Source organism: Phycodurus eques, chromosome 23 (assembly GCF_024500275.1).
Source record: "Phycodurus eques isolate BA_2022a chromosome 23, UOR_Pequ_1.1, whole genome shotgun sequence".
Classification (NCBI taxonomy): domain Eukaryota; kingdom Metazoa; phylum Chordata; class Actinopteri; order Syngnathiformes; family Syngnathidae; genus Phycodurus; species Phycodurus eques.
Window position 1 is genome coordinate 4,220,160 of NC_084547.1, and position 144,179 is coordinate 4,364,338.

The window sequence follows — 144,179 nt, forward strand, 5'->3', positions numbered from 1 at the left end:
ACATATTGGATTGTTATTAATGTTGATGTTTGAGGCTGTGCTCCACCCACATTAGATGATGTAGGCGGGAAAAAAATTCGGCATCGTCCATCTGTTGAGGAAACCTGCTTCCGATTAGCGCGGATTCGGACGAATTCCCTAGGAGGAGTTCGTCAACGTACGAGCTTTGGAACTCGCCCAAAAGGGCCGACTTCCTGTTAAATGTTGGCCATTGGTCCTTCATATCTTTTTTCAACCAAATTGGTGTACGTTTTGGTGTAGCTTGAGTTGGGGCTCAAACTTTACAGGCCGCCCTTTTCTTTTCTTTTTTTTTCTCCTTAAAATTGACCCACACAATACCTGCTTTAAATCAAAATGGCTTCTTTTCCATTTCGGGCATTGTTCCTTGAGGCTTTTTCGTGCAGGAAGGGACCTAAAATAAACATTTTCACCAGAATGTTGATGCTGGATGTACCTGAAGTGAAATGGACAGAAGCGTGGACACGGTGAAGATTTACCATGTTATATTTTAATTTTTGCAGGGACAAAAATGACAAGCGCTTTATTTACACGAACCTGTACAAAAGCAAATTAACTTACATAAAATATCTCATAAATAGAAGTGGACTTGCGTTCAATACACGTTGCCATGTTCAGCTAAGCTGCGTGCATAGTGACTCATATTTCACAATGATAAGTCGGGTTTCCTCGATTGCTATATCAACATCCAAGTCGCTAGGACAAATAGTAATGGTTAATATGACAAATCTGGTTACACGTTGTGGATACGCGAGGGCTCGGGCTGAGCACGCACCTCAGGCAGCAGAGGAGTGGAACCATCGCAGTTATAGTTTTCATCTATAGCCCCCTCCCCCCAACTATGAGAAGTTGAATGTCTCCAAGTTATTTTTTTGGGGGGGCCCACATCCCCCCGCTCCCAACTAGCACGCTACCTTTCTATGCCTCTATATGCATTCCTAGAGCTTGTTTCATGCAAAGAACGTCTGATGTCTCGCACGCTCGTCAATTTATCCTACGCAGCGTGAACAAATACAAGCGATGAGATCATAATTTCAATGATCTCTTTCCCAATCAATGGGATTGGCAATTCATATAATTCTGTCATCATCATCATAATCACCCCAATTGATTGCGTCGCCGCTGTATTTTTAGATGAACGGCGGCCGATAAATTGCCGAGCGAGCGCACTTACATCAGGGGAGCGCGACAAATAACCCGTGACATCGTTATGCTCACGACCGACGAGCAACTTTTCGAACGTACCCGGAATCATTCAGTAATGCACTGCACTCGGAACGTATATTTTAACAGGAGATTTAGGCCCAGTTCAAAGTTTGGCTCACTGACATCTGACTGGCGAATCCCCCCCCCCCCCAGGAAGTCTTCCACAGCACGTATGGAAATGTGTCCCCAGTCCGTTCCAGGCCAACGTAGAATCATACCAATTGGTATAAAAAGGCACAATTGCAATTTTTGCATTCACTCTTTTTGTCTTTGTTCAGAAGCAATGAAGATATACAAAGTGACACCAGATAAAGGGGGGGAGGGGGGGGGGAGTCCAAATACACAGTACAATTTCATGATCATCTCTACAATTTCAGCTGTCGTTAACAGTGATGTAAATTTAATCCATTGGGAAAACGCAGGGAGAATTTAGTGGGTTGTGTGATATGAAATACCCAAACGAGAAATCAATGTACTAAGTTGTACTACATGGCTAATGTTTCATTAGTTATAAAGTAAGCAAGCGACAAGGTGGATTCCAATGTTACAGGGTATTTTTTTCTACATTTTGTTTTATATTTTCTTTTCTTGTTCCTTCTCATGAAGCGAAGTAAGTTCCATAAAGCGTGCAGTAAAAAAAGTAAATATTCACGTATACAATTGAGTATAGGAGCACGGTCTTTCTGACGAGTCGTACTTACAGACTATAGAGAGCCAGAATGCAGAAATTGCCACTCCATTCAATCCCAAAGGGCTTTGCTAACATACGCCAAAAAAATAAAAATCCAAAATAAAAATCCATTGCATTTCTGATTCATTATACTGACAGAAAGAAGCCACTGTGTGTGTGAGTGGGACAATAAATCCCGTCAATTGGCAATAACACTCCAAAAACGTGGAATGTTTGAAGTTCAGTGTCTGGCATAAAACACGCAGGAAATAAAACGTAAAGTCAATTATCTGTATCTTTTTGATTGTTTTCAGTTTGCTTGAGCTGATTCTTACATTCCTGCTCAAAAAGATGCCGTGGGCTGCGGAGAGCGACATTAGTGTTAGTTACCGTTGAACGCTTGAAGGGGAATAATGAAAGAAAACATCCCAAAATTATGATTGATTGATGGTAAATGTTTACATGATGATATTTATTGCTCAGTCTGTCCCACGATGAAGTAAAAGCTAAAAACAAAACAAAAAAAAAAAAAAAAATGTTTTTAGACTAGCACTCAATCATGAACCTACTGTTGTACTACTTAAAGTATAGCCTATACACATGTGCGCATCTGGCCCGTACATATCCGCTCACTTGCTTACCAGGAATATATCGGCCTCGTTAAATTCATGAATCAGGTACTCGGCGTGACAACCGCAACGGTGCAAAGTCTGCAGCCCAGATGTTCCGCTTCGCAGGGAGGCTGGTGGGGGGGTGGCTCGGCCTCACCAATCATAATCGAGACTTAAAGCGAGGAGGAGGGAAAAAGAAGAAATGTAGTCCCAAGTGTTTCTGTACAATGTTTCATCACTACAGAGTGCATGTCGCTCGCGCCCGAGAGTCTTGGCGCATGGGACGTAAGCGCAGCATATTTCTGACTTTGAGTCTTTGCCGACATCTCCTTCCAAATGATTGCGACCGATTATCCTATCTATTGTTGCGGCCAGTTCCAAAAGAAGAAAGCAGTCATATCCAGACATACTTTGAAGCAAGGTTTGCCTCTATTTTAGAGAAAAGATGCTTTTTTTTTTTTTTTTTTTTTTTTTTTAAATAACAGGGGTGTCTGTTTGGTGATGGATGTGGATGCATGCATGTAGTGTGTGTGTGTGTGCGTGTTTAATGTGAAAAATAAGTTGTCCTATTGTACAGGTGGACTATCCGGCAGCAGACCGTGTCGCTAGAGCATCCCAATAGTAGCGCTTAAAAAACAAAAAAGGCCACTGTCTTTACGTTTTTGTTGTAAAAGTCTTTGGAGTCGTTTTAGTCCGACCTCAGTCGGTACAAGTCGGTGGCTAAACTAGCAAGGCTCCGTAAGCTTGTAGTAGTGTGCTACCACGCGCAAATTTGTGACCCCAGAAGTCGTGTCAGCTCACAGGTACACCTCCCGTCGGGTCAGAGTACCACAGGAGGTGGGCTTGTACTCCCCGGTGGGCGCCATCGGGATCTCTTCGGTGGGATGGCCCAGCGTCTCCTCTGCGCCTCCGGGCGAGCCGTACGGAGGTGAGCCGTAAGACGGCGAGCCGAAGGCCTCGTAGGACGAGGAGGAGGAAGCCATCTTCTTACTAAGTAGGTTGCGATTGCGGTCGCCCAGCATGTGGCCGGCGGCGGGGTCGCCGTTGGCCACGGCGGCCATGGCGAGGGTCTCTTGGCTGCCGGGCTGCTCTTGGCTGCTGCTGCTGCTGCTGCTGCTACTGTTGCCGCTCATGAAAGTGGAAAGCTTTGGTTGTTGGGGGTTGGTGGTGGACTTGGATGGCCGCCGTTCGGGCGACGTGCGGACGGGCATCCAGCAGGAGTCAGAGTGGCCGTACTCGTCGCATTCCCGGGTGCACTTGCCGGTCATGGCTACGTCAGGCAATGGCCGTGAATCTGGGGGAGAAGAGAGAACAGAAGGGTGTAAGGGCGTTTTGTTTATTTTCCACAACATTGGCTATTCAATGAGGAATGGTTACTGTAAATATCTAACACTTGATTGTGATAAGTGTTGACAGAGTGTGAATGCAAATGCGAGAATATGGCTTGATGTTTATGGTAGGGGGTTGTACGGACTAGTCCAGTGATTCTCTGTGTAGTACACGAAAGAATCAATGAATTAAATGTTCAAACTGTGCATAGTTTGTTTGCAAATGAAACCACTCCCTCGTGAGTTGTTACTTGGTGTAAAAAGTTTCAAAACCATTAGACTAGTCGATTTGTCGACTAGTCGCTAATCACATTTTTAGCATTAACGTGGATCTCTTGCAGTGCGCTGAATGAAATTTGTCATCTTATTTCATTTCAGTTGTGCATTTTGAAGTGTGGCAGAACCAGTAAATTTTTGTAAAGACTGAAAAAATATCTGACGTGAGTAGCGACTAGTCAACTTTCAACACATCAGTGTTGGCCTAAAAAAATTGGAAATTATGCAGCCCCGACTAACCTACTGTAAATGCAATCTGTGAGGCTTGGTACTGGCTTCTTTTATTTATTCCGCTTGTGATTGTACCACGAAGCTCCCATAAATAAAAGCAATGTTTTGTTTGCATGCATATGCCACCACAGCAACTGTAACAGAACACAACAATGAAAAACGAGACAACTCCGCCGGCTTGGACGGCAGCCTCCAACTAAAGAACGGTGGCGTGAATAAGGGTTTGAAATCATGTCATGCTTCAAAACGTGTTTGTGCTGAGGTGGCGAAGAGGAACAATGAACCACTGACGACATCAATTTGAGTTTGAGTTATGTTGGCCCAGTTGTGCTGCAGTGTGCGAGTGTGTTTTTGAGACACCGGCGCACCCTCTTTCCTTATCTGGTGATTGACAGCTGGCAATCCCGTCTTGATCTAAGTAGCTTTACAGATTTGTGTGGCTCAAACGTCCCGGTATTCTCTTTAATCCATTAATTAGGGTTTTAACCAATTACCCGGCTTAGCGATGGCTTTAAGATTAACTATTGTATTATGAGACAATTTAAGACTTCCCGGTGTCACTGACAACAAAAAATAAAGCGGGAAGGTATTCGTCTGCGACACATCGCTGGCCGAGTGGCCAAGTAATACACGAACAAGTGTTTGTTTGAAATGTTTGATGTATTTTGCTCATGGAAGGATGCATGGGAAATCAAAATCAAGTAACGACGGGGTGTGCAAACCAAGCCAAGCATGCCTTTGCCCAAAACAAAAGTTGGTATGGTGGCTTACTTTTAATGCTCTTTTTCTCCTGTAAAAGAAAGAAAGAATACAGAACAGAAATCACTAGTTCTGTTTGTCACACAGCGACACAAGTACTGCATTTATATAGCAGGAATGGATATCCAAGCTCTGCAGAAGACACATGACTTGAAACGGGAGAGGTAAAGAATGAGCGGTAGGTAGTCTTATGTTACTGTTAAAGAGTGCCATTCCGTTACTCATAATCCGTTTCTGATGGAATCGAGTCACAAATGACCCGCGTCAAAAGATTGACCAAACATCGCTCGTCAAACCCTCAGGGAGCCGCTTCCACTTGACGCAAAAATCCAATCGCTTTTATCATTAGCAGATCCGGCGCAGGTTTCTAAGTAGCCATGCGAGCGAAAGTAAAGACGAAAGAAGTTGCAAAACAATCGAGATATGTAATGTGATGACATGGTGGACGGTTGCGTGGCATCACAAAGGCAGCCATCACGGAGACAAGCGGACACTGATTGTTCTGCTCATTTCAACCCACGACCGTTTCAAGCCACCCTTCCACCCACAATGCAAGGCGGCAGGTCCTCTCCAGACCTCAGTGCCCCTGCGACTGATTGCTCATCCAATTGATTCCTCGGGCCAACTAAGGTGAACATGCTTTTGCTTGAGATGAATATATGCCACTAACTTTGCTGGAATTGTAAGCCTTAAAAAAATGAAATAAATAAAACTTCCAAAAATGTGTTGCTCTTCACAGGGGATCGGGTCTGACCATTGCTGCGAAAAATTACAATCCACCAGTAATTGACCCCCCCCCCCCACTAAAAGGTTTATAATTGCCTAGAGATGCCACAGGATGGCAGCAAAGCACTACCTTTGTCAAACTGGGGCTCTTCAACTATCCTCAATGTAGTTCCTTGGCACCAAGCAATGCTTTTATGGCCCATATGGTAAGTTTTACAGCAAATAACGGAGGACGGGTGGAGACCTAACCCAAATGTGTAAATAAGTCGCAACGCACCGAAGTAGCCTAGCCACTAACCTACGCGAACAAAGTGTTAGTCTTAACTGCAGTAAATATTTCGATGAAAAACACTTTCTAGGCCATAAAGAAAATATGCCTTTTTGTGCCGCCTGTCAATGTATTCTTACGCCACTGCACTAGTTCTTCACACGCCATTCATAAGTTGGGATCATATGTCGGGAACTGGGTAAACCGAGGACCCCCTGTCCCTATTTAGAATTTGAAGTGGGTTTCCAAAGTCTCTTCCATTAGGAACACATTTAATAATCAGGACATGGCAAACAATATCAAAGAGAAGCCCTGAGAGGGCTCACAGTGCACAAAGTGCTCTTTTGTCACATGCACAATCAACTGCTGTAGAACGCAATGCGAGTGAGGTCACAAACCTCACTGCACCACTAAAAAGCCGAGCAAAGGATTGCAGGTTTTACCCCTCGGGCGCAGGCCTTATTTGCTAGCCAGAGACTATCTCCATCGCTCGGGGGAGAAGTGCTTTCAGCCGAGAAGAGGCGGTAAATTCATAATGGCCTGCAATACAGAGCATTTGTCCTTCAGTTCAGAAAGGCGGAACCGTGAGGGGCTGCGACGGTGGGTGGAGGAGCGATCGGTGTAAACCATTATTAGTCATGAGAGTGCCCAGTTTTGCATTCTTTTGGCTGCACTGAAAGCAAAAACGGTCAGCAACTGATTTAATCAAGCCGCAGAAACCTTTGCCCGTGGTGAGCGTCTTTAATTGCAGTCCGTCAGCCGTCAGTTGAGGGTACACAAGAAACAGGGCGACATTGCAAGGACAGAGGGAAGGAGAATTAAAGGAGAGTGACAATGCTCTGAGAATAGCGGGGGTCAGGGCCTGGGAGAGGCAAAGCAGCAGATTGAGCGAAGAAGACAGCATGGCTGCCTCTGGGCCGTCATAGGCCAAACACGCTGCCAAAAGAGAGCAGCGGAAAAAGGAGAGTTGGGGGAGACGGGATTTGAGGAGGTCTGACTTTGACAAGAGATCGCACTGTGCGTCGAATAAATCCTGGCGTGTTCTTCAACGTGTTCTCATACATGATCTTATCAATCCCTTTGCTCATAGTAGACAGTTTGAGGTTTGTACATGCACATGCGGCGAAGACTCTTCAGTCTTTCAGGACATTTTGCACATCTCTTGATCTTCTCTAACGAGAAGCTGAAAGGCAAAATTTGCAACAGGTGTTTGAGCCATGGATTGACCATTACATTTCCATGGAGGTCCAGTTCTATGCCTTTCTGTGACACAGTCTCTGTGTATCTCTGCAATTGTTAGGTGTCTTCTTGGTCTAATGTTGTCATAATGTGAACTGCATTATGAAGAATACTTGGTTTACCTATTAGAATTGAATCAACATTATTGGCCTGTTCATGGATCAGACACCTGTTGTGAATTTGGCCCATTTAAAATTTTAAAGATCAAATAGGTAATCTTGTGAATAACGACCCACAAATAGAAAAAAACAGAACGTGAACTCTTCGCTCTACAATGAAATCCTGTCTTTTGGGCCACATAATTAGATTTACTCCAACTCCTCCCGATTCCCAGGAAAGCTCGTAAACACTTTAACCCACAAATGTAATTTACACGCCTCCACATGATTCGGATTTGAGGGCAAAGAGTAAAAAGGGGCTGAGTTAAGTGGAAAACCTACAAGAGGAGGCCTTCGTGAGAACAAAGCTTGAGAAATGGGCTCGCGATTGCCTCAAACCCCTCATCAAAGGCCTTCGTGTTCAGATGGATCTATTTGGCACAGCGGAGCAATCAGTGCCGAGATGACAGCGTACATTGCCTCGTGTCGTACCGATTACTCCAAGCCGCCGAGGAGAGCGGAATGAAATATTTACCCCGCAAAAACCAACTGACACAAATCGGAGCGCTTCACGAGTGATAGGCAGAGACGGGCGACAGAAGCGATTCAGATAAACCTCCTCCTTTGTCCCTTTCACAGGTGGCAAAAGAACGCGCACTCTGTAGTTAAGTTGAATTTTACCCATATTGTACGATTCAATGCAGTAAATAATAATAAAACAAAGTAGCTTTCATGGCCACGACTTGGCCAAAAGGTCAAATTTGATGTAACCAGTATATCCTTGACATATTTAAGGAGTTAGAAAGGACAAAATTAGACAAAATCCTCAGTTTAACAGCTAAATTTGTTCCAAAAAAGGAGGCGAGGTGGACACAAATGGCTAGCATAGAGCCTTGAGGGTTAATTAGGTGGATCTTGGCGACTGATGATGGCCGTGGCGCGGATCTCCACAGCGCGTGGCGCTCTCCCTTTCCAAAGCTCCCGGTGGCACAGGGCCCACATCATCAAAGATGAGACAGGCGTACGTAAGATAGCCCCGGGGTACAAAGGAAGCCTGGGAAACGGGGCCAGCGAAAAGAACGGCCAAGGGGCGACAATAAGTTGAGGGAGACGGGGGGAAAAAATTGGTTGCTAAATTAATAACTGTTTAGCGAGTTCAGACAATCCACGTAAAAAGAGCGATATTTGTCTTGCCCGCCACAAAGAGACGTTTGCCAGACAATTAATGGTGTGACGGCAGACGAGCGGCGGGAACGCAACGGCGCTGCGGGGAGACGAGGACAGAAAAAAAAAAAAAAAAAAAAAGAGTCCCGGAGAGTGGTGACCTTTTTGAAAGCGCATCCCGAGCAACGGCATTAATTTGACTGCATTAACGTGAATTTGGTACATTGTTGTCTATTGCCGACTTGTTGCAGGAATGCTGTCCTGCTCCCTGGCAGGGGCAACTAAAGCATACCGAATTTTAACAGCTTGTCCCAAGACCTCACACACGATGAGAAACAAGTGCGTATACTTCCTGCTCTTTTAGTGTATGGTGTACACACGTGTGACACACCACACATGCGACAATGGCTGTCGTAGTACCAAGACTGGCCTGTTAGAGGCAGCAAGGTGCCACAAGGCCTGCAGACTGCTGGCAAATACAACAAAGAAAAAAGAGCGGTAGGCTAAGAAGAAATCGAAGGAGCTTGTCTGGTAACTCCATTGCGGTTGCAAATTCCTGAGGATTTATGATCGTAACTACTGAACAGGGTTTAACGTTTGCGATTGTTGGCCCTGGTCATTTTCTGAGCAGATCCTGTAGGAAAAATCTTTTCTTCTCTTAACACCCCTCACATCAATGGATAAATCGGTCAGGATAATCTTTCAGAGACAGCTGATAATCGGGGCTTCGTTGACTTTGATCGCAAGGGACAAAAAATACTCAAATTTGGCCCGATTTTCAGTATGTATGTACCCCTCTTTGAAAATCATCTGGATCCCATGTCGTACCTCAAGATGTGCGGGACCGGGGGCAAAGGAAAAATGGAAATGAGAAGGTGCCAGAACCAGAGGGATGATCAAATACCTCTTGTTTTTCCTGAAACAGTTTTTTCCATGCAGAAGCCTCTTAGAGATTAGCATTAGCGAACCTTCGTACTTGGTTCAAGATGTCAAATGAACCTTGCAATGTGAGTGCGTTGTTTTTCGCCAGCCACAGAAAATAAGACACCATTTCATTTGAGAAGACAAACACAATATGCATGGAGGGGCGGTGGGTGTTTAGAAAATGGTAGGGCTTGCTGCGCTACTCTTGAGTTTGTGTGTGTGTGTGTATATGTGCGTGTTTGTGCAGATTACAACCCGAAACTGCTCTCTTCAGAAAAAGAACGTCATTGCTTCTCTTATCAACCTCGCCCAGCTTCTCTCCGACAATAGCCACTTTTACACCGCCAAATGGTTATTTCTCAAAATATAATTTCTTTATAAATAGTCCCTTGAAAATGAACTCGAGACCAATTGTGTTTTCAACAAGTGTTGTGGTAGAAACCATCTAAATCAATGACTGTGACTATGGGTCATGGGGGGGGGGGGAAATGTGATGTGTGACATCTGATATGGTTAACATAAATGAGTTAGGCCCATAAGCATTGTATGAAATATGCTTCTATAACTAAGGAGCAATGATGAGTGCTGTGTTGATGAGTTAAATTCATAAAGACATTCATTCTTTATGACAAAGCCGTCAACCACGGGCGGGGCAAATGGCGCATAGCTGCTGATAAACTTTTGCGGTCAAACCCCAAATTGTTTTTGGCGTGGAAAATCAGCTCGTGAAGATCGGTTCTTTTGTTTTCCGCGCGGTTTATTTGTGCTCAAAAGGCTCGACGGTTCTGATATTGTAATGAGATGACACTTGCCCCGGGTAACCTAAAAAATGATCACACAGGCTCCCTCAAGGACTGACACCAACTGAGAAAGTTGAAAATAAACCGCATCAGTCGGCTTTGCGCTGATGAAAGCGCTAAAGGGATGTGTCAGTCAGCAAATAGGTTCATCTTTAATGTATCCTTGAGTCTGTCCAGGATGCCCTTGTTGTTTAAAACATTCTGCCGAACGAAGGCTTCCGGGAAAGAGCGTGAAAGCTTCCTGGGGTACCTCCAAAGTCATCTGCTCATCAGTTTAAGTTGCAGTCTTGGTTGAAAACATGTCAAATATCAGCGCACAACGGGCCCATCCTAAAATTGCACTCTGTGGAAATCGGGATCTTTGATTTCTCAAGAGCCTTAAAACATTATCCAGCCTTTCTAGCTCGCTGATTGATACAGCCTGATAACGCCAAGGTGTCCTGGACTATGGCTACATAGGCCGCAGTTTGTCCCCTCAAGGAATGCTGCATTAGATTTCCCGCAGAGCTGTCACCTTCCCTGTTCACTCGGTGTCTTTGAAACCTGCGATGTAACGATGAATCAACTCAATTTTTCAATCCACTGGAGATGGGAGGTAGAGGGTCCTCCGCTATAATCTGGGTTTCTGGTTATTCCTCACCATTCTGTCTGTTTGTACCTTTATTTCTCAGTTCAATTCTTGTGATACCTGAATATCAGTGGTGGAAAGTAATGTGTATTTTTCCGTTTTTTTTCGGTATTTACTTGAGTACTTCCCTATATTTGCAAACAGATATCTGTGCTTTCAACACCTTGCTTTGTCACATTAGGCTTGTTACTTTTTTAACATCTGTGGATGTTGGATGAAAATAGTCAACCGCGATTGAGACCTTGATAGATTGAGATCTTGTGGTCTTGTAAGGCATAAAAAAATAGGGACCGCAGTGGCACAGATTGACGTGAGTGACAATGACGTAACAGACTCGGTGGAGCAAGATACTCCCCATCCATGGATTTATTCAAGAGAATTATTTGATGTTTTCAGTTCCCCGCAAATGTGTTGTCTTGTGCCAGCCTAAAAACCAGAGTGTAAGTACTTTTGCTACATATGCTGAATATACTCCTCATTCAGACCACAGGCCCTCGCTCGCCAGGCAGGTTATCTAGGCAATATCAAACTGATGCCAGAGCCATACACGGTGTATTATTGAAAGCACTGGGGGCCCAATTTGTCACTCTGGTGGGCCCATCACGGGCGAATATCCTTTCTGAAATGTATTTTTCACACCGTCTGTCTGTGAGATCAAAGCGGCAGCTGCCCGGCGGTCCTCCCCCCTCCCCTTCGTTTCTTTCCCCAAGCTGATTCCCACTGACAAAACCAGTCAATTCAAATTGAGCGGATCCCCTATTGAAACAACAAAAAGGGGCTTGGGAGATTGTTTGGAAGAAAGAGATTATTATCATGGGTGTTTAGGCTGTGCTCAGGTGGAAAGTAAATAATATTCCTTGATTTGGCATTGTTGAGAGCACGACTGTTCAACAGTGGACATGGTGATGCTCCCATTCATACCTTATTTTATGTGAAATATGAGAACTGATCTGAATTAAGCATGTCACATAGCTACACAGTGTCTTTCGTCGTCTGACTAGGAAGTGCAGAAAGCCTGCTCCATTATTTATCCCCCACACCCCACCATGGCCCCTTTTTAGCATAGCTCTTGACCAATTGATTTTTCCCCATCTTTGATTCAAATGCTTCTGGGTTGTGGGAAATATTTATTACCCTTAGACCGACGACCGGGTGCCAGAAGTCCAACTGTTTTCTCCAAATATCTGCCAGATGAATAGCTGCAGATGAGCATGTTAAAGCTCTAGGCTTTATACCCTCAGTCGAAATTGTGAAGCCCAACTGGGCTAGTTATTTGGAATCCTCGAGATTGCGTGGCACTGTAGGTTTTCCCCCCAAACATTGCATCCGTGCGATTCCAGTTTAAAAAACGGGGTGCATCAAATTTTCATCATGTGGTCTTGGCATGCTATATACACTCACACACACACACACACACACACACAGTTCTTAGTTCTCTGTTGGCAAGTATAAGGGACAGGAGTGAGGTTGTTACAGTTCGTCGAGGGTGGTACAATTCAAGTTTGAGTGTGTGCATTGCATCAGTCAGTCAGTCTTGTGCATCCACACTAAACTTTACTTTCTACAACGCCTGGGTTTCTACTTCAGCGAAGAACACACATACCGACAGTCAGGACAGATTGGAACATTTTCCCTTCCCTGCAATCAAAGTCAGCAAAGGCCCGATTGTCCGATGTGTAAAAGATTATCCTGTGGTATGGGGTATGTTAGAAGTGATTTATTTCCCTCCCCGATCTGCTTGAAAAACAGACGAAAATCTTACATTTTAAGCATGTTCAATATCAACGATGGCAAATCTTAACTTGTGCAACTCCATGATTGTGATGTGAAATGAAAGATAGCCAATCTGGGAGCTCTGGTTGTGTTAAGTGTTAGTGAGTGTCATTCACCATAATCAAAAAGGAAAGACGAGTTTGCAACCGCTATGTAGTTACCAAAGTTACAGCTGTTGTGCCCATTGTTCTCTCATCCTTCCCCTAGTCACTGAACCCCTCTGCCCTAATTTCTCTATCTTCCTTCTACTCTCCATCTCACCTCAACCAACCGAGACAGGCGGTTGCACCACAAATCCTGGGTTCTGTTCAAATCTTTTTTCCAGGTCAGCACAAATGCCGATTTGTGTCATGTTTTAAAAATGGATTAAGATGTCAAAACTCAGTGTGTGTATCCAGCTTTAGAGACACAAACATACATTCAAAAAGCCCACGCTAACTGTAAAGTCCATTGACAAAGCGTCAGCCCCCAAACGAGTAAACCGCTAATCCTCATGAATATCACCACCACAACACTTGCTGACTCAACTGCTCCTTTTTCGTAATTTCTGCAAGACATGATCCACATTTAAAAGTCAATCTAAAATAATGCAAGAGCCGAACGATGAGTGAGTGTGCCATGTAAAAAAATGCAGCGCAACATCTGAGAAATCCTTTGTCTTCTCAAAAAGGGAATATGAAAAATTACTCTTTGAGCTCCAGTCAAATGTGCACCCAAATTAAGAGAGAGAACGAAAGATAATCAACCAGCGTTTGAGCGATGCGACAGAGGGTTGGTAATATGCTTGGGAATTTAATAATGCTCAGCCCTGCTCAATATCACCCGCTTCACAGAGTCCTCTGGGAAACATGCAATGTCTCAGGGATAATGCCATCCTCTGACAAACTGGGTTTGCTAAAAGCACAATTGCCGTAGCTAGCGCACATGCTAATGCACTTCAGGCCACACTTTATCCTCTACGTTAAGGCAAAATCACTGCTTGTTCAGACTCTGAACAAGATCATCTTTGTAGGATGACATGCATGCCAAGATGAAATGTTTTGCGTGCAACAGCGATTTACAAGGGATGCAGCTTTGCAAGAACCTCCACGTCATGGCATACGCGTTAAGATTGAAGCTGATCTAAAGATTGATTGGGCTTTTTATTTATTATTATTATTATGAGCCAAACTCAAGATTTGCACTCTCTCTTTGATACCTTGTTCTCTAATTCCCCTCTGACTAACTAGGGTAACAACAGCAGTCATAGAACCTTGACCAAACAGTAATTGAGTCAAGAATAGACATTTCCAACATGCTACTTTTTCTTGTGGCCAGCACGATGGTCAAGTGGTTAGCACGCCAGCCTCACATTCATGAGGTTCCTGGAGTTTGCGTGTTCCTCTGCTTGCGTGGGGTACTCTGACCTTCTTCCACATTCCAAAAACATGCACGCATGCGCTGGCCTGTTCAAGGTGTAACCAGTATCTTGGAACAATCTATTTCTTCCTACTCAACCCTGACTTTTCCTTACTCCGGGACTGGGGCCTTTTTATGAGTAGTGTCTCAAACTGAACCTTTTCATTTAGCTCTGATTCAGTAGATGCGAGTTTGGCTGAGGTGCAGCCGAGTCTCCTTCAATTGACATACATCAGAAGTATGCGTGTGTTCACGCTGACAGCGACACAGCTGAGAAATGCACCTGACCCGCAATGTCCTGTCAAACCAACTGAGACAGACGGCCTCTCGCTCCGTTGACTTCTATGACATTTACATACCACACTGCCTGGTAGTGTAGAAATCACCCTCGGCCTGTACCAGACCTCAAATTGAGGACAGGCTCCGCAATAAATCTCCCTTGTCGCTACCTTACCGGGACTCGCTCACCCTTGACAAAAAAAAAAAAAAAAAACCACACACCAAAAAACCCAAACATGTACCTCGCTCCACTGCAGCCAGAATGCGCCGTTGGCTTTCAGATGCGGGATGCGTAGCGTGAAAGGCAAAAGACCGAAACATTGTCCATCTCATTTCTCCCCCTCCCTCACTTCGCTCTTTCTTATCTAAGCTGACGTTGATGTTCACGTTCCCTCGTTCTGTCTATCAAAGCTCACCTGCTCTTTTGTCTTCCCTAATCCATCCTCTCATGCTCGCTCAATATCACTTCAATACCTTTGAAAATGTAGTCTTCACTGCGGTGTTCTCCCTCCCCCGTTTCTCTCATCATCTGCTTGTGTCTCTGCTGATGGGCCAACGACTCCCTATTGGCAAATTCATGAGATTGATCATTTTATACACGGGTGGGCGGGTAGCCTAAAAGGGTCCCTCTCCCCTCTTCTCAGATACCGGTGCGCTTATTTGGCTCCGGAAACCCCCAGGCGGCGAGACGCCTGAAGGCCGATCTCTTAACAGGCATCGGGTTCGACCCCGCCCCCGAGTGTTTCAGTAGTGTGTGAGAGTGTTTCAGCAGAGGGCATGAGTGTTTTCATTAGTGTGTACGATAGCATTTCAGTTGTGGTGTGAGAGAAAACGTCAGTTGTATGCTTGAGAGATTTTTAGTCGTTTGCATGAGAGTGTTTCAGTAGTTTGTGAGAACATTGCTGTAGTGTTTATGAGAGTATTTCAGTTGTGTGGAATGTAGCATTTTGCTAACGTGTGAGAGTCTCAGTTGTGTATATGAGTGGAAAAATGTCTGGTTGTGAGAACATTTCAGAAGTATATATGAGTGAGAAAAAAAATCACTAGTGTGAGAGCGTTACAGTAGCGTGTGTAAGAGGTAATGCTGAATTAAATCCCCTGATTTTAAAAAGCCAAAACCAAATAATGCACTCAATATTAATATATTCCTTTCAATGCTTTTGGTGTTCAGGCAGAGGGAGCAGCACAGAGGAGCTCCATTAGCGTGATTAGAAGTCAGAACCAAACGGCTGCAGTCTCACGGCCGCCACGCGACGGTCCCAACGTTATTTAGGCCACGCTTATCAAGACGCCCGCTCGCTCCCCGGCGACGAGGCTTTTCAAGCCGTACTGTCCTCACGGCGTTCAGCCTGCAGGTTTTGCAAGATTTCCTCGATCGCTCTTTGTTGTTGTTTTGTGGTTTCCGAGAGGTGCCTTTTGAGCGTGCATCAAATATTAATGGACACGTTTGTTTGGGCTGGTTGGCTGCAGAATGGTCAGCATTCTTTCAACTGCTGCGACACTTCAAAAAATAAAAAGCAACCAAAAAACCTTTCTCAAGTCCCTAAATTGGGTTGATAATGATGATGGAATATATTTTTTCATCAGGACCTTTCATTGTCTTTTAAATTTTATTTGCCACAAATGGCTGAGTAATTGTCCTTTTCCGGTCCATTTTTCCACCTGATGTGAGCATAAAGGGGGGGTGGGGTGGGGGGAGAAGAAATCTGGCCGGTTTGATGTTGCATTGCAGGAAGAGCACGCTTCTATTTTTGCCAGCATTCATTAATATTGGAGGCAGAGAACCGATTCTGCTGTACTTTAGCAGACATCCTTTTGACTTCTTTCGCACCACGTGTGTGGCAAGTGCTCTCGCTTCGACTAAACCACGTCTTGAGGATGGGTTTGAGCAAGGAAAAGCACATATCTATCGCTATGTGTCAAGGTTGCTTTGAACCTTTCCATTTTGTCTTGTTGTGGCAGCGTGTCACCTCCCGTGGACAGCGGGCATAACGCGATGGTGCCGGGGTGGGGTTCTCTTCTGTTGAGCCTTTGGGTCGACATGGAAAGCACTTATTTGAATTGTTTATCATTTACTGCGTAAATCCCCGCTATACTGTAGCGCACACATCTGGAATGCCCCCACGTGTGGGAAAGGCGAGCCACAATCGCACTTTTCAGCATTTATTGAACGGCGGGAGAGTAGTAAAACACAAGCATAATGAGACACTCGCGTAGACTAAAGGCACATAGCTAACACACAGATACGACTACAATGTGTACAGTATGCCATTGAAGCTCTCTAGATGTGTACCAATACTCTGATCCTTTGACCCAGTCGTTTACAACCAACGCCACTGCAAAAGTGCAACTCTTTCCCAGTGAATCTCGATTTCTGGTGAAAGCATCTTAGTGTACTTTTTTTTTTTGGACAGTTTTTAGAGGTTTTTCCAAGTTTTCAACAAGATAAAAGACTTAAAAGATAAAATACTTAAAACAAGAAATGTTGTCCCGAAAGTCCACCTGCCAGTGGAATTAGTAGGAATTGACTTAAGTCTTAAAATAAGATCATGTCTTTTTAGAAATTCACTTGGTAAGAATTTGCATTTTTGCAGTGTATGTATAATTGGATCTGTTGTTCAGCCTCATTACGAGATGACATCTGAATTTATGATTTTTTTTTTTTAAGAAACAGGTGTCCGATCAATACCATTTAATTGTTGCTCGCCCCCGAGTATGAGATTAGTCTCTGGATGCAAGCAGCGACGTGACGTGAATCCGACCCGGCCGGACGCAGGGAAAAGTCTACTCCGAACTGATCCCAGGGTACTGACGTCGTTTTGTCATTCGATGAGTCCAAACTCTGCTCTGCTGGTTTGTGTCACGTATTGCAAAGAAAAGAGCGAGAGAGAGAAAAAAACAGGGAGGAAAAAAAAATCAGTGGGTTTCAAGTTGTGAGTGGAATGAGAGGGATAAGCTTTGGCGAGGAAGCATCTATTCTTGGTGTGTGTCCTATATTTTGAGAGTGCTGCTTTGCTTAAATGCAAATGCCCTGGTATGCTTGGTGGGGGGGCAGAAACCGGCTTGTTTAGCAAACGTAAAGAAACAATGAAAGGACCGACGCATTGCGATGTACATAGTTGTCACCCAAACCATTTACATATAATATAGTGCGCGAATTGACGGAAACCAAACTCCCGTTTTGAGAATCCAGCAGCACACTTGCCAAGCAATTCTAGTGTAATAATACTAATAATAACAAAAACAAATGGGCTACGAGCTCCTGGATGTAAGCGGCCATTGTTTTTTTTTTTTTTTCCTCCCCCATCCCCTATTGATTTTTCTCACTGGCTGAGGAGCTTGTGACAGGGAGTCTCCCTTTATGCGGCCGGGTTATTGATTTGCCGGGTGTGGGAGCAGCGTGGGTGCATAAGAGGGTCAAGCGTGCCAGTGGAAAGAGTTGGAATGTGGCCCATTAGCCGTGATCCCTGACACCTCTCGTTAATGTCTGGAATGCAGTCCCCTTTCTCGTTAAAGGTAATGGTGAAGTTGCACATTAAAAAATTTGTCGCAGTGGAGAAAAAAAAAAATCACTTACATGGGCACTAATAACTACCGTAAAGTTTGAGGTATAAGCCGCGACGATTTCCCTAGATTTATCCCCTGCGGTCATTTGAAACCATCAAACAACTGCTACTTAAGGATAAACATGGCAGTGAAATGAACCAATAGAACTAAATTCTCTCATGGGAAAAAAAAAAAAAACGACTTAACAACGTAATCTGTGACATACGACGAAATGCAGTCGTCGTGCTGTATTTCTTGACGTCTTCAATGTACTGTACCTGTCACACTGCCAATGGACAGCATTTGTAGTTCAGTGTTTATAGGGCAACCTTTTCCCAACACCTTCCCCTGTAAACCTCCAAATATGATATCCTGATGTTGTAGGCGTCTTCCTGGAGGACACCGGCACAGTCGGAGGCAGGTGAGACAGATGACATTTTGAACCCCCTCCCTCCCATCCCCGCAAGGATTGCATCATTGTGAGCCCCTCCTCACTGGAAGTGTGGCCGGATCAGCAATATTTCACACTGACAGAAGGACTTGACAGCAGGCGTTCACGCACACGAGATCAGCTCCTCGTTCTCGCTTTCATTTATTAATATCTCGCTCTCTTTCTTCTGCACTCGTACGTCCCAAGACGGGAGTGAATTCAAGGGTACTCGTCTATTGTGCAGCAAATTTGGAACAGTGGCGTGCTGGAAAGAGCGTCTAGAACGCTGCACTCGAGTTGGAAAGGTAGGACCGGAATCAGTGCGTCTGTCTTGAAATGGCAGCTGAGTACTCCCTGTAGATCTTTTGACATATCAGCACTGTGGTCTGCCTTTTTCTCCATCTCACACAGATAAGATGTGTTCCTCTTGTACTTTGATTTGTCCTTATTTGGGAAGAAGCCGCTTCTTGCCCCCGGGACCCTTGTGTACTGCATCATTCTCTGCTTACATTTTAACAAGGAGCCAAAAAAAAAAGTTTGAGAGCAAGTTTCCTTACTTGGTCCGACCTTCCACAAAGTTATCCCGAACTGATCTTTAAACAAGTTGGAAATAACAGCTCGCTCTTTGGCAGGAACGGAGCGATGTGAATCTCCAAACAACTGAGGCATGTTAGCTTTGGACGCGACTGATGCGGAAAGACGATCAATCCCACGAAGTCTCCCAGGAGTTGTCATTCTTTTGTTTTCGCTCTTTCATCTGTTTTTGGGCGGCCCATGTTGCCTTTTCAGATTAAAATGTACATCCCCCACTATCTCGCCAAACCGTCATTGGTTCAACCTCAATCCTCAAGATTTAGTCATTTTTTTTGTTAGTCCCATCTCATTTTAGGCAAATGTAAGACCTTTTGGTCAAAGAACTGACGGGTAGTTTTGCAATTTATCCCAACACCCACACAGCATAATCCTATCCAGTTTATTTATAAAGCACATTTAACATCTAATAGTCAGGCCTTGCTGGCTTTGGTCACAAAAAAGGGACGAATGCTCAAATGACCCGATTATCAGTTTGAGATCTCACTTAGCGTTCACCGCTGTCAGCTTCGGACTGTTTTCTGAACAGATCCGGGACGTAAACTTGCTCTTAGAATGCCACGTTTCAGATGATAATCACTCAGTATCAAGACAATTCTTAAGAATTGGGTCTTTGCAGGCTTTCATCACAATGGAAGGGAACATTTTTGCTCAAATTCCGCCCAATTATCCGTCTGTGTGTACTGTGCTTAACGTTTACAATTGTCGGTCGCCACACTCTGGAATGAACTGTTAGGATAGTCGTTTGGAGAGAGCCGACAAAGTGGGCTTTACTGACTTTGATCAGAAGTGTGGCATCGGACTGTACCCCACTTAATACACTTTACCAATTCCCAATTCCCTGCATATTGGGCCTTAAGGGGGCCAGTGATTCATCCTGTCGACGATGAGTTTTGGGGAAACGATAGATTTGTTATTCCCAATCTTTTTTTTTTTTTTTGGTCAGTTTTGATTAATATACGAGCCGCACGGCTTTGGCAATGGCCTCACCGTTGGTTGAGGACGACAGTAATCACAATTGTTGGCTCTCTCTCTTTCTCTGCTGCTTTCCTGTCCAAAACCGACATGTTGCTTTGTGTCACATCTAAACAGCTGTAATTGAATGCACCGCGTGCAGCGTCTGACAGTAGCGTTGTCATTGCTGCCTGCCTGATCACAAGCCCAGAAAGTGGGAGATGCCACGTTGTGCACAAAAGGACCATTTGAAATGAAGACAGCGACGAGCAGAAAAGAGGCTGCTATCTTTGCCTGCCTTCTGTTATCTCGCTCGCTGCCCGCATTTTCCACAAAAATGATTATTCAGAATGCGGTGATGCAAAACCCCTCATTCTGCTTCGGCGTTGCTGTGTCGCTATCAGATAACGCGAGAAGCAACTCGCTGCACCGAGTTACCGGTGATGTATTTCTTTTCCGTTCCCCTTGTCTCGACTGTAATCTCTCTTCTCTCCTGCATTTGAGTCCAAAAGCCCCCTCTCTGATGGAAGTGTGGTCTTCACAATGGTAACAGATGTCAACACTCCTACACTGTGTGCAGCACCATCGGTTTTATTCGTTTATTTGTCGTCTTTTTGCCTCTGTCCGTGTTTGTCCCCAGAGGTGGAGGACTCGAGTGAAATAACTTGACTTAAATGGTCCATTTTCGGACTCGGGACCTGGTTAGCTTGGTTGGGACTTGGTTAACGCTCTAGACTTATTTCTCACTTGCCCATTTGTGACTTACTCCCACCTCTGTTAGTCCCTTACAGATAATTGTTTAAAAATGCCCCTTGCTGTTTTATTTCAAAGATGAGCAAGCGGACAACGACAGAGCGAGCCGACGACAGCTGCAGCCACGCAGTTACCAGCAGAGCATTATGGGAGAGGGAGCAATTTGGTGCAGAGAGGCTCAATGGCCTCATGAATCAAGCCAATATGGACAATACTGGAGCTGTTAAGACACCAGGGCATGCCGCCTGGAGATTTCCCTCACTGTGCCCAGATGTCACAAGTCTGCGCATTCATTTAACTCAGATCTATGTCCTCAACAGATCAAGGAAGGTACATTGAACCACTATATTTTTTTTTTATTTGCTTTCTTTAATGCCCTAATATGGCACAAGATAGCGCCAAAGTAGTGACTGGTGTCAAGGAAGTATGTTGAAGTGAATCATCTGTAGGCCACTTTTATTTTAGGGGTAATGATGTTTTAAGATGTGTTAGAAATTTCATTTGAGTTTCGGGATCAAAGTTTGTGGTATATTTACTGTTTAATGTAGGCAAATATAGCCATATTTCAAGGGCGGTTTACTCGATGAGCACACATGTGGATGCTTTCAAAATAATTTTTTTCACCAGAACCATAGCAAACACTCTTCGCTGTCAAAATAACCTGTTGATTTCTTTCAAACTCCCACCAGTCACACTCCTGACCCCTTGCTCGTTGGTAACAGTGCTGCTTAAGCTGCTAACGCTAATGACGGCAATCAAAACACGGGCGCTAATGCGGTTAACAGTGACGATAGCGCTAATGAGGAGGCTACCTGGGAGGCTGTTTGCTTAAGCTGTTTTTCTGGCTCACCCCCCGGGACCACAGATAAGAGGCCCTGATATCCTGTTGTAGCGATCCCCAGGTGGTCCCCTGAATGTCCTAGGCTCTCATCTGCACTGGAAGACTGCTAATACACAACGCTAATTAAAGGCAAGGGGAATGAGGTAACTCTGAGAGTCCCTCAAGGGACTCGGTGAAGCATCCTGACTGTTTTCTCCTTGCGATGAGGGAGGGATGGAGTCATGCAACAAATTTTGGTTTTCTAAACAGCCACGCCTCCAACCGTGGCACGACAAAAGAGGGGATCGAGATGTTTTTTTTTTTTTTTTTGCTCTGAAAAGTGGCAGCAGAAACAGACGGAAAAGAGCGCTTAAGCTTGTCTCTATTGTGAAGGGCTATTTATACACTGGATTTGGTGTCTCAACAAACTGTGTGAGGGAGTGAAGGGATTATACCTTTTGTCATGTTCAATCCCATTACTAATCTGCCAGTATTGATTGGCCATCATAAGCGTCGGTTTATGAAATGGAGGAATCTGGGATTTGATTTCAGTGAAGGGACAAGGCGCTCCCAAACTGATGACGCTGGATGACGTCGACAGGAGAATCAGAATGGTCGTTATTATCGACTAGGAATTTGTCTCCAGTATAGTCGAAGCCACTCTAGATTGATTTCTTTACATTCTTACATGACTGAGCAAACATTTGAGACTTTCTTAATATACACTAATTGGACTGTTGAGTACTTTTGTGGTTGGGGTTAATACTTCCTGTTTGACTCAATGAGCGGATGAGGAAATCAGACAAAATCATCTTCCTGGGATAAGACAAAACAACAACAACAACAAAAAAACCAATGGTGGCCAGATAGAGCACAGTCCATGTTTAGCGAAGACAACGGGGCATGACTTACAAATGTATAGAAAAGAAGCTCAGAGAAGTATTCTTAGAACAACCAGCATGTAAACTTCTTTTGCTGTAGGGTTGTGGTTCCTTCTTGGAGGAATCTACTCAGACATCTTGCAAGAATATTGACTCATCTTTAAACTCGCGCAGTTCTCCTCGATACTGCGATTGGCTGGCGACCAGTCCTGGGTGTACCTCGCCTCTCGCCCGAAGTCAGCTGGGACAGGCTAGCGTCTCACCAGACCGTTATCATTTGCTGAGTCAGACGGAAATAAAGGTGGAGAGAAAATGTGTCCAATGAAACCAACCCCGGCCTTCATTTTGGTGTGGCTATCTGGCAGTTGCCCTTTAAGAGTGAGCGTCTGCAGGCTCTGTTTGGAAGCCCAATCCCCTGTTTGGTCATTAAAAGCGGTTTCGAGAGTGGCATCCATCTGCTGCTCCCCTCATTACTGCTGTGAGTGATGGCGGTAATGTTTCTAAACACGACAGTGGCGAATTGTCGCCGCGACCCTTGACTCGGGGAGCAGACGCGAGCCGGCTAATGATGCCAACGCATGGACACAAGTGAGCGGTCGCGGTTCCAAGTTGGACTCGATGCAGGGTTGCATCATTAAGAGTAAAACCGCCACGTAGGCTCCGTCGTAGATTGCTCATCGCTGGTGCCCCCGTCAGTCAATCCCCTCAACCCCCCGAGGAGCACATTCTTTTCTTTGCCGCCTTTGACGGTGGAAACCTCAAGCGTGTGAAATGAGCAATAAAGCGTTGATAAAGAGCTAAGCCCGTGACTCAGCGAACGGCACATTCACCGAGGATAAACGCCTTTTCCACAGCAGCCATTTTGATTTCACATGCGCGCCGTCAAGTTGAGGCTACGCCGCTCTTTACTTTTTTTGGGGGGGGGGCTCTCTTTCCTCAAAGTAGCCCCTTCCTCCCCTTCATCGTGACCTGCTTTTTGCAGCTCGCAGCGAAGGCCTAACCACACTCATCCCGTTTGGGCTCGCGTCGTACCTCTGCGCGCACGCACACACAAACGGCACCGCCGCCGATCACCTCTGTACGCACGCGGCTGTAAAATTTGAATATGCAAATGATGCCGCGAAATGGAAGGCGGCTCTGCAGTCGAGCTCACACAAACCTACTTCATGAGGTGCCTTCATATATAGTGGAGTAAGCACTAATGAGCTCATTGTCTCTGCAGCCCAATCCCTCAAGCGTATCACGCACACACGCCGAGCCACCCTCCTCTCTGTTGCCCCCCTCCTCCAATGCTGCAATTTGACATTTTGCAATTCCTCCCTTCTTGTCACCGCGTCCTTATTTTGTCTCGCTCCCTCGAGGCGTAGCCCTTTGCTACCCATCCGGTGGCTGTTTGTTTGCTTTGCCGTTGGGATGGGGGGGGGGGGGGTGTAAGGTTACCTCGGGACATTGAAAAGACGGGGAGCAGTTGTGGGAAGCCAAAGATGTGTTGCGAGATACGGTGGGAACTGACCATATAGCGCCAAGGCAGGCGGAATGCAGATAAATGTAGCCAACCTCTGCTGGGCACGAGAGACTTCAGAGGAAAGACCCCTTCCCCAAACTACGTCCACGTGCACGCGATGCCCTTTTTCTTTGTACGAAGGAAACAAATGCATAAATGCCCACTTGTTCCGCACTACGCACGTGCGATAAAAGGCCCACTCTGATCCCGTAAAAGGTGTCATCGTGGTATATGCAGCAGCTGCATTGCAGTCCGCCGCGCTTTAGTCGGTAATTATTGCCGTCGAGCCGGGAAAAAGAGGCAGTAATGACGAGAACAGACCGAGGCTGAAGTAGCCGATGAAGGGCTGTCGTTACTTTGACATTCATCTGCAAGCGTAGACCCAATCCGCTTAGTCCACGAACTCCCGGCTGTCAGGGAGAACCGATTGTGACCATAAAATGAACTAAAATTGGTTTCTCCAATTGTCCAATTTGATTCCATTATTTCAACTTTAATTACTTGTTCATTTTGGGGCTACAGCTCTCCTTGATTAAAATGGACGCTCTTTTAATAACCGCCCTCTCCCCAAAAAGGAACACACCTCAAAGATGGAATAATTAAAGTTGCGGCGAGATAAGATTCATATCGTCTCCTCACCCGCTCTCTGCAAATTAGATGGCCTCGGACAAGAGAGCAGAATTGACGATTGCGGTGGTTCCCGACCACTGTGCCGTGGCACATTAGTGTTCCGCGATAGGGAAATTGTCCAGTCGCACCGAACCCTGCAGCCTTCTTCGACTTTACGACACTTTCGGCTTGTTTGTATAGTTTTTGAGACATGCCTTGGTTCAATGGAGGTTGGGAAACGCGCAACATTTGAGAGGATGGGCCGGAAAGGATAAAAGACGAGAAGTTTATGGGAAGCCTTCGATGACGATCCCGATGTTTCAAGGTGAACGTCGGCGGGGTACCGCTGTTGACTTTGTCCAGCCGCGCCCCCCCTTGGGAGGGAGTCTATTTAAAGGGAGGTCGGGACATCACGACTCATCAAGAAGAGAGGCGAGGGAAGTGGGGCAGGATGTTTGCGTTGTCCTGCATGCAAATCGCCATATTCATACTGAGTGTGCGATATTTAAAGGAACGTTTGTGTCTCGATTTCTTCAAAGTTCACGCAATGCCAGTGTCAAACATGAGCTACGGGGGCCGTAGTCTGTCACAAACACGAGTGAAGTCATAGTTCCAGTAACTATTTGCATGAAAAAACAACAACAGTAAGTATGACGGTAACTGACATATTCTTACGCTGCTGCGCTGACGAGTTGAGCCTAACCTCAAAACTTCGTATGTTCGGGACCGTCGTAAGTGGAGAACCCACCGTCCTGGAATTTTGTCACGATTGATGAATTGATTCCGGCTTACAGTTACTCGTGCACAACAACAAAGCATCAATGTTTCCCCAGCCATCTTATTCCTGTCAACTGCTGGGAGGGTTTAGAAGCCCCAAATGGACGATAACAACCTTTGTAGCTATGTTAGCCGCCCGCAGTACATCCCTATTTTACAGGCTTGGTTTGTGGGGTCACGGTGGCCTATTTATTCCAAGTAGCAAACATCAAACTTGGCGCTGTTTGCACTCTGATTTTCAGTCGAGATATTAAGAGCATCTCTGCATGTAGGCTGAGGGTTTGTCACCGTTCCTAACCTGCGCGCCCTCACGGCCTCACCTCGTGAGAAAGCCGCGGCTCGTTAGCTCGGCAAAGACGATAGTGCTTGACACATATTTACCGAAGCCGCGCAAACAAATGGCCCGTTTTTTGCCAACAGCATCCCCTCCGGCCATTTTACGACTCGCACGCGTCGACTCGCCTCCTTCCATTACGCCGCGGCCGCCCTCGCGTCTCTTTTTCATCCCTCGGTGCTGCCACGCCAGTCTGAAGCGATTAGCGTCATACCTTGCTATGAGCTTAAAACATGGGGGAGGTGTCCTTTTCTTTCTGGCATAATAGCTTCTATCTGAGAACACACTCACCTCACCATCCACTTTGGTTTCAGACAAAAAAGTCAGTTTCTTCGAATACAAAATGTGCATGCCGTATTTTATAAAGAGAATCAGTGGTTCTCAAACTTCCCTACACGAAATACTCCCTCATTAAATACTTGGTTGTCCAAGTGCCGCCATCATGACCAAAAATGGGATTAAGGTTTTATTCCTGAAAAGTATATTTGATATTATTGTAAGTCATTGTAAATCATAAATAAAGGTTTGAAAACAAATTGTTCTAAACTATTATGATGATGTAAATGTGCCTAAGAGAGTTTCTGTCATGGATTAAAAAAAAAAAACAAGGTTTAAGCCAATGTGATATGAGGTGGAGTTTGAACCTTTAGTTCAGTGACTCTTTTGAATACCACAAGAGGGAGCCCATGTATCACTATTCCATGAATAGGCGAATGCCGAACTGCGAAATGCAAGGATTCACCGTATATACTTTGGGTGACATTTTCTTTTGGCGGTGGACCATTTAGATCTTTGTAATATAAAATATGTGGCTCGACCCAGGAAAGGTTGGGGAAAACTACTCCAAAGACCCGACTATTTGTATCCATGCAATTCTCTTTCAGAAATCCCCTTTAATGGTCCGTGTTTGTCTGTGAAGCAAAGTAAACATCCACAATTTAAGGAATATTTGGATATTATACGCACTATTTAGCCTGCTTAAGCGTTTAAAAGGGTCGCTCAAGGGAGTCGTCTCAATAAATGAAGCCGCGAGAGCGACTAATGCAAAACGACGGCTGCGGAGCGCAGGGGAAAATCGCAGCGCGCAACCTGGGGCGCAAGCAGATCAGCCCCGTCTAGGTCGGCGATTCGAAGTTAAGTGAGTCTTAAATTAGTCTTCAGACGAGCTCCGACGAAGCCCACAGACAGCTGTGACCTTTCCGAACGGGCGTCGGCGGCCAAAGCCGACGTTGCTTCCTAATTGAAACCTTCAGCGCTCGAATTTCGGGCTCGAGGAAACGAAATAATCCAGAAAGATGTCCGGTCGGCGGATGCTGACGCCCTTCATGTCTAAGAGCTCAAGACGCACCATAAGGTTGCGTTATTTCTTAATGTGTGACGCGTCTTGGCTGGGAAACGCGTGTCAGGCGAGCAGGTGGGGCTGTCATCAGCGAAGACAAACAAACACCTCGGAGGCGCTCAGCCCAAACTGCCCTCTGTCGCTCGTTTTTCTTCGTCTCGCTTTGACGGACGGGTGATGCACCGCTCGCGAAACGTTAGGGCTATTCGGCTTGTGTGTGGCGTTTCGAGGTTAACCTAAACTGCAGTTTAACCTTTACAGGGGAAGTTAATTTGACCTCCTTTAAACTTTTTCTCCAACTGTTCATGTGGTGTTCTTTGTTGTGCTGAAAGATGCTGAAGAAAAACAGCTTTAAACATTAAACAACAGTTGGAGATTCAAAGTTGTAATAGAATAAAGTACATTTAAGTTCACGTGGTACATTTTACAGGCATCCTGTAACTTTTTGAGAGCCACGGTCCGACATTAACGGTGGCCCGACAGCTCTGGGCCAGTATGGCATAAAGAACCGCTGACTATTAAATTATCATTGAAATTTCCCGAGTTACTGTATATGATGAATGTATGGGACTAGTAGCTGTTCTGACGGGGCTTTTGGTTGCACCACAAAAAGGTTTAATGTTGGACCCCGGGAGTCGTGTAATTTGCTGGGGACGAAGGGTTGGACCCACGGACGCCAGAAAGTGGCAACTTTTTAAAGACTTGATCCTGGTTTAGCAGCGCTGCCATTTTTGTTTTTGTTTTTTGGCGCCAAAACATAGTCATTTTCACCCCAACCTGAAGTTTATCCTGCCAGTTAAAAACACACAGAAGGAGTCAGGTCAGGCATCTAAACGTTAAATTCCAAAAGAAGCTTATGCAAGTTATTGTGCCGAATATAATTGCGGGGAATATTCTACAAGAACAAAAAAGAGAGGGGGAAAAAAAAAAAAAACAACTTATGCTCACACATCCTCCAAGGGGGGATTACAGTTCCAAGCTGGAGTCTCAGAGAAACGAAAAAAAAAATGGTGTCACAAATGGGGATGGACTGTCAGGCGGACTAATTATGCCCGTTGAAAAGCGCAAACCTCATTTCCTGGGCTTACGTCGAGGGGAATCGTTCGGTGGGCGACCTCATCCTTGATGTGATGAAAAGAAACATTATGTTCATAATACTGACAACTCTTTCTCTCCAGCGTGGCTCAATTTGAAGGCTAAACGCTGGCGTTTGCATATGACGGAAGGCGCCGAGCTCAACCGTAATGCATATTTAGGCTTCGACAAGCGGGTATTAACGGCGGCGGTGGCCCCTCCCGCACGTCGTACTGACATGTGGGTGGGGGGGAATCGAATGCGGATGGCAGTCAGCTGAGCTTTAATGTATCTCGTTGAACGAGCTGGTAAAAGGTGGCCTACCTCTGAAGCTAAATGCAGTACAGCGAGGTCAAAACCAGGACAGTCGCATGATCGATGCTAACGTGATTAGTGTCACACGCCGAGGCGGCTGCTGGTTAGAGGCCTTCTTTCCCATCATAGAGGTGCGAGGGATCCTGGGAACGGACATGTGCAGGTTAACGCACAGCTGCCCGTGGACGCTAATCCGTTTAGGACTGTAAACACAGAGGGGTGCCGGAGACATTTATCGCCTCGGCTACGAGATCGTCTCTGTGTGAACGCGACTGTCGAGTATAGAAGTAAGGGCCGCCGCAAACTGAGCGACCAGACCGACTGAACTGAACAATCGCAAGCCAATCGCGACGACTCAAATTTTCAGGCTCGGCTAATACTGTACTGTATTTTTTTAAACATTTTTTAATATTTTGTGAAGCTGTAGCTATATTATCATAATACAAAGAGGAAACTGACAAAATTAAAGGAGAAAGTGTTTATATTTTATTATATATATATTGATGAGTGTACTCTTGCAATGCGCTGGCTGCACTTTTTACACATAACATTATAAATAAACTTAAGTATTATTGTAAAACACTATAGTATCTGTTTATTCAGCTCAACACGACTTTCTTTCGAGATTGTGTTTTTGTCGCGAAAGATCATGGGATCAAACATGGCTTTTTTTGTTTTTTTTTGTTTTTTTGGGGGGGCGGAATTGGCAACAGTCACATTTGACCGTGTCTCGCAGTGTGCTAAGGCCTTAGGAATGAAAACGATTGTGATTCATCGACAAAATCACGATAACGTTTCCAAATGGTTAGCGATACCGTATCATTTTAATGATTTTGCGTCATGTTCTTCAAGAGTGACACAAGTCGCCAAAATTTTGCAAATATTGAGGAACCCTCAAGCGTCTCGTGATTAATTCAAATGTGGTAAATTTATTTTAATGAATTTAAATGGATGAATTTAATTTACATTGCTAAAAGATAATGTGATTTAATTCTAATTAATTTTGACGATTATTTCATAAATGTTTTGACTTTTCTCAAATACCTTTTCATTTCAGTAAGCAAACAGAAGAATTTAAACTTAGTGTTTTTTTGTTTTTTTTTATGATAAACTATTTTGCACACACATTTTAACTTCGTTTACCCATCACCTGGCTCATCTTTCCATTTTTAAAAAATCCAATATGGCTGTTGAGCACATTTGCCTGAGCCTTCTCAATAACCTCCGACTGTCTTTAATGCATGTGAAGGCGAGCCACAGTCAATGCTGCGTGTCTAGCGAATGTCAGCAGCGCACAGTTTACACAAAACCATTTAAGACAACATGTACATGGCCTCCGTATTGTGGAGTTTCATCTATCACTGGTCAGTCTGAAAAGTAGACCCCGCGATGAACAGGGGTCCACTGTACATTGTCGCCTTGTGCGTGCCTGCAAACCACTTTTAGTAAACCTTTCCACGTTTCTTGTGCATCATCATGGCAACACAACCCCCTCTGCAGACGTCTTCAGAGTTATCAGTCTATTATTAGTCACACAAGTGGCTGCACCTTCCCTCTCTCTCGCTGCTGTCACCGCAAATGACTGCGTTCCAATTGGCCGCACGCATGTTTCGCGGACATTGAGCGTTGACAATCGACGCTTCTGAAAATGCCTTGACGATCGCGCGGCGACCGGTTACGTGGGGGAGGTGGGTGGGCGGCGATATTGGACGCAGCTGAAACAACAAACGGCAGAGAAGTTTGTAGAACAAAGAGGAGCCCTTGCTTCGCCGTCTCTCTGGGCTTCAAATAGTTGGCGTCGCCTTTTCTTTTTTCTTCCCCAGTTTCTGCTCACAGAGGAGAGGAAAAAAAAAAGTGCAATTGCACACCCTCACACAAGGAGTGGGGAGCAAGAGAAACAGATGTAGAAACACTGCTTCTCAATACAACAGTACAATAGATGTCATTTATTTATAGTCCATATAAAAACACAACTTGCACCTTCAAATGAAAACAAATCAACAACAATCGTTGTGACGTTTGCCGAAAGCGGGGTACGCACAGAGCAACTTTGAAGATCTTAACTGGTTTTCAAAACGTGAGAGACCCCATACATCACCAGGAAAAAATTGACGTGATGTGCGTCTTATAGGGTGTGGTGGACTCGAGATGACCAACGCAACACACAACTTGTTACAGTAAAAAAAAAAAAAAAATAAATAAAAAAATAAATCACACTTAACACACCCCGCACCACATGATAATCGGTCAGAATAATCGTTCAGAGACATCCAACAACCAGGCCTTTGCTGACTTTGTTCACAAGGAAGGGAAAAGTGCTGAAATTTGACCCGATTGTCGGTAAACATTGGATTATTCTCGCTTTCCCGGTTTTCTGTGGGTAGCCAATCAGTGGCCCCGTTTCGACTTACAGCACAAACACTTCCCACTGGAAATGGTCGGGTGCACTTGAGCCCAGTTTCAGCATATTAGGCATGGCAAAGTCATGTTCGAAGCCGAAGAGCCCCACCGAGATGGGATGGAGCGTACACGGCAGATTTTTTCACGATCAGCAACGGCAAGGGATTTCATTACGAAAATGCGCACCCAAAAAAAATGTGCCGGACATTCCATTTCATTAGGCGAAGTGCTCTCGCCTTATTTGTTTCTCATTATTTTCACCCTCTTATATTTGCATCAGCCGCTCCTCAGATTAAACCGGCGGTCTGATGGCGCACAATTAATCTAGGGAAGAAAAAGCCCAGGTTGCAAAATATAATAGCTTTCCTCGCCCCGGGGATGCGCCCCGTGCGTCAAGTCAAGCCAAAAACCGCACGAAGGAGCAGACTGTGTTTATGCATGGTCACTTCTCTGCAGCCAACACTTCCATGTGACACCTCGCGGCCTCCACCTCTGATGCTCGGAAAACATAGCGCTTTGTCCTCCTCCGAGTTCAACCAAAGAACGCGAGGGGGAGGAGGATTACCGTCTGCATGTATGTATTGACATGGATTAGGACTTTGATGCCGTTAAAAGGTCAGGACGAGAGCGTTTTGGGGAATTGGTCAGCAAGGTCTAAGCCCGGATAATGCCCCAAAGACTGTTGTAAAGTCGCCGCAAAGCAAGGGCAGTCATAAAAATAATAATAAAAAGAGGGGACCCGAGATGGTAAACAATCAAGAAATGCTATCTTTATTCCGAAAACCATCTGCTCTCATCCTAATCTGTGTTTGCTTTCGACTAAGATTAAACCGGACCCCCTGCGAACTCAAGTCAGTTAAAGCTGCCTCGTTTTTTTTTTGTTTCCCCCCCCATTTATGAATCAATATGTGTGCGCATCTGAGCAAGCAGTCACGGATTGAGATGATTTACGCTGACCTCTGACTCAAATGTGAGGCGAAGTCCTCGTAAATCATCGACTGGAGTTCTCGCACTTTATCCGGCCGCGAACGACACTTCGACATGTTGGAGCGATTACTGCGTGTACGTTCATCAAGGCAGCTGTAAGTGGATAATGAGTCAAACTCCTGCACACTCTGAACCCAATCTGTCACTCGGGCGATTTTTATTCATCCCCCCCCTCCAAAACCACGAGCTGAAGACTTGACGTAGGCGGCAAACTAAACAACTCCCAACACAGCTGGCCTCCCGAGCAAAACGACAAATACGGAATGCGTTTGAACGTGGCTAAGCAAAGATTGCCCGTCGCCTGTTTCAATCCAATCCCTTTGGGCGCATCGAGAGGCTCTCGCCACCTGTCCGCCGACCCTTCCCAAAGTGGTGGCCAGAGGGTCGGACGAAGCTGCAGACAAAGACGAATGCTATTGGTTTAGCCCCGCAGGTAGGCCATTAGTCTGCGGGCTGGGCCGCAAACAAAAGAGTCGGAAGCAGACACTCAAAACAGTTTGCCAGGTGTGCTCCCAGTCCATTTGTTCCAAGGGTTAATCGTCGTGTCAGTCCCACCCCAAAGCCCCAAAGTCACCCGACTCTGAGCCAGAATCACGTTACTCAGCTCTCATTGCGTCCGCCCATATTATAATTTTTTTTTTTGACATTCAGCGACTGGCGTTCCCCAACCTTTTTTTGCACTTCGTAAAGAAATACAGCGAACGCAGCCAAAACAAGCACGCAACTTTGTTTTCCGCTACCTTAATGCTAACGTTAATTAGCGTCCTATGTTGCAATAGATTGAACGCAAATGGCGCAGCAGAACATATACACGTATACAACAGTACTCACACTCCCCTGCGTAGCACAACTATTATTAGTCCCGAACTGATGAGCTGAGATGATTTGAGATGTCTCAATGAACAGTATATGTCGGTCTGTCTTATACTGCCCCCAAGTGGCCAAGTCAGGGAGACCAGAAGGAGCAGCATTCAATTGACATCCTGTGACAAAAACTAACATTTTGATCAAGTCTATCAATTTTAAAGGTACAATATTATGTCGTGCTATTTGCCCTACAGGAAGTCACACTGCAATGTTGTCATTATTTTTGCTCAGGGTAGAAACAAAATAATGGAAATAGGTGCGGCTGCTCCAGTTCCAGCCTCGGGATGCATATTCATACCGAGATGGAAATGGCAGCCAAGCAAACCCGCCACCCCGCCGTAATAAATCTCGAGACGTCAGCGGGTTGTTTTATGCGAGCGTCTTTGCATACTGCTGACTGGGCGACGTTTCGTTGCAGCTTCAAATCCGAGAAAAGAGGGCAACGCGGTGGGAACGCGTCTTGTGTTCTACACAAGCGAGGCTTGCATAGCTCAACACTGTTGCCTTTTAAATGGGTCAACAATGCAAGCGGCAAGTATTGGTGCGCATGTGTACAATTTCCTTTCCCCTAATGGACGCGCACTCGGGTGCGCAGTGGAGACGAGCGGCTGTTAAGTAGTGCTCGGCTTTCATAAAACATGCATGACGCTAATGCGCGGCGTTCCGTGCGCCGCCCGGCCCAGCCGCGGCAGCCTTTTGTGTCAAAGTCTGTCGGGCACAAAAGTCGCCACGCCGGCCGCATTCCTTCGTTGGGGTCCTTTTGGGGTGGGCTGGGGATTGCTCGGGGTTAGGAGATAATGAGCAATCTGCAATATTTAGATACCTCTGTAATCAGCCATCCTCTTGCAGAGAATTTCTTCACCAGAGTAATCGTCTCAGGGAGCTCCTTGAATAACTCCGCAAAGGAAATAAAAAGAAGGGAAGGGGAATAAAATAATCCTCAGAAATACACACACACACACACAAAAAAACAATTTAATGGTGTGGCCACATCATCCCCTGACCTCAACCTGATTGAGAACTTGTGTAGCCTCGTTCAAATGAGGGTGAACGGCAGTATACAGTCTTCCCTCGCTGTATCGCGGTTCACCTATTGCCCATTCAGTGCATTGCAGATTTTCTTTTTTCATATTCATATCGCGCATAATTCGCCATATTGCTGGATTTTAAGTGTTTGCTGTAATTTTTAGGTGGTAAACTTAACACTTCCTAGCCTAAAATAAAACTGTAAAAAAAAAAGCAACGGAAATTCACTAAAACACATACAAACAATCAAATGTACTGTATATTGTGTAGAGTGCTACTGTGCATTTCTGTATGTTTGAGTTTAAAAGGTGTTAAAGAGTATACAAAGTGTTTATATGAGTGCGGTAGAGGTTAATGGGAGTGTGGGGAAGATTGAAGATTTCAACCCCCGACATCAACCCTATTGAGAATCTGTGGACTCATCCTGAAAAGGAAGACCGTTGATGGTGGGCAGCAGTAATCATTCAAACAGCTACAGAAAATACCATGGCGTGGCTGCCGGAAAATTCTAAATTAATAACATGAAAGCGTTATCAGTTCATGGCCAGAATGGGGAAAATCTCACACCACTTTCTCGGTCAGTGGGCGCAGGGCGCCGTTTTCTCAGCCCAAAACTTCTTATTTATTCCGACAAGTATCTCAAATGTCAGAGGTTAAGCAGCTGGCGGGCCCAGCCACCGCGCATGCGGAATATAAACCGAGGACTAGGACGGGAACGTGCCACAAACATCGGCGAGAGGGGGGAGGAAAAGTGTGTACACATTTTGGGGATTTATATCTCAAAAGGTCAAAACGGCACGGAGGTGTGAGTCAGCACAATTGCTGAATTGAATCAGCAATTCAGTTGCTACTCGCTACTGTGCTGCTTCCGCCTTGGCCACCGGGGGGGTAGAATAATAATCATAAGTCATGCGGGCACAAACGAAGAAGAAGCGTTTCACAAACTTACTGCGACTCAGTCAGATGCTGTAATGTTGTTGTTGTTGTTTTTATTATAGAGGATAAAGAATGTATTCCTGTGAGTACTGTTATATTATCTGCCTACATGTGTTGCTCCACCGTTTGTGGTCAAATATCCATTGTTTCAAGCGGGGATTCTCAAAAGTGCGGTACGAGTACCATCAGTGGTACGCGGGTTCCCTCTGCTCGTACGCGAAAGACTCGCTTCCGAAGTAGAGTTCAGTTGTATTTAACTTTGAAGTTCAATGTATAGTATTGGCATTTCATCGTTAAGAACAAATTTTACTTAACGTTTATGTGCAATACTTTTCAATTAGATTTTTGTATTTTTATTTTCCTATTTTCAAGCGCAGTGCTCACAGTGGCTTACATTATTAAATATACTTTTTAGGACAAAAACTACTACGCTACTTTGTTTGATTGTTGGTTACGATGGCGGTACTTGAAATGCTAAGTACTTTTTTGACATGCTACTTGGCATAAAAAGTTTGCGAACCACCGGTTCAAAGAGTTCTTAAATCCTGACTATCGAAGCTAATCATAGTTGTCAACGCTCCCCCCCCCCTTTTTTTTTTTTGTTAGCAATAAGCCAGCGGGGCCTTTCTTTAGGCAGTTGTTTTGAATAAACGTGTATTTGTCTGTTTCATGTTTAGTTTGACTTGACTTCAACTCTGAAGTGAACCCAAAGAATGGGCTGGATTTGGAAAAACTCATCTCAAAGCGCCACTGTATAATAAATGGTGTAGTAAACATATGCAAATAGGTGCCTTTTTCAGTGAATAGATTTAATCATGTTCGACAGAAAAATGTGCAAATCGGTGGGGGTTTACGATGGTTAATAAACCGAGGGTGTGTGTTTACACGGAAGATATCTCAGTCCAATTCTTTGGCAGTGATTCCGGAAAGCGAGGGATTCATGTTTGCTGCGGGCGCCCGACATCTGCTTCGAGCTACAAACACGTTCTCCAATCAGACAAACGCGGTGTGTTTCACCATCACGACAGCAGACACAAATTAAATTGCGAAGGCCTCGTTGTTGTGGCGACGCGTGAAACGAATGCGTAGCCGGAGAAACTGTTCCCGGGAGTTATTATGCACCTCTCTCCACTGTGAGATACGTTTGGTGGGTGCATGAATGAATGTATGAGGCGCCACGGTCGGGGTGTCAAGCCTACAGAATGTGTGAATGCCTGAATGTGGTTTTTTTTTTTTTTTTTTTTTTTTTTTTGTATTCCAGCACATCCCTGCCCTAGTGAAAAAAGAAGCACAAATGCCCCCCCACCCTTTTTTTTTTTTTTTTGGCTCTGAAGTCAGCAACATATGCACAGCCAGGACACAATTAGCTATTCAAAGCAATGACAACTACCACGTTGCCAGTTTTACATCTTATTCACATTCCCCTCACAACACAAAAAGAACGCTACACCTGTTATGCGTGTTATAGCCGCGGCGATGCTAGCAGCAGAAAAAGCGGACGGCAATTGTTTGAATCCGAGCCAGACTTTCGCTTCACTGCACGTAAACATGACTGCAGGCCCTCATTAAAAACACAATCATGTCTCTGCGCCGTCATGACAAGCGGTTTTGTATGTGCCTGCGTGTGTGTGTGTGTGTGTGTGTGTGTGTGTGCGTGCGTGTGTGTGTGAGAGTGAGTTGTCGCAACTCAAAAATCACTGGCCAATTGAACACATTTCATATTCAAAACAAAGGCGCTCTCCAAACGGCCATAAAAGTTAATAAATGCTTCTCTCGCTTCCTATTTCGTTTGGTTTCTTGTCTCCAACTTGGTGGAGGTAATCATTGCTTTTTCTTGGAAAATTCACTCAAATTTCATTTCAGATTTACGCCAAAATTCCTCTATGTGTCGCGGGGAATGATAATTAGAATAAAAACATAGTTTCATCATAAAAACAAATCTAATAAAATAAGTATACATTATGAAAATGTAATTATAAATAAGTAAAGTCTGTTAAAATTGAATGAATTATGTCTCATATTTGTAAAATAGAAACATTAAATATAAATAGTAAAAAACATACGATATACAATATTTTGACTTGAAATAATGAAATACAGATAAATAGTACAAATCTGAACTGAATCATGAAAATAAAAATTCAGTTATATAGATATATGAAAATATAATAGTTAATAAAAGCAAAAATAAGATAAAAAATTTGCAACAATTATTACATTGTTACATGTTGTTATATATTATATACATCTTATGTACATATCGTGTATGGACACAATAATTCATAATACAAAAATAGTTTTCGGTATTATTATGAATAGTATTATTTAATTTTTTGCATTTTTATTTACTATTATTATTATTGGTGACAAAACCGCATTGTCCCGTGTGCATATTACTCTCTGTTATAAACCTTGATGAGACGTTACTCTGCTTTCCCAAATCCTGGCTCACTTCCCAAGAGTCGCATCTTTTCCTCCAGGTTGAACTTGCGTGAAGGGAATTCGGGGGTCGCACAACGGGGGCTTTATGGCTCACTCATGCGCTCGCGTGCGGAGGCGGTGAGGAGGAAGTCGGACCTTTGGATGCCACACAAGGGGATGATTTGAATACCTGCCTGCTCCAACCGAGCCGTGATCAATCACTTCTCTGTCAGCCGCCACTCCCCGCTGCCGTCTTATCCAATGATTTCCCGCCCCCCCCCCCCTTTTTTTTTTTTAACCATTAATTAAGTTCTTCCTTCTCTAGCACCTGGGCCTCTCCCGCCTCCCCACTGTTCCATCTGCTTTCCGAGCTTCTGTTCTGCCGCGTTAGTCATTCGCTCGGCGGCCGTCTCGTCGCCGTCGGCTCCCTCGCTCCGCGTTATCTCACCGGGTCCTCTTGTTCTGCCTATCTCGCTCGCCGTCTCCTCGCCTGAGGGGGATATCACGGAAAGAAATAGGGGCGGCGAGGAGCAGGTGATGGATGGGAGCCACGCGTGGTATAAGAATCTACAGACGCTAAAAAAGGGGAAAAAAGTGCTGAATAGAGCCACCCTGACCCATTGTGTATTTAACCAAACCACATAACCTTGTCTTAGAAAGTCTGCGCGCTTAATGCGAAATGCCATAGACAGGCTAACAAGACTAGCGTTGATATTGAGTTATATCTCCTTTTAAAAAAAAAAAAAAAAAAAATTTAATATTGCGTTAGCCAAAGCTCGCTCGAAATACAAAGCTAAAAATGGACACATTTCCCGGCGCTGAGAATGATACACACAACGAGTGTTGTAGTTTGTCCTGTTTCCATCCTGATTGGCGTTTTTGGATTCTGGCGTTTTAATTTATGTGCGCACATGGGCTGTGACCTTTGGGAGGAGGATGGATAATGCGAATGCCTTCTGCCTTCCTTCACCGCCACCGCACACGCGCACACCATCCCTCCATCACGTATGGGGAAATCAACCTTAAGACCAGCGCTATTGCCGCTCCCGCTCTTGAAATATGAATGGTTTTAATTAAACACCCTTACGTTGCCATCTGGCCCCACGATAGGGCCTGCCTCGTTAACATACGCATACTCAAGATGTGCGCGTTACTAACCGGGCTCCGGAAATTGTGAGACACAACGATGATGATGTAGCGAGGAAAGCTCACACTGCAAAAAACAAAAATTCCGACCAAGATTCAATATCTCAAATCAAGGGAAGGTGTGCTTCTTCTTTGCCAAAATATTTTTTTCTCACCTGCAAGTTTTTGTGTCAGAGCATTTCAAATGCTTGAAGCATTTTTCCTCAAAAATGCTAATAGCCTATTGTAACTTATTGAGATTTTGCTACTGGTTATGAATACATTTAGCTTTAAAAGGCGTAGTTAGGTGTATAGTGAATACAAAAGTTTAAGATCTCATTCTCACTATGTTGACTTGTTTTAAGAAGTCTTGCCAAGTCAAACCTTCCTGTTCTATCGGCAGACAATGTTGCTTAAATTGGGTTTTACACGCCTCATTTCATTACTTTTTTTTCCTTGTTTTTAAAGCCAGTTTTAGTGCAGTGCCTCGCCGCATCCCACAGATGGCGCTGCTATGAAAACGCAGTCTTAGCCATTTGTGTTCACGTCACAACTCCCGTGAAACACTACAAATTCCCCACGTCTGTTCTATCCATTGTCTAACGAACAACTGCGAAGTTTGTAATCTCCCACTTAGGGAAACGTTTGCTCCCTTGTCTGGCAGCCAGTGCAAAAGAGTGTGGGAGGCGTGCTTGGACGAGTCATTACTCTTTTTAGAGGCTGCCATATATTTGTACTCTTCATCCGTCTCGGCAGTCGAATGAACTCTGTGATGTCCGGGCCGGTAAAAGGTTGTTCTATCTGCAAGTGTTCATCCTTAAGGTTCCGCCTCAGCTCGCCGGAGTGTTTTAACGATTTTCTGCCTCCCAGCAACTCGCTTTGCCTGCAAAGTTGTCAGAAAACATAGATGGGCAACCGCCTTCCCCGAGTGGTAAATTTTGTCAAAACAAGCTAAGCTAAAGGGTAACGTGGATTGCATTGCCACATCTGTGTGAGTCTTACTGACCTTGAGTGAAGTAACCGGTAGCGTTGGTGGGAGAAAGTCTCATGTGCAAGTTAGAAGTCTCAAGTGTTAACCTTCAAGTTTCGGAGCAAGTCCAAAGATACTGTGGCAAAAATCAAGCAGGACAAGTAGAGTCCCTGCTAAATTTCAAATAAGTCAAGTTATGACTCGGGTTAAGCACGTCATCAGTCAAGTCACAATCTTTCTCAGTTTGCTACATTGATTCTTAAATGGTTCCAAATCTAGTCTCTATTTTCTATTACTCTGTCTTCTTAATTTAACGCATGAACAGCATTAAACTTAATGTTTGACCAGCTATCGGTTGGCTAAACTCTGAAGTTATTGTAGCTTTCCTGTCTTTGTGGATTTCTTTGTAACAGATAAGGTTAGATGACGTTGTTGTCGCCTAACTTTAAATTGCAAACATGGCCTGTTGCCTTTCTCTTTTCCCTGATTTGATCTAAAACCTAATCCTTGAATTCAAATTTCATAATCTCCAGAGTTGCCGCTAAAGTACGCCTTTCATGACGTGGCCTCTGCCCTCCGTGCCACAAAATACTTGGCAGATTTTGGTGAGCACTACACAAGGAAATAGCTTTTCTTTCAGAAACAAAACAAACGGCATTATCTTTTATCTAAAAATCGAGTCTCAAGTCGAGTCTTTAAGTTTTAGCCAAGCAAGTCCCAAGTTATAAACTTAATTTCTGATCCGAGTCGAGTCCCCCTCTGACATATAGCACCGAGATTTGACATTGCACTCCTCGCTTGGGATGATGCGAGAGCAAGTTGTTTATTTGGAGATGAAGTCCAAGAGGTTGGGAAAAAGCCATCGCCACCCCTTCGAACGCCGCGGTGATCAATAGAAGGGCACGAGGCGCGTCGCCTGAAGAGTTTAATTGGCTGTTTGACTCTGAACCCTCGCCATTTATGAATATCTGATAGGATGTGGGGGTGAGCTCATGAATAGGTGAAGGGGCCCAGCTGTGCATCATGATGAAGAAGGCAGCAACATTCCAGATGCCGTACTCTGAACGCACCCCGTTTTTAAGATGCGCTGTCAACTGGAATTTCTCGACACTCCCGAGCCCAACCTCAGTGAAGGCGGAACATGTCGGTGTGGAGTCTGAAGCAAAACGTGGGTGGGAGGCAGAACGTACGCGCTGAGAGGCAACAGTCGAGTTCATCACTGGGGAACGACCAAGTTCAAGCTGAAAGATATATGAGGCTTATCTTTGGCATAGAAACAATGATCGAGGACCTAATTAGTATAGTTAGCCCTGCCCCCAGGCAGAGGCTTGAGCAGTTAGCCAATATTTGCCCTAACCTTTGATAACTGCATTTATTTTGCACTTAGGTGTTTAAGTGATGCCCTCTTAAGGAGCGGCCACACATAAGTGAATGAAGAAAGGTCTTCGTCAAGGACGCATTAGCTACGTTTTAAGTGCTTGGATCGCAGCACCGGGAACAAATTATATCCCACCTTATTCGTGGAGTGAAAAGTGCTTCATGTCAGAAGATTTGTATTCATTTATTTTTTTAAGCATCCACAAAATAGCCCAAGCTGACCATGCCACAATCTGCTATCAGTCTATTTTGAGGACAGCTGCTCATATGATGTCGGACTTCTGTTTGCGTTGCCCGAGTCCCCGTGCGCCAAGACCGTTAATCCAGTTCTCTTGATTACTCATATTTGTCCTAAAATGCTTTTTTTGGGAAAATGATTACTGCCATTAACCTCATAAAGTCCGGTATCAGGTAATTCCCCTAAAACCTTAACTCGGTCTGAGGCTTGATTCCGGCTTTGATAAAAGATGTGTGCCTTGTCAAAATGCCAGTAGTTGTTAAGAAGTATGAGTGTCACACATTCACTGTCTGATTCATGCCAACTCACTCACTCACAGTCTCACGCATAGGCTGTCGTTTTTACACAGCAGGTCTATCCCACGTTTAGAGAAATATTAGCTCTTTCATGTGGGCCTCGAGGCAAGCACACAGCAACTGCCAACACAGCTTCTTACCCATTCAAGTAGGGTATTAGCCCCCTGTGGTTGCTCCCCCTTCACTTTATATCGAAGACAAGGCAAGATAGAGTGCAGAGATGCAGTTCTGGGAATCATCCAAAGCAGCCTCCAATAAAAACGGGGAAGGTTGGTCTGAAAGTTTTGTTTTTTTGGTCATAGATCTCTGCGGTGGTGGTTAGCACATCTGCCTCACAGTTCCTAGGTTCAGGGCTCGAATCTTGACTTCAGCCTTCCTGTGTGTGAGGTTGCACATTCTCCCCGTGCTTGCCTGGGTTGTCTCCGGGTACTGCGGCTTGCTCCCACACTCCAAAAACATGCATGTCAGGTTAGATGAAGACTGACTTGTCGATAGGTGTGTGAATGGTTGTTTGCTAATGTGTGACTGGCGGACAGTCCAGGGTCTTCCCCCGCCTCTCGCCCCAAAGTCACCGCAACACTGAGGACCAATGCTATATTGAAGATGAATGGATGGATGGATAAATGGATGGTTGAAGTTCTGTTGTATGCATGTTAACACATTGCTACAAATCCCCTATCCTGTTGCAGAAATTTTGTTTTTTAAAACCCAAGACAACTTTACACGGTTGTGACTACCTGCCATCCTGCTTGAACGCTCTGGGCGGTATGTGCGTGTATGTGTTCCTTCTAGCTTAGCTCTCTCTCCTTTCAGTGTTTGCCCCTACCATTTTCCATGTGCTCTGCCTCACCGACACTGCCATCCGGCGTGGTCCTCTCGTAGCTGTCCTCGGGCAGCGGCAGGGCACCCAGTCGGGGCCCCGACGAACTCTTGCTGCTCGGCGTCTCGGACTCGTCCAGGCCGCTGTCGTAGCAGCTCTGCAGCGATCCCTGCTGGTGAGGGTCCTGGGGCTGGCTCACCACCGAGAAGGTCACTCGGCGAAACGGCTACAAGAGAAACCAAATGGCCGGGGGTCACTATAAAAGGGACGCTTAGAAGGAGTTCTGTCCTCAGATTTTTAGAGAAGAGAGTTCAGGGAAGAAACAAAGCAGGCAGGCGTAAGAAGGCTTTTTGGGAAGATTCCAAAGAAATTCAAAGGTGTTTGCCAGGCATTACAGTGAGGCTAAAGCTAGCTACTATACAGTGACGCCTCACATATTCGCAGTTCAGCATTCGCAACGTCTCCTATTTGCTGATAAATATTGTTCGGAACCTATCTTCTGTTATTCACTGAAAAACTTGCGGATTAATTGTTTTTGGGCTCAGGCCAAAGCGATGAAAGTATTACTTTGCTGCCATCTTGTGCCACCTTGGTCCTGCTGTTGTTGTCAGATTTAATTTACTCATGGTGTTGTTTTTTCCCCATCTGGTTTGAGAAGCCCTGTTTTCCTTTTATCCTTAAATGCGCATTGTGTGAGGGAATAGTCGAAGTGAAAATGAAAGTTTGTTTTCACTTCCGATGCAGCTACTAAGAACCCCTGTCGTTTAATTTGCCGTAACAATTTGCTTGTATTCCCTTCCCTTTTTTATTGTATGTAAATAGCAAAAGGTAAGTTTTTGACATTGACAATTTGAGTAAACTTCTCGTCTGCACATTTGTTTGCCCGTATCACATCAGTTTGTGCTAGCTTGTTTTTAAGCTAGTGTGCTAGCTAATACCATTGATGATCTTCATGTGAAAGGTCGTTTGTTTGTTGAATTATCGAACTACTGAATAGTTATTTGACATGGTTTCATGGTTGTGTACATGCTAGATGCATGCTTTGCTCATTATTCTTTGTCTACACTGTTGTAGATAATTGTAAGTCCATCAATCAAAATGGATTCTTTCGGCAAATACAAACCCTTTTAAACAGAAGATGGGGCTTTAATTGCTCTGATTCCCCTATCCCCTGTAAATAGCAGGAGTTCGCTGTCATGGCAACCAATGAACAAGACTAAATGTTCTCCTACAGTGGTTTCCAGCAACATTCATTACTTTTAACACCCACAAATGCATCGATAGGACTCTGCAGACCAGACCTGTAAACATGGCGGCCCCTCAGCCTTCGTGCTAGCCCGCAGGGGAAAGAATGTTCTCGCTTTTTTATTGAAGGAGGACTGCGAGTGAACGAGGGCCGCACGAGTCAAGCAGCAGTCTGCAGCTTGTGCAGAGGTAAAGATAAGAGCATTCCCATCCGGCGGAGCCTCTGCCAGAGGAGCCGCTGTCGATACGCGTTGCTTGATCGAAGGCGTTATTGAGCAGTGTCAGTGAGTTAAGCAGTGAGAGCATTTCATTAAAGTAGAAGCCTCTTTCTTTCACTCCACCCCCACCGTCTCGGTGGCTCTCCCTCACCGCCTCTCGAGCTCTCAATCCCTGTCGGAGTGCCGCAAAGTGGTAACGGCAGAAAGCTAAAGATTCAGCGCAGGCATTGCCGTGATCATAAATAAATAGCTACAAATGGCCAATGCGGTTTGTTAATTAGATGGGCGGTTTAGCCATTTATTTCCCGAGACGGCAAAAGTACTCGCGCTTTGTGCTTAAGTAGAAATACAGGTGTATAAAAATATCTTTGGTAAAAACAGAATTACTGATTCGACGCCTTTAGTAAAGGTACAAAAGTATGAACTCTAAAATGAAGATGAATAAATAATAAAACATCTCTGCACACATGATGGTTTCCCTCTTTTATTAACTTTTATAGTTCTTGTACTGAAGAGAAAATAAAGCCAGCGTGAGCTCAGGCTTTTATGCGATCAAAACATGTTCCAGCATTGCTAATGTTGTCAAGAAAACGCTTAATTAGCTCATAACGACAGGAAAAAAAATAAGCCTCACTTTTATGTGTTTGTTCAGATTCAAAAGAAAACATGTTAGCGTTAGAAGCTGGTGGTTTTAAGGCTTGCACCAGATACAACGCATTCACCACAATTCTTAGCGCTAACAACATCAAACAATTCTCTCCAATAAGGCCGTGGATGGGCAATGTCTGGCTCTTCCGAATCTGTTGCACCGTCCCGTGCGAATGTGGTTGTGACGCATTCAGTCGAACTCCCAATGGAACACTTTCACCGTTGTCCAATAATAATAATAATAATTTAAAAAAACCCACCATGTACAGGTTTAGGATTCCCACCGTTATCACCATTTTGCTTGACTTAACTCGCACTCGTAAATCTAAAATTCGTTTTGGTCGACATGGGTCAATGTCAGAATGGATCAAATGTGACCCCAAACGGTATGTTTGCCTATTGTACACGCCTGTGGTAGCATATTTTGACCATATTTAATTCTGTGCTTGTTGTTTGAGCAGACGCAGGTGTGTATGTCACCGATCGGTGTATCTTGATGACGCATCCCAGTTGGCCGAAGAAAAATCTGAATTGTCACTTAAACCGGTGCAGCCCTTAACAATTCAGAATCTTTGCCCGGATTTCCCCACGAAGCATTGCTGTCTGAATGTGAAGGTTCATTTAGTTACTTCCATGTAGTTCGCTTTGTCTGGCTGACTGGCTCACACGGCAATGCTGGCAATAAATCGTGTTTCCGTGGAATTACAATCAACACTCGACAAATGAATCGCTATAAATATTCATGCAGATCTCACTCGGATAGCCAAACATTTGCTGTGTAATTAAAACTGTGGACCCAGAAGGAAAACGGCTCAGTGAGTAGAACTACACTTGAGTCGATGTTAAGATGTTAAATGTTGGTTTGTTTATGCACCCAAACACGTTTTTTTTTTTTTTTTGTGAGAGGTGTTTGTGCATTTGTCTAGCGGAGAGCCGCACTCTGGGAAAACAGTTTTCTCTGTGACACCAATGCAATGAATGTAGCCTAATGAATTGGAAACACTCGGGCAAGGAAAGGGGAAAATTTGTTTGGGGAAATGAAGCTAGGGGAAATACGTTATTCACCTGAACTTTTTCTTTTATTCGCCGCGCAGTGAGATGGTGGGTGAAAGCTAATTTCCTTCCAGAGCGGCTACGGAGTTCACGCCAGGATTGCCACGGGCTCTGGATCGGAATCTGCTGTAAGCACCATCTGCACCCGTGACCTTTGTAGCTTTCATTTCTCAAACGTTTCGGTCCAATAAACATCTCGTCCTCGTCCCCCCAACCCCCCAAGTTAAAAGTCAAGATAGTGGGGTTAGTGGCACGTCGGCAATTTGCTGTAACCTGCATTTTCGCCTCTGAAAACATGCTGCAAAAGCCCTGTCTAAATAGGAAAATAGTTCTTGTGATGTAAGTATCAAAGGAGTATGTTGACGTGGTACATCTCGAATGAAAGACTTTTTTTCCAGGAAGGATCTTAGTTTTGTCTGGGCTTTTTGTAGAAGTTAGGTTCTCCATCACATTTGCAAATACACATGCGCGTCCACTGCATTTCCCTTGACCGACGAATTCAATTTGTTCTGTGACCATGTTCGTAACGAACTCCAATCACTCATTAACATTCCCCATTGAAATGAATAAAAATCCCGTTCATCCGTTCCAATCCCAAAAACAAAACAAACCAAAAATAATACTCACTTTCTTCGGAGCCATTGCAAAAAAATAAGAATATTAGTCAAAATACGGAAACTTATGGTGGTCGGATGTTGTGAAGTTAGCTACCGCCGTCTTGTGGCCGAGTGTCTGAAGCTGAGTTGTAAGTAAAAAATGTCATATCTCGAAAAACAGGTCAAGGTACCACTGTATTAATCGAGGCAATTTTAATAATTTTTTAGGGGGCGTGTCAATTGCTTATGGTATTTTGCTAGTTGCGGCCGGCTTCGGGCCATATATCCGTAATTACCCGCAAATAGCATGGAATTACTCAAGAACTCGGAGTTTTATGCCAAAACATGGTGTTCCTCCTTTGCCTTTTTTTTTTTTTTTTTTTTTTTTTTTTTGCAGTGAAGTAGCTAATAACATACTGTCTGTCAGTGTTACGGTGGAAATGGCGGCGGCGACACGGACTTGACCCCCTCTGAGTAGATGCGGGGCCCGAAAGGGCCCCGTGCATTTGTTAAGGCTGACCAACTACATGCCCTCCTTCCACCTCCCGGCCTTAAAGTGCACCCGTCTGCCAATCAAGTCCAGCGAGGGAAGCACTCTCACACAAAAGCGCAAACACACAACCCGTCCAGCTTGTAAAAGGAAAATCTTTTATTTCCAACCATTACTTTAGATGGTGTTTTACTCGGCCGACCGAGGGGAAAGCTAATAAAAGTCCTCGTGACAAATCACTTTGAGAGACAAGTTTATTTATGCTAATGGTCATTCTGGAAGTGGTGCACTGTGGTTTTGTGGATATTGCCTGCCCCTGACTGGATTTGTCGTCTTTGAATGCAGAGATGAGGAAAAAGATCCAAACCTCATCGAGTTTCTCTGCTTGTGTGCTGAAACGCGCACACAATCACGCACGAAGTGCACGGCTTAACCCCTCGCCGTGCCCGGCCGGCCCGAGGGTAGCGTGGCTTTTAATGTATGACTTTCATTACAAGTTCACACTCGTTTCCTTTATGGTTACCAGATGCCGGGACCTCTCGGAGGGGGCCGGCTTTCGGCAGCCTCTGGGGGGCAAGAGGTAAGCGGGGTGGGGTGCGTTCCTGTGATTGAAAGTCTGCTGTGACAACCACGGGCGACTGAGCAAAGATGCCATCTGTCCAGATGAACAATGCAAACAAAGCCACAGGTAGATTTGAAGGCTCAACCCGGCATATTTCCTGTCTGGGAGGGGAAAGAAAACATGCGGCTTTTCTGACTCAAGTGTGAAACGAGCCAAGGAAAACACAACGCAGCATTCGCGCCGATAAAGTGCGAGCTCTCGGATTTGATTTTCATTTCCTTCACCCCTGAACTAAACACTGTCAGCAAAACCCTTCACAAATGGTTAGCTCATTGTTTGGAATTAGTGGTACACTTGCAGCTTATTTCGAGTCAAGCAATCGGCGGTGGTGTGTAACTCCAGCTGTAAATACCTTTAGCAGACGTAGGGAGACGGAAGAAATGACTCAAAATTTTAGTTGAGTGAAAAATCGGTAATCGAGTCTGAAATTAAGAAGCCTCGTTTCATTTTTAATGGACGAGCAGACGGAGGGCCAAGACACGAAAAGAGTGCCAAGTATATCCACATGACATCAGTCAACATGGAATCCCAATAGTGACTGGTAAACCCTGCTGCAATTCCACATGTGCGAATTCCAACAATCATCAGAATGCAGTCGGGTGATCGATGAGACAGATGCCCTCAAGGTGAATGTCCAAGGGGATCATCAATTGCAACCTGATCAGGGTGCGTTCAGGTTCTATCCGGCTACAGCTCTGTTTATTACAGGTTGGCTTAAAAAGACAGTCGTGATATTGTTTCAAAAAAAAAAAAAAAAGAAAAAGGTCTATTGTGGATGGGCTCTTCGGTGACCGAGGGAATTTGAATAAGGGTGAGTCTCTGGAATGTTGGCAATAAATACTGCAGCTTCCTCAGAACAAACTCCCGCGGAGTCAAAGGTTTCACATTGTAGTTTGACTGATTGCTTCGCCCGAACGCCGCCCACCCTCCGTCAAGCTCCGGTGCTCTTCTCCGCTTCCTTCCCCGTCTCCTCGGTGCGCCGACAACTCCGCCTCTGCACGCGCATTCCTCCCACAAGGAAAGGCAGGATGAGATGAAATTGCAAAAAACACACCCAAGACTCCTGGAAAAACAACTTTTGTGAGTTCAGCTTTTAATTCAAGAATAAAAAGGAAAAAAAAATTATGCCTTGCTCGACAGAGTCACAAAAAGTACATCATTCGGTGTCCTTTTCCTCAGCCGGGCGGACAAGGACACCCACAGTTTCTGTTCTTTTGCAGACACCAAAACACACTGACAAATAATAGATTGATGTAGCAACTGCGGAAAGGCTATCACCAAGAAATCTGCAGTGCTTGCTCAATTGCAGTGCATAGATTATCTTTTTCATGTCTGTGTTAAGTGGCTGTTGTTGCAAGTTGAACACTCGGCTGTATTAAATCTTTACACGACCATTGTTGCCTTAGTTTGACAGAGCACCGAGCGCAACTGAAACTTCTGTGCTTTCTACGGTCAAGGCTACGACGTACACTGGGGTCTCGAGGCACGAAGCGACTTGATTAGAATCCATTTTTAGTCTTCCCAGGACCCTCTTTGGATGGCAAAGGGGGGAGTGGGTATTGAAGGGGAAAGACGGATTCCAAAGTTGAGAATAAAAGGGAAATGTTTTTTTTCCCCCTCCATCCGTGTCCCCCTTCAAGTCTTTTCTTTCCCCACTGTGTTTGGAATGTCTTTGGAAGAGTGCCATGGTTACGCTTTTCATATTAGCATGCACAGGGCGTACACCGCCGCGGAGGCGAGTGGGGTGAGCAGGGACAGAAAAAGAAAAGATCACACGGTTACTTTCTTAAAGTCTGCGCTAAACTTTTAATTGCTCTTCAAGAGGCGGATTAGGTCACTGGTGTAACAGAGATACGATTCTTAAGGGATGCATTTGAACAACACCGCAAGCTTAGCCCAGGGTGTTTATTCGTTTGCTTTGGAACGGGTGTGGGGGTCGGTTGGATTGGTTGAGGGATCCGGTGCTGTTGGAGTCCTCAAACTGACCCTTGGGGGTGTCCTGTTGTTTTTACACAGACTGCAGTCACCAAGCAAAAAGCCTCTGTTGCGTTTCTACTCATTGCCTGGTGGTCTTTGCGCAGCACAGGCAGCTTGCGGCTCCTCGGCGTGTATTCCAGCGGTGGGGGACTCGATACACACGACTTGACTCGAGTCAGACTTAAATCGTCAATTTTACAACTTGGGACTCGCTTTGCGAACATTTGAAGACTTGAGGCTTGCAGTCGTGGCTGAAAACATTTTCCCTCTGAGGTGACACTGTTTTTAGCCAGCACTGTATGACTTGCACACGCCATCGCTCATATTTCTTTCACAAATCGATACTATTGGTCACTCCCATGTGGTCATGTGGTGTTGAAAACGGCTCTATTGGATTCTTTCGTCTCGAAATTCTCGTAACTCCACTTGTTCTGTGGGAGCATTGTATTAAAAACAAGATTGAAAACAGTAAGAAAGAAGTGGACCTCGTATAGCTACACGCGCTTGCCGTTGTCATCTCACCGTGTCAGCCGGGCATCGGCTCCGACACACTGGCACAAGGGGGGCTACACAGGTGTCATGTTCGCGGATCCGTCACCGCGTTTGACCAGTGTACTGTCAGGTCGCGACGAGCCCGCGGCCGCCCACGTCAGCTTGTTGTGACACGGCTCTGGTTGTCAACATGACATTTGGCCTGGATTTGATGCAAAGTGGCCCGATGCCACATTTTCCATATTTGATGTCACAAATGTGAGACGGAGAGGCTAACTTGTTTTGCTACATTGAACATTTTGATGCTGAATCAACACTAGCACAGAAATATGAACTGTCGGAGATAAGAAGGGGACCGTGTAAATCAGTTGTGGGTGAACTTTGATGCTAAAATTACATTTTAAAAAAAAAAAAAAATAATTGAATAAACCCATTTTAATTGACCAATTTTAGGAAAAAAAATTCTAAATTAACGCATCATATATTACTGGACTCTTGATGATGTAAATGCTCGGTGAGCCGGATTAAAAAAAACGAGACGGACCTTGTTTGCCATACTTTGCCCCCCTCCCCGCACACACTGTGGATGAACAACAACTCCTCAGTCATCTCAGAATCGGGGCTGCTATCCAATAGGAAACGAAGACGGATTGGCGTAGGATGGAGCGTGCATTCAACTCATCTTAAAAAAAACGCCCATTATTCCCTCGCGCCATCATTTCCTTTGCCAAGTGTCCTTATCGTAACACACACACACTTGCGTAACAGCTTCTTATGATGCACACAATGATGAAAACAAATGATTAAAATCAGTGTTTCCTCCAACCTTTATTAAGATGAGGCACATATTTTATATAAGAAAAATCTCACAGCATACCACCAAACAAAAAATGGCACGGAAAGTCCATCCAATCAATTTACTCGCTCATAGACTTAGTGAGATGACTTTTCCGGCTGATGTAAAACACAATTACTCCTACTTACATGTTTGACGGGCCACCAAAGTTTTTCATTGATTTATTTTTTTTCTACCCCCGGTGCCACATTTCTCCCCGTCGTGTCCCGCCATCCCTCCATCCGCATTCATCATCACATCTCGGGGGGGGGGGGCCTTATCTCTCAGCTTCCTGTCACTCTCGCCCCAGCCTCGCTATCCTCGGCGAGATCAGGCAAGGTCAAACCTCCCCACCGCTTGATGGATGAAAATGGAGTTAAGATGAAAGCGCGCTGTTCGATGATGAAGATATGCGTCGGGAGATTAAGACGCAGCGGGGAGCTGCTGACGTGCCGACCAAATGAATACGCAAATTTTTTTGTTTGGCTCAAAAAAAAAAAACTTATTTTAGCACATCTGTCGGCATGACAACGCTATGATACAAGCGGCAACAAGCATAATGCAGAAGATCAGTTGTTGTTTTTTGGGGGGGGCGTGTTCCAGAAGACGGGCGAAAAATGGATAAAGGGCATCAAAGACGCAGTCTATCAAGCCGTCACATCAGCGTGCGATGATGGTGATATGCGAGCTAATCCTCATGTAGAACGGTCCTCCCCTCAGAGGCACTGAGCTCCCAGTTCCGCTCGACTCCTACCCACCGACTTGTGGAAAAAAAGAAAACGGCGTTCTTAAGCTTTCATTTTTCGGCTTCGGCCTTATTAGTTTCTGATTATTTGGTTTCTGATTACTCACTTGTTGACTGGCCGGCCATTTTGGGGCCCGCTTAATGGGAGATCGGAGGCGTCGGCGTCGAGTTGTTTTGGTCCCTCGCCGCGTGGCCGCTCTCGCCGCTTTGCAGGGGCCACGGAACGCAATTAGCGGTGACACTAGTTTATTCCCGCCTGTCGTTCCGCACAATAAATCTAAATAATAATGCCGTGGGATTGCAAAAACACACGAACGCGGTTTTGTTGCAAGTTGTCACTGAATAGCGCCGAGGGGGAAAATCTCTCTCTCGTAAAGCCCGGCCGAGATGGAATAAATAATGTCCGTCCGTTTCCGATAGCCGCTCGTCTACGTGCTAAGCGCAGAATAAAGAGTAGTAGATTCACCTAATGTGAGGTTATGAGAAGCCAACCCCTCATAATGAGCGTACACCTGTGTCTGCGCATCGGGAGCACTTTTTCCTCATGTGCATGCGCGGCCATCGCCTTACCAACAGCTGCTATCCGAGGAATGCTCGATTCATCAGCGAAGGTGAGCGGGCCACCAGATGGAACAGCTCCGGTTCCGCAAACTCGCCCTCTTCCCCAAACCAACCCCCCCCACCAGCTCTGTCGAACAGGCCCCCCTCCTGTGAGCCATCGCAGGTGGCTGCACCTCAACTGTCAGCGGGCCGCTCCGTTCACTGCTACAGCGAACCCATCTCCTACCCACGGTTCGCCTTTTTGCGTCCGTCCCCCCCCTCTTTTTGGAACCTATCCTCAGCTCTTTGCTGAAAAACAGCCAAAAGTCCTTTTGGGCCACGAATGGGGGTTAAAAAAAACAAACAAATAAAAATCAATAAAGTACAGCAGTAACTGAACAAACTAGTTCATTGCGCTTGCGTTCGCAACCTTGAATCTATCGATTACGTGGACATTAATTGAGGATCCCCTGTAATTTCTTTACTAGCTCACCCACCAGTTGAGAATCGCTATTTTAGAGATATCCGACAACCGAGGCGTGATTATCGATTTGTGTGTGCCCGACTTCATTCGCCAAGCAGAGAACGTCGTAGTTCTTTCATAATAAGCGGTGGCGCGAGTGTTCGTTGCGACACTGAATACGGCGGGTGTGACTGCGAGATGGTTATTGATTTCAGGTGACATCGGACTGACACATAACAGTGACGAGTACGGAGGACTGAAACATCTGCGATGATGTGGAATCAATATGGAGGCATGGAGTCAGGTTTGCCCGTATGTCGCTGCCTTCGGCGGAGTCGTCACTGACAACAGACTCCATTTCTCTTCTTGGTTCTGCGTTGACAACAGACAAAAAAAGACAATCGAGAGACAAGCAACAACACATCCATTTCGTCTGAACTCGCATACTTTGTTGTTGTTCTTGTTTTTCTGACAACTTTATACCTCCGCAGATGATGACGATGACAATGGAAAACTTATTTGAATTGTTATTATTTTTTTGAATACAAAAGGGCATGGTACTTTTGCCACTTTTCTTTGTTCAGTCCAAGCAAATCCGGACAGAGCCGTCTCCAGCATGTCCTTGTTGCCGCCGGCGAGGTCTTCCCTCGCCGCTCTTGACTGGATGAAATCAAGCGACACGGCGCAGCATGCCTCCACACTAATGGCCGCTCCCCATCGGGCCGGCTAAATGAACCCTGCGTGTAAATCGAGGGGTCGCCGGGGTCATGCCGGGGATGCCCGCCGTCGCTGATATGAGGCTGATGCAGCTGTAGCTTAGAGCCTTGATTAGATCTTGCCCACGTTTCAGCGCTTAAAGGAACGACCACATGATTAAGAATTTGTGGCATGAAGCGACGGCTACAATTTCCAGTGCATTTGCTAATTATCGTTCAGTTGTATTTAAATGAAGTACAATACATTGGTATTGTATTAATGCTGTTTGTTTTCAAACCTTGAGTACAATTTTTAACTTATGTGAAGTACATTTAATTGAATCAAGTGCAGATTTGTATTTATTTAAACGCAATGTTCATATTCAAAGTGCATCATGTCACAGTGCCTTACAATAATGGTAAATACACCACGGGAATATGAAATTGTAACAGAACCCATCCTTCCAAATCTCTCCAGACATCATCGTCGCCATGAGCGACGACATTCCCATTTTTAAAAAAAATTTTTCAGCTTTTCCATTTCATGTCCGTCTGTCAGGAATATTAGCCCACGCGAGTCATCCATCACACTCGCTTCCCTTCCCTAATTCTCCCGTCTCCTTGCTCTGCTTATCTCAATACTTTGGAGCCGAGGCGTAATACTAACAAGGTAGCGAAAGAGATGAATGGCTTGTTGGGTCGTAAATCCACGCGATAAGGTTAGCGGTACGTTTCACATTACGGTTTTATGCCACATAAGACCTTGGAGGAGCCCGGTATCTGGCGTGCACACTCGTGAGTAAATGCCCCTGTCGCTCTTTCCTCGCGCCGCTAACGAGGTCTATTTAATTCCCGCATTCCTTTACATGACCCTTTCAACCCGAGGCGTGTCGGGTTGCAGCCGTCGCTCCGTTCCATTACGGCCGATCTCAACCGGTGTCGCAATCTTGTTAAAATTTGATCAGGTTGGGGGATTTTCTCCCTCTCTCAAAGAGAATTAACAAGTTGAAAATTAATTTGCGTGCTCGCTGCAGAGAGCAGCAGGCGGAGGAGGTCCAGGAGGAAGGGCGGGGATGGGGAGCGATGGAGATAGCAAGAGACCGCCGGAATCCGCATGAATAAAATAGGATTTCCGTTTGAATGTATTGCGCTGCAAAATGGAGATATGCTGGCTCGAGGTTCTCTTTGGTCTTGGACAAATTCTTCATTTAGGAAACTGACACTGCTGCTGAGTTTAAAAAGAAAAAGAAAGGAGCGTGAGCGCCACGAAATGGATATTTGCACTCTGACTCTTTGCCCACTTTTGTTTGGACTCTCAAAGGGACATCTGGCCAAGGCTCATCACGTGTGCTGCGTGGGTCTTAAGTGCACGCGTGGATTCTGAGGGTTTACCCTAGATACGGAATCCGAACTGGATTAACAATGCAAGATCTTTGAAAGTGACCCTGAATGTTCTTTGTGGCTTAGCTGTGAGCTGCAAAGTAAAAAAAAAAAAAAAAAAAACAATGGAAAAATGGTCTTGTCGTAATGATTCCCCCCCCCCCCCATAAAAAGAGGCTCCAAGCTGTTGATAGCCACTACCAGTTGGAGTCTACTGTCATACTAACCGAAAAACAAAGAGAATTGCACATTGTGTATTGGGGGGGAAAAAAAAAAAAAACGCACACAGCCTCCATCAAGCATACAATGTAAAACACCACTGCCACACGGGCTAACAATTAGCAAAACACACACACACACAACAAATAACACCAGCCAAGAGTGTTTGAATTCATTTTAAGCTGTGGTCAAGAGATCCATTACACCAAATATGTTGACTAAGGGTATTCTTCCAGAGACGCGAGCCTTTCGCGCATGCTTATGGCAAGTGGGGGTTTACACAACAGCCGAGGCTTGAAGTCGTATGAAAGTTCCTTGTAGGTTTTACATAGTAGTTATGTTTGAGTCTTTGGAGGGGTTGAAAATCTTCCCTGGACCCAAAACGCTTGGGAGTCCCTGTTTAAGGGGATGCAAATTCGGACAGGTTTCATCATTTGTTCCATCTGTAGATGATGTTGCTACGGTTGGTTTAGTTCATGCCTTTGGGCCATCCGGTATATTGGCCTTGTTTTTGGCCAACCTGGGTTCGGAATCCCTGGGCGATTTATTGCCGGATGTGCATGCGGCAGCTTTGGGATTGCTTTGGAACGTTTTCAAAGGATCTCTGTCCCTTTATCGGCTTAGGCGAGCTAATACACAAACAGAAATTTGGCCAGTTGTACTTCGCCAGCTCTAACTATACACAGTGCTCTCATCTGAGTTAAATGTTTTCAACTGGTACCGTCGTAGGTCATAAGTCAGAATTACTGGGTTGGGACCAGTGATCATAATCAATAACCATCCACACATGAACCTACGGCTCCACCCCCGACTGAGAGCGTGCTTCCGGCCAATACGTATTGATCCGTTGGTTGTAAGACGAAGGAGAATGTGGGAGGGTAAAAGCGCAGTGGCTCGAAATAATGTTCGAATTTGTCTATGAAAAACAATTCTCTTTGGCACTGGCATGTCCCTGCTGGGCGACTTTAAGCAGGCAACCGACTCGGGTAGCCCAGCAATCTGGCAAAATCAACTAAAAACACAATGTTCCCCGTTGCTGCCACCCACTCTACCATGTCTTGGCCAGAATCATCTCTTGGGATTGAAACCTCAAGATCATCAAAGTTGCGTCCCTTTTTGTAAAATAGTCCAAAAGATGAACACCTGATGATACGACCTGTGCATTGGGAGCGCTTTAAATTGAGCCCGATCGTCCCCCCCCCAATAAAAGGAAAAATAGCCGCGGCTTGTCAGTCACGCATTAGCCGCCGAGGCGAAGGAGGAGGAGACCGATGCTGAATGCTCATTAGCGGCTGTGAAATCAGATCCCCCAAAGCTCCTCTCACGGGCTTTCAGTCAGAGATGCTTTTCATTTTGCAGCCTTTCTGTTTTCCCACAAAAAAGGAATATTTGCTCTTCCAGGGAACAAGTCACTGTAGTAAAATAGTTCAACTCCTTCCAAAATATGCAACTGCCTTCCATCGTCATCTGTTTTTTTTTTCTTTTGAAAAAGGTAATTTTACAAACTCACCCATTCATTTTGGCACACAATTACACGCGCCCACGCCGCAAGGACACACACACAAAAAAAAAAAAAACATGACGCAAGCTTACTTCGGTGCATTCTGCAGCAGATTGACATGGCGTCTAAACGGATGTGACACGGAAAAGCGGGCAGCCGCGCTTTTGGATTGCAGCCGGTTTCCGAATCCTTCCGCGTCAACGTTGAAACGAGCACGTCGCAACGCATTTGTCAAGTGGATGTGGAAGATTTGAAAAGCAGATTTTTAGCGTGCTTGGAATCGTTGTTTATTCTCGTTTGAAATCACCTTTTTTTTTTTTTTTTTTTTTTTTTTTTTTGCCTCATTGTGCTCGAAAACTAAGCAATTTTTGGAAGCGCTTGTATCCTGCACTCAAACAGAACTGACTGGGAAGTTACAAATAGTATGTGCTCTGGCAAACAGTTTCACTGATCAACACCAAATTCAATGGACGTGTAATGAGGACGCACGGAAGAAGTCTCAAGGACCCATTCTGGAGATGGGACGGGGGGGGGGCAGCCATTTTGGGGCCAAATTCCATGAAAAAAGCACATGGGAACGTTAGAAAACATTGCCCCCCTACCCCCGTCACCATTTTCATCTATCGACATGAACTTTGGTGAAAATGTGTAACATGATGGGACGCACGAAAAAGTCTCAAGGAAACATGCCAGAAATTGGACATGAGGTTAGCCATTTTGGTTTGAAGTAGCTATTTGGGAGTGCAATCCATGAAAAAGGGGCCTGCAAAATAAAAAAATAAAAAATTACCCCGCGTCACCAGTTTCACCTCTCAGCACAAAATGGGACTTGTGTAACATGATGGAACGCCTGAAAAAGTCTCAAGGATCCATGCCGGACAATGGACGAGAAGTTTGCCATTTTGGTCTGACGCAGCTATTTGGCGTTCCTCATTCCATGAAAAAGAGGTCTAGAAAGTTAAAAAATAAAATAGCCCTCTTCACAGATTCAGTATGCATGAAAAAAAAAAAAGTCCCAAAGACCTAAACTGGAGATTGAAGCAGGTATCCTAGAAAGATGAGCGATACTAAATTGCAAAGCTATTTTGACTCCACCATGCGACGTGGACAGAGCATGGCATTTGATGATCATTTCGGGGATTCGGCATGAAAAGGGGGTGCAAGGGGACCGTTCATCACCGCTCGCCTCTTTAAATGTTTTTCTTTATCTCCCTTCTTTGTATTCCACTTGGGCGACGCAGCTGTCAGTCGGAGCTTGACCGCATTTTCAAAATGTCCTCCCACTCGTGGCTTCGCTTGATGGCTTTCGTGAGTCACCGGCTCCAAGCAATTCCTGGAGTGATCCAAGAGGAACAAATTGGACTACAAATGCCAACTCTTATGAATCATAGTTTTTGTTGCATTGTGACATACAATGGTACTTGACTTATGGCTTTAATTGGTTCTGTGACCACGCTCGCAATACAAATCAACTTTGACCATCGAAATGAATGGAAATGCCATTAATCTGTTCCAGCTCCCCAGAAAAAAAAAACATTTTGCCGTATTTTTATCATAAAAGTAACAATAGAGGTACATAAATGAAAAGACAAACAAAAACACAACCGTGGCAACCAAGTCAATTTTCACAGAGCAGAAAGAAGATATATCTGTGAGTATTGTTTTGCATTCAAATATCTTTTTCCAGGTTTATAACCACCACGATATCGATGCTAATTTTGTAAGCTCGTCTATGGCTTTTCACGTTGCGTCAGCATTAAGTCAAAGGAGTTCCGTTAGACAAAATTCTTTGTGTTGTTTCATTTTTTGAGTGGGAGGAGCAATAAACAACTTGTAGCCATCACACTTTTCGCTATCCACCAAGCTGCAGATGGCATGCTCAGGGAGGGCAAAATAGACATTTGCTTCCTTTCAGCGCTCACTTTCTTTCTCAGCTCTCTGGGAAGTCACATTTTCAACACAAAGCAAATAAATCAACCAAGCGACGGCTCATAACTTGAAAAACTGGTGAGTTGGGATACTCGTAAATCAAGGTACCGCTATTTTTTTTTTAACTCCAAGGTGCTTTTTGGATTAGATTCCTTTTGTGTCCCCGCACACTGCGCTAGTCCTTCCTCCCGCCCGCTTCCTGTTTTGTATCAACTTGGGGTTTGACCGTGGATGGCGCTTCAATCTGCTCGCTGTTTGATCTCAGCACGGCGGCGCCAAAAGAACAAACAACGAAATCGCGCAAGGATTTTGCATACAAGAGTGACGGCAAAGAGATACAAAGCAAACAAATGCGCGTGCCAACCCGTGTGAAGCATTCGGGGCTGTGTAATTAGGCACCATTCATAATACATGACCGGAGGGAAGAGGGTGAGGAAAAGGGATGGTGGGTGGGGTGGTAAACGCTTGATACGCTGTCATTGATCACAAGTGCGAGCGAGTGTATTGTCATCACGTGGGCCAGTGATATGTCCAAGTGTGTGCTTGATGGAAGGCTGAGAGCCCGTGGCAGGTAGAAAATGGCCCGGGCCTTTTCATTTGACACCGCTGCGCCTTCAAACAAACTACCCGGGGCCACCATAATCCATTCAAGGTAGCGAGCAATTTTCATTATTGACTGGTGAGAAACACAAGCAGAGAGAGGGAGAGCGCAGGATGGGAAAACAAAAAGAGAGTAGCATGGCTGAGTGAAGAGAGATTGCAAATAGTGGCGGAGGAGATAGCGGCGGGAGCTATGGGCAAGATGGGAAGGTTGAGTAGAGGAGAGAAAACAGATTGGAAATAAAGAGAGGAGGAGGAGGAGGAGGAGGCTGGATCCAGAACGACAGAGGTGATGGAGAGGAGGGATGCGTCTGGAGTCGGAAGGCAAGGAAGATGCAAGAGGATTTGGACAGTCAATCACAGGAGGTGCTCATGTACAGCTACAGACTTTATATTGGTTACTAAAGATGGTCTATTGGTGGATGATGGACAAAAACAGCCACAAAGTTTCAAATCGATGGGACCTTACTGCCACTTGTCATTTGAGTGTATCGCCGTTTGCCGATTTGTCAGGAATACCGACAGTTGCCCGTTTGACTGACGGACATATGAAATTGGATGGGTATGTCTCAAGGGCCCATGCTGGAAAGTGGACAGGAAGGTGGCCATTTTGGTTTGAGGCAGTCATTTTGGGTCCAAATTCCTTGCAAAACAGGCCTGGAAATTTCACCAGTATCACCAATAAACACAAAATCTGATGCACAAAAGTCTCAAGCACCCATGCCAGAAATGTAACAGAAAGGAGACCATTTTGATTTAAAGCAGCCATTTGTGTGCCGAATTCCAGTGAAAAAGAGGTCTGGGGAAAAAATGGGCTCCTCCTCGTCACCAACTTCACAGACCGACGTGAAATTCGGCAGACATGGCTGCCGGAAGACGACGCACAAAAACGTCACAAGGACCCCAAAAGATGGTTTATTGGTGGATGATGAACAAAACGCACGCAAAGAGGAAAGCAACGGAACTTTACCGCCACTCGTCATTTCACCGTCCTACAATATCACGCTTTGGAGATTCGTCAGGAATATTGACAGTGCATTTTGGGACAGGCTCATTGAAATGCAGCCCAGCAAAGCGCGGAGGCTGAAGCCGAGCGAGGCGCAGACAGATAGAGGGAGGGGGATGGGTTCGGGGCAGCCAAACTTGTTCATCCTCGAAAGAAGCCCTTCCACCCAGTTACAAGGAAATCGCACCAATTTGTGCTGTTTAACCTCCTACCGACTGCGTGTAACCTTTTTGTTTTTTCATTCAAATATGTTTTAGTGATTCGCCCCCCCCCCCACTCCCCCACAAAATCGTCCGTTTGAAGGCAGCGGATAGAAGTTAAAAAAAGCAAAAGCAAGTAAGGATAGATAATCCGAGTCAAGTGATGATGCAATTCGGCGCCCGCTGTGTATAGATACCCGGGCAGTGCGGTTTGGCCGTGTAGCTGTCAGTACATTGACTTCTACTGCTGTGAATTTTACATGCACAAATCAATCGACCTATTCGCTGAGAAACTCGCTTTTTTTGGCGTACCTTCTTACTGTTTCTGGAACACACTGATGCCACAAAATGGCACAAAAGCCTAGGCTCATAGGAAAGTAACAATTGGTGTCAAGGAGGTACTTTGAAGTGATACATTGCAAAGATGGTATGTCAAGGAGGAGCGAAAGTATGTAAGTTACGAAGAGTCTTTGCCATGTGTGGATGTTTTTGCAGGTGCAATATTTCAAAATCAAAGGCATTTATTTGGAAGCGTCGTGATTCTCGTTTTGTTATTAGCGTGTTGTCGCTGTTCGCAGCAGGTCTTGGTCCTGTACTGTACTGTACTTGTGGATGGCCATCACTCTCATATTTGCTATTTTTCATTAGGATAACAACAAGCGCAGCAATGTAATGATAGTTGTTTTAAATGTCATGGACTAATATACAGACGATAAGATAATTTAACAAGTGATTAGGGGGTTTTGCTTCATTGCCCTGTCATCGTTTGAAAAGGAAGCCACTTTCCACAGACAAACCAGAAATGTGGTTTCCTAAGAAGAAAACAAAACTACTGATGTTGCCCTTTCATGTACAGACGACTAAACTATTGATATTGCGCTTTGCAAAAGAGAAGAGAAACAATTGACCTTCCCCTTTTCTAAAAGGGTTAACGATTAATGTTCTTTCCTAAAAAGAAGTGAAACTATTGTAGTTTCCCTCAAAAGAAAACAGGAACCCTCTTTTCAAATGAGATACTTTTTAAAAATGTCAACTTCGTCGCGACCGCTGCGTTACCTACTGCCTATTGAATGCCTAATGACTTTGACAAAAATGTATTTGCATGCATCACCAATCAATGTTCCGAGTTCTTCTTTGTCATGCCTCTTTACGTCCAAATCCCTTCTGCATATCACCTCATCTTCCAAGGAGTGACGCTCCCTTTTTTTTTTTTTTTTTTTTTTCTCTCCCCTCCCCCCCCCCCCCCTCGCTCCCCTTCTTAATGGCCAGAACCAGGATCTGAAGCTGCCTCTGTCAGCACAATAAGGCCCCTATAATGGATGGTAACCATTCAGCGCGCATGGCGGCTACAGCCAGCTCCGAGAAAGAAGAACTAAAGCGAGAGAGAGAGAAGCCGGGCTCTTCCTCTGCTAATCTTGGCTAATGGCTTCTGCAGAGGCAGGAGAGCGCAATGTGCGCTAATAATGCAGCCTGGGAAGAAAGTGAGTGTTGGGCGAGATGAGGGAGGGGAGGCATAGTGAGAGAGATGGAAGACAGTGAATGGGGAGGGGACGAATTCAGCTTAAGTGATGGAATTAATAGCATCATTATTACAAGGGTCACACACAATATGCAAAAGTCAATTTAAAGGCTGGAGGATCAGTCTTGGCTAATGTACCTTTTCCCTCAGGAAGTATTCCCGATATATTTTCACTAAATAGGATTTCATTGCAAAGACCGTCTTATTATAAAGAGATTTTGTACATATTTTGCATGTAGCTCAGTACATGACCACCTGTCAGCATTCCTTTGGTTCATTTTCCAAATTCATATCTCGTTATCCTTTGATCCATTTGAGGCTAGATGAGCAATAAACAGCGACAGCTGCGCTTTCGGGGTCAGGAGGCTGAGACCCAAATCACGGCGGTCCTTGGTTCGCAAGACTTTTTGACGATTGGAGAAGTCGAGCGATAGCATAATAGTTGGCGTTGCACTTTCTTTAAAGAAACTTTCACTTTCCTGAAGAAGACAATTGATGTTGCACATTCTTAAAAAGAAAATATGTTGGACTTTCCTAAAATGAAAAGATTTAAGCTGTTAATGTTTTATTTTAAGTCATTCAATATATTCTTGCTCCCACTCACACTTTTGCATGTCACCGAATGTGAACCGAACGGTAAATGTAAAACCAAGGTATGAACGGAAACCGAACCTTGATTTTTGGTGCAGCGTGACATCAGCCGCGGTTATACGTTTATCTGGTGTCACCTTTAAGTGCCTGGGGGCACCCATAACTCCAACATGGCCTCAACTTTGACACCCCTGGTCTACAATCACAACCGTTTGTAGGCCATCGAAGTTCCCTCCAACTTGGTTGGAGATGAGGAGGGAGGATTTTCTCATGATTTGCGTTGCTTGACTGATTTGGTAAAATAGGGGCTGGGGGTGTGTTGATGCCTCCCAGTCTTCGAGCCAAAATAGGTCAGATTTTTAGCATCCGGCACGGGGACAAAGCAGGCGTCGTCTTTTGCTCCGAATAAAAATCCATCCGTAGAACTAGATGGCATAGCGAGAAGGCGGTGGGGTTGGGGGGAGGGCAGGGAAAGGGGATGGGGGTGGGGTTGGCTTAAAAATGGTACACCAAAGTAGATGAAAGTCGATGAAAAGAATGAGATGTGGAAAAGATGTGGGGGAAGATGAAGAAAACGACATGGCAGGGGATCACAAAAGAGCTTATGGAGCGTGCGTGCGTGCGAGCGAGCGAGTGACTGACTGTGTGTGTCCGGTGTGAGTGATCTCACATTCCACATTTTCGCCATTTGGGCTGCTCGGGCTGTGAAACCACTGTGATCCGGTGTATAAACGACCGCCGCTTTTATTTCCTTCTTGATCTCAATCTTTTAATTAATCTACGATAAAACGAGAATTGCATTAAATCCGAATAAGCACTGCGTTGGCCTGCGCTATGTTCTGAAGATTCGTGCATTATTAACTGACAAATTAAAGGGGACACTCTGCATTATGGAAAATTGACTTTTTCATTGTTTGGGTACAAAAAGTTGGCTCTGTCAGAATTTAAATAAGTAAGTAAACCTTCGGTTAGCTGCCTCCTGTATCTTATATCTAAAAATGTGTGTGTGAACGGGCAGTGCAGCAAGTACTGAAACACTGAACAGTGTCAAATTCATTCAACTGTAAAGGCATTTTACGTTCATCCTGAAATTTCACCTCGTAGCCCAATAAGTCGCGTATGTTTAACATCTTTGGACGTCTTGACGGCTCTGTGCCTCTTCAGAAGTCGGCGGGAAAAAAGCATACATCAACAAAAAGCCACGTCAGTTGCGTGCAGAAATGCGACTAATACAATCAGAGGCGTTCCGCTTCGGCACGTTGCGCGTACGTCGTATCTAGCTGCCGCGACTGACTGGAGGCAGTGTGTCGAGAAGCTCGCTCCGTCTTTCTTCTTGTTGACATTGAAACATTTTTTTTTTTTTTTTTTTTTTTTTTTTTTTTTTTTTTAAATGCGCGTCAAGTGCCAGAGGTGGAATCTACCTGGTATCGCAAAGTGTTGACAGAAGAAAGTGTTTCTAAAACACGGTGTGTGTATAGAGCACTCAGCGGCGGATGAATATGTTCCAGTAGCGGCCGAAGATTGCCGTCCATATCAGTCATTTGTTTTTGTGGGTAATGTTGCCAAAAGAGTATGAAATGATATGAAAGTGTTTTGAGATCACAGTTTGGGGCGTATTTAACGTTTAAACTAATAAGAAAATCAATTCAATCTATTTGCTGGGTCTTGGTCCCTCAGCCCCGTGAATCGCAAGTGTACCCAGATTGTACCCAGCGACACGGCAGGCTGCAAGCATTAAGTATATATCTACTGTATATCGTACTACTACTTTTCAATTTTCTTCCTCAAACACCTGGAGCACACTGCAAGAAATGTTAAAACTCACCTTATTCATCCCACTATCATTGTTTAAAAAGGTAGTGATGCTAAGATACTACTAGAGTACTAGTGTACAGGTACAGGGTCGTTTCACCCGTTTTGAACCTTTTATTTACCTTGTGCTATGATGTAATGAATTGCGTCATTATATCACACTGTTTGTTGTCTATGTATTTGCCTTAAATAAAAGCTTATTTGGCTCTGTTTTACTTTGCTGTCTGCAAATGGACCCGGATACATAAAGGTTAAGGAAAAAAACGAAAGTATTCTTTGCGCTCTCAACTTGCGATGTCTCCACATTCTTGACAAAAGTGTCTTCCAAAAGTAGAAGAAGAAAAAAATCAGCTCCCCTCAGAGGAGGGATTAGCTTCTTTTGACTTCTGGGCTGTAAACGGTTATTGGGATTGGAAATAGGAGTGACAGCTGAGGGCCTAGCTTTAGATCACAAAGGGAAGTTTAAACCCTGAAAAGTGAAATGTGTCCGCATCGCTTTCCCCTCCGTCCCTTTTTGACGTTATCAGGTGTTCTAATGGGATTCGGGGGTGCGCCGCGCATGCCGTTTGATCTGACTGGTGACATCGCCCCGCCAGTAACGAGGCCCCGCTCTCGAGGAAGGAGAACTCAAGGTCAGAGACGAGGACGATTCCGCCTATAAGGCTTTTTATCTAATACTCTGCGCCAAAAGGCCCACCCCTGTTTGAGGAGTGAGATTAAAGGCCGTCAAAAAGAGAGACGAGGGTGCGATGTCAATTAAAAATAAAAAATTAAAAAATTCTAGCCTGTCAAAACATGTCATTGTGACTCGGAAGGGAATTGCTAATTGGTCAGGAGGAGAAGGGAAGAGGTGAGCGAGCATAATTTTTCCAACTGCAACTACACTACAGACTGAAGTGCTAAACAGTCACCACCAGCTGCCAACTGCTGGGGATTAATTCCAGCGTGATTCCGGAGCCTGATGGAAGAGGGTCTGAAAGCCAGCTGTGGTTTTGAGCAATTTCCAGGTCAGCAATTTGGGGGGATTCAAGACAATCTCCCAGCACAAGACTGTCCTACGTCTACGTAACAAGAATCCCTCGAAAATCTTGAACTCTCAGGCCTTGCCGGATTTCACTTTGTTTTCAGCTCGTTTGTGGCCGAGAGGCGGCGTGCACCCTGGACCCGAGTCTTCGGTTTAGCCCGAGACTAAGGAAACATAGTAGCCCCCCCGATATTAATGCATTTGTTTCTTCCAATTTACTGTCATTAGAGAGCGGGAAAATGTTCTCAAATTCCGGTTAGCATGTTTTTTTTCTTAGCACTGCTCAGCACCTAGGAACTGTGAGGCAGACATGCTAACTACTTCCCCACCGTGTTGCCTGCAGTTATGCAAATTAGTTATTAGTACATTCACAATTTGATTGTTTAATTTCACACTTGAAATGTGGGCAGGCACTCCAGAGATATGTATACAAGCAATTAAAAAAATGTTTTTCCCCTCACTACGCAGGAATTGTGGCGGGTTCAAGAGAGGTGCCGGCGAGACGGGACGGCATCACTTCGAAGTCCCGCTCAGGTGGGCGAGCGTCGGACCAACGGGGCCAGTCTACTGCCAGCAGCGTATTCCGGCTAAGGTAACTGCAGCGCCCCGTTCTGTTCCGCTCAATCATGTTCGCCGGTAATGCCGAACAAAAGCGAAGCCTCTCTCCGCAACAGGCCCTCTGATTAACTATTAAAACAGTTGACATAAAACACACTGTCATCTTGCCAAGGTTTTAGCTCTCACTCAACCAAAACAAAACAGCCTGTCATATAAAGCATTTTATGATGAATATTTTAGCGGCCAACGCCAGCAGGTTGAAAACTCCATTTTGCTGTGTGTCTTCGGCGCGGCAGATTGTTTGGCTTAAGCCCGACGCTCGTCTGACCTTCCACCTAATACTTCAGTGGCAGATTTACTTTCTTTTTGCCATTTTGGATATATGACTAAATCCTGCAGGATTTATCCAGATGGTCACTCTTCACTGGAAAAAAATAATAAAAAAGAAATGCAATAAAAGGCAAAGCGAGGAATCACCCAGCTATCTTTGCAGCCTTTAATATTGCAAGGTTTTCAGGCATAATAGATTGGTCCTGAAGCATACTTGTAAAGAAGGGTGTGTTTCAACTAGGAATAGCAATTTTGGGAAATGCGGGGTTTGAAAATGTCACTAAACGTTCACAGGCTCTGGACCCAAAGTGAACGGCGATATGACGCTGGCATTTACATTACTAAGACAATATTTCTTGCATTAATGTAGCCATTTCTCTTAAAAATGCATTCATGTCATTAGGTGGTTAATTGATTTACTGTGCATAAGCAAAATATTTGAAAAATAAACTCATAAAAATCAAGCATTAAATGTATTTTGTTAGTTTTTTTTTTTTTTTATGTATTTGGCAATTTATATCGAATGCTGAGGAGCTAAACTGAAATGCTGTTGACGTGATTGAATTGTTGAAATGTGGACTGTGAGACTTGAAGTTGGACTTGACTGGTCGAGAAATGTGGAAAGAGGTGGTAAATCTGTAAAATATTTATTAATTTGGGGATTTTATTGTAAAACTTGAACTGGGATTGAATTTCTACTGTTTGACATATTTTGCACACACATTTGCACTTAAATATATATACACTGACCGAATCTCAAATCATCTTTCCCAATTGAAATGAATGGAATTGCCATTAATCCGTTCCAGCACCACATTGTGCTACTTGTGGTTTGTGCTCGGCTTCATGTTTTGAATTGAGTTGAGTTTGCGATTTTAGATCAGATGTGACCCTTGCATGCAACAAATTGCCCACCCCGAATGTACAGGCACCAACAGCGGCTGTACGTGTGTTTGCATCAACGCTTGTGTTCCCTCGTCTCGCCGGACCTTGCCTCCACAGCTTGCTTCTTTTGTGCCTCCGACATGCTCATACGCTCCGGTTTCTTTCTTTTTTCTCGCCGCGATGTCATGATCAATTTGCCACTCGACACATGACGGCTCCTCGGAGGATTTGAAAGACTTTGCGCGCAATCCCAGCCAGCCTGCCCGCCCGCCTTTCTCTCTCCCACGTGCAAAACGGGCTATTTGTATGCTCATCCTGCTTGGAGAGCCTCACACGACAACCCGTCGTTTTTGCCTTTTTGATTCCAGGTTATTGTTTGGGCTCGGAATTGCATTGAAGCTTGAGGAGCAAACACCAACTGGCGACTGCTCTTTCGGCCAATTTTGTGAGCTCAGGGTCAGTTGGGTAATCTTTGCCGTTTTTTTTCTTTCCCCCCAACCATTTTCAATTTTGAACATGTATCATAACGCAGTGGTTTTGGACGTTACCACTGTATGTGCGGACATGTCTACAAAAGCATAGCTCTGTGTTGTCGGTGCTACTTAAACAGTGGTCGTCGTTGCCCTTTTGAGAGCAAGCCTTTCTGACTCTGGGAAATGAAGCAAATGCTAAATAGCCGTTCTAATAATCCACTGAAGCAAGAGCATGCCGTCGAGGACATTTGCAATTCAACAACTGTCATCAGCGCTAATGCGTGCGGTGCCAGTCCAGCAGAAATGCTATATTATCATTCTGCTTTCATATGCAGGTTGATGCCTCCGTGCGTAGGCGGCACCAAATGATTAAACCGCCCGCTGCAGAATGTACACGTCGTTCCGTTACATTGTCCTTTTTTCGATAAGAGCCCCTTTTCCTCCACTCCCTCATCCTCACCGTGTGTGTGTCAATCCCGATTCCTCGTCTTGGATGGCTTTTCCATCCTCGTGTTTTCAGCAGCCACTGTGGGAGCAGACTCGACTTTTTACTCTGCCGCCTAATTGAATAATGCAGCGAAGTATAAAATTCCCCCTCATTAAAAGGGCCCACTATGGATGAAAATGCTGATGTGGACACATTTTCCACATGCAGGCGTGACTTCATGTATCTGTCTACCTCCTCAGTAATGAAGTTGAAAGTGTGATTTCACCATTGGGCTCTGATTCATGTATTTGCCAGCTCTTGTCATGGGTACATGAGCAGGTTTTGAGGGCAGCAATTAGTGTCGTACATGTGGAACTATACTGACTCTGTAACACTGTTTAGTATCAGGGCCCCTGCACAGCATTTCTTTTTCCAAGGACCCCCTCATAATCCTACCCAACTACCATGTGTACCTCGAAATGCTGTAGGAATTAAAAAGATGCCTATTTTCAAGATGTTATAGAACAAATTAATATTTTTCAGAGGGGGACAAAAACCCTGCAATGTTCAGAGGATAGACTTTGAAAAAATAAAAAATAAAAAAACTATATATATATATATATATATATTTTTTTTTAAGAAAAGGTTCCCAGAAGAAACACGTATTTTGTCAGGATAAAAATGCCGCAATCTAGCAAGAATAAAGTTGGATTTTAAGATCAAGTCATAATACTGTATTATGATATTAAAGTCAAAAGTTTAACGAGGGAAGAGAGTCACATTTTACAAAGTGAATTTGCCTTTTATTCTGGAAAAGACACCTATTTTCCCTCCCAAAAAAACGGGGCTATATATTTGAAAAAGCCGTTTGTTGTCCCCAAAAAAATAACTATTTCTGTAATAATACAAATTTTGTTCTAAAATATATATTAAAATAAGTGACTGATTTTAATTAGATCTGTCGAAGTATCAAAAAGTGAAAACATTTTTTGTACAATTCTGAGAAAAATGGGTACATCCTTATAAGTGTTTATAAATCTGTAATAATTAATAAACCCTAAATATACCCAAAACAATAATCCCAAAACACTATAAATGGCATACAGATGATTTGATTTTGGAAAAAAAATGCACAGAAAGTGTGTCACCTATGAAAATACAAATTACTACTTTCCTATTGGCCATTTATGTTTTTGACTAAGTGATACATACAGGAGATACTCTCATTTTTAAATACATAAAATGCAAACGGCAAAATTTGCCACCCTGCTGTCTTAAAGGAGCCTCGTCTGGCTTTTGGACAACTTCTGAGATCTTCCATTATGCTGCTGGTTCGCTGACAAACTGTTCAGTTCTTTGAAAGTAAAACAGAGAAGCCATGAAGATTTAAAAAAAAAAAAAAAAAAAAAAAAAAAAAAAAAAGGTAACCATTCTTCAATCTCGCTTAAAAATGCTCAGTTTTTATTTTTTATTTTTTTAAGTTGAATTCAAAATAAACGCATGATGTAAGGCAAGGAAAACAATGTGGCCGGCTCATTAAAAAAGTGACATATACCTAAACTTTGTCAAATCGGGTCTAACAAGCTAACGTGTTTTTTTTTTTTTTTTGTTGTTGCTGTCTGCAAACCCTGCGGTGTGCTTTCAAATGAGCACGCCTCATTCTGGTGCGGACGCGAGTTTTCTCATTATCCCAGGCTAATGAAAGCACAACAAAAACGCTACGAGATAGAGAGCGAAATGTTTAATTTATGAAACCAAAATGAATTTTATTCCCCTCTCGCAGCTTTGTTTGGCGTTGTTCTCAAGCTGCTGCTTTTTTATTATTTTTTTTTATTTTTATTTTTTTATTTATTTATTTTTTTTAAACGAGAGGAAACGAGGACGAGTCGAAGCACTTGGACGAGTGCGACCTTATTTGGACTTTTCTAAGGTGATGCAACATTGCGTTACCAAAGTGATGTGTTGGGAGGGGGCTATGTGTAAGACAAGATATGGCTTAGGTGAGCTTTGCCAGAAGCATTTTAATGATGTCGGGATTTAAAAAAAAAAAAAAAAAAGACATGAGCTGACATACTGCTGTGTGTGTGGAAGCGAGCTGGGATAGCTTCTTCCTCTATATATTTTAATGAAACCTGTAGCAAAGTTAGAATTGTGGCTGGTTTGGAGTAGCCCACATTTGTTTGTTTACGAAACAAACGTACTACAACAACAATAGACCATCCGGCATCATGAAGTGCTATTTTTGTTTTTAATTTTAGTGAGCTCTGGAATGGGGACATTTGGAACTGAATTCACTTTGTCATGCCAAAATGGAGCTGGCTCGCTGGGCTTTACCTGAGAAGTTATAAATTAATCAAGAATAAGATTCAACCAAGTAGATAAAATTTAAAAAAATATCATTTGTTAAAGAGCTTCGCCATACTGCTATATTAACGATCCACCCATTTTCGAGACAGGTTATCCTCATTACGGTCACGGGTGAGCTTGAGCCTATCCCAGCTGATTTTGAGCGAGAGGCAGGTTACGCCCTGAGCTGGTCGCTAGCCAATCGCAGGGCACATATAAAAAACAAAAACAACCATCCATTTGCAGTTTCGTTAGCCTGATGCCACAATTGCCTAAGTCATTCTTTGTTACCAAATCAATACAAAAATACCAATGTGCTTGCCAAAAAGTGTTTTTTGAAAACGTAAATATGACTTCGGCAATTATGCCATTCGGCGAACAATCGGGGTATATGTGCAACCGACTTTCGCATTCTGCAAAACGGGTCAAAGCATTTCCTCCTCGCTTGGGTGAATAGCAACCGTAGGGACTTTAAACGTTCACATCTTTTTTTTCTTTTTTTTTTTTAAAACAAAATGTCACCACAGAGCCACCACAGATTACAATAGTCAATGTTTTAGGGTTCGCTCATGTTGATATCTATCATCTCATATTGTATGTATTTAATTTTTGTCCGAAGACACCTGCCATAAAGAGAGCAGAATTTTAGTAAGTTCGGCTTTAAACGGTCATGTAATCAAACTGTAGTCATGCTCGTTAGCATAGCATACACAGGAAGTCAGCTATCCCCTTTTCCTGGTTTGGTCACACTACTTTCCACAGAGCGGATTTTGACTCTTGGCAAGGGTATCAGGGTATTGCAGTTACAGTTCTGAAGCGCTGTATTAATTTCAAGTGTTTGGATAAATCATAAGAACCTTTTTCCCATTGAATGTGCTCCGTAGGTACATTAGTAAACTTAAAATAAAATAAACATTAGGATTGTTCTAATAAAAATCTAATAATGATATTCTACTGGACGTATTGCCAGCTATAGCAGCAACTCTTCGTAAGTAAGTTTTGTATATCTTTCCTGTCCCAAGCCGCGGTTTGGCTGAAAAATTGCCAAAACAGCCGACTTTTACAACAAGGGGAAAAGTCGCTGACACCGACAACGCGAGACGGATTGGTCATATAATTTTGCCTGCCCTGATGACTTGTTTTTGAAGAGCTTCTTAGAAAAAGGGGAAAGGGCCAAATGATGAAAGAAGAGTAGGCTACAACTTTCAAGAAAAAGAAAACTGCATTTAATAGACAATATCAGCGGTCTTACTCGCGCACCGAAGTGTGTTGTATTTTTAATCTGTTTCTGTGCTCACCCGTCAACATATTGCTTTACATGGAACTGGTCCGTGGTAGCAAAAAAAGGTTGGTGCCTTCTGATCTCGAATGTGGAGAGTACTTCCTTTTATCATCATCTTTCCTGTACTCGACCAAATGTTTGGAGACCATAAAAGTTCTGATATGAGCAACCTCCTTGTGCAGTCCATCTCTTCGCCATTCAGCTTCCAGCGGCGCTTCGCTGAATGCTCTGGCCTCGTTGAGAAAGCGCACCAAACGGCACACTCAAGCGTCAACCTGAGACTCATCGAAAGGTTGGCCGGCGTATCTGCGTCAATCCGAGTTAATACCGCGTCAACAGCAGACAAGGGCGCAAACGGAGGCTGCAGACGAAGCGGACGGACACGCCCTCTCAGACGCATCTTATCATCACGTCGCATGTAAAACTTGACACCAAACACGTCCCGCCTTCAGGCCGTCTCGCCGCAGACGGCAGCCGATCGTCACGCTAATAGTCCAAATTGCTCTGCAGTGGTTTTGAAGGTTTTGTGCCTCAAGCCTCAGAGGAAACACTTCCTTCCACTTTTAAGGTTTGAATGCTTGCCATCTTACTGCAATTGTGGCATCAGGCTTGGGCGTCACCCTGACCGCTAATTTTTATGGTTGTTTATTGATTACTGTATGGTAATAGACAGAATATCAGTGAAACTCAGTCAGTCGTTTATCTTCGAGATATCTGGCAAACTTGAACTGTGGGACCTTACGGGCACTGAATGATTTTGATTGATACGGAGCAGAGTGTTCCTAACCGTTTCCTTGGAGACTGGGGTCCCAGTTGCCTTGGGGTCATTACCAAGTTAAAATCAGGAGTATTGGTTATTGGGCCAGATGGACACCAGCCAATCTGTGGGAGCTAGAAATTGATTGTTACGCCAATCCATTACAAATCTTTTGGATCACATTCTGTTGAGTGAAACGACTGTGTGTGTGTGTGTGTGTCGGTTCCATCTTATCACAAAAGATATGTATTGCAAATAGGCCCCCCCACCACCACCACCACGTTTTGTTCCCTTTTGTGGTTCTTTCTAACGTCAAGCTTTGTCAGCGCGTAATTAGTGATCAGTGAGAGGAATCAAAAAGAGAGAAATTTTATTTATTTTGTTTTCCTTATGTGGCGCCTCCACGCGTCCCCTCCGACCTCGGGAACGTCGCCTTCCTCCACTTGCAATTTGTTTCAGATTCGCTCATACCTGCGTGTAACTCGCTCGATTCCCTGCTAATAAAAATATATGTGACCGTGGGAAGAACAAGATGAGTCTCCAGCGGGCGTCGTCGATGTTCAAGTACCACCTCTTTCATCTTAAACAGACCTGAGTGGCTTCAAAAAGTGCTCAAAGGTCATAGTCGGTGACATTTTGGACACTTTCTATCACTAGACACTCCTTCCCCCTCGCCATCTTCCTGCTGCCTGTCACGTAAAACCGAAAAAAAACAAAGTTAGATTGCTTCGGCTCAGACAGATGGTGCTCCCCGAGGTGCTTCTGCTGCGAGTTATTGTCAATCCTCTTGTAAACGTAAAGAAAACAACACAACAGAACGAGTTCTCGCGGATTCAAAGGCCGATAAAGTGTCGTCTTACAACACCGATTACATCCACAGGCGAAGGTGCGCCTGCTTTATGTGAATTAAGTCTCATGCTCTTGAGCTCAAAGGCTGTATATTGAATGCAGTTAGGTGAAAGTATACAGGAGGTCGTCTATATGTCGGATATGGCGATGCTGGGAACAGCCGTCTAGACAGGCTGGGCGAGCGAGGCGGCACTGGAGAGCCAGGTGCTCTATATAAGCGCTCCCATCAGAGATTGGACCCGGCGCTTGTTTGAATAACATTCAAACGCGAAGGCCTGCTGTTTATCCAACATCGATTCCCAGACCCCCGCATCCATTACGGCTTGATGGGAGCGCCGAGCGTTGTCAGTAACTGCCATTACTGGAAATCCATACCTGATACCGTCTCTGTATGAATGTTCATTTTGTAACTTCAATAGAGGAGGAGCACGGGTGGCCATTTTGTAAAGTACAAATACTGACACTAGTAGTTTTTTCAGGTATCTGTAGGTTACTACAGATAGTATAGTATTTGTGTTTCAGACGACTTATTTAGTTTTACTCATTACTTTGAAAACAGATACTCCTCACTTAGTCAGTTACATTTTGCAACCATAGCAGATGACAAAATGTAAGGGGGGGGCAAACTGAAAGATTGAAAGCCAAGTTGAGATCTTGATTGATTATCTTGGTCTTATAAAGTGAGAAAAAGAATATGGGCAGCATCCACGTGGTGGAGGAATGATGGCAAATAAGTTGTCTTGTGCAAGATTAAAAACCAGCAGCTTCAAAAATTCTCCCTCAATCTGAAAAAACACATACAGCTCAGGTGTATTTTTTTCAGTTATCAGAGGAAGCTCATTTGCTAATATAGCTAACAACATGCAACGTGATGCAAGTTTTTTCTTCTTCTCAGTACGAGCACTAAGAAGGGATTTTGTGCAAAGGTTTTTCCCCATTCTGCCAAATAAGGTATTTTTTGTTTTTGTATGTATAATTGGCAGAAAAAGTTCCTTTTCACTTTTGCATTTAAGTACATTTCAGTCTCGTTCAGTTTGCTTAGCACAGGAATAGAATCAGGACTCCTGCCAGTCTTTCTATTATTTGGTACTTCTGGTTAAGCCTCCCTCTAGCAAGTAGTTCACTATAATGATATTGCTTACGCAAAAAATTTTTGCACACGATAGATCTGATAGACGTTCTAAAAGTCCAGATGCCATTCTGGGCCACGCTGAAATAATGACCCAGGAGCTGCCCTAAATTAGCAACAAGCGACGTCTCCCGGGACGCATCTCCATTTGGGCCGGAATGGCAAGCGTGACCCCCATCTCGACGCTCCTCACCTCTGATTAATTAAATCGGGCTGCTGCATGGGAAAATTCCGTGTTGAAGTGTATAAGAGAAAATGTGCACGTGCGAATGTGTGATCACACTGCTATCGTAAGACCTACAAGATTTTAAAAGTCCACAAAAACTGCACATCTTTCTGTCTTTCGACTTTTGTTTCTAGTTTAATGAACATTTGTCACAATATTTCCTTTAAAACAGTAGGGGGGGAAAATGAGCGTTGCAAAACATTTATCTACTTCCCATTTAGAGAAAATACGAAATATAAAGGACTCTTATGTCAGTCATTCTTGTAATGAAAAAAATTGTGGGAAAAGTGGGAAATGTCATCCCTGATTTAAACTTGGCAAATAAATGTTTACCGCACACCACCCAATAAACTTGGATGGTCTGGTTGTTTTTTTTTGTTGGGTTTTTTTTTTTTTTTTTTTTTGTTGTTTTTTTTTTTTTTTTTTTTTTTACACCTTCCATTCTGGAAGTGGCCCCATTTTTTTGGACAGCACAAACAATGTTTTGGAGCTGTTAATTAGAGCCGCTGCAGCGTGATCGACCAGTACGCGCAATCAACAAGGCCAGACGTGGCCGCGGCGAGGGGGACGCTCCAGGGGGAACGACTCAGGTTCCGCTCTTCTGTCTGGCCTCAGCTTGCTGTCAACAGAGTGGGAGAGTTCAAACATGTCTCGGTGGCGTCCGTGCCTAATAATTAGTCGAGAGTCTGCTTTAAGTGTGTTGCGGTAAACAGTGTTTAATTAGGAAGGGCAGGACTGCGTGTGACGTGCTGCGTGGTAAAGATCACCCAGTGACTGTGCAGCACTCGGACAGAGAACACAGGCAATCAGTAGAACGCTGACCTCTACCGAAGCCAAACAAACAACATCGCAGATGCCTTTCTAATTAGGATTAATGCATAACGGACTGAAAAAGTGAAGAAAAATACTGTAAAAATTCAAAAGAAAAAAAAAAAACTTTTTCATAATCCTGACCTCTATATGAACAAACAAGCACACAGCAATGAAAGGGTTTCCCGAGCCTTTTGGCGGCGAATCCTCGGAACGATTGTCGGACTTGCGCCACCCACATTCGATTAGGCAAGAAAAAGCAAATCTTGTGGGCAAATATTTTCTACATTTCCAGGTGCCTCTACCGGGTGAGTTTTGGGGTCGGTGGATTCAGGACAACTTTTAAAAAACAAAAACATTTTGACCAGGATAAAGGTGTGTGTTTTTTTTGTTTTCGGGCATGACCAGGCCAGAAGGAAGAATGATAATAAAAACAGGATTCCCAGATGGCCCTAATGAAAACCTCACCTCCTTGGTGGAGGTAACAAGCTGTCTCTGTCATGACAAAACCGACTTGGCTCTCATTGTCTGGGAAAATATAAAAGAGGGTGTTTGCCAAGGTGTCAGTTTACTGCAAAGGCTGTGAAAGTATTTGTGTAAGTCTACATTGTAGCCCTTCCAGTAGTTAAGTCAATACCCCTGCAGGGTGTGTCCTTGACACTTTTCTTCGGGGGGGGAAGGCATCCGGGGAATATCTGCTACCTTCTGAAGCTAATTGGCAGCCATGCTGCTTAAAAATCTGCTGATTGAGGGCTCCGAGCTCGACCGCCGCTTTCAGTCGAACCGCACGAGAGCCCTCGTCACTACCGTTTTGGGAAATAAACCAAAGGCGAACACGCCTAAAGCGGGTTTTGACCACCCCGAAGCTTAAAACCCTCTGGGCTCTACGCTGGCCGTTTGTGTCCGCCTCGCTTCCTTTTTTGAACCACTTTGGATCATGCAAATGTGATGTCTGATTCTGTCACTTCCAAGAAAGCGGAAAGGTATCCTTGCATCTGGCTGGGTTGAATGCAGCGGCCTGCCTCTATTCTCAGTTTCTCGGCGTAGGCGCGGCAGCGTCTGTGAGGCGTTTTTTTTTCTTTCTTTTTTTTCAGCGCTCAGAAAGGTGCAGGGATGTTGAGAACTGAGAGTGGCAGAGGAAAATGTGATTACCAAGCAGGGCAACGACACTTTATCCCGAATCTGATGAACTGTCGAGGCTACATGTCCTTGGATTTTGTAAGCCGTCGCCGCTTATTCACACAAGTCATATTTCCAGGCATTCCTGCGATCCTTCAAATGTGCTGTCGAAAACGCGGGCCCCGTCGGAAACAATACGCGCCGTCTCTGCCTCGGTGTGTCTGCTACATAAAGGTCTAAGTGATGCATTGTGGCGACAGAAAGGGTAGGGGGCGGGCGACACGGTGTTTACCTTGCATCAGCACAATGACAACAACAATGGCGACAGCGGCGGGAGGAGGGCCTTTGTGCAAGCGACACACACAAATACACGGAAAGGGAGTGACAAGTTTGAAAAATTGGCAAGCAGGCGCTAGCCGCGAGGCTTTCTTGGGGCTCGGCAACCTTTGGAATCATGCGGGAAAGTGAATGACAAATTGCCGCGCGATTCTACCGTGTCGCTCGTGTCAAAGGTGTGTTCTTCATGCACACAACCCCGCGAGCTCACTCACATCCTCATCATCTTGGTCTCCCCTCGCTATCCCTCTCTTTCTGTAGTTGAATGGGCGGCCAAGGTATTCAAGATATGACAAAAGGACTGCAGCTCGAGTGAATTCCTGCGGGCAGCTTTCAGACCTGGACCGAACCCAGTGTTCAGGTTTTACAGAAATATTGCCTGGAAGGTCCAACCTGCAAGTGCTGGAAATTTATCCAAGCTAATTGCCCAAGACATACATTGTGGTGTGTAAATATGTCAAGTAAACTCGGAAAAGGCTTCAGGCGATCTTCAGCCGCTGATGTGGCTTTAGATTCCGAGCCGAGGGTTCCCTGCATTTCTCTGTGCATTTTGTGCTTTCAGGCACTGTTATTACTGTTCTCATTCATTCTTTGTTCTCCAACCTCGACTCCAGCTTGTTTTTCATCTGAATCAATGCAATTTAACTTCACAGAGTCAAATCTGGGAATAGTCTCATCTGTTATTTTTTGTTTTTAAAGATTAATGGCTACTTGAAGTGCATCGCATCAACAATAAGCCTTCACCTGGCATCTTAATGCGCGACTGAACCCTTGTGTTTAATCATATCTAGCTCATTATACCCCACTAAAATATGGTGTTCACACATTTTCAGGAGGATACTAGCGACTGAGCCAGACTGGATTCCGTAGCCTCATGCTAGAGAGTTGATGTTGTGTCGACGCTGATGTTAGCTCATTATCTAATTTGATCCCGGGGAGCCGCAACTCCAAAAGAGGGGAGGGCAGTGAATTACGGCTCCCGACGGGGCTTTGACATAGCGACGAGATGAGCCCGTGGTGGCGAAGCAACCGCTGCCAATTCAGTGTTCAGGGACCTTCGCGTGTGAAATGTTCTCTGCTTCCCCAGGTGGCTTTATCACAAGATTTTAGTGGAACACGGCGTTCATGTGCCTCATCCAACCGAGGGCCAACTTGTTAGAGTGTGGTGACATTTTGGATGGGATGCTGTCTCTGAGCGATGCTTTCGGCATTGATGGGAGAGCTGTAAAATTGCTTCTCCCACCCACCCACCCCCTCCGAGCCCCCCAAAATCCAGGCAAACTGCCATGGGAGAAGTTAACAGTGGGTGGGGGAGATGTAGAGGTATATTGCCAAAGTAACAATGGATTGCCCACCAATGATTGCTGGGCAAACACAGGCATACGCTTTAAACGGCGACTGAGCCCCCTTGCCAGAATCCCCCCGCTTGTTCAAACAAAACCATTTTGGCACTGATAATGCTAACATTTTAAACATAAATTACAAGGTCTCCGATTGTCGTGTCATGTCCTCAATTCTCGACGAGAGGCGGCTTGCTTGGGTAAAGAAAAGCTTATTCAAAGAGATTCAAAAGAGTCTGCGCACACATGCGCGCACGCCCTGACATAAATCTAAAACAAAAAAACAAAAAAAGAGCCACGGAAGAAGCAGAGGAAGGCGGCGAGGTTCGCGTGCTAACCAGATTTGCGCTGACATCAAACAATCGCCCCCAATTGGCTTCGCAGGGGCAAAGTAATCGGCGCTGCTCAAACATTTGCCGTAGCGGCCGCGGAATAACGATGGTGGCTAAACGGCAAACATCCGGCTGGGGAGCTCCACGACACACATTTAAATGTCACCCGTCCAGGCACTTAGCTGCTTGTCAAAGCTGCCTGAGAGCAGAACTGATAAACTTGCTTTATTCACTTTTCAGATCAGAATCAAAATCACAATCATCTTAATTTTCCAAGTATGTCAAAAGCACACAAGGAATTTGTCTCCGGTAGTTGGAGCCGCTCTAGTACGACAACAGACGGCCATTTCTCAGAAAATACTTTTGAGACATAAAAACATAAAAATCATGAAGTGCAATTATTTTATTTTCCTGTATTTAAACAAACTGTTAATGTTGGAGCTGTGCATGATGTGACAATGGCTTACAGTAATGTTGAAGGTACTTTTTAGGACTACAACTACATTGTTTTATTTTTGGTCACTATGGTGGTACTTGGAGAGTCATTTCTTTTTAGGTGGTACTTGGTGTAAAACGTTTGCGAACCACTGAAGGGAAAATGTGCTTGAGAAGCTCGCTTTACCATTCTTATCATTTAAGCGCCCCAGTTCACAACAATTTGATTGTCATTTCCTTGCCCTCGTCAACAAATGTAACAACATTCTCTATTTCCACAAACTGACACGTACCTCCCCCAAAGCAGTTCCCACTGCTGAGTCCAGACTATTGTGTTCCAAGTGCTGCACAGGACCGACTGAAGCGAAACGAAGCTTGTCAAAGACCAGTATTTCAGTCTTGATTATAGCAGGCCGCCCGTCCACCAACAATTGTCCTTTCTCTCCCTTCATGATTACAGCAAACAGAGCAAAGTGGTATTATTCCAGTGCCAAGGTTTACCCACTCATTTTCAATCCAAAATGGCTGTTCTGCTCTGCCCCGGTGGCCAGGTTGATTTACTGCTTGTTGCTAAGGACTTTGTTGTTGGGGAGAGAGCGAGCGAAGAGAACTCCCTCTCTTGAGATGGCGCAAAGAGTAAAAGGTGATATCAAAGCTAAATCCCTAACTAGTGGGCAAGATGCTACAAATCCATCGCCCGGAGCGAAATTAAATGTCTGGAGTTCTTCAATCCATTTGTCTGATGAGAAACAGAATTAGAGAATTTCTGTTTTACAGTGCACTTTCCAACAGAGAATACACAGTATCGGGCTGACCTCATAGCCTTTCGACAACTATTTCTGTTGGTTGTACTTTAAGGCTGGATGTCCACTGCAAGTGTCTAATTCCTCTGAAAAGTCTATATCTCGTTTCTGGCCACAAACTGAGCTGCAAGTCTGTAATTTGGGTGCTTCTCCTACAGCATAGTTTTTTAAGTAACGAAAAATACTCTGCCCCAATTGAAATGAATGGAAATTCTTTCAATCCATTGCAGCCTTCCAAAAAAAAAAAAAAAAAAAAGTGTAATGTTTCTGAAGAAAAATATCACTTTATAATAGTCACCTTTATAACTGCATCGAGTAGTAACATAATTAAATGGAATTAAAAAGAATTCAAACAGTTTTTGTCCCAACTTTTCCTTCAATGTACATTGTGGTGCTCCTTCTGGTGTGCGTGCCTTGGCCACCTGTGGACAGTATAAGACAGACATACGGATATGCAGCACTCTGCTGAACTCGCCACTCTCAGCACTGCAGTGATATTAACATCAACATGGTTCTTTTGACCCGCCACCACAACTTCATAGTAGAGTTATTGGTCATCCCTCTCGCCTCTTGCCTGTGCGCACCCATGCAGAGTATACGCAATGACCAGACACACATTCTAATATGATGAACAGCGTTTCGTGGGTAAACAGCTCACACACACACACACACACACACACACACACTTATATTCATGCAGGATATTGAAATCCTCTCAGGCATGTCGCTGCCTGGTGTGCAGGATGATGAAGAACGCGCGCCGTGGCGGTCCCTCGCACGATACACTCCGATACTGTACAACGCGCACCAACCGAGCGCACAGGCGCTGATTTTTCTGCGCCGGTCCCCCTCCAGGCTTTGATGGATGGCCCCCGAGCGCTGCACCTCCTGTTTCATACACGCATAATCTCATTTGAGAGGTGGGGTGGGTCACACAACCAAAAGGGGGGCTAATACAAGCAGTCAAGCAGTCCTCTCGTCATTGTCATTCGACTCTGCTGCTTAGCTAATATGTATTGTATGCCTGCAGACTTAATGAAAGGCTGTGCTAGAAATGTAAGGCTTTCGAATGCATTATTTATCCACAGACAGACTTTAATGTGTCTCATAAAGTCTGTAGATTTCCGTACTTGTTAATATTTCAACTCTGTTGCATTACAAAGGAGGAAGGTCAAAGTCAAAAAGGAGGGGGTGGGAGTCTTGCGCGGGAACAGGTGTTGTCACAGCCGTAAGAGAATCAATGTGAACTTCAACCCAGGGTGAAGGTTGTAGGGTTTTTTTCTTCTTTTTAAATACCCATGGCACTACCTTTTCTCCTGTTCAAAGTCACTTTCCCAACATACCTTGGCACCTTGACTTGAATTTGTTCCTGAAACCCAAAACCTAAGGTTTTGGATATAAACTGGGATCTACCAATGAAGCAGTAATATTTGGTTGATGCATCTGAAAATCTCTGGACTCTTCATCTCTCTCCAAAAGTTGGGCCTAAAAGAGAGATCTCTTTATAACCCTTGGCAGAGTGAATAAGAGCGTCGTCTTCACCTGTCCACTCCTCTTCATAAACAAGTCCACTTTGCGCTGACAGGCTCTACAGTTGGCTGCCAGAGCAAAGGGTGGCACTTACGGTAAATTATGGATCAGCGTTTCCAGTTTTCACAGCTTGTATTTTCATGTTTTGCGAAGGCCGAGTTAGACTAGCAGGATGGGCTTTAAATCAATGTCCATTGACAAGGGGGCCGCGGACCTTTCCGGCTGTCACCTTGGCATCCTGAGCCCTGTGTGAGCACATCTGGCAGCGGGTGATTCATTGGATCGAGCAAGGGGATTCTGCGCTGGTAAAAGAAACACACAGGGGCAAACAAATAAATAAATTCCGATACACCGTGGGGAATCGAGTCAGACTTAAGTTGCGCAAAATTGTGAACTGTTAAAACGTATGAAACAACTTTGACACTATTCAATACAGGTGAGCTACGTTAACGTCACAGATTAGCTTAGAAATAGCTGGTCGGTCATGTCAAGTCGGTTATGAGTCTGATCAACCCCAAATAAACTTCAGATGTTCTAGTAGGCTTTTCTGTTTGCTTTCAAGCCGAAGCCTAAAGGTTTTATCCCAACACTGACTGGTACTTGTAGCTGAATCAAATTTTTTGCGTATCACAAAAACCTGGCATTCAAACAGGGGTGTGCAGACTTTTAATATCTATTGTATGTTTTGACTGAGCAAGATTGTATGACTTATGCTTAAACCAAGTAATGACTTGAAATGTAGTGCTCACTGAACTTGATTGGCTTGATTTTTGCCACAGTAACTTGGGACTTGAAGGTTAACACTTGAAACGTACTCATGACTTGACCGTATGTGACTTACTCCCACCTCCGGTAAACAGAATCCAAGGAAAGCCACCGGGACCCGACCTGTTTGTGTCGAGACAGCAGACTGCCCGAGGCCTTTTAGTACAAAACAACAAAATAGCCACACTACAATAACGCCTGACTCTGCCAGACATTTTTGCAATTTTGATGAGGTACAGCGTCGCGGCAAACGCAACACGGCCGCCGTGCCCATTATTCACACAAACAAGCCTCACGTCTGATCTGTGTTGCGGTGCGGCGGGTCGACAGGCAACTATTCCCCCGAGTCTGACTGGAGCGCAGCTTAAGTGATGTTCCCATCTAGCCGGCCTGAGCTCCTGCAGTCGATACAGGACGACAGTGCGAGGAAATAGCTGGGCTAGCGTAGCACATCATAGACCCTGGGAGCCTTGTAAAAGTCAATTTGCTGTACAAACTCCCGCTAACAATCTCCGCGGATAAACAAGCGTTGCAATATGGCGGCCCTGCAAAAACTGACAGCGGCATAGGCGCGGATATGAATCGGCTGCGTGAAATCAAATTCCACGTTTGATGACGGCAAATTGAAAGAAGTGGCGGCGGAGAGGTGGCATCGTCGACGCTGACACTCGCAATCAGCGGCGTGCAGGGCAATCAAGGTGGCGCGGGGCGCCAAAATCGCTCTGTTTCCAGCCTCTCCTCGTCGTGCTTCTCTCGGCATCTTTCTTATCATGACAGATGTCAAGAGCCGGAGCGGCTCCTTCAATCACGAGTGTTTTTATTTTTGGGTTTTTTTTTTGTTTTTTTGTTTTTTTGCTCTGAGAGGAATCTCAAGCTCGCTGGCACATTTATGATAGGCAGAGCTTAAGGCTGAAAGGAAAGACAAAGGTTTGTTTTTCTTCATCAAAAAAATGCCCCATTATGCCACAAGTGCCCCTCCCTTTAAGTCCCTTAACATTTCTGCAAATTTATTCGATGAGTCTCACCTCTTAGTTTAGTAATTGCCTTACAGCAAATCCATTCAAATCACCAAACCAAATTATTGTCGAAAATGGCTTTGTGCCGCAGTTTCACGAGCTCCGCTCGGCTGATACTGCTTCCATTTTCCCCTCAGCGCATAAACAAAAGACATGGAAAGCATTGATTGAATTTATCTATAATAGATCCAAACACAGTTTTATCAATTTAGCCTCACCTGGTGGTACGCTCCACCACCAAGGATGACAATAATGGGCTAGTCGAAAAACAACTTATTGTCTCCTCTTTTAAAACAGACCATTTTTTTTTCTGTGTTGTTGGTGGCATACGGGATTCCCAGCTCCCTCTGGAGCACAACTGGTTGCCGGGCAATGATTGGCCTTACTAAGCTGACCTCAACACAGGTGGGGGTGAAACTGGAGAGCTCCTGTGGAACCGCTTGCTTATTAAGTTCCTTATTGGACTTGACGAGTGACTGACTGCCTCGACGGCCTCGCGGGTAAAACCGTCTGAGAGTCAGCCAGCCTGGGAAACTAAAGGAGACTTACGTAAAACTGACTTTTAATTGTTTTTCACAAATAGCTGGGTCTCTAGAGTGTCTGGTAACCCATCAAATGTGAAATTATACACCTAGGTACAAGTTTTATCTGCCTATTTGTGAGAGTCCCCCATGGGTCCGACTCCCCTGCTTCCATACCAAAGTTGAAACCATTGAGTTTAGTTCGATGCACAGATTAGTGCTAACAGCATTGGTATATCATAACCCGCACATTTTAGCAAGACATTAAACTATCATTCTTGATCCTTGGGTTATTTTGACGAAAGCGTGTCAAGTTAAGATTGAGCAAATGAAGTCTGGTCTTTGGCCGATTTTGGAGTCGGAACAGGAACGTAGGACCTTCGTGATGCCAACTGGAACTCGGTACGGTTAAGGCAAAAATATTGATGGCAACCGGAAGCACACTGTCTTGTTAAGTTGTGCCTTGTGGTCGTTAGCTTTGGCTTTCCATTTGCTGTGTGAATGGAAAATTATTATATTCGGCTGATTCAGCCACCACTGTGCCGCGAGAGATCATCCAATTTCATGTAATTGGTCCCAATTATTTACTAAGAATTATCTTCTTTTTTTTTTTCTTTTCCATCCATCTAGCCCAGCGATGTATAGTGACAGGCAGAACAATTAAATGTTCTTCCATTAGATGGCACCTCATTAACCTTAATATCCACTTTTTGACATTTTTGTTTTTGAAATATTTCTATTGTAAAATATGTGCCTTGGCTAAACAGAGGTTGGGGAAACACTGATTTAGACAGCAGTGTTTTGCACATCCGTGCAAATGACCACCGCAGGCAAAGTCCCACATTTCCATATTGGTTTCCTGTGAATGTTTGCATGGCTACAATTTAACACTTTTCAGGTGGATGAGCTCATGTCGCAGCAGGAAAGACAGTCAAAACTTTGGGAAGCTGACCACAGGATTAAAAGTCCAGTAGTGCTCGACGCACTGGCCCCGAGGTGAGAAATTCTGGTATCAGCGTGTGGACCAAGGCTTCGCTTGCCCTCGGGGGGCTTGGCTACGTGAGCAGAGACTAAAAAATGCTAAGGATCACCGTAGATTAAAAGTGATCCTTTTGAGGTGATATGGTAACACAAAATGCAGATGACCTTTGCTAATTTGATGGCTAAGTTATTTAAATCCTCGCCACAGAATGGAAAGCAGGGCCAAGAGTAATAAAGTTAAGTGTCCGGCAGGGTACGCACGATGAAGATGAGGAGGCAGGTATGTGTTAAGACAGTGTGTGACTATTTTATCAGCTGGCGTTTCGGGAAATATCCCAATCATTTGCTTTTTTAATGATTCTGCTAAAATAGAAAGGCCGATAAGCCTTCTTACCCAGGTTGCCTCTGCAAATATTGTACGATCAGAAATAGCGAGGGGACAAAGAAAGGCAACTCGATACAGAGAGGTTACAGTGAATGGTCAGTATTATTACCCCCCTCCCCGAGGGCCCTTGTCGAAACAGTAGTGGCCTTTCTCTGTACCTTCTAACAGGGCCTGTCTTTCTTGTGCCTGTCTCTATCTCTTCCCACAGACAGCTAGGAAATGGATCATCTTAAAGGCTATAAAATGCAATATATACCCGTACCTGGTAGACATCAATACTCCAAATAGTGATGACCTAGCATCTGATAAGAATCACTTCAAATGTCATTGCATAGATAAGCGGAAAACACTTTGCGCATAATAATACAGCCAGGGGCGATTAGGCCCGGTGTCACAACAAACGCGGTGAGCGCGCTGAACATGCGGCGGGAAATAATTATATAAGTGGAGCACAGTGACACACAATACAATGCGGAGGATAGAGTGGCCTTTTAATTATGCAGGAGACATCCAAAAGCAACAGCGCTCCACAACCTCCGGGGAGTAGCTGGACAAATAGACCGTATTAGAAGCTGTGAGTGTTGGGATGAGAAGCAGCAGCAGGGAGGGGGATTTGTGATCTGGTTGCGTGTGTATGTATACGTAATATAACATGTATATGTGTATGTGTATATATATATATATATATATATATATATATGTCTCATCAAGCCAGAGAAAGCACCTCAACAAATCACCTGCCTGACTTTTTTTGTTGTTGTTGTCCATCATACCGCCATGTTTTCATGCTGGGCCAAAAGCTTTTTTTCTTTTGTGAGGGAGCAAACACAGAAGGGAGCTAAGACTTGCTGGAGGACAGACGAAAAAAGGAAAAGTGTTTCGGGGAAGAGATAAAGTAAGACACAATATGGAAGGTGATGGAAAAGAAAATGTACAAATCGGATCTCGTTGAATTGCAACACGGACTGCAAGGTTAACATGAGCCCATGACCAGATTGTGCCTCTTACTGGACAGGAAAGAAACGTATTTGTTCTGCGGTGAACTGTTATCTACCTGCCTCCCCTTTTCTAACAGATGAAAAGGCTGCCTTGTCAGAGGCAGAGAGCAGGGCCCCCCCCCCCCCCCCCCCCCCCCCACGATCCCCCGCCTCTGGGATAAATTAGCCACAAACCAAACCCTTATGCGAGCTGTCTTCAACCCTCTAGACACATTAGCAGCGACTGAAAAAAGTTCGGCCTTGGCCCGAGTGGTCACAATACCCGGTGAGCTAATCTAAACCATTACAGGTCCCTTTCAATATTGCATGAGAATGGCACTCCAAACCAAAACAGATCAATACTGCTAACTTGACACACATTAGCACCATAAAGGCAACACGACTACTGAGACTAGCCCTGTCAGAACGCATTACGCCAGACAAAACACTAAGAGAAGGAAACGGAATACATTTAAGAGTGGTGGAGGGAAAAGAAAAAGAACATGGAGATGCGTCTTCTTACCTGTTTGTTGTACTTGTTGATGGTCTGACTGCTGTAGTCAGAGCAGTGGTCTGATCCCAGTGAAATGTTATCTCCGGTGCCAACAAAGGTATTGGCTGGGGGCAGGTCCTGAACGGCCTGGTGCTTTTTGCCAGCCGTGGGCGACTGCGGGTGAAGCTGGACGGTGGGGAGTGGTGAGCTGGACTTGTAGTGCCGGGCCAGATCGGGACTGCCGGGGCCTCCGTTGACCGAACGGTACCGGCCCATGCCAGGGCTGTCTGACAGCTTCTCGTTGACGCCGTCGTAGCGCTGACCGTTGGGTTTGGAGGCTTCCACCGTGACGATACTGCTGTAGAGCGGCTGCTTGGATTTCTGCTTGCGCTTGTCTTTTTTGGGCTTCTTGGACTTGTCGTGTTGCTGTGGCGTGAAGAAGTCCTCGTGGTCCTTCTTGCCAGCCTCGTAGCCGTTCTTATTCTTGGGGCGGCAGTAGCGGGCCATGACGACCACCAGGATGATGAGGATGACCGTCATGATTCCCGAAACAACACCGATGACGATGCTCAGACGTTGTTTGCTCAGGTCATAATTGGGGTCACCGGCGATGTTGGTGTTGAGAGACGTGCTTAGGCTCTTTGCCACCTGTGCCTCCACAACAGTGGAATTGGAAAGAGTCTCATTAACATAGACGTGGACGAGTGTAGTGGTGCTCTGGGAGGGCTGCCCACTGTCGTTCACCCGGACAACGAGCCGGTGCAGTCCGTAGTGCTTCTGCTCGAGTTTTCCAACCAGTGAAATCACACCGGTTCCCCCGTCGATCTCAAACAGCCTAAAGGGGTTCCCGCCGACGATGCTATAGTTGAGGTCTGCGTTGATGCCTGTGTCGGTGTCTGTGGCAATGACCGTCCTCACTACGGTTCTGATGTTGCTGGAGGGCGGGAGGAGGGTGTAGGAACTGTTTATAGGGAACGTGACGGTTGGTGCGTTGTCATTGTCATCCATGACAAACAACGAGACGGTGGCAGTGGCCGACCGGGGCGGGTCGCCCCTGTCCATGGCCTTCACACGGAAAGTGTACGTGGTTTTCTGCTCTCGGTCAAAGGACAGGGTGGAGAAAATGGTCCCGGTATCGTTTTCGATTGAAAAGATATCTTCCTCCTCCTCAATAAAAAGACTCATTTCTGCATTTTGACCTTTATCTGCATCGATGACTGTGACCATGCCAACGGGGCTGTTTGGCTCAAGGTTCTCTTTGACATAGAATGTAAATACATCTTGCATGAACTTTGGCTCATTGTCATTTTTGTCTGCCACGAGGACAACTACCGTCGCAGAGCCCTGTAGGGTGTTTACGCCCTTATCTTTAGCTATCACTTTAAATTCATAGCGCTCTGTCTGCTCTCGGTCCAGGATGGCGTTCACTCGGATGTCGCCGCTGTCTGCGTCAACGGAGAAAATCCCATTTACTGACGGGTCGAGGGAATACATTATTTCCGCATTCTTCCCGCTGTCTGCGTCATTGGCGGCCACCGTTGTCACCCTCTCGCCTGGAGCATTGTTCTCTGGGAATGACACCTCCACTACGTTCAGGTTAAAGACAGGAGCGTTGTCATTGGTGTCGCCCACTTTGACAATAAGAGAGTTATTACTTGCCAGGCTGGGGCTTCCGGAATCCACCGCTACTATGACGACGTTGTACTCCTGCATGGCCTCGTAGTCCAGTGGCGCCGACGTATGGAGGAAGTATTTCTTTTTGTTCTGCTCGCCCTCCATCTCGCTGGCCGGTTTGAGCTGGAAGGGCACGTCGCCGACCACCGTGCAGGTCACGATGCCGTTCTCTCCCTGGTCGCGATCCGACACCTGCACAAGGGCGATGGGCGTGTCCACCACCACATCCTCGGCCACGTTGCCGACGCCGTCTTTCAGGAAAATGCGTCCGATTTTCCGTATCTCTATGGCGGGGACGTTGTCGTTCTCGTCCTTGATGTTCAGCACCACGGTGGCCTTGTCCATTTTTGGTGGCTGGCCTCGGTCACGGGCCATCACCGTAAACCTCAGCTGGCTCACCTCTTCACGGTCGATGCGGTGCAGCACACTTAGCCACCCTGTGCTCTCGTCCAACCTCAGCATCCGCCGCACGGACTCCGTGGCCGCCCCGAACACGTACTCGATTTGACCGTTCACCCCCACGTCTGCGTCGGCCGCTTTGAGCTGCAGTATGGGGGCTCCGGGGGAGCTGTTCTCCAGCAGGTCGGCCTCATACACGCTCTTCTCGAAACGAGGGCTGTTGTCGTTCACGTCGGTGATCATTACCCTCAGGATGGCCTGGGAGGAACGAGGGGGATCGCCCCCGTCCCTCACGCGCAGCGTGAGCTCGTAAGAGTCTCTCTGCTCCCTATCGAGCGCCCCTTTAATGATGAGCTGTGGCTGCTTCTCGCCATCGGTGGTGTCTGCGACCTGCAGCTCAAAAACGCTGCTCCTGCTCGCGCCGTCGTCAAATCTTCTCTTCCCTGAGTACGGGTCTCCCGAGGAGCGCCTGGAGTTCTCCACGCTGTCCTGAATGAGCTCGTACCTCTCGATCCCATTCCTGCCAAAATCTCTGTCTGTGGCCGTGGGCAGCAGATAAAGAGTTCCGATCGGTCTGTTTTCCTCCACAGACAGGGTCAGCACAGGTGAGGGGAAGGAAGGAGTGTTATCGTTAATATCTAAGATGATGACCTTTCCCTCAAAGAGGTCAACCCAGCTCTGGGCCGGTCCGATGACGGACACCTCGAAATCGATGAAGCACTCGTTCTCGTCGAATATCATTTGGCACTGTTGTAATTTCTCGCGGTCGATCCGTCTCTCGTTGGTGGTGAGCTCGCCCGTGATGTTGTCGATCTTGAAAAAATCTGAGCCGGACTCGAGCGTGAACGTCACCTCGCCGGAGCCCGCGACGATGCCCAGGTCGGCGGCCACGTTGCCCACCCGCACGTCCGGCGGTCCCTCCTCGGCCAGGCGGTACCGGAGCACCTGCTTGGCGGCGGGCTGATGCACCAACTGCAGGATGAGCATGCAGTAGTATAAATAGTCCACTGCACCAGTAGTCCTCATTGCTCTCTCGTCGGTTTCCGACCAAAATCACCCCAAAAAAAAACTAAACAAAAATCAGTGGTCGTCAGGAGGTTGGAATAAAACGCTGCTTTTATGAGGGTGTGAGACTTCTTCTACATCACTCCTGCTGCAGTGAAAGGCAGCAAGTTTCCCCCTCTCGCCTCATTTATGAATTGAAATGACGCCTCAGCGGTGCTGGTAACAAAAAATAAACAATAAAAATATCAAAAACACACAAAAAAGACGAGTCTTGGTGCTCCACTGAATTTTCACGAGCGTAAAAGGCGCCAGTCGGGGCAGCAGTAAGTGCGAGCAGTTCGCATTGTTACTCACATTTTTCTGCGCGGGATTTCTCCTCTTTTTTTTGTGCAGTATTCCTCTGCGCTGCGATATGTCCACGCGAGTCAGGGAAAAAGTGTGTGTGTGGGAGGGGGGCCGGCGGTCGGGGGTCGGGGGAGGGTGTTGGGGATTGAGCCACCTTGCTCAGGCTTTTCACATCCTGCAAGTCACTTAGTTGTCTTCCCCGCTGCGGCGCAGCTCCACGCACACGCAGACACACAAATCGGCAAGATGAGTAGAAAAAGCAGCAAAAGAGAAGTACATCCGTTGTGATTTTTCTTTTTTGGGAGGTGATTGGATTCCTTCGTGGATGCGGCAACCTGTCCACTCGCCCGCAGACGTGCGTCGGCAGCCTCTTTCTGCAGCAGCCGGAGAGGGACGCGCAAATGATATTCCTCTCTCTCTTTCTCTCTCTTCCTCGCTCACCCGCACCTCTCCAGTGCCGCGTGTAAACAGGCGCGCGCTTGGGCCAGGCGTCCGGGGTGGGGGCTGGAGGTGGTGGTGCTGTCAGACCGGAAAGCATGACATTGAAATGTTTTTTTTTTTTTTTTTTTTTTTTTGGTGGGGGGGTCATTCAGTATGATGACAGGCTGCATGCGACGCCACCACTCTCCACAACCCATAAAAGACCACACAAAAGGAACGCTGTCGTGAACGCACGCGGCGTGCGTAACGCTCCACTTGCGCCACTGTACCGATTTCAAGTGAGTTAGAAGTCACGTTGTGTATGAGAGTGATGAGCAAAGAGGGAGAAGACAGGAGGTGCAGAGAAAAGGGATTCTATTATGATTTGGATTCCAGCAGTGCTTGTTCCTTGCTTACTAGCGCCCTCTATCGTCCGATTGCAAACAGACACGGGGCTCGAAGGGAGAACAGCATCATCAGGGACCGACGGGTGTGTTATTTGTCGACCTCTTATATCTGTCTCTACCTTACTCCGTTGTTGTTTTTGGCTACTATTTACGCCCCTATATGATGTCACTTTGTTTCAGTTCCATGAGAGAGACAAAATGATAAGCAGAGCGCTCTTAGTGGAGAGACGGGCTTAGGAATGGTGGGAAGTAAAACAGAAATGGAGCCATTGGGTCTTAATGGTCCATATATCACTAACAAGTTGATTATGTATTTTTTGCTGAAGAAAATCATCCTGGCAGTCATTTCCAATGATATCAATCCATTTTGAGTTATCAAATCCTGAGTTGGAAACTATTTTGTTTGCAGAGAAGGTTCTTTTTCCTTGTGACAATTTTTCAAAACGTTTGAGTTATAGTTGAGTTTTGACTTGAGTTGAATCAGTGCTTTTACAAGTTTTTACAAGGGGGTCTTGGCAACAAAAGATCAGGACTTGCACTGACTGAGAACACAAGTGAGCCCCCACAAACACACCATGGCTTGTATTTTCCCTCGTGGAAGCAGCACTTCATCATCTAACTGCCGAAGTCTACTTACGATCCCCTCCGCGTCGACATCGCCGAGCAATCAAATTTGTCAGAAGCCAACACGGAGCCGTGCATCCAACCAAAATCGACGCAGCTCTGCTTACCTTTTGATTCCGAAATGGGAAGACGGGATTTAGCTCATATAGTAAACATCGTGAATGACATCGAGTAACTCGCAGCATCTTTGCACAGGCAGACATTCGGCCTTTCTTATTAGATGATGCAGGTGTGCCTAATGAAGCGCCCGCCGAGCGTTCGGCAATGATCAATGCGATTGCGTTTGGTTCCGAAACATCCAGGATGATTTATGAGCAGTTAGTGTGGCGCGGGGGGGGGGGGGGGGGAAATAAAAAATAAAAAAACGGAACGCCGTCGCGCCGCCAGTCGACTCCTGCAGGAAATCAATCAGTCTAATCAATCCTAAAAAGAAAAAGGGGGGAAAAAAAAGATTCCACTCATGTTGCCTTCGAGGCAGTCTCACCAAGCGATGCAATAACCAGAGGCTGGATCAAACTAGAAAACAACCGCGGTGTCCCTTGGCCTTTGAATAAGCAGATCGCGAGCGCGTAGGCCGATTTCGAGACGGCGTTTCGAACCCGGACCGCCGCAATCGAGACTCCCGATCGCTGCGAGAAAATCATTATGAGCTTTCCCCTGCGGCGGCGGATGACGGCGTAGAAAGCCTCGGCGTTTGCACTCGCAAACGTCTCGCCGCTGCTGTCCCTCAAGCAAGATGAGTCATTGTCCGATGCAAGGACTGAAAGCTCCAAATGAAAACTGTCCAAATGAAGCCTTTTAAAAGAAGTCTTTTTTTTCTTCTTAAATTACGTGACTGTAATTTGGATTGTAGAAGTGGAATATAACCGGCTAAGAAAACAATTATTATTTGTAAGAGTACCACTGAGTCAAAGCTTGGGAAGTACACTGTAAGAATATTATATTCGACTCAACAATTGTTTGTTTTATCTTTTGGGAAGTTCAATCTCAGTCTTGCCTTCTCTTTCTGAATACAAATGAAATAGTTTGTCTTCCCTTTGAGAAAGCGATCATAATTTGCCATGGCTTTAGGAAAGCGCAACATCGTAGCTTGCGTTCGTGTTGCTTTTCAACGGTTTCTTCTTTTTAGGAAATGAAGGATGCAAAATTCAACAGTCACAGTTTGAACTGCGTGAATTATTATGCCGTTCAAAACACGAACAATGGCCTTCGTTTTTGCTGCTTACAAACAGGAATACCGTGAGTCCATTCATGTTCACGATTCGGCTACCTGTTGACATCTTTTTTCTTTTTCTTCAAATAGAAATTTACAACGCGTGTGTGTTGTGTACGCAAGTGCAAAAGCATCCAAAAGCGATACCTTTAAAGGTAAACCCCCGCGACGAGGCTTTGCAAACTTTAAGGCGCAATTATGTGCTAATTTTCGTAGCTGTCCATGTTTTTTGTCCCCTGAGGTTCGCTCGGCGCCATTATATCCCGCGGGAGCGGTTACCGGATTGAAAGAGCGACTGGTTGTACCATTCCCAGGACCAAGTGCTGTTTGACCCACTTGAGGATGACCAATCCTTCTTTTTTTCAATGCATAAATGTATTCAACCAGTCATTAATTGATTTCAGTTGCATTATATGCAAGGTACCCAATGGAAGATGACATCCTATTCTGCAGAAATGAATACCGTTACATGGTCCAGCCAATGGACTTCTACGTATATATCTGTATATATTCATACGCCACTGCGTAGATGTCAGTCACCCTCCCTGCAGCCGCAGGAGAAGTGAGCCGTCCGTCCAGAGAGTGGGAAAAGTTGCCCGACGGCATTGCGGGATAGACGGGCAGCCGGCCAGACCGCTCTTAGGCGAGTCTTTGTTGCGCTGCCCAGGAGGTAATATGTCACGGCATCTCCTCCCTTTTTGAACGGCAGTGAGGAATCATCACAACACGGCGTGACTCAACAGCCCCAGAGAAGCAGCGCTGAGCGCGAGCTGCTTCCATTCCAACTACCTCCGGCGATTTTGCTGTTTTGATACTTTGGATGCCGCGGCCGTGCCCGTCTCCTTCTTGCCCACGCGGGAGCTGTTGGGGGGAGGGGGGGGCGGACAAGCGGCCTGAGAACTGGTTTAGTGTTGCATGGATAAAGCTATTCCTAAAAGGGGGCAAAATGGAACCCACCCCCCACCTACTGCATCGACAACTTCACCAAGCAGTCAAGTACAGTACAGTCCTTCTGTTCTCGGATCATATTTTTTGACATATTTAGACAATTAATATAGGCAATTATAAACATTTTTTGGGGGGTGGCACCGCATCGACTACTCGTTTCTTATCCCTCGCGAATAGCGTTGACACTGCATGTGGCGCTTATCAGAAGCTAACGCTGTTAGCAAATGCAAATCCGTCCAGCCAACAAAATTCCTTGTCGCTTTGCTTACATTTGGGCTTTGACATGTCGTCGTTTCAGAGAGCGCAGTCCAAAGCGGAGCGTGAAAATATATCAGCAGGCTTTGTTCTTCATTATGACATTAATGTGGCGCTTGGTGATTAATAATCACCACGTCTCGGATGTACGCTGGATCGCTGAGGTGTCCCTGGCGACCAGCGTGTGAAAACCGCCACTCGGAAAGCGAACGCGGCGATATGTTAGTGATTTCACACCAGCGTCGTATAAAAGATGTTAATAGACCACGATGCGTTCAGAGGAATTTTCAGGAGAATTATGATCAGGTTGGATGATTTTAGCACCCAATTTTTAAGGTTTCGCTGTCACATTGGTTCCAATTCCAAGAAAGTTTCTTCATGCAGGCGACATATTTCTGGACACTGGAGTTTCTTGCCGGTAAAACTGAACTCCTGCATTGGAATTTTGTGCTGGTTTTACAGCGACAGAAGGGAAAAATGATTCCTTTCCTCGGTTGTCTGTTGAATATGATAATCAAAATGGGAACAAGGGCAACTTCAGCACATTGAGGAGCCAATGAACCGAGACGTGGTGGCAACATTTTGGATGAAAGACTCCTTAGCAAAAACATTGACGATCGCTCGTGGATGGCTCATCCGGCATGACAATCGGGGGCACCTGAGGTGGGTGTGGCCGCCCTAGTCCGACACTCTGCTTCCCCCCCCCCCATCGTGTGTAAATGCCAATGGGCGAGTTTATTTACGAACAGTGTTTGTGCAAAGTGTTTATCGTAGCAGATGTTTCTACTGCGTTACTGTCGTGTCAATTTATTCCAGCGAGTAACACAAAACCTGACATTTGAACTCTGTAGTGTAATAGGGTAAGGTTGCAGGGGTTCACTATGTTATCAATGTGTAATTTTTTTTGAAAAGCGTGCTTTGCAGTTTGTTTGTGTCCCTGATATTTCATTGTAAGATCAAATGTTTGTCTTGCTGACTCGTGGTAATAGACAAGGTTGGGAATCTTGTGCTGCACTTAGTAAGCTTGTTAGCTTAATTGCAAGTCACTAATACATTAAATGAGCTTGATAATTCCACTAGTGTGTGAATTTTAAGCAACGTAGTGTTATGGTGTTTCGGTGCTTTAATTATACACGTTAAGCGCCACCCCGGCCACTCCACTGAATATTCTCTGGCTCCGCCCCTGATGACGATGACCTAAAACATAGTGCCAGGGCATTGCAGGAGTGGCTCAAGAAGCAGCATATTAAGGTCATGGAGTGGAGCAGCGTCATATCTGTCCCTTCAGATACAATCTACTAATGAACCCCTCAGGCGAATTACTGGACTCTACCGTACTTTTCTGGGCCGAAAAGATGCCTTCCTAAGATATCAGAAAGTCAAAGTCAAAAAGCGTCTTCGGGAAGAACACGCCAGTGGCAAGCCACCCTTACACTCATCAGTGTTCATATTCGCTATTTGCATCTTGTAATGTCTTATGGCTTTGGAATTCCGACGAGCAGCTCCGTCGTATCTCCGCCATCAGTACAAGGGCCATACACACTCTCGGCTTTCGTCGTCCCCTCCCATTTTAATCGCGCCGGTGACACGAGGGGCACCCCGGCCTTTCAAAAGCTCCTCCGACATCAAAAGCGGACCACTCAAAGAAGCCATTCAGAGGCTCTTTTTCAATGGGACGAAGCCCGCGGGGGCTCCTCTCAATGGATTGATACACAGCGAACGTGCTCAGAGGCCACTCGTATTGTGACGATTTTCAGCGTCAACGCCGCACGCTCCACCCTCAACCCGTTGATCTTCGATGAGCCGGCCACTTGGCACGGAGAAAAGAGAAGCGCCGCACAATGCCCTGCTAATTCCGCACCATCCAGACGGAAGAAGAAAAGCCAGTACAACACTGGCCACATTATGAAGATCTTCCGAGGGACCAACTAGGACGAATCGCCGTTTTGACCAGGCCCCCTCGGGTCTTTGGCATCCATGACGGTGAAAATAGAGCTTGCGTTTTGTGACGTCTTCTTTTAACTTGAGCGACATGATGCGCGTGAAAAGCGGCGCATTTCCAATTCAGTGGCTTTTTCCGCTGCTTCCGCTCTGGAGTGTGCACGCGCCGGGTGTCTGGATCCGACTTCCTCGCCACTATGTTTATCTGTTTATGGAGTGTTTGTGTGCGTGGTGCCGCTGTTTCTGCAGGCGAAAAAAAAAAAAAAAAAAAAGAGACCTGCTTGGCTATTCGGAGCGGGCTGTCAAAAACAGGAAAGAAAGTGTTGGTAGGAGATGGGAGGAGATGGGGGGAGGAGGGAGGGGGGGCGCAGTCAGGCAGCCTGGAGATATATCTATTCTGGCTCCTCGCTTCCCTCAAGCTGCCGGTAGGAGACTTCAAAATGGCCCCACTCCCTGCCACAGAGTGGGCTCTGGCCTGTCAAAATGTCTGTTGAGTGGAAAATAGAGACGGGAAGTTTGTTCCTCTCTCACCCTTTGCCTCTCGTTCTCTGCCACCCTCTCACCGTCCATCCTTCATCACGCACCGAAAAGGGCAGTGGACGTCTCACGGAATGCTGCTTTGACAAATACGCCCTCTGCCCCCCGCTCGGGCTCTCTGTCTTCACCGAGTTATCTGCCAGTCACGCAGACATTCGTTCTGGAATGAAGATCCATGGTGCTTCCCCCTCGATCTTGCATTTGAACAATCAATAGTTTTTCTGTTTAGGACAGTGCAACCCAATCATTTCTTCTCTCTTAGAAAGTGCAACATTAATAATTTGCCTTCTCTTACGCAAAGCGACAGTTTTTCTTTTTAGGAAAGCGCAACGTCAGTAGCCTGTCGTCTTTTTAGGAATGCACAATATCAATAGATTCTTCTGTATATGAATGTCCCCAAAATGATATTATATATTACTATCTTTCGGAAAGTGGAACATCAATGTTCGTCTTTTGAAGAAAGCTCCTCATTTTGTCTTCTTTTTAGGAAATGAAGGATGCAGAAGTGCAATAGTTGGAACAGTTAACAATTATGATGCTATAAAACCACTAATAATGGCATTTGTTCTTTACGAGAACACGAGGCAGCTACCCTTCTTTCTCATCTTATATGTTCCTTGTGGTAGCTCTATCTCCCTGTCATATTTTATCATATTTCATAACATTTCAGGTCTTGGCCCAAAGCATCACAATGTCATTTCTATGACGGCTCACACTTCCTGGTGACGTGCTGGGGCACAGAAAAATAAAAATTGAGTTTTCTGATCGTCGTCGTCATGGAGCAGGTGTTTGAGGCGTGCAGTGAGATATATATATATATATATATATATATATATATATATATATATATAAATAAGACCCCCCCACTCCCCATTTTACAAGTCAACGCACCATCAAGACCATTTTTTAAGGTTGTCTTAAGGCCCACCAGGCCATTGATCATTTGTTTCTCGAGAGGGGCACTTGGAAGATCAATCTCGCGAAAATGTTCTTCCAAGGGTCATTTGTATTTAAGGTTAATATCATACTCCTCCCGTGATAATGTCTTGACTCCCATTCCGCCGGTGCGTTTCCCATTCTTCCTGGTGGCTCCATCACCTGTAGCCAGAGGGAACGCTACCTAATGGCCACTTTTGTCTGATAATTGCTAATCTTGACATTTCGAATCGCCTCCCTAATTTGTTCATTTCCGTTGTAAAAGGGAGGCTGCTTCATTAGCTTTGCTTTGCTTAGCTCATCATATTTGCGTTGGCCGTGAGGTCGCTGCAGAATTGTATGCTTGACTGCAAAACTGCTGTTGTTGTTGGAAAATAACACAATATTGTGCATTTTTTGTCTTTTCACAATTTTAAATGAATTCCCAAATGTCTTAAGGTTTCCGGATTACAGCACACTCTGGTTCAATGCACTCTGTTTTTATCATTTTCCTGACCGCTCGGGCTGATGGTGAATCATCGTCGCAAGCTTTTCCAACCCCTCGAACGACTATTTTTCGACGAGCAACGAATGTCGTGACTTGTTGGTGTCGTGATCGAAGACATCTTGAGACCCTTGAGAAAAGATGCTGTTCACCCTTCCGCGTCCAGACAATGGCACCTGTGCCGAGCCTACACAGGCTAATTTAACCATATCCGCCCTGCGCACTTTCGGAAAAAGTCAACAAACAAAAGATTGACTTGTCTGTTTAATTTCACGCTTGGTGGATAGGCAGTCGCTCCAAAGAGACCCAACTATTTGGATGCAATTAAAAAGCCAGTTTTCATAATATAGTCAGCTATTGTTGAAAACTCCACACACACTGGGATATTAGGACTGGAAGGTGAGATGTGTCCGCCAGCAGCAGTAAGAAACCGCAGGGGTATGTTTGCCACGTTAACATGGGAGGGGGAAGTCAATGTCCTTGTGAAAGTCTAAAGATGAGTGATGCCTCAGACTAAGCTTTCAATCTCTTCACAATGCTCATCTCGGTAATAATTCATTCGGTAGCCGCTGAAATGGAAAATATTGATTTTTTTTTTTTTCTTTTTTTTTGTCCCTTTTCAATGAACAACACCCCCAAACCAGCATACGCCTCGATCCAAATTTGTCGGGAAAGTTAAAAATAATAATAATAAAATAAAATAAAAAAAGCCCATGTCCTCTCTGGAAGGCAGTGTTGGTTGAAAACAAATGTGTGAATGTCATCTACCAAACTAAAAAGGTTCATACTGTCACCGCTTCAGTGTTTAAAAACATACGTTAGTTTGATCTCAGTCGACAAGTCATTTGCCTCCCACTGTATGCAATCCATCCTATGTAATTAGCTACGTTTTCCATAGTTCTCTACCTCGGTACGTGCAGGAAGTAATCCATCACGTTGGCTTTGTTAAGTGTTTTGGACAGAATAGCGTGATCAGGATTGATGGACATTTAATCTGAGATTGAATGAGATAATCATTTTCATACGGGACTCGTAATATCCTCTGCACCTGTTGATCCTGGTGCGAAACTGGCCACCGTGATTTTTGAGGATAAGAATCTGCCGTTTGGCTGATGGGATTAAAATAACACGATGACGCTTTCAAATTCTGCCACGAAAGGATTCAAATCAACGCATCGATTACCGAAAGCCATTTCGCATGAATACTTTGAGCGATGTTCGTTCATTCGATAATGAAAACTCAGACGGATTAGGCCGATAGTAATCGGGTGTCATGTGAGCAAAAAAGCTTGACAAGCCTTTGGTAATAAAATTCCTCTCATATAATCGCAGCCTAGTTCGCCAGCATTTGATCTTCAACCTCCCCCCCTACGACGTATCTGCCCTCTTCCGTTTCAATCACTTTATCGGTCCCCGGTTACCACACTCGCTCTCTCTTATCGGTCCCCGCTCTCCCCCCGGTCGCCGATGCACACCTCTAACCTCGGCCCGCTCTCCAGTGCAATCTGTTGTCCGCAAGTATTGATCAGACACACAAGGTTTTGATTAGCACACTTGGCTGGATAAGATTGTGCTCCTCCATTCCACTGTCTTTCGTCGCTATTGGCCGGGGACTAGTTCACTTCATTGGAGTCGGCGATTGGATACACCGCAGACCACCCATCCACCCCCTGCGTTAAAAGATCCGACAATGCGTTCTCACTTGACTGAGTGTTTTTCTATTGGTTTTGTAACATTGGGGAGTGACTTAAATCAAGTCAAAATGCGTGTGCCGGGGAATAAAGCGCAAGTGAAAGGTTCATCCGAAAGTATTGAGTGAAAATTTTCACTGGTACTTTTCGAAGAGCCGAGCGAACAAAGGGACGGTCGCCAGAAGAGATTGGAAGTGGATACGGCGCTTCAATCAACAGGGAAACGTTTTCTCATTTGCAGGAGAAAGGACGGCTCGTCAGGCCTTCTGACATTCCAGCCTAAAAGCCACTCACCCATTGGCCTATTCACTGGTCAGCCAATTAGGTCTTGCCGGTCAAGGATTAATACCTACAGTTAAGGCGACCATTGTGTGCCAGCCAAAGCAATTTCAACCTTTCACTCACTTGGAGAGCTTTTTATTAAAGGCGGATGAATGCTTTTGGTTATTCACACGAGGACCCCGCTCTTCCATTTGTTTAAGAACCCCACTTAAATCGCACTCACCCCTTAATGGCAATGAAAAAGATGACTTGGTGATTCTCAGTGTGGTACTGGTGTGCGGCCTCCCTCCAGTGGTCCACGGACGAATCACTGAATGAAATGTTCAAACTGTACGTAATATGACAGTAGCTTCAACTTTGTCTTTGATAATCCAGTACTGTACATTTTTGAAGGACAGTTCAGTTCTTTTACAACTTTAGCTCAATGCGATACATTTGAATGGGATCCTCCTAAAAAGTTTTGAGAACCGCCGAATAAGGATTTTTTTTCTTATCTTTAACACAGTTTCACTTTCTCCCTCACATGGGGATGCGAGTTGTTCTCTCTGAGTTTTGGGTGCCATCTCTGGTCCTCCTCGTTCCGGGTGGAAAAAGACTGTAAACAGAGTCCCCCACTGAGTGCAGAACTTGTCAGATGAAACCGGGAGGCGTGGAATTCAAGAACATTCCACTGCTTGTGTTCATTAGTTGCACGCTTGCTGTGATGCATGCTGGGGGATGTCGGGCCAGACTTGGACGACCACTCCGGCAGATGTAGCGTAAGGCTCTCCAAACTGGCCCGTGAGTCTGAGGGCAAGAGGGAGGCTGTGCAATGGAGGAAAGAGGCGGGGAGACAAACAGAGGGATCGGGCTGGGAAAGGAATTATTCCCCAGGGGTATCACTTTTGCTGTCTCACTCACTCCGCTGGTGCTTTTAATGTGTGACGCTCAGGAGATTGACAGGCCGTGTAAAACCCACGGCCCACGGGAGAAAACGACAACACACAGTACGATTCGTCAAAATGGCGAGATAGGCGGTGGTGGGCTGCTTGCTTTGCACTGTTCTAATGTATCAGAGCTATTGAAGTTCAGTAAAAAAAAAAAAAAAATTCTTGCATATGCTTTTTTTGTACTTTTCAATTCAGATAATTGATATAAATCCACCGCTTATGGTGACCGAAGGTGTCAAAATGAAGTTGGAACTGACTAATTCTTGCCAGCGTATCGAAAGAGCAACTGTGCATTCCACAGTAAAACAACGCACGATCTCTCATGCAACATTGAAGCCTTCGCTTGGTGTGGACACCAAAAATAAAAATTACTGTTGGTTTTATTTAAATAATAATAATAATTAAATCCTAATTAGTAAAGAAGCTAAGATTGACTATTTCGGAAAATTAACTAAACCATCGCTCTATCCTGTTTCTTTTCCGCATTAAGGTCTCGGTTAAGCTGCAACCTATCCAGCTGGCTTTTCATATTCATGTTCAAAATAAACGTTCAAACACACACAAAAAAGAAACGACAAAAAAACAAAAAAAAAACACTTTGGGCGAGAGGTGAGTGAGGTACACCCTGGACTGTTCGCCAGCCAATTGCAAAGCGAAACGAAAACTGCATACGCTCGATAATGTTGTTTTTTCTGCTGTTGTCAAATTTATCAAACATCATGCTCACCGCATGATGTTTGATAAATTAATCATCGAGCCCTCTTAAGGTCGTTAAGCGCGCTCTCAAACTGCCCATCAAGATTTAATGATCGCGCGTGACGCTCGCGTCCCGAGCCGTTTGGCTTTTTTTTGTTTTGTTTGGCAGATAATGGAAGCTCCTGTCGGCGACACGCAGTTTGCTCATTCCAATTTAGGCGCGGTCGTCGCACGCTCGTTCGGATCTATTAATTAAGGTGTCGCGGGACGCATTAATCACACGCGAGAGTCGACTCAAACCAGTTGCGGGCCTGGCGCACACGCATCATTAGCAGGCAGAAGTGGCTACGCTAACAGCGTGAGGACTGCTTTGTTCTAAATGCAAAGCAAACCTTGTGCGAGTTTATCAGGATTCACTTGACTCTTTTTTGTGGCGATGCTAAAAAGTCAAAAGTTTGAGAACTACTTGAAACTAGAAATACACCACAAAGTATGATTCCCGAAACAGTTCATATCATATTAAACTTGTCTTATAACACCAACCATAAAAACAAAATGGCTGACATGATTTGATTTTGGTGGGGGGGGGAATGCATTTGAAGTGCATGTGTACATGAAGCGTAGACTTTCCGTAACTTCCTCTAACAACCCAGGCTAAACTCTAGCTCCTCCCCACCTTACAAAGATGTTAGTCTTTCAGTCCAGATGTATACTTTCTTGACACCAATTACTTATTGCTTTTTTATTATTTAGACAAGGCTTTGGTGGCTTATTGAGACATTTCAGAAATAGCACAGAAAATGCAAATGAGGGAATTTGTGAATCGCAAACTGAGAGTCGAATACTGTAGCTTTTTGCTGCAATTCTATAAGAAACCTTTTAGGGTCTGTTTTAACTTTTATTTTATTTTTTTTATGCAAGGACTTTCTTCTCAGTAACACGCACCTTATTTGCCTGCGTATGCCATGTTTCGGTACCACATCCTAACAAAATGCACCCTTGTCACAAGGAGTTCCGAGAGGCCAATTACATGGCCCGGATTAAACTGCAAATCCCGAGCACGATGAGAACCAATTGCAATATCCGCGGGGTATCCTAGCAACCATCAGCTCGCGAATGCTTGTTTGGGCATACTACAGGATGATGTTGTGATGTGAGCCCCAGATATGGGGGGATGGGGGAGGTGGGGGGCAATGCCACGAGGCAAAGAGGGGGCCGAAGTGGAGGAAAGGAAAACAACACATAAAGTGACATGCTTGAAGTGGAGACGTACTGATTAAGTGCGAGAGTGGTGAAACCATGGAGGGCTCTGGAAGGAATTAGGCAGCTTAGGGGGCATTATGTCAGTGTACACAGGATTTAGTGTATAAATATGGATTACGGCCTTTCTCTTTGATAGGAAAATGCCACCTTATAGGCAAACGGAGCTGCGTTTTGTTCTTGAGGCGCCTATCAAAGAGCCTCCCCGCTGCTTTTTGAGAAGGCGGCCACTCAATCCGCTCGCCGAGGAATTCAAATGGGATTTGCGACAGCGAAAATGGTTCGTTGCTGCGTGGGGGCCAGCCGGGCCGCTGCACATAAGCGGGGAGCAAGAATTGGAGTTCTCGATCGGTCTTAAAATAAAATACGTTTGAAAATAAATATAAGAGTTTTAAAAATTCAGTCGTACTGTATGTGTGAAGGCATTTCAGATTGTGTGAAAATGATTGTGATTCACGTGACGTGGTTACATGTAAAGTTAATGCAGTTTGCGTGAATAGTCGCGATTCCGTGCCGGGCGACGCGTATGACACGTTTGACGTGACGTGAGTAGGCCCAGCGCACCGAAATTCGCTTTTTCTGCCCAGTCGCACGGGTTGGGAAATTTGAACTGCAAGCCGCAAATCATGTCGCAGCAGCCAATCAGCTTCGAGAATGGTGAGCAAAGGGGGACTGGATGTCGTGTGGAAAGGGGAGGTAACCCTTAGAGGAAAAAAAAAAAAAAAAAATCAGAGCCTGGGTGACTTGTCAAGCTCGCTGTGGCCGCTCGCAGCACCACCCGTGAGCGCGCTGAAGAGGTGGGAGGAGCTTATCAATGTGGCGCAAATGAAGCGAACTTTCACCTCGCGTCCAGGGTGAACGTAGCTTAAGAGTTTTGATGCACACTCTCACGTGACGGAAGCCATCTTACGATATTCTCCGTGACGTGTCCGGAGGGGAAACGCCGGAGCGACGTAAATATTGTAGCCATCGCGTCCTCACGAGAGTGTGCGTCAAATTTTTGAATGAGCGCTTTTCAGTGGCGAATATGAGAAATGTTTATTCGTGTATATGAGTGTTTCAGTAGTGTGTATGAAAATGTTTCAGGAGTGTTTGAGCGAAAGCGACAAAAACTCAAAATGGAACGTTCGTAATATTCCGTGTCCTTGTATGCCTGCTCGGTATTCGCAAGATCCAGCCGCGGCCTTTCCCTTACATAGGATGTTTTTCGCGCAATATTTGAGCCAAAAGGTGCGTCCCCAGAATTGCTATCATCCACTTATCCTGCTGCACTGTTATTGCCAGCAGTATGAAGGATACCGTATGATTGGTCTGAAATCCCACATAGTCCTCCCACGCTCAAACTGCGTTGTTTTGCACGGCGAGCTCTTAGATTCAGGTGCCTCGGTAAACAGGGCCACTGTGTGCAGCGCGTAACCCAGAGGCTTTCCACCCATCCCTTCCTAGCGGCTTGTGGCGAGGCTTATACTGGCCCCACTGGCCCAGTGGAAAGAATTAGTGTTGCGGCTCGGCTTTATGTTGAACGTTGGAGGGGGGGACAAATCAAAGTTCTATACAAGATCCAACAGATGCTTTTGCATGTCTTGGCCATTAACTATTAATTATGTGCCTCGGTTGGCCTATTGCAGCCCGCTAATTCTACATCCTCCTGGCTATTTTCCCTCTGGCAATTACATTAACGTCTGGTTGGTATCCAATCAAAATTTCAAGGGGGATAGGGACCAAGCTCAAATGCAAAATGTTTTTCATTGCCTATATTAGTTTCAAGCCCTAAATATACAAAACATAATACCAAAACAGTTCAAAATCCTTTCAATCTCATTTTAGAATTTGGCCCCTGTGAATAACTGGAAACTACCAATGGCTAGATTTCGATAAAGAAACCTGCACAGGCGGCGAAGACTCTCTGTAACTTCCACTAACAACCCAGGCTAAACTTTGCTTGTCCTGGACATATAAATCTTGCAAGTAGTCAGTAAATTTGTGAGTAAATTGAAACAATATCATTATTTTATTTATTTCAGTATACAGTTTACGTAGTGGCATTTTTGTTCTGTGGTGTGCAGTGAAATTTTGTCAAATGTGTCTTGCTCATTAAAGGTTGGGAAATCGGGCCAGTTGTTCGCCATTGTGCTACGTGTATGCTAGAAGGTGTAGTGTCAAATAATGTACAGTCAAAAAGGGGGTTCTCACTGCGTGAAAATGCAACAAGATGGAAGAAAATTTCCGTTTGGATTGATTTACTGTGCCCTGTAACAACACGGGCAAATAATTATCAGCAAAACATCAGCACCATGCATGTAGCATGTACACACTCGTGAACCCATGTTACATAAACAAACCATCTTCACATGGGCCTCATCAATGCGATTAACCAGCATACGAGCCTAAATAACACACTAGCACAAACTGGGGGGAAAATGTGAACGAAAACTTTTCACAAACAACTTTTCGCATTCACACACAATAATAAATGCGGGGGTTCACTGTATTATTAAAATTCACATTTGATGTGATGTTTTGGATTTAAAGCAGTGTCTGAGAACTTTTCAGGGATCCTCTAGTTCATGTCCTTCATGTTCTGAAACGGTCGCGTTCGTGTCAAATCCGACTTTGCCACTTTTTTATATTTTTATCTGACTTTGCCCGCTTCTCCCAAAGGGGTCGGGGCGCCAGAAAGTCACAACTGCTCCAACACAGCGAAGCAAATGAACATTTCGAGGGCGACGTGACACGGCCCCGCCCGCCCGCCCCGTCCCCGCCATGACTCACTTGAACGGAACCCCCCTGCGGGCATCGAGGGCCTCTGCCGTCTCTTCTATCCTCTGCCGTCCTTCCCCGTGTCAAATAGTCCGTGCCCACGCCGATGGCCTGAGGGAACAGAGACAAGTCTGCCTTTCTGCGTAAGTCGCCTCTCTCCATCTTTTTTTTTTTCCTCCCCCCCTGATCAGAAAAGAGAGAGTCCAATTTTTTTTTTTGTGTGAAGTTGAAATTCATTTTTGCCGTCAAGAGAAACCTGCATGCAAGGATGCGATCAAAGGGCTCCTTTGAGGGGAAGAGAGACTGTTAATTAGTCATTTTTTGGGTCTTGTAATGTGCATATATGGACTCCATGGAACGAACAGCACAGTTCCGCTATGATGACAGCTGTTGTTCAGTAGGCAGTACGAAGATTGTTTGTTCGATTCAATCCTGAAGGCATTAGTTGATGTGGCGAGCAGCAGCTTCGTAGCATTGCCATGCTAACAGCGGCTGGCATGGGCGCACCCTCCCAGGGCCGCGTTATTAGTTTGGGGAACATACAGTAGCTAAAACCCCTTTGAAAATAACATTCTGCACAGTAATAGCCCCCATTTGCCACCTGTCACTGTGAGACAGGTGGCGCCATCCTTGCCTTGCACCCTCCGGCCGAGCGCGGGCCCCGCTCACTATCCTTCATCATTGGTGGGAATAACAAAGTACTTCACTGAATCAATACTTCAGTGTGCTTTTCTAGTATCTGTTCTCTTTCCTTGAGTCGAGAGTGTTCGTACCTTTATGGTATTCCTTGACACTTCTCTTCCGACCGAAGGAGAGAGCGGAATTGAACGCGGCCTGTGAACTCCGACTAATCCCGTGCCGTCTAATGAGAGTGGTTATTTCCCACTGCCGCGTTTGTGGTGTTACGGTTCACGATGGAACAGATGCCGATATGTATGGAGGGTAATGAAGTAGCGGCGCAAGGTTCAGAGTTCGTGGCCCGTTCTGTGCTGTGGAGACTTCGACTTGTTTGCTGCTGTGCCCTCGCCCAAATCAGAGGAGACAGAAGGTCGCGCAGGGCTCGGCGGCTTGAAGGCAAAGAATATTCATTGGAAATTGGCGGGGGAAAGTATTTCTCTCAAGGCCTTTGAAAGTTTTACGCTGCCTCTGATTTGAAAGAAAACTGTATACAGTTGAAATGGTACACTCTGGAGGTGGGAGTACATAATGTCAGTCACACCCAAAAGACTTGATTTATGACTCGCTTTACCCAAGTTATGACTTGACTTGCTTGTGGGTTTTGACTTTTTTTTTTTTGTCATAACTTTTTTAACTTTATGATTTGCAGATATGAGACTTACTCCCATTTATGGTATTCGCTACACAGGGGCTTGTAACCTTTTATGACCTCAGGGAGCAATTTGTCCTGTCCCGTTCATATGTACAGTGGTACCTTGACTTCCGAGTTTAATTTGTTTTGATCTACAAGCTTGTCCCTGACATCTTTTGACGGCTCTCGAGGTTCGCCAAAGGTGGTGTAGACTTACACATGGAACAAGTTGGGTTCTGGAGTGCTGGTCATTGGGCCAAAATGAGCCTGTGAGAGGCGGAGTTTTAGGGGATCAAATAAATTTTATGTTGTGACCGATATGCTGTCTATCACCATAATCAATAAATCTGAAAATTTTAGACTGTTAATTGCTTACGAAGTGTGCAAATTTATAAATTCAGCAGGGGATTCAGGAATGAGTTCCCCCGCTGTACATGGTAAAAGCAAGGTGCTTCCTTACCTTACTTGAGACCTTCGGTGGATCCGTCCTGAGGAAGATCCACAGCTAGCCTGGCGACAAACTCTCCTCCCCCTTTATTTACGTAGCGAAGTTTCATCAGAGCAAAGTTGGAGCTGCACATGATAGTCAATCATGATTAATCGTACAAATCATCATGTTCTAATAAGTAGGCTTCCATGTCTTCAGAGACTCATAGCGCAAGCATATCATCTCGAAAGGATGGGATCATGCAAAATCATGATTATATGTAGCATATGACAGGACAGAGTAGCCCACCAAGTTATACACTGGCCTGGTAAGGGTACATTTAATAATCCTCAATTCATTGCACGTCTTGAGATGAATTACTCATCAATTTTGCATGGCTGATCATTAGTGCATGCTTCATTAGGGCCCGCCAGCTGTTCTGTGAACGCCCAACCCCTAATTGATGGCGCGATCAGGCATATTCTCTGACACTCCATCCCCATTTCATCCAAATTACAAGTGCACTCTTCGAATGACACAACGCCGACATGCACCATATGTCTCGGATGCTCGCTCGCCCGCCCGGGAAAGTCGTATTGTTGCTTTAAAATGAATGCCGATTTGGTGAACTCGCTTTACAGGGGAGCCACTTGTTGCCACGTTGCGACAAGCGACAGCCAGCCTGGTGTTTGTAGCACGAGCCAGGCGGGATTATGGGTAGGAGGCTTTAATATCTGATTTTAATTAGCAGTTTAACACAGTGATCGCGCCTCATTAGGGAACTGGGGCTGCTTAGGATGCACATAAATATGCTGGAGAGACAGAGAAAGAGAGGACGTGACAGTATCCTGTGTAAATATGCAACCGGATGTTTTTTCATATTGTGAAGCTGCCGTGTGACCCGTTGCCACCTTGCTGCTCTTACTCGTCAACCTCATTTTGCCAGGGAGCGGAAGGAAAATGCTGTGATGCAGATTATAATCCTTAAACTGGATGTTGCTGCATCCTCAGATGGTCCTGCCCAGGCATGCCACTTAAGGATTTAGGCTGAGTGTATCAAATCTGTGAAAAGTCCTCTACAGCACAGGATAAAAAGATTAAGGCATTTTAACCCCTGGGAACCCGTTGCACTTTTGCTCCCATCGTCCAGGAATTAGCCTGCCTTTCTCCTATTGTGTCTGTGTGCTAGTGTTGGCAGTGTCGCAAGATGGCGGGGGTGCTCAGTGAAGCTTGGCCCCTGCACCAGAGCACTTTTATTCACGAGGTGAAAATGGGACCCTCGGTGTCAGTAGCGGTGGAGGGAGGTGACGCTTGGAAAGATCCAGTGGTCAACCCGTAATGCGCAACTGCTCTTTTTCTCCCGCCGCTGTGCTCCTTTTCTTCCTTCTCCTTGAAACCAGACCTCCGCCCCACCTATCGTCAGTACCGCCAAGATGTCTGCATTCGGGAAGATGCATTCGATCCACTTTCAATCTCATCAGTATAGTTCAGGGGCAGCTCTCATTTTTGTCAGAGAGAGTTTGTAGCACCTCTCCCAACCCTTTGTGTTGCTTCTCCCTCGCTATCACACTTTCAGATATCACAAAAAAACACACACACAAATAAAACCACTGTGTTTCGCATCATTATGCATATACAATGTATGTAGCAGCGTGTTGTTCCACGCTGCTACAAGTTCTATTAAAGCTTTAGTTGCTATGGGCTTTGAGGGAGAAAACATGATGTGGTCATCATCATCCCCTGACCGCAACCCCATTGAGAACTTGTGGTGCGTTCTTTAAAGGTGGATCTATAACGGTAGTATACGGAGATGTGCAAGTCTCAAGTTTTAACATTTAAGTTTTAAGCAGGCCCCAAGTCACTGTGACAAAAATCAAGCAAGTCGAGTCCCCACTAAATTTCAGGCTGTCAAGTCATTATTGTCTCGCTCAGTCACAACATATAATTCGCGTATTAGCCACTATACACTCAATTTTCTGAACTTACACGTTCACAATCACATAATTCTCTATTGTATATGACTGTAGTGTCTTCTCAATTAAACACATAACTGAAATGAAACTTGTCATTTAACAAGCTATCGGTGAGCTAAACTGTGGCGTTAACGTAGCTTACCTGTCTTTGTGGGTTTTATATTGACGCGTGAATTTAGTTGTGGTCGTTGTGTCTTTTAGTTGCAAACTTTGCAAGTTGCCAGTCTCTTTTTCCCAATTTTATTAAAAGTAAGAATCCATCAATCCTTATTTAATCATCTTCAGAGCTTCCTTTTTTGTGCGTGCGACACAAATAACTTTGCATTAAAAAAAACAAATCAAACAAATGGCACTGTACTTTGAAAAGGCTTATTTTCAAATATACTGTAAACCTTGTCAAGTCATGTAGTTCAAATCTAAGTTGAGTCTCAATAATACAAAGTCTTATCAGGTCGGGTTTTTCATAAATTTTAGCTAAGCAAGTCCCAAATTGACGACTTAAGTCTGACGCGAGTCAAGATATGTGACTCGAGTCCACCACTTCTGGTAGTAAACCTTCAAACAGCAACTCCGAGAGGCAATTCTTGCGTCATCAAATTTATTACCTTTTAATTAGTTAGTTTTTAACTGTTGTGCATGGTAATTTGAAACACTGTATTTTGAGTACTTGTGAAAAGAAATGTCATTGTTTTGTCTCCAACTGTCAAGCAATGCAGTTCCTGAAAATCCCTCGTAAAGCTACTTAACGAATGACCGGAGAGCATATGTTCTGCACTTACAGGAGAAACATTAACATGTACTATTAATAAGTGGTGGAAAGTTAAAAAAAAAAAAAAAGAATCTTTATACTCCAAAGAGTCCATTAAGCCGGAGGGTACATGGGAATTGGGGCTGAGATTAGTAGAGCGAGTGGAGCAGTTTGTGTTGCAAGTCTAAGGAATGAGTGACAGCCAGAGGATGAGATCCGTCGCGCCAGATGTTGCCCGTCTCTCATAACATGTTTGTGTCACACAGGCCCAGTCTAACGCCTTCATTTGATCGCCATATATCCGTTGTTCTCCCTTTTATTAAGGCCCTCCAGATATAGTATATCGGCTCGATCTCGATGAGCGCCCGGATGTCGTGATGGGTATTTGTCCACTTTGGTCCCGTGCAGACAGCTGAGAGGCTGAAATGAAACCAGCAACCGCCATTGGCATTTGCAGAACCATTAAAGGGCCAACCTCCAACTCGTCCAAGGCCTTGACATGCTCGTGTCATCAACGATGGTCATTGATCAAACCGTTGCGTATATGAGGCATTGTAGTCCATGGTTGTTCTACCATCTAACGCAGACACTTCGTATAGCATTGCTATCGTCCACATCCATTTTGTGTCGGGATACAGAAAGTTTGAAGATCGTTTAATGAGTTGCATGAGGCAGAAGAGTTGACTTGTGGTCTCTACACTGCTGTATAAGAACTACAAGGCTCTGCTTGGAAGGGGGTATATTAGTAAGGGGCAAGGCAAACATTTGTTTAGCGCCATTCATACACGAGGGAAAGCCGCAGTGCTTTTCAGACGCGAAGAAAGAAATTACAAATAAGATGAAATGAAAAGATGAAAGTCAAGATAAAATCTGAAAAGCAGCATGAATCAAAACGATAAAACAAAACAAAATCACATAAAAGCAAGATGATGAAAAGGAGAGAATGTTTTTGATTCATGAAAAAGCAGCAGCGAAAATAGTTTTCAGGCCAGATTTCAATGTTCCGACCATTTGAGCAGATCTCAGGTGTTCAGTTCAGGAGCATAAAAACCAAACGCTGCTTGACTTTCTTGAGTTCTGGTTCTGGACACACTCAATAAGCTTGCACCCTCTTGCAACCTCTCAAGGGTCACGAAGGGAACTTTGAAGCTCAATTGATTTATGTCCAAAACCAAACGTAAGATTTTAAAATCAATTTTTTAACTCACTGGAAGTCAGTATATTGTAGATTTTAGGTCCGTTGTGATGTGATCCAGTTTCCTGGTACCAGCAAGAACTCAAGCATCAGCATTGATTTTCTGTTTAAACTATTGCAATAGTCCAATACAATGCACGCCTGAACCAGCTTTACTTTGTCAAGTTTGGATAGAAGATATTGGATTCTCAAGATGTTTAACAGCATTATTACACAACCAATCAAATCTTGAATCTATTTCTTAAAATGCGTCTGTGTGCGAGTCGTTCTGTACTTCCGCCCCACTTTTACAAAATTGTGGGGCTAATTAACATAACAACAACCCTCACAGCCAGTGACTTGGACGAAATTCAAGAGCTAAAGAACCACTTTGAAACTTAGCATTAGCTTCTGTCAATACTGTAATAATAATGTCGAGATGGGACTTGATTTTGTCATGTCACGTGCCACAACGCTACACTAACAAGTGTAATTTGCTGATTCGGTGATGAAATGCTGCAACCGCGAGTAACAATACAATAAAATCTTTTATGGGTGCTCACTTTCAGTGTTGTTGGGGGGGGGGGTTAAATTAAATTAGGCACAGGTGGCTCTGCGCAAGGTCTACAGAGCTGCAGCGGACATGTTACGCAGACAGATGGGCAGATGGGAATTCTTTTAAATTGTATGAAAATGTATATGACTCCTTTTAAAGATCAGTCCCCAGCGTTGTTTGGTCAAAGTGATTGTTTTTGGGCCTTCAACTCAAAAGGGTACCCTCCTCAGTCTTCTCCGAGCCTCACTGACCTCGCCTTTTAACACCGCTGTAATTAGTTTTCATCCAGCCTCCAGCCCCAGGTGTCTGGTTTTGTGGGCCATGTCTTCCCGGGAATCGAACCCGTCTAGCAAACAGAAACAAAGTGCGTCGCGCGACTCGGCTCGCACCCCCTTGGCGATTCCTAATCGAACAACGGGGGTGGCAGCGGGGGGGGGGGTTCAGATGTGCACCAGATGCAATGTTTCAGGACACCGAGTTTTTTTTTTTTTTTTTTTCCTTCATCATTTTAACTGTCCCGCCGCTAATCGGGCCACGCGTTCATTTAAAAAGAAAAGTTGAGAGAGTAATTGAAGGCAAAGCCTGCCCACGTGAGCGTCGCGGGAGAACAATGCGAGCGGTAATGCATCCTGGCAGCAGGGATACATCACATTAGTTAATCGGAAGTTGACCTCAGAGCAGAACAACTTGGAGAGCAGACACGAGAGACTGCGACAAAGCCGCCGCACTTGCTTCTAATTATGGAAAAGAATATACCATCTGACTACTTCAGAATCATTGCAAGGCTGATTGATTTCTGAAAAAAAAAATAAAAAAATTGAAATGTGAAAATGACCATTTTTATGAACACTTTACCCCCCCCCCCACCAGGATAAAATCCAAGCTGGTTTATCTCTGAAGTAGAACCCGTCAAAACGACACAAAAAATGTCTGTCTGCAGTATTCTGTGCCCAACAACAAAGCCCAATGTCTACACAGTCAGCTCTATTGCTAATGGTGTGCCACACCAGATTCTGGCATGCAGCCACACTGGGGGAAAAACAACATCTGTGATGTGTGTGTAAGGTAGGAGAAGCAAAGCAATTCCAGAAGTCATTTGAGCCGAGTCGCTGATGGTCTAGTGATATTGTTGTGCACTTGTTACTTATGGAAGTGGGGCAAGAGAGTGTGGGAGACATTGAGGCAAGTGGGAGGGCTGCACAAACAACGTTGGGTTAATATTCCCAAGGCTTAATTCTCAGCATTGGGACTTTGTGAGTGAAAGTGAGAATTTGTGAGTGAGGTGAGAGGGTTCGATTTAGAGTGAGACCGTGTGTTCGTCGGTGTAAGCGTACAGTTTAGTGTGTGAGAGACGATGAATAAGAGAGAGTTTGTGGGTGAGAGTCAGTTTGAGAGTGTAAGTCTGTGTGTGAGTGGGGGAGAACGTGTGACTGTGTATGACAGAGTGAAAGTGTGTGTGTGTGTGTGTTCGGGTGCGAGAGCGTGAGCGACTAATATATTTTGCACGGGTGCATCTGCATCGATGGCGTCGCCCACTCGTTTATTCGGGTTTCTCCCCGATGGGCCGACCATCTGTCGGTTAGTGATTGTTTGGCCACGGGAGAAATTGATTGAAGCTTTTCGCCTCAAGTAAGCCTGTCTGAAGTCAAAAAATTAAAAATAAAAAAAAACAGAGAAGTAGACTTTATTTGAAGCAACCACATAACCACCGCGACCTGAATGCTAACATACAATGGGAAACTCCATAGGCACCCGGGCTAACAATTAGCATCAGTGACAGTACAGGTACAGTTAGTTGTTGTTCATTTCAGTTCATTTTCCGAAGATGCCCATAGAAAAACATGAGCGAGGTGTGCGTGGAGTCGACTTCGCAAAGTAGTACTTTTACAATATGTGAAGCAGGAAGCGTTAATGAAGGCTATCGTACCGTCCAAGGGCCTTCAAATATCTGCGTTGCGGATGTTTGGTCATGAAAATATGCAGAAATTGCTAAAAGTGAGACCAGAATGGCATGCTATATTTTATTTGACTATGCTATTACTGTATGTAATTCAGCCTTTGAAGGGTCCTCCATCCCAGTAGCTGATAAATATTCAGTTTGCCATTCTTTAATTGAGATGGTGGATGGCTGGGTTTAATTAACCCTGGATGGTGATAAATGGTAAATGTCAAACGTCTGCCAGAGCATTACAGCATGAAGCTTTCCCCACCACCCAGGCCTTTGAGAGGCATAAAGCAGCATCTTGGCTGACCCGCACTGTCTATGGCGGTGGCGCGCTGGATTGTCTTATTGGGAGGCAAAAAAGACGCTCCGCTTTCTACTTACAATATCTCCAGCCTCTCGTGAGACAGCGGGATCAACCCGCAAGACGTGACTGAAGCGCAAGGCCGACGTTTATCGCAGTAGGTCGAGGTTGATCGCAGCGCTGCCGAGGCTGAAGAGTCCAATCAGCAGGTTAAGCGCTGTAACCCTCATGGCACCGTTTCCAGTATAGTGAACCCTTGCTATAGGGACAAAACCCCGAATAATAGAAGTATTTAGAGTATTTTTCTGTTAAGCGATTCCATTTTTTTGTGTTGAAATACAAGGCGGCGAGAGTGTGTGCCTGTGTAAAGGCTGCCGATGCCAGTGTCTGTGGTTCCTGGTTGACGCGGTGAAATCTTAACAAAGCATTTAGACGCCGCCCTCGATCCTCAAACCGTTTTTAGTTTCAGGTCTTCCCTCTTGTCACTCACCCGTCGAGGCGCAGTGTGAAATGATTACGGCGCCCGGGCAAGGTGACTGGTTCCCGCTGTGATTGTTGCGCTCATTCTGACGCATCCTGACCCACCGTAAAACCGATTGACAGATGCTGGCACAAGTTGGACAGAAAAGTACGACAAACTCAGACATGTATTTACTGCCAGTGGACATTGATAATTCATACATTTACAACCTAAATTCAGATGTTTGCTCAATGAAATGAATTATCCCCAGCAGTCTATTCTCTTCATTCCGTGACATTTCTGACGGTTCAAATGCGGCGCCCGCCACTGACTTTATTGATCGTCTTCTCTTGTTTTACTAAATGCAATCAGTTCAATTTCCTTTGTTATTCCACAAAGATGACTTGCGAAGGTGTACAAAAGGCGGCTGTTTGCGAGGGCATTGCCTTAACCCATCTCGCCGTTTGCTATGTTTCCGCCACATCCTCCCTGCTGCCTTTTTAAAAGCAGCTTAGCATTTCTCAGCCATTTTCACGCCCACACTTGGTGCCGTTACCTTAAATCAGTTTGGGGCATTTCAGTCAACTTACCTGAGGCTATTACAAGTTATTTTTACTCGTCAAGTGCTTGCCGCTGTGAGACTGTTTTACCTCCGTTGTCCCTTTCCCAGATGCTTCTCTGCTGCCGCTGCTCGATCAAGGTTAATGTTCATCGTATTATATTGGCGCATGCCGGCTGATGTAGCTGGGCTGAATCGGAACGAGGAAAAGGTCAAGGGTCAAATGAGAACAACGAATATCTCTTGCCTCTATTTGCAGAAATTATGCTGCATGATATTTGCAAGGTTGTTGTTTTTTTTCTTTGCTGAATGATTCTTCAATGGCCGGCACCAATCAAGTGGAGAGTCTACATTACCTGTTCAAACGTTAGTGTCTTACAAGGCAACATTTCCAATACCACCTCTCATAAAGAGGCACGCTAATGAGCAGTAAGCGAAGGACATGCTTTATTGTTTCACACTAAGGCTCGCAGCCTTTTTAGCCGAGAGGAAATAACAATGTCTACATCACATAGGAGTAAAAGCACTTAAGAGTAAGAGCACTTTATTCAGTCTTTAACTCAAGGAAAATGACTGTGATGGAATCATAAATCTAAGAAGGGGCATCTTACTGCCTCACTAAATGGTCAAAATGTGTCATAGTAGTTGTGATTTTCTTTCAAGTCACTTCGGTTTCATTTATAAAGCACCAATTCACAACAGAATCACTGCTCAAGGCACCGCACATGTCGAGCAGGTCAAGAACTGAACCCCAACTGAACCCCACGTGAACAAGCACTTGGAAACATAAGCATGGAAGAACTCCCCCTAAGAAAGGAGCTAGCTAGTCATGGGATCGAACTTCGCGAGCCCTGGAATTTGCCCAGTCCTCAAAATGGTGATCAAAGTTGGACTTTTCCGACATTAGACAGCCTAGGCAGAAAAGCATCGTAATTTAGTGTCACCTGGGTTATCTTCTTCCGATTGGGACTCATTTGGACAAATTCCAAAACTGGATCCCGGCTTCTCTAAATGAGAAACGAGCGCTCCAGCTGACTGGTGAGTCGGCTTCGGAGAGGGGATCAGATCGGGCTTTAATTGAATTTGAGGTGTATGATCAAAGCCCCCTTAGGCGGCTTGTGATAACCTCCGGGAGAAAAATATAAGCATGTCTCCGATGGGAAAGATTACATCTCGCCGCTTCGGCCGGGGCGGAGGCCATTTAGTGTGTCTGCTTGGCATTCATGCCGAGGCAAGACCATGTTGGATACAACCGAGCATGCATAACGAAGGGGGAAAAGTGGAGATCTTGACTTGACAGCTGGATGCTTAATGGCGTCGCACGGCCAAAGCATGTCCGATCAATTCGTGCTCCCCCATTAAGGCAAAAGCCACCTGAGCCGTAGACTAGGCATGGCCACGTGCGTGTCTCCTCCCACGGAAGCCGCCGATGTCACATGAAGGTTCTACGGTCCGCTGTGATTGCGGATCAACCGGGACTTGCCCTTGGGAATTCAATTGAATGCGCGCATGCTGATGATCCCGATTTAACGAATACATTTTCAAGGCGCGCGAGCGGCTAGGTTTGCTCGTTAAATGAATATACTAATAAAGCTCCCCCCACCCCCCACGCTACTTAAAGTGTCTGAGAGATCATTCGAAGCCGGACGTTTTCTCGTTCGGGAGTGATTTTACAAAACACCCAGGGTCTTCACTTGCCTCCCCCTCCTGCATTAGCAGGCAAAAGCAATTCAATCAATGAGTCTTCTAATGGCGGCGCCTTGCAAAAAGCCGGGCGGGGCGAGCTATGGCTTTTCATTACATGCAGCAGATTACTGCACACAGTCAGTGAGCGCACTCAGGCCTTTCCTGAAATGGGAGGTGTGGAGAATAAAAAGCGTTGGCGAGACGCATCCCTTCCCTGGAATCGCCTGTGACGACTGACGGCTGTCAACTAACTCGGACGGCGGTTCAATTAACAGTGATATATTGGTTGTAATTTAAAGGATGCTGCTGACCCGTATTGTCAAGCAGCGTGTTGGGAGAGTTCAATAAGCGGCTCCTTGATATAAAGCAGGGTCCTAAACCTCTGGAGTTGATGCAGAGAGAGCTCCAATGCACATTATGCTGCTCATCCTGGTTTGCGCGCCTCGGCCACCCGGAGCCGGTATAAATGCCATTTCATACTTCACTCTTACTTTCCTGCCTCAATGCAGCAGCCAATCATATAGTCGTTCTTCGCACAGGATAAAGAATTCAGCATACGACTGAGTAGTGTTATTTTTTCTGCCTACATGGGCTGCGGCACCATATATGTTCAAATATCGGTTGCTTAAAGGGTTATAATACAGCCAGATCGATCATTGCTTATGTTAGCATTAGCCTTATGTTAGCAGACTGAAGGCTACGTTGTGTAGTTTTTGTCAATGCACAACGTGTAATTGTCTTTGTTTTATGTGTAATTTGACAGAAAACTTCATGAGAGGCTTGGGCCCTACCCGTGTGAATAGCGAGCGTTCACTGCCGGGTGTTCTTGAACGCATCAATTATTAGCACCTCCAATGACGTTATTTTTTTTAAAACGTTTTTTTTAAGCAGGTGGTGTTTAATTACAGAGGGCGAGGGTGGTGTGAAACATCTTGATAACAACGAGGAGCGATAACTGAGTCCCTCTGACGTCCCGTCGTCAGGCTACGTTGCATCTTACCGTTCTATTGTTGCCGTCCAATGGGAGCTGCAACGGTCAACCTCGATCGGTGGAAAGTTGGATTTGGCAGCTTCCTGCGGCGTAATCGTAAAACGCATTTCTGACACAGTTAACGAACGATGATGTACCGAATCATCTGCATTCATATTTATGACGAATACAGAACTTCATTAACTCAAAATGCCATTGTTGAGCGGTACACAGGCTCCCTCTAGTGGTATGCAAAATAATCACTGCTCAAGTACTGTTCAGTTGTATTTAACATAAGTTCAATACATATGCATTTATTTTAAATAATTTATTTAGATACAAGTTTGTTTTACATTAAGCACACACTTGAGTTTTTGTTTTTCTGGGTAAGTTTTTTTTTACATTTTTTGTTTTTCCTGTCTGTTTAAATCATTGTTCTGAATCAGGTTTGATCATTTTTTTTCCTCAGAAGAATCCAATTAATGGAAAATTTCAGTCAAATTTGACCTATTTTGACTGCAATTTAAAAACAAAAACAAAAAACTGTCCTTCCTTCAGCCTGACATTTGATGGCTTTTCTTAGCGCAGAAAAATCATCAATCGCTAAAACTAACTATCCCATGCTGTCAAAAATTTACATTTGAATTTGTTGCTGCTATGGGAGAAAAACTCCCACCCCCTGACCTCAACCCTATTGAGAACCTGTGCGTCCTTAAAAAGCAACTCTGAGGGTTGTTTTTCTTGTCAACTCTATAATAACTTGGAACGCAGTGTAATTGCCGTCACCAAGCCATTTCACAATTACATCCCCAATTCTCTGTCCGACACCGTGGAACCACTTTTAATTTAATCTCCGTGATGTGATATTTTCCTATAATGGCTCTCCCACATCTGACGTTGAAAGCATCATTTCCAGTAGTCCGAAAAGAACTGTTTTTTATTTTTTTATTTTATATTTTTTTCCTCGGCCTGTGAGGAAGAAAAGATTATGGCTCAGGGACCCAAAAAAAAAAAATCAAATATAGACTGGATTTGTGTGTGTGGGGGGGGGGGAGGGGGTAATGTGTGGATGAGGGTGTGCGTGTATGTGTGAGAATGTGTGCAAAAGAAGGATGTTTGTGTGAGTGTATGAGTGAAACAGGCTTCTCGTGAAGATAACAAGCGCCTGAACGTTTCGGCGCAAAGTGACTCGCCGGCGTCTCCGTGGAGCAGAAGACATGGCGTCGCACTTCTGATCCGTCACGTGCGCTTCCAGCGACCGCAAAGTAGCGCTCGGAGTTTCGTACTTAGCTGCAGGGAATTAGCCGCGCTAAATTCAGAAGAGATTAGCCATGGCGTTTGTGCGTGCGCAGGATGGGATGGGAGTGGCGGCGTTGGCTCACCAGCACCCCCCACCGGAGCCGGGTTTTGGTGCCCACCCTCCCCAGCCCCCAACTCCCATTCAACATAAAATTTCAGTTCAAGCCTTTTAAGCTCTACCTCTTGCTTTTCTTTGGCCGTGTGACAAAAAAAAAAAAAAAAACTCCATTGACACTCTAGTTGCTGACAAATGCACATAATTTGATGCACTTCAGCGCATTCATTGAGTGGTGCAGTCAATATCTTCCTGAGCAGTAAGTCACATGAGCGTGTGTGTGGGTGTTGGTGTGTGTGTGTGTGGGTGCGGTTAATGAGGGCGGGCAGGGCGGGCAGGGCGAGAAGCCCGCGGGGCCCGTCCTGGAGCGCTGCTCTGACTCAGACAGCAGAATGATTAATGGAATGTAAATGTTGATGGATTCTTGAACACGTGTGAGCATGTGTGGGTGGATTTGGGTAGGTGTGTGTGTGTGTGTGTGTGTGTCTGTTTGTACAGTGCTGTGAAAAAGTTTTTTTTTTTTTTTTTTTGCATAGTTTCCCCACTTTTATGTTTCTGAATTGGTGTGTGTGTGTGTCACGTGAGGGTGTGGCAAAGTTAATAGCCTGAGGTTTAAAAGCAGCAGCCCTTTAACCCAAGCAAGAAAAACGGGGGAAAAAAAAAAAAAAGCAATTTTTAAATACATCATCAGTAATTAGAAGCCCAAAATTAAACTGGCATTTAAATCTCAAGCGGGATAATCACGTCTCATGTTGTTTTCGTCTTTTTCTTTTATTCATCGAGTCCAAAAATGGAGTGAGTGGAAAACCTCCGCTTATTGTCTCGTTCAAGAGCGGCGCATTAAGTCAACGCTTGCTAATTAATTTCCATCAGAGAGCCACTCACACTCAATTGACAACGAGGAAAAAGCTATATGCCGCATAGCATGTGGAACGCTAAGTGCCCCGGTTAATAACCGAAGCTGCGTAAATGGAAGATGGAAATGTTGCACATTAAACAAAGCTTGATGAGAGTGCGTTTATTTCGATTTGCCGCAGCAGTTTGCCATCGGCACGTTACAAGTCCACTTTTGAGTTTGGAGGGGACATATTCCTTTAAATTTGAATCGTTTGCACTCAATCACAATGGTGCCTTGAGAGACGAGCCGCCGTTCGGCTTCGGGAAATAGTGAACAGTTCGTCAGAAAAAGATGCTTCAAGTAGTTTCATGCCACTTGCCGCTGAAGTTTACTGTCAAACGAAACATCAAACTGTTCAGAATCAGCTTTATTTTTCAGAATGAATGTTATGAAGACAAAAAAGTCTCGTTGTACAAAATGTCTGACAAAGTTTTTAAAATTCATGTCTTGAGAAGCTGGGGTTTTTGGTGTACCAATCCTGCATACGAGGGCCCCGTTTATTTTGTATTTATTTATGCCCCCCTCGCGGTTCATCAAGTTACGGACATCTTCGTGTATGTGGGCCTGGAGCTCGTTGCCATTTTGACATTCGTCAGAGTTGATCCTTTCCAACCAAAAGGACGAGGGCGAAGCCGGCCGTGTTGCACGTGACTGCAAATGTGTCGACAATGGCGAGGGAACCGAAGTACTAATGATGACACGCAGATGATAACACGCTGGCCAGGCGCTGGACCGACGGCGCGGCCTCTCCCCGCCCGTCGGCTCCCTCGCGAGGTGACAGGTCCGAGAGCTAACAAGCGCCGAGCGTGTGGGCACCTTGAAACGACGCCGTGCCGCGAGGGAGATCATTTCCACGTAACAACACGCTAAAAAAAGTGCAGCTTATTATTCTGCAGACTGGTTCCTGGAGTGGAAAATTAGCTTCCGCGAAGCCGTAGTCTTTCCGCTCGCTGTTCTCGGCGACAGTTTGCCACGTGAGGGACGAGGGTGTAAATGAATGTAGGGAAAAAGCAATTGTTTCCCACATTGACAGAAAGCGTCACCATGGCATGGGGTGCTTTTATTTATATATATATATATATATATATATATATATATATCGTGCTTCATCATTCACGTCCCCTCTATTTTGCTGTTCTTTTGTGGACTAAACTGTCGCGAAAATTCCTGGGATTTTTTTTCGTGCTCGTTTTATTTGTTTATTTACATACATACTTGCCTTCCGTAATGCATGAAAGTGCAAACACAAATGAGTACACGCGCGCAGGAGCTGCTGTCAGTCACGGCTCACGGCCAGACATTCACACACGCAGACGCGTTGACGTCACACACCACCCCACTAGGCCCCGCCTCTTTTTTTAAAGTCGAATAGCTAACGCACAGACACCTCAACACGGTACTACAGTATTTTCTATACGTTATGCTTGTAATTTTTAGTGTGAATTTGAAATGCATTTTGAAAAGTGGGTATTAATAAGTTTGAATAAGTTTGCTCACTTTTGGAGATGACGACGAGACGCATTAAGTCACTCTTTTTACATTTTTTTCGACAAATCATTTCTTCCCGTTGACTGATGGTTGAACCCCGCCCCCCCTCTTTCCCAGCAAGTCAGCTACTTAGTATGAGAATGGCCACGCTGATAATGCGATCATGATCAATGACCCCCAAGGATCTGATAACAGGGAAAAAAGGCCTCAAAATGATATTTCCCCAAGTAATTTGAACTAGCACATAGATGACCAGAAGAGGCAAACTGGGGCCAAAGTCCGAAAATGTTGTTTATAAACTCCTACACAGTGTCTACTGTACCGCTTCTCTTCATTTCCAAAAAGCGTGCAGTGACTTGATCGCTTTTTAATCCGCCGATTCCCTTCCCTCGCCCGTCTTGTATGCAGTTCCCAACAAAATTCGATTGTACATTGTGATTGCTTTCATTGATTCCTACATTCCGTCCCGCCGGACCGGCGCGTACTCTCCGTATCGCTTTATTCCCCCTTCACCCACCTGGCTGCTCTCTAACAACACCACCCCCCTTTGGGGAGAAACACCAGGTTACCTGCAAAGTCCGCGGGGATCGGACCAATATCAGAAATTGAAACGGGCGTCAGCGGAAATCTCAGGACGAGCCTCATACTAATTTACGGGATGTTAGTCGTGTAGGGGTGGAGAAGGCGAGCCTCGCGGAGACAGGCTTGAGGGAAAAAAAAAAAAATGTAAAAATTGGCCAAAAACCCGCATGGAAGAGGAGATGAGCGGTGAGCAACGACCTTATGGGGATTGTGGCTTTAAGGCATTCTCTTTTCTTTGCAACTGATCTTCAGCGCATGTAATTAGACTGGGCCGCAATGGTGCAGTGGGGGCAGATTTTTCATCTAGTCAAAAATAGCCGTCCGAGATGTCTGGAGAAGGGCTACATTGGAACGGAACATTAAATGGAGAGTACCAATGGTATCAAGTTGAAAGGATGCATGCAGCGGTTGCCATGGGACCCGTCCATCTATTTTCTCTTCTGCTTATCCTGTGCAAGATCGGCGTGACTTTAAAATGAAAATATAGAATGTACATATCTTTCATTTATATTTTTCTCCTTGCTTTCAGGCGACAGAAGGGGATTTCTATCGGGGGCCCAAGAATGCTTAACAAGATTGCTGAATTCTTGTTACCAAATGTATGCTTTGCTGATGTAGTGTATGCTTTTTAATATCCATGGAAACGGCATCGCTGATTTAAGTAGGGAGGGTGAGTTCCAAAGGTGGCACGGGGAAATTAGAACAGATGCTGTAGAGCCTTGGACAAAACATCGATGTCCAGTGATGTACGCCTGGCGAGGTGCGTTCCGCCGTGGAAGAAAATGAGCCGAGGGAGCTCTCGCTTGACGAGCGGCGGAGGGGAGAGAAAAACATATAGGGGGCTCCGCCGCCGTGATGAAAGGAAGCAAGATGCGTAAGACGCCTCGGATAAGAAAGCCGGCACACGCTCCTTGTATCCATTCAGCCCTCCAGTTGATATTCAGCCCGTGAAGCAGAACGGGGCGGGGGAGCGCCGAGCCCGTTTGCCGTCTCACGCCCAGTCGACTCAGACGGCCGCAAATTGAACGCCGCGTCAAAGCTGACCGTTCGAAAATGCGCCCCTCTTTCTGCTGTTGACAGGCAGGATTGCTCTAATGCAGTGGTTCTCAAACGGGGGTCCCTGGATCCTCAAGCTGTAGCTTGGGGGTATGTGAAGGAATCACTGCCCCTGTTCAGATCAGTCATGTTTAACTTTTAGGTTCAATACATTTGCTTTGAATGTTTGAGAACTGTTTGTTTTTTGAAACATTTATTTAGGTACAATTGTTAAATTTATGTGCAGTACATTTTATGGAATCATTGGTTGTTGTTTTTTTTCTATATTTGCGCTCAATGTTAATGTTAGAGCTGTGCGGAATGTTACAGCAATGTAGAGTTTTGGAGAGCAAAGTTGGTGTTTTGGTCTTAAAAGTTGGAGAACCACTGTTTTGGATCGACCTTAGGGGCGCCTCTTCCACCTGCTGATACTGAAAATAATTTACAGTTCGTCAAAAATCAATCGTCCAAACGAATGACAACTTTTACATCTTACATTTGCTGGATGTACGTTTCAAAAAATCAATTTACACGGTCGTAGCCTGTAGAAAAACGTTTCCTGGCAAGCTAAGCAAAACACGCCTATACCTCGGCCGAACATCGTCACGTTTTCTCTAAAGGGCTTCGGTTTGGCCGATATTTGGTTTGCCAGTTGGATCAAGGAACTCTACCTTAACAGTGCCGCCTCTTCTGAGACATAGGACCACCTCACTGTCAGGTAACCTCCCTTGATGTTTGTTTTTTTACCAAGAGCAAGTCATTCTAGCATAGACCCAAAAAACTCGAGTTCCGAGGACCGGCGTTCAATCCCCGAAACCACTTGTGTGTTGTTTGCATGTTCTCCCGGTGCCTGCGTGGGTTTTCTCCGGTTTCCTCCCACATCCCCAAAACATGCGCGGTAGGTTAATTGACGACTCTAAATTGCCCGTAGGTGTGAATGTGAGTGCGAATGGTTGTTTGTTTTATGTGTGCCCTGCGATTGGCTGGCAACCGGTTCAGGGTGTACCCCGCCTCCTGCCCGATGATAGCTGGGATAGGCTCCAGTACGCCCGCGACCCTTGTGAGGAGAACCGGCTCGGAAAATGGACGGATGGCATTTTGCATAGTTTGAACATTAACACTTGCCTTAAATATAAGAAAATAAAAAGCTGTACTTAAATTATGCAGTTAGTGTATTACATATAAAAGTTAAAAACTGCACCTGCAAAATTTGGGAAACAAATCATTCTGAACGATTAAATGCAAATATACTAAAAAGGTAAATACAACTGTACTGGATGAAAAGGTTGAAGCCACTGTAACATTCTGCTCAGTTTGAAAATGTAATTCAGTGATTCTTTTGCCTACCACCAGAGGGACCCTGCATACCACTGGCACCTGCTTTAGCTGGGCACATTTTGGAGAAACGGCCAAGCTAATGACGGTGACATTGTTGGTTAAGGCATTGAGCTGAGCCGAGCCGCCTTGTGCCTGACTTAAAGCGCGACATCCTCATGAAAACTCTGACCGACTCACTTCCACGTCTTCCTCTGGGTGATGTCTCCGGTTCAAAGCACACGGACAGCGAGGGGGCGGGGGTGTTGTAGACGAGCGTCGGGGGGGTCGGACTTCATCCGCCGAGCACGCTCCAAAGGCGACCTTGAGCGGAGGGTTTGATTGAGGTGTTCAAAACCCGGCGTGAAAAAGAGGATTGATAGAATCAAGCGCACGAGATCACTTCGCATTCCGCGCCGCGCCCGGGCCTCTGGCCTGCGGATGGTGTTGCAAATGAAGTGTCAGCGCAACTTTTCAAGAGAAGACGAATGGAAATGAGTGTGCGACGGCAGGCCGCTGAAAGAGGAATAGGATGGGAAGGAAAGGTGGAAAACTTTGAAAGTTGTGCTCAACCGTGCAGTCAATGAATACTGATGCCGGAGTTCGATGCCTTTCCTTCTTTTCAAACTTTGTACTGTAAGGGTTTTTCATTCGGGCAGCGCAGTGTATAGTGGTTAGCTCGTCTGCCTCACACCTCTGAGGTTCGAGGTTGAATCGTTGCTTTGGTCTTTGAATGTGGAGTTTGCATCTTCTGTCCTTGTGCAAGTTTAGGTTTTCAGTGGGGTCGGGTTGGGGCTATGCCTTGGGATGTTTTAACATGTTAATAAGACACCTGCTTTTAAATTGTGAAAAGAAATCCATATTCCCTTTAAAGTATTTAACCACGCAAGGGGATTGGAGTGCAGAAATTATGCTGCCATATATCATTCCTGCAACATTTTACTGAAATATATTGTTATCCAATGATCTGTCGAGACCATGTTACTGTCCGTAATTGAACCGTCAGTCATGCGCTCCACCTCATCCCATGTCCATTAGCAGTCGCTCACTCGGAGTTCACGCGCTCAACGGCGGTCAGCCAGTCAGCGCCATTCGTTCTGGTCGCCGCCACAATGCCCATGACCTGAAAGAAAGCCAAGCCAGAGGTGGCAAAATTAGTCGGTCTCGACCAAGGATGTCCAATGATGAAAAGATTATACTCTATGAATATTCTTAGGTCTGAGTGGATTAGGTTTTGAGTGGATTTGTCCCGATTGTCGGGTCTGAAACAGGTTGCTGTTTCAGCCAACAACACTGAACAATTCCACAGCTATCTGAAAAATCGATTGAAGTACATTAGTCAAGTATTTGTACTTCGTTCTTTCTCCTCCTTTGCAAAAACAAAAAAAAAAAAAAATGGCCAAACAACCAAGAAATAAACTTGGAGAGCTGTAGGATGTCTCCTTTGTGGCTCTTCAACACATGGAAATAAGTGGCTGAAATATGACGCCCGGGGCAACGTTGTCAGGAGGAATTTACTTGATTGAACACAACGCTGCGCAAATAAACAAGCAACGTCTCTGCGAAGGCGGCGAAAGAGCCTTGAAGATGATGATTTCAAGATATTGCGCCTGATGCGCTTCACGCTATACGTCACACTCCAATCTCGTCCCCGCGCTCTCCGTTTCTTTTATGCGCCACTCACAAGATGACTCCCGGTTACTGTCATTGCGCGCGCACCCGCCTGAAACCCTGCACTTCGAGAACCCTCCGCCACTACCATCCCCCTATGCCCTTCATCTACCCAGGAAATATGGGGCAATTCTGAATACAATCATAGTATCAGTTTTTGCCGGTCAAGGGGAAAGGACAGAGAGAGAAAAAGCAATGATAATTTAAGCTGCAAGCAGCAAGGAAGGGGCCCTCGAAAGCCCTTTTGTCATGAAAAATGCTCAGAACGATGACCAAACTTTGGAACTTGCCGATTCAGTTTTTTCGCGTTTGCCAAAATTGTCAAACAGTTGATAATAGATTGTGTGTAACTGCCTTTCACAGGTAAGAGAAATTGTTTCTGATGAGTTTAGCCTGTATAACATTAGCTTGGGATATAGAGCAGTTGTAGACTGGTAACAACGCAGCTTGGCTATCCTGTCATTGGGCATTCAACTTTTACTATAGTGTCAGCTTTAGTTGATAACCGTTCATAAACAGAAACGTGTTATCTTTGTCTGCTCGACAACCGGGCAGGGAGAGGACGAGATGACGTCTGAGTGTTGGCTCGTTTTCCGGCGAGCGTGCCTGTACCCTCCATTGAGATGAAGACATCGCGCGCAAGAGGCCTCTCGTTAGCGACCGAGATCGAAGCGCCGCTGAGAATGTGGGCGTCGACACCGGAGCAAGACTCGACGTGAACGCGGGTGACGCCCACTGTCTAGTTGCGCCATACCCGCAAGATGAAGGTGTGCAATAGAGAAACGCGGGGTTACATGTTAAATTAGAAACGCATAGTTTTCGTGAAAGCAAATGCCTTTAATCACAAGAAAGTCCATGTATTTTTTGTTTGTTTGTTTTGTTTTACGTCTGCATTGTCAAGGCTCAACATCCACCTTGTTCCTAATGAGCACTTCGAGATGTTGCGGCTGTCTTATTTTTTTTCTGAAAGTGAATTACCCACATGCTGTCATCTGGGAAAGCAGGACCGAACATGTTCTCAAACTAAGGATTTGTCACTTCCCGTCAATTAATCTACATTTGACAGTGAGATGTTTTGCCGAGTTGTTAATATTTCAGACAAATGATGCAGCAAGCCTGATCGGAATCCTTTCAAGAAGTTTGGAGTCAACTTCAGCTTGGTAGACAAACAATCTTTGCATCTTAAAACCTTTAAAATGTGAGAGACTCCATGCTTATTTTTTCTTCGTCATATGTGTGCTTAGCCACCGCTGCCTAAATTCAGAATGCCTCCAGCTCCAAAACTGTTTTCTGACCAGCGTTGCACGAGTTGGCTGTCATTTTTTTTAACTGCAATTGCATTATTACAGCAACGTGGCAGCACTCTATCACAAACAAGTCCATCTGAAAAGCTTCCAAGAAGATTAGAAGAGCCATCAATTACAGATTTTCTTTCCGATTGCATTTTCTTTCCTGTTTTCAAACAGATGAACATTGTTTCTTTCGTACTGGTACTAGCGCTGCCTCAATTTGGACCAGGAAAACCCCTGTTATAGTGGGTGTCGTACTCGACATGAAAGCACACCGCATACAACAATATCTCCTTTGCTGACTGGTCAGAAGTGGGGAATCAGGCTCAGAGTCGCCCCACACCACAGGATAATCGCTTACGATAATCATTCAAAAACGTCCGACAATTTGGCATTTGCTGATTTTGATTGGAAGTGATGAAAAGTTTTCAAATTCGGCCCGATTATTAGTCTGTGTATACCCTGTGAACATTTACAATTGATGGCATTGACTGTTTTTGGAGGAGAACGCGGCTTAAGACGTAGTATTAAAATGCATCGGGAAATAACAAAGATTGGAATTTATCGTGGTCATCATGCATTTCTATTCATTTGACTTCTTCCCATAGTATCAATTGTCATTTGTCGGTAAAGTTTGGCAAAGTGGCCACTTTCAAACAATTGCCATTGAGTTGTCAATAGCGCCGACATCAAAGAACGATGCAGAGCCGCTGAAGCTATGGCGCCTACTCACTCGTCTGTGTGTGCTTGAAAAATGTCAAAACTTGCCAGCGTGCGTGACACCGCCGCAGTGCACCGGCACCTGCATGAATTCATATCATCTGTCACCGCTGCCTACGCGCTCCCCCCGGTCCCACCCACCCGAGGAACTGCGGCAGCTCCCCAGGCGAACGCGCTCCCTCCTTTCCGCCCCTTTGACTTCATCTGTCACGGACGTTGCGGGTTCCCCCGCCCTCCCGTACCGCCGCCCGATGCACGCGGGTACGCGTTTGCCAGCCGCGCGCCGTCGTAGATGCAAAAATGGGCTAACCGTGACTATTTAATCAGTCACGCTTCTGAGCTCAAGCCCGCACCTTTCTGACTATCTGACTGACAGGCGTGGCGACGTCAGAGCGCGTTTCTCACGGCTGTCGTCAAGGTGGAGAAAACATGACTCCGGGCGAACTCGCCCCACAAACCCTCGGGAGATTCGCCATCTTGAGATCAGGACACAAGACGGCCATCTCTTTGACTGAAAGAAATCTTATTTCATTTGGTGTGATGGGAATATGAATGCGGGTCACTGATGTCATGGTACACTCACCTGACTTTGGTGCAGCGCATGGTGTGCACGTGTGTGTGAATGGTTGCCTGTCTCGATTTGTGTCTTGTGGCGAACAATCCACGGTGTGCTCCTCCTTTCGCCTGAAGTCAGCTGATTCTCGTTACGTGTGTGACATGCGCAATCGGTCCTGGTACAATACAAAATATATTGTCTTTCGTGTCTCGATGAGTGTATTCTTTCCAGTGGCCAAGGCAGCCACACATTAAGGATCAGCACAATGAATTGAATTGCTCTGAAGAAGCTCCAACTTAGCTTGCCTTGTCACGTTACAATTTTGCAACAATCTCCTTGCAGAGCCTTTCCGCCAAGCTCCCTAACTTGGCGACCCACAGCCGCCTCATTTCCATCCCGTTCCTGTGGAGGCCGAGCGCCGTGACTGAGCAGGTGCACGGCCGGCGAGGGGCAGAGGCGACGCTTGGATGGCCCCCAACGGGGATTCTCTCTGCCTCACTCTTTGGCAAGGTCTCCACACGGTAAGGTCTTGCTCTGTTTTTTTTTCTTGCCGCTTTGTTGTTTCACTCAAAACCACACGTCATACCCCATGGTAGCTTTTTATATCCAATATACTTCAAATAGAGTGATATGGAGGAATCGCCTGTGTGTGTGTGTGTGTGTGGGGAGGGGGGTGTCAATCAGAGCCGTGTGTATCATGTTATTAATTTGTCTAGCTGTCAGTCGAAACACACTCATGGCTGTATTTATTTCGCCGCCCTCTCAGGCTCCATTAGTGGGTTGGGTTATTGCTTTTTGATTGTATTTATTCCCCTTCTGCCTTTCATTTCCGCTACAATATTACCTGGATATACACTTTACCCCTTCTGCCATTGTCAAAATTTGACTGATTGATCTTTCAATAAATCTATCTATTAGTTTATTGCTTTTCTGTGGCAGAATGCTGTTTCCGCACTGGGTAGAAGAGATCAACGGCAGGAAAGTCTGTCCTCGTACTGTATATTCCATTTATTGTTATGCGTCTTACTGATTTGGCTTGAGTCTTGTGATTGAAAGAATGAAATTTCAAGGCCCTCTGTGCAAGGAGCTACATTCAGGCAGATATCCGGCCTGGGTGTAGAGCTTTCCAATGTACAGTATACATTACTCAGTAGCCTACATAGGATCCAAAGGGAATGTCACAAAATTAGACTTTATATTAGGCACCTTTAATAGTTATTTCACCAGAATGCAGTATCAGAGGGGATTAATCCTCTCTAACAACTGGGCCTCAATGTCCTCTGCTCTTTTCTTGTAAATAGAGGAACTTTGCTTTAGAAATGTGGTCGGACATTCGGAATGACAACACATTTGTTGTGGTGCATGCCCTAATTGTTTCCATCCTTCCTGTTTATTTAATTTTCTTTCCAACTAATTCGTACCACAAGTAGGACTCTTGATCGTTCCATTTAAATGCAATCTGTGACCCCTCTGGTGTCTAATTGTTGAGTCATCCCCAACCCCCCCAAAGATCTCCAACCCCAGGCTCCCCTGCTGCATATAAAACAATCATGCACTTACTCTAGAGTTAGACCGACCCATGTCCAGTCATTGTAGTCGGGCCTGTGTCTCCTTAACTACCAGAGAGACACTGAGTAGATGAAGTTATTGACACTTCTAATCCTACTTGAGGTCTTGCAGCCAGATATGAGGAGGCCAAATCAACTCAGGGATGGACGTAGGGTAGTGAGATAATATGAGGATCTATTCGCGATGGTCTAACGATGAAGAGAGCCGTTCCTTAGTGGGTTGTTTTTTGTTGTTGTTGTTGTTGTTTTTCTACAATGTATACCCCGAGGTTGTCCTCAACTGCAAGCACTAGCTGCTCAGACATTAATGCCTACTGACTGCCGGCTTTGATTGACATTGCCGACTTAACCGGGGGCATAAATCCAAAGCCGCGGGAATGACTATCGGCTGTAAACAGCAATAAATAAACAGTGATAAACTCATCATTGTACCAGGAGTCTTGTCGCGCTGCAGTCGTCCTCGCAAGTAGGAACATCTCTGGAGCACTTGGTAAAATGCACTTAAATTGAGTGTTGCCGTGAGATTCACGGGCCGCTTTTTACTTGCCGCGTTGTCACCTTTGGGGAGTTGTTGATACGATGGGACCACTCTGCAATGGCATGCCAGGAAGGATCTTGAAACCTTTGGTAATGTGTATCTCAAATGCACTTAAGAGCCAAGAAAAGCGTAATTTCCTAGAAAGAATGTGAGTGATTATTCGTGGAGGGTCCTTATATGTAAGTACTTGTTCATTTGTGAAGGATAAAAGAGAATTGTAAGGTGACGCGAAGGAGGAATCTTGTCTTCCATTTTTTTTGGGGTAGCTATCTTCAATTTTCCAGAGCCTGAAAAACTCCCAGGAAGATTTAATTGAATTAAACATCATTGCAGACTTGTACAAGGTCAGATATGCCGGACGGTACTGCAGAGGTTGTGCTGCTCGTCAATGTCACACGCATACAATACATACAGTATTTTAACAGAGCATGAGGAGGTGGTGAATCACAGGTAAAAGAAATAAATACATGAAAATCAAAGTTCCACATCAACCCAGCACATTACATCACGAAGCTCCTCGGGATACCAACTGTCAATGTTCTACGTAAGACTGTTGTAGTGTCCAATTATCAAATATGTTCCGACGTTCATTAATGGAATCAAAATTCTCGTACGGCAATTCAATTGAAATATGCAGGAAGTGGTTCCGAATGGAGAATAATTTTCGCCTGACTCTCTGAGCTGAATCTGAATTGGTGCAATGTACACATGTATACTGCTTTCCATAAATCCACCGCATTCTCAGGCTACTCCAGGAAATCTGACATCGTGTGCCAAGTAACGTCGAAAGTGACACCTGTGGCTCAATGGCAAAGGTTTGCACACACTTTGGAATAAGGTGTCACAGCAACTTTTTCCCCCCACTCCTTTAACCCCTGCGGCTTTTCATATTTTTAAATCAAAATCAATTTGGATAGGTATTCAAATCTGCTGAAATGTGAGGTGTCATTTTTGTTCAGCAGACTGTTATGGCACTGTCGGTATTTTTGCTTCTGTGTTACTTTGACCTCTTTCCAATATTTAGTTCCTACAGCAATGTTGTCAAATTTGTTTTCTCTCGTATTTGTATGTATTCTGACATCCCAAAATGTGCAGTGTTTAGTTCAGCAGTTAGCAACAGAAAGCAAACCATTCTTCAAAGGAGAGGCAAAGCGTTTGTGTGTCCAGCTTTATATTTGTCATAAATGTTCAGGTACTTTCAACACGGCTTCACTGCCATTGTTATTAGCCTAGCCTACTGTAAGTCTGCTAGCTTAATACTAACATAACATGGGAAACGCCTTAGACAGCTAACAGAAATTAGCATTGCTATTGTGTTCTTATTAAACTATCAAACAATTCTTACTTTTTGCTCCATGGAAACAACTAGAACTGCTGGAGTTTAGCTTTAGTTCAGTTTGCTGATTCTACTTAATATCAACTCTACCGTGTCATACTCCCGCCCCCGTCAGGCGTACGCAGCAGTACAGTATGTCTATTGTGTGGCTTATATATACATATATATATATATATATATATATATATTTTTTTTTTTTCCCCTGGATGCGCTCAATAGCTCATTAGCGCTGAGAAACCGGCTTTGCTGGCTCCTTCAGGCTCATTCATCATCAATGCAGCTTTGATTTACTACTTCAAATCCTTCTCAAAGGACCTTAGCCGTGTTGTGTTGTACATTTTTCAACAGATGTTCGTGTTAGCTACCCGTTATCTTATTTACCCTAAAGAAGAGCACACAATCAGGCAGCCTTCATCAGCCGACGTCCCCCTCCTTTATCTTCTGATCAATAGCTCAGTGTAATACTATCAATGCTTTGGGTATTGCTTCGATGCCTACAGTGCCAAAAATACACTCTGAGGCAAATGGGGTCAGATAGCAATTTTAAAGCTTCCCGGAATGGCAGGACTTGATGAATCGCAGGAGCAAACATGCATTAATGATTCATTTGTCTTTGACTCATCTGGTTGTTTTCGTACTTCATTTTATTTTTTTTTGTCTTTTGCTGACTTGATTTCCCTGGTCCTCCAAGTGCTGCTGCACAAGCGATTGGTGCCAGGTACATCTGCTTCTGCATGGCTGAATCCGTAGGTCAACGTTACCTGCCGAAGAATGGCGCTCACATAAGGTCTGGGTCACCCGAGTCCAGGGCGGAGATGCCAATCTCCAAAACTGACTCTAACATTTGTCCCAATGAGTGCGATTGTGATTGCTTTGTGAAATACAATTATAAAAGCACAGCGGCACGGCAAAATAAATCAATTGATCGCTGGATTGTTTATTGACGTGCTTAACTAAACTATGGGACTAATTAGACCTTGAAGCCTTTGACAATAAACATGCATGACCGAGTTTCACTTTGATTTATCTCTGCAACAGAGCAGACCCGTGTCACATGGAGTAGGCAAAAATAAGAAGTTTGATTGCGAATAAAGGTTCCTGATTGGCGCATTTGTTATGCACCGTTCACTGCAAAAAAAAAACCAACAACACTAAAATAGAATAGATGATAGATGATTCATATGCGTGGATGGATAATTATCACCATCCCAATTATGAAAGGGATGCAAACAAGAGGTCTTGTAGCGGGGCAATATTTCTTGTCTGGTTCGGTGTTCAAATAATTAATGAGCACACGTTTAATCTCCCGATGGAGAACGCTCCACCAGAGGAGAGATTGCTAAACCCCTGGATGGCTGCGTAGTTGGGGGTAGAAAAAAATAATAATAATACATTGCAGGTCAGTGCATGTTCACACATAGTAGACATGGTTTTGATTACATGGCCTTATGTTTCTCCTGTATACTTTACTGAGCCTCCAGTCCGCTGGGAATATGCAAGTGTGTCCGGCGAATCGGTACAAGGAGTTGTTTGCCTCCCAGGGACAGGAAGGGGGTGCCTGGCTAACCGACAATTTAGCATGCAGACCACAGGCTGAGGAGACCATGTATTTATGCTGCCCGCAAGTTTAGTACCGCATGTGTGCAGTGTGGCTTTTGTTCTGTTTAAATAGTACTGCTTTGAAGGAGGAAAAGGTCCCTGACATTCTTTTGGCCAAAATATACAAAGTATTAAGAATTAAAGGCCACTTAAAATCCATCAGTTCTAATTGGTCAGTGGGCTTTTGTTCCTGTGGCGACCGACTCTGAAGAGGAAGGCATCCGGCAAAAACGTGGAGCATGTCAGACATTTTCACTTGTGGAGGCAGCACTTCAGTCACCAAACAGCTAGATTACAATGCTAATCTATGATAAGACTGTAGCTCTGCTTACCTTCTGTCTTTGACATGATCATGCTTCATGGAGTCTGCCTCAACAAGGCGGTACTTCGCCTAGCTGCCAAGTCATGGGCATAGAAATTATTTGATCTTTTATGCAAATGAGCAACAGATTATGTCACAGTTGGGTGAAATTCACAACAGGTTGCCCAAAGAAACATTTTCATAAATAAAAGGTTTACTAGGTTTAATTTCCTACTGGATGGTGGGCAGGAACTCCAGAGATCCAACAATTTGTCTACAAACAATTAAAATACATGCATACACAGACTATCATGTTCATAGGTAGTCAATGCCAAAATAAAGAAACCTGCTGAAGCTTCCTGACAAGTGGTCAAAAATATTTCATCAATTGGATTGAAGTGAGCTGACTTCATGAAAGAGAAGGGGGCATTAGGGGCAGAAACAGATATCATTGCTTTTGTTTTCAATGCCCCGGTCAGCAGCAGAGACTACTCCTGTTTTGTGTTCATGGACATTTTGTTTTAGAGATGGATATCAGTGCAATTTCAGAAGAAGAAAATCAGTTCACTCTCTAGGATGGAGACCTTTCGTCACTTAACCCCTGGTAACTATCTTCCCATCAAAAGCAAAAAGGAACATTAAACTGGGTGCGAATAAACAAGGGCAAGGGGTCTTCGCAAGTAGATGATTTCCTCGGGTCTCGGTTGGAATTCACGGCACGCACCGCTGGATCAAATGGTATCAATTTTATTGTGGTTGCTGGAGGAAGTTCATATCAGGTTCAGCGTCTAATAGGTGTGATTAGATTCCATTAGCATGGCTGGGAGAAGGGATGGGTGTGGGCGGGGGTGGGTTGGTCGGTGGAGCTGTTTGGGCTTTGTTTGGGTGCAGAGAGATTGGAGGTCATTTGAGCCCTGTATCACGGGATTCCGTCCCTTCCAGGTTGGTTGTTGGGGCAGCTAATGTAGGAGAGTCGCATTTTCAGATTGGGGCTGGGGTCAAATCGCCGATTGACATTGAAAAAGCTTGCTTTGTATGAAGATGTTGCAAGAAAAAGGACATACCTTGAATCTTCGAGGAGCCATTGGCATTTGTTGTCCAAATGCATTTTTCTGATCTGGCGACCCCAATATCTTTGTCTATAGATTCCATGTGCATCTGATCTAAATCGGATGTAGGACTTGATGTGCATATATGTAATCCTACGTCGATCTTTTCACATCCCGTACTGTTGTGTCACACTGAATCTTTTTGGCTTTTTTTTAGCGAGCCCAGCGCAGAACTTCACCTCACATCAATCAGGAGTGCCCGGTGATGAGGCCGCGCTAAACGTGGCATTTGCGCTCATTGATGAGCTTGCAAATCAGGGCTTTAGTGCCATCGCCAAGCGGGGCGGACGCATATTCATTCATTTATACTTCGAGATTGTGACCATCAATCAGAGTGTTATAAATCCACCTCCCCCTCAACCCCAACTACTCCGTTCTCATCAATAGGCAATCCGCTAATGCATGCTGCAGATCAATTCCTGACTAACCGGGCTTCTCATCTCTCTCTCAGACGCATGTACTCGCACTAAACTGCTCTAAAATAAGCAAATAAGCACATACATGCCTTTGATGCCAGTACACATCCCTATTGACGCATCAGAAGCAACAATACCTCCATCAGGAAAAAAAAAATAAATGCCTGTAAGGGGCCATGTTGTGGCATTATGATTGGATGAATAGTTCCCTGCCAGCAAAAATGCTGTCATAATCCCTGGGAACAATAACAGAGAAAATTATCTGTTCTTGTATCTTGTGGCTGATGCAAATAATTGACCAAAAGCAACTGTCAGCATTGGCATACTTGACTTTGTGCGACGAATTAACAAGACTTTCTGTCAGCGAAGTCTCTTGAAAGCATCGTGCATGCATATTCAGATCCGCATCCTGTGTTGGTTTACCCAATAAAACTTCTCAAATGCCTTGGAGTACGAGCTGGATGCTACGGTGTTTGCCCGAGCGACGCAAAAACTCATTAAAATTCATAACGATTCCGAAAGGCTTACAACAGGTAACGTTGAGGGGTCAGCGTATAGTGGTTTAATTAATCACGACACAAACAAAAACAGTGATGACGAGACCCCATTAAATCCTGTCCTGATGTAGTTGTGCACGCTGACAGGACAGATTGATTATATACGTGACAATACTCGTGCATCACCGATTAAATGAAATCCAATGTTGTATGAATAACAGAGAAACATATCGCCAGGAGGGGAACAGAAAACATCGCATTAAGCTGCAATATTTTAAATAACAATGATACCCCGGCATATAGATGTGACCCGATTCTAATGTTTAGGGTTATACAAAGCCACTTATCACTTGTTGTGGCCACCAGACAACTGATGCGCATCTGTAATAAGAAAAGCCTAAATGGTGTTTACGAGGAAAACACATCCAGTTTATGCCGCAAACGAGATAACATGGACCAGCCGGGCTGTCCTTGCATGCAGACACAGGGACGTATTGACAGGCGGAGATTAAAAACACATAGCTCACCCCATTAACCGCACGGCAAACGCGTTTTGTGTGCACAGCGACTTTACTTCACAGGTCACGCTGTGAAGATGTGCCTTAGTTGCCCTTGACTGCCTCGCCGTTTCCTCCTCTGCAACACAAAGGCAATTATCACCCCGTCTTTCGTCATGCGGGGGCCCTGGTTTTTTAACACTGGCCGCTGCCTCAGAGCGCAATTGGAGGCAGATTAATTGTCATAACAACAGGCGCGCACAGTGCCAAACACCTCCCGCTGGACATTAGCTAAAGAGATGACACTGTGTTGAGTTATTCACGCTGACAGTAGCAAAGGCCATCAACATGGCACCCCTCTTGGAAGATAAAGCCCAGACGACTGCACCACAGGTAGAGAGAGGGGATGGTCGCTCTTGACAACAAGTACGCTAATTATGCCTCCAAAACAATGTTTGTCAGTGCCTTGGAATTGTTTTTTTTTTTTTTTTTTTTTTTTTTTTTTTTTTTTTTTTTTGGGAAGCCGGCCAAGAGCAGATGTAGCAAGGCTCCTCATGCAGGGTTTTTGAATGTCATCCCCCAGTGCTTTAATCTGCTGTACAAAGTACCAGGGTGGGCAAGTGTGTGTTATGGGCTGTGATACCAGAACAGGTGGGCACATCAATGCTTGAGCAGACACTACGGTCTTCGGGCTTGCTCTGGTGCAGGGAGAACAGCTCTTGTTATGGTGGCCCAAAGACTATCGCTTGTATTATACAATGTCTGGCAATGTTTTGTATCCACGTCAAGAAACTGATGCTCAACACGAACTAGAGTCAGACATATCGACGCATGTCCGACCAACGTCCACCTCTTCTGACCAAAATCAGCAAAGTCCCGATTGTCTAATGTCTCTGAAAGATGATCCTGACAGATTATTCTGTGGTGTGGCGTGTGTTAAAAGTGTGTTGTTGTTTTTTTCCCTTCTAGAGCTGCACGGAAAGCGGTTGGGAACAATAATCGTTCATGTTAAACCTGTTCAACATTTCTAACATGTAATTGTCATGTGTCATGTCATTTTTCCCCTCGAATGATCAGAGTCAACAAAGGCCCGATTGTCTGATGTCTCTCAAAGATTACCCTAACCGATTATCCTGGTATTTGGGGTATTTTAGGGGTGATGAGTTTTTTTCTCCCACTCTGATCTATTCAGGTATTTGTTGACTTAACACACCCCACACCACAGGATAATTAGTCAGGATAATCCTCTAGAGACATCCAATAATTAAGACTTTTATTAACTTTGATCAGAAGGGCTGGAAAATACTTCATCGGGAGGGTGAGAAAATGCTCAAATTCCTCCCGAGTATCTGCATGCACCCTGCATTCTATCATTGAAGAGTTGGCTCTGCTCTAACAAGAAGATAAGTTCACCTCTGCCATATCCTTCAGCGTATCAACACGACTGTTCGACATTGCGTCGGAAGAGGTGCCGTTTTTAGTGTCTCTTGTTTGACAGGGTGCAAACCGGCCAACCGAGGCGAGTAAGTCGGAAGGTCAAGAATTGTTGAAAGCGCCGGCCAAGTCGCACCTCCGATCCAGCTCTCATGTTTTAGGGAATACAATACAGAATGGCTGTGATTTGTGGTAACGCAGCACAACCCTGCTGTTGTGTTTCTAGCATCGTGTTCGTTGCACGTGCAATTCATTTTGTGGATTTCTGTGTACTTGTGAATAAACGCATGAGACCCTTGAAGGCTCTTCGCCTGACATCGTGCCGCCTTAAGGGAACAACACGATTAAGGGTCATTTCTCATTAGTCTGTGTCCAATAAGGGGCATGAAGGCACACACAGCTTGGTTATTAGCGTCTGCCTTGCACTGACTGCTCCTGTGCGTTCACTGAAAAAAAGTAACGGTTTTGTTTCTGTTATATTTATTTCAGCGCGTGCATTGCTGCATCCCAGTAAAAGCTGCCTGAAATTAATCCAGAACTCTTAATTTGAGGCTTTCATAAAACGTTATGTGCTCACTCTGGGAGAACAATAGCTTATTAAAACCTCTCACTTTGCAAGGTGATACATTTCCAAGTCAAAGCAAAAACTAACGTGGCTCATGAAGCGCAAAGTATGGAACCTGAATTTAATACCCTACTTTGTCATAGGACCGTTGCAGTAATAACGTGGTAAAAAGCATATTCATCAGGGTAGAAGATTGGCGCATGCATTGCATCAGTGTTTATACTTCGAGGTCGATTATGTTTTTCAAGTGTCTACATGTAGGCCTTGGTTTCCACTGAGTTTGTTTTCAAAGGGAAAAGCTACGACTGTTTTTTCACCCTTGACTTTGTGCATTAGGAAGGAGTGGTTTTGAAAGTGGTTAACCTGCTGATGTACTTCATAAAACCTAAGTCATTCATTTTCCCCAAATATGACACAATGATTAATTCAGCACCTCACGCCACCTCGGAGCCTCCGTGCGGTTTATCCGCTCAGTAAAGTTTCCTCGCCGCCCTCCCTGGGGCCGAATTTGCAAAAGCAGGTCATCCCAGAATTCATCTCCTCCCTCTGGTGGAGGCGTCTTATTCATCTATCATGAAGCTTCCCAGTGGATCTCCTTGGCGATGTAAATGGAGGTTCTTAAAAAGCTAGACTTCAGGAAAGGCAAGATGCTCCTGGTCTCTCTAAATTCTTTCTGGATCTTTTTTCTTTGACACCCTCACTGCACCCCCTTTCCCACTCTTATCAGTCTGTTGTGTTATCTCTGTGCCAAGGTCAGGCGGGCTTGAGGCTATCTATCCAGATAAAGATGGGATGTGGAGTCCGGGTCCGACAGGTCATGTCCAGCTGTTGACGCGAAATCTGAAGATGTCATATTTTGGTGCACTGAGCACCCTGCAACTATATAGACAAGATTGCATTGGAGAACCGAAATTTGGAAAGCTGAGGATTTGTTTCATTTTGTTACAAATATTTTTTCATTCATGTACTGTATGGCAAAAATTCCCAATACGCCGTTATTTAAGATATACAGATGCTGATACAGTTGAGATTTAGCATTTCAACATAGTTCCTTGACACCAATGACCACTTTCCTATTATCGTGTGCTTTGGCACCATGTTGTGGCATTTTAGGGCAGTACAGAAAGAGCACAAAAAATATGAATCGGTAAATTTGTGAACCCCGAACTGGACTGTATTTAACAAACGAGAGTATCAGTGTATCACTGGGTCAAAGTAGTCATTTTCACACTACCAGTGCAATTATTATTTTTTTAATCCATTTGTAAGCCTTTTTTTTTTTTTTTTAAGGGTAATATTGTAAGATGAGTTTGAAATGACACTGAACGTTTTAGAGGTTCATTTTTTGGAGTATTTTTATGGTTTAAACATTTAATGCAGACCATTAGAAACATCTTAACGGTTGGTGTGTGCATTATGCACGCATTTTTTTGGCGTTCACGGCTGGTCTTGGTCCCTAACCTCTGCAAATGACTTCATACACGACCACCCAGAGGATGACTGTGAATGGGAGCGAACGGTCATCTCTATTTCTTTCTGTCTCCCGAGCAGCCGGAAATGGATCAGCCTCGGGCCCTCTATCCGCCGCGTTCGGATTTGTGATCTCAGGTTGGGCCGTCCGCGCTGGGAATCGCACGGCGGCATCCAAAAAAAACTTTTTAGAGGTGTGATCACTGATTTTTTTATTTTTTTATTTTATTTTATTTTTTTTACCTGCCCTACTTAATCTAAGAGAACATCATGAAACACAAAATAGCATAATTGCCCCCCATACACACACACAAAGGGAACTGGAGTGCTATTAAATAATTCAAATGGCTGTCCTAGGATGCCAATCAGAAATACTACACCCATAAAAGCCGTGTCTATACTTGGCGTGGAGCGGAGGGCCTGCAGCAAATGAAGGCATTATTCTTGTTATCCTCGGGAGGATGCGGCAGCGCGAGTATTTCTTCTTCTCGGGCTTGTCAGCCATCTTATTTCTTTATTTATTGTGCAGGGGGAGAGATGTTTAGGTTTTGAAGGAGGACATCTCTGAGGGGTGAAGTGACTGTCAGCCCGACTTTATTCCCATTTGAATAGCGCCTCTGTGCTCGCGCCAAGGTGATACACACTTGAGAACTGGGTTACGGGGAGGGAAAAAAAAAATAGTTTTAGGCTTTAGATTACTCGGATCCATTCCGTGAATCGTGAAAAAAGCGCAAGTAATTGACGCCCACTTCCCAAATTGTTTATAATTGCCCATAGTAATGGTTCTAATTGTAAATATTCTAAAATGTCACTTTGTTTCTCGTTAACTCGCAAGTAATATAGCTTTGATTGTGCTTGAAAGTGAGCATAAAATATGACAATTGCTTGGAATAGTCCAAAAGATATTTCCAAAAAATAAAATAAAATACATACTTTCATGAAAATTTTGGACCTTTGAGTTGTCTGGTTTTGCGTTTAAATAACACCAAAGAGCTCTTTAAAGATATTTTCAATAAGTTAAAGTTCTGAATACATATTAAGTAAGAATACCCCAAATACAATTAATTAGCTTTAACCCGGAACCAGAAATAAAAACCTCATTTTAGTCAGTTCACCAAAACAAAATGGAGTTCTTCAGTTCACAATCAATAACGCGACAAAAACATAAAACAGCACACAAAACACGAGATGATGTTGAATATTAACTGTATTAACGTTCGCAGATCGCTGCACGCGTGATTAGCGAGTTGAGCAGTTTTGCTCGGACCGACCGATTGGACGGAAAAATGTTGACGTAATTGTGAGGCGAATTTCAAATCAGATTGTTTAAAGAAACGCTCGCATTGCTGTTGTGGTTTCAAAGTTACGACTGATTCTGAAGGCAGATTAGATTGCCATGGCAGCACAGAGGCTGAAATCTGATTGGACAAAAAACATCTGGAATCCAAATACACTACTGGAAGCCATGCAGCTACAAAATAAAGAGCATCTGCTGCGAATAAATTGATACAATTTTCATGGAACAAATATTAGCTATATATCATATATTATACAGCATTTCCAACACTTCCTGGTCTTATTGTTAAACACAGTGTAAAATCGCACGCTAAGACTTGCATAGCGATTGGCACGTTAATTGCGATGGTTTTAAAATTCCCGTCAGGTCCGAACGTTATCCGTGCAGCTCGTATGCAGCCGGGACGCGTACGTGGCTGCCTCCCTCCCTCCCTCCCTCGCTCCCTCCATCCCTCCCTCCCTCCCGACGTGCCTCCTTAATCGGTGTGAAACGTCTCCGTTCTTTATTATTTCGAGACACGCGTCGAGCCAATTAGCCAGCCATTATGGCAAGGCAGGTGGTGCGCTAATACAAGATAATAACACACCTTGGGCATTGAGCACAGGCATGCAGCTCGAGGGGTGGATTTGTGGTTTCAGCAATATAGCGCATCTCTCTAATTGGGATTGGTTAGGGATGAAAGAGAGGGAAAATTACTTAACTTTTTATGTTTGCCGAGATGAGGAGGACGGTGGCATTATTGCCAATGACAACGTTTACACCGGGGGCCCTGCTCGGAGGACACAATGCATTGGATGATCACATAAAGTGAAAATTGAAGCCTTCTACTATTTGATGTGAGCCACAGTGCGTTGTTTGCCTATTTGAATTTGAATGGAACAGAGAGGATAGAATGCTGAATGAGGGCTAACCTGATCGCCGTCGTCACTTTAACGCGCTGGAACGGCTCTGCCAACGTAATCCTAATTTGGATCAGATCTAAATTGACATCCATTTATTGCGTTTTGTCATTATTATTCAAACTGTGAAAGAAGACAGAAGCATTTTTTTTTTTTTATATATAAAGAGCCCATGTGTCTTCGATAAAAGGTCTCTCGTGGCAAACAGCGAATAGTTCTCCTAAAATAGTCTGTGCTTGTTTCAAGTTGTTTATTGTTGTTGTTGTTTACTCCCAGTGGAAGTTTAATGTAAAAGTAACACAAAATAAAGAGAATTATGCATTATCCGACATCACATCGCTTCGTCTTACAAACGTCTACTCGCTTAAAGCGAACACATATTGTGAAACACCATGGACGGGCTAACGTAATTAGCATCAATGTTGCAGTATAAACCTTTAAATAGCGGCCACATATACGTAAAGATTATATAGAAATACTCACGGGGTATACTTTTTACACAAATGAGTTCTATTAGTGCTATTTAGCCGTGACAGTCTTCTGTCTTTTCATTAAATCTACATAGGACGTAGTGCACCACACTCCACCCTGGAGGCCAAGGCGTGCACAACAGAAACGGCACACATACCGTGGGGCAATACGTCAAGGTAACATTTCCGTATGAATTCCTATTTTTCGAATAGTGTCATATTTGAGTGAGTGAAAACAATAATTAAACACATTTTGCCATTATCGTTATTTGGTATTGGTGAGTCGCTTATGCTCATACTCTGAAAAAGAAGTATCGTTGCAATCCTGGTTGCGGCTGCACACATTATTTTCTGACTTTTCTCACACGCCGCGATGGAGAGAGTCCACAAGGACCTCGTCCAGCTTCCTGGTGCGATGGCGACATCTCACCTGGCGTTTACCCGATTTCTCGCCGTTGCGTTTCAAAACCGGAGGCGAGGTAGCGTTTGGAGCGCTGCTATCAAAACAGGCGCCCCGCGTGCACGCTGACATGTTTGACAAGTGAGAGATGGAGTGTCCCTCGCGACTGCGCTTTAGCAAAACCAACTGGCAGTCAAGAGTGTCGAAAGTAGTTTGCTTCTGTAACAGCCCGTGTCACACTTGTGATATTGTTGCTAACAATATGAATAAGACACACACGCACACAGACACAGAGCTGTGGTGTCGCCATGGCGCGAGCACCTCCGAAGGGCAGGAGGCTCTTTCTGACAGCCCCGCCCCCGAGCTGCGTTGTCTTTGGTTATGAGCAATGACGGCCGCCTGGGCTCCGAGGGCGCAGCCGAACGAACTGACACGGGCGGTGTGAAGACACGTCGCGCCTGTGCCCGCTGACAACATCATTATACGAGGGATTTTATGTGCCATGATGAGGCCTGGTTGATTGACACACTGAGCTCGTAATTCCACCTACTTGAACGCTTCCTTGTTGTTGTTTTTTATTATTCGTATTATTATTTTAAACAAAAAGGCCTTTTCTTGGACTGTGAGAGAGATATCTGATGTTGGTCTGTTGTTCAGTGAGGTGGATTACATATAATTAACGATGTAACGACGTGATCCTTGTAACAAAAATGTGCTCCAACATTCATGGCAAAAGTGAGGAAATCCCATGATTCAATATCAACAAGATATTTAGACCATGCAAATTGCATTGGAGAACCTATGAAAATATAGAAAGTTGGCGATTACCTGGTCGTCCCACAATGGCCAAATTTGCATCGTTTCAGCAGCAATAGTGGGTATAGGAAATAAAAAGAACAAAAAGACATAGCCTGCAACGGAGACGCAGAAAATGAACCCATTGCTTCTCGTTACGGATTTTTCCAAGTCGTGGTCAAAATTCAGGAAATTCCTAGGCGCAAAATCGACAACATACATATGCAAGACTATACAAGATTGCATTGGAGAACTTAAGTTAGGAAAGGTGACTATTTGTTCCCTTTTGATTGAATGTCAAGGCGTTATTGAAGGCTTGCGTAAGGCAGACGGCCATTGAAACCAAACCTGTTTGCTTTTGCGCTGCTTCCGTCTGTTAAAGATTTGCGTCATGAAATAATAAGGGAAAACGTTCCTTTTTCGTGCTAATCTTGGGAGTGATACATTCTGATTAATACGGCCGTTTCTTTTTATTTTTATTTATTTATTTATTTATTTTTTATTATTTTTTTTTTTTTTACATAGCGCTTTCCTGGTCCTAGTCAAACATCTGTGCACAAAGAAGCACTGCGGCGCCACGGTTTCCCACGTTTCGCCTGCCATATGTCCTCCCCAACTGTTGCTTTGCGGAGCATCCGCAGTCAGAGGTAATGAAACAGGCTGTTTGCGTAAAAAAGATGGAAAAACAAAGCTGGCGATAGCTGCCGGCGTGTTATTATTTCACCGGCTTTATTTGTCAATCAGCTGCTCGGCGTGTGTTAAAAATAAAAAATAAAATGTGTTAATAGTGATGGGAAATTAATGACGCAAACAGCTTAAGGATTCAAGTCTTTATCTTTGCAGGGCTGTAAGTTAATACATGACTTAAGTGGAACCACAAACATCCCTGTACACATTGTAATTGTTCCGAAAATAGCACTGTGGGAATACCTAAGGTGCATCCACATTTTAGCATAGAAGGAATAAGACTCGATTGATGGGGGGGGGGAATTGAAATTTACAGCGAACCCCCAGTTATTGCCGGAGATACATTTCACACCCACCCAAATTGGGAGAAATTCAGTATTCATATAGAGAAACCATGAACTAACTTTAAAAAAAAAAAAAAAAAAAAAGTTTTCCCACCCCCACATGCTTGAAACACATTTAAATGAAAACCCACGTTTGAAAGCAGTCCTTCGCACCTATTCTCACTCTAACACTCACGCAATTCACCAAATCAGAGCAAAAGCGCGCTTGCTTCAGGCTCTTTATTCATCACACCCAGTTGAAGTTTACCCTAAAACTGACAAACATTGTATATTTAAACACTAAGTATGTTTAACCAAAACATGTACCAACAAAAGGCCGCTGGCTTAATGCTAACATATAATGTCAAATTCCATAGGTGGGCTAATGTAAATGAACATAGATATGACAGTAATTATAAACCTTCAAACAACTACCACTTTAACACACATGGAGCAGCAACATATCAAACCAAATCATTAAAGCAATTGCTTGAACATCTTCAATATAGCGGGGACGCAAACGAACCGCAATATAGTAGGGTGGCGCTGTACTATATAGTTAAGGGATTATGAAGCAGGTGTGCAATTGCAGGCTGCTTGCTCGTGGAAATCATCGGCCTCAGGCTACGTGCCATCCCTAGCGAGATCTGACATGACAGAAGAGGATGATGCTGGCTTTTCAGTGGGCGGGCAAAAAAGCTCAGAAAAAAAAACCAAAAAAAAAAAACAGCTAATCATCAAAATGAGTTCCCATTTAGTGGGAAATCTCGACGCTGAGTAATGAGTTTACTTATTAGCTGATCACGGCTGCACTCTTCTCGATGCCTGCGAGCGTGCCACGGAATCCATCAACGCAATTAGGGAAC

At 44.9% G+C, this 144,179-nt stretch overlaps 1 protein-coding gene across 3 annotated transcripts; it reads right to left on the minus strand.

Annotated features, from left to right (window-relative positions):
• Positions 1–460: 460 nt before the first annotated feature.
• On the minus strand, positions 461–89,353 carry pcdh7b (protocadherin 7b). Of its 3 annotated transcripts, XM_061669471.1 has the most exons (4): positions 88,724–89,353; positions 85,322–88,585; positions 41,793–42,012; positions 461–3,799 (listed from the first exon to the last, which is right to left on the minus strand). In XM_061669471.1, exons 2-4 carry the CDS (start codon positions 88,388–88,390, stop codon positions 3,303–3,305), a joined length of 3,786 nt encoding a protein of 1,261 aa, XP_061525455.1. In that variant the 5' UTR covers positions 88,391–88,585; positions 88,724–89,353; the 3' UTR covers positions 461–3,302. The 3 variants fall into 3 exon arrangements, with proteins under 3 accessions (XP_061525455.1, XP_061525456.1, XP_061525457.1); XM_061669472.1 differs by having other exon boundaries at positions 41,817–42,012; positions 85,322–89,353; XM_061669473.1 differs by lacking the exon at positions 41,793–42,012 and having other exon boundaries at positions 3,691–3,799; positions 85,322–89,353.
• Positions 89,354–144,179: the final 54,826 nt, after the last annotated feature.

Bases quoted from the DNA above. Each gene is read 5' to 3' on its own strand.
- pcdh7b (XM_061669471.1), bottom strand. From the start codon at position 88,390: ATGAGGACTACTGGTGCAGTGGACTATTTATACTACTGCATGCTCATC. The intron at 42,013-85,321 runs GTAAGAAGACGC...TTTCTCTTGTAG, and splicing joins TCAACAAGTACAACAAACAG to CCGTTTCGCCGAGTGACCTT. The intron at 3,800-41,792 runs GTAGGGGCAAAC...CTTCTCCCCCAG, and splicing joins GGCAGAGCACATGGAAAATG to ATTCACGGCCATTGCCTGAC.